The following is a 142448-nucleotide window of genomic DNA, read 5'->3' on the forward strand; positions in this document are numbered from 1 at the left end:
GGATCCATATAAAAATCTCTTCATCTTTCTTTCTCTTTTCTTTACCCATAAAAGGTTGTTTTGGTTTTTGATTGCTGATTTTTGACTGCCTATCATCCTTTGAACCAGTGAAAAGAACTCTGAGTGATCACCTAAAAATCGTGAGCTAAACACTTTGAGAGTGTGAGGGTTTTTATTTGCTAACTCTTTTGTTAAGTGTTTTTCAGGATGTTTGGACTTCACAATAAATCAAATCAGGTTTCAAAACCACAACAAGACATTTTTTATCCTTTTAAAACCGTGTTTGAAAAAGGGCAATTGATTTTTGGAGATAAGAAACAATTTGCTTCTAATGGGCTTGATTTTGTGCGGAAACAAAGAAACCAAAGGAACAGACAAAACATGTTAGATGATAATGAGAAGAGAGTCAGAAATGGTGATCGTCCCTTCACCAAAGCCAAGAGGAGCAACTGTGATATGCTTGATCGGAACGAGCTTCAGACTTATGCTAGTTTGGAGAAGATGTTGCATAAGGCAATTTATGCTATTCAGCAACTCAAAAAGAAGGGAAACGCCAACACTTCTTCTACACCAAAACAACATAATCTCAACGAGGTAATCTTTCTTCTCTTTCAAATTCCAATTTAAAAACTAATGAGATCTCTTTTGATAAAAGCAAAGCTGTGAAAACCACAAGCAAAGCTCATTCTACCAGGTGTTTCAAATGCCATATGATCTGTCATTATGCTAACAAGTGCCAAAACCAGAAACCGTTGGTGACTTTGGAGAATGACAAAGTTGAAACCGAGCCAGAAAAAGAAGAACTTTCAGTCCCATTGCCGATTTTCGATGACTTCACAAATGAGCCAATGGAGGGGCTAGATGAAGAACAAATCTGTGGTCATCAAAGGATCTTCTTCTATTCAAAAACCGGACCGAACTCGAGGTGAGCATTGTGCTGATTATAATTCTTTTGCTTATAACCCTTTTCCTTTTAATGTTACAGATTTGAGGACAAATCTTTTTGAAAAAGGAGAGAATGATGTGCCCTAGACCATGGATCAGTACATGGAACCATCTCCGCATGGAGATCAGGACGCTCTGAACAATTCAACCGAGGTTCATCCATCCAACCGTACCGATTATACTGACCGAGCCATGTAACGGACCTACCCGCATACGTCCGAAATGGAGCTAAGGCTAGAACCACGTCCAGAAAACCGAACTGACCGTACCAGAGCTCGTCATTCCCGACCATCTCGACAGACATGGATTGGGTCGAGCCAGACTTAGCTTGGGTCGTGAAGAACCTGAAGACAGACATGGATTCTCACCCGGCGGACCATCCGGACAGTCCCGCAGGAGTCCTTATCGTTACCGCCGTACATCTATCAGGTTCAGATGAACCTGGACAGTAGCCGAAGGGTTTCTGACCAGAACGTGAACCGAAGGGTCATCTTTGACCAATCTGCATGGAAGACAGAGTCTTTTACTCATTAATAATATTCTAGTCAATGTTTCTATTTTCTATGTCTTGTTTTCTCACAATTCTCTTTAATTCTCTTTGACTACAAGTAGTATATATATGTAATCTCTTCCATGAATAAAATCAGTTTAAGTTTGAGTTATATTTTTGTTTCTTCTTTTCTCTGAGTGAGAGAGAGTTCTTTAGCTAGTTCATTGGTGTGAACCGGCTTGTTGATTTGGTGGTCAGCCAATTCATCTTTGTGTGTTGTTTGGTGGTTAGCCAACACACTACTTTCTTTCTTAGGTGATTAGCCTTAGATCGTGGGTATATCAAGAGTCATTTCGCATCTCTTGACGATTTTTTCAATCCATCTCAGTTCCAGAAGTGTCATTTGCCTTCTCGGATCATATCCAACACCCTGCTAAAGTGATCCTCGGATTTTAGGGTTCTTCGAGTTGCGGAAGGTATTGTTTCTTAAAACAATAGGATTTATTAGTCAATTTATAAGTGATGTCCTCAGGTTTTACCACTAAAACCAACCGCAAGTGCACGGTGGTGCGCAGCAGTATTTAGGGATCGAATTCCACAGAGACCAAGGTTACACTATGAATCTACTAGAGTAAAGTAAAGCTAGAATGAAAATGATTGTTTGTTTTGTGGTTTTTAATTGTCGCAACTTGTAGGTAATAAATTGAAATGAAATTTAATTTATAGATTAAAACGTTAGGCATCGGGTAATTCTCGGGAATGACATAAATCGAGAAACAAACATTAAACAAGGGATATGTATTAGAACCGTTCTTGAACTCAAACAGCTTAAGTAATTTAGCCTACTCTCGCAGTACTAAATTCTATGTTTTAGAATCTTAAATATCAACTCTCGCCATATTCATAATTCTAAACATGCATTTTAACAGGTTCGATTTGTTCACAAGTTCCATAACAACAACTCTCGTTGGTTACGAAGACTTGCTCATCTAGATTCTTTTCAGGAGTTGAACTATCACTTTTGGTGTGTTGAACTTCCTAATGATCATGAACTAGGTGTACCTTCTAATTCAAGCTTTAAGATCAACCTAGATGAAGAACCAAATGATTTACCCCTTTTTAACACATCAGTTTCATGGATTCATGGATTCCTTTGAGTCACCCTAGCCTAACTAATAGATTACTCACACATGGAACAAAAAACACAATACATAATTGAGATTATTATAGAAATAAAGAAAACAAGAGGGTTTAGAAGAGCTTCTCTGGGAAGGGAAAGGTATTCTCTTCTTCTTCTACAAACTTCAAACTCAAGCAAAGCTTCAAACTAGAAAAACACTGACAAATCAATTTTCTCTCAAGTTTTGATCTCTAAGATGGTGTCTTTCTCTATGGAACTCGTCTTCCCTATTTATAATCGGCCAAGGAGCCTTCTTTTTCGACAAAGGCTCCAATTTCATCATGAAAGACGAGTGGATGCAGTAGGTGAAGTGGAGGAAGTGGGTGAAGTTGGACACAGCGAGGATGCATCGATCGATGCGTTTATGGGCGAAAATGCATCGATCGATGCATTAAAAATTCCTGGCGCAAGATCTTGCATCGATCGATTAGAACGCCGCATCGATCGATGGGTTTTCCGATCGATCGATTGGTTCTTTTCTCTTCCTTTTCTTCGCGTCTCGGTTCGATCCGTTGTTCGTTCTGCGCTCTAACCCCTTCAGATGAATATGAAAATCCCTTGAAATTCCATTATGCACATGCCAATGGTTCCTAACGCGCTCAATCACCTATATACCTGAAACACGAACGAAAAAATACAAATAATCGAGAAAAATATAATAAAAACATATAAACAAGTAGCAAAAACCTAGACACATCAATTCCCCTAGACTTGAACATTTGCTTGTCCTCAAGCAAAGACATACATCAGTCAACCTGCAAACAACCATGTTCACCATTCTTTGGTATTAAACCACATCAGTTAGCACCAAGATTTAGAAGGAACTCCACGTAATTCGACCCCAACCTTATCTCTCGACCATTTTCAGCCCACAGCTTATAAGAAGTATCCAAAGTTTCCACTGCCGACCTCTTTTAGATTTAAGGTGTGGTCTCATCATGGGGGTATCGATCAAAAGACACATGGATTCTTACTCGTTCAGGTTTTTGATTGCGCGATTGGTCTTTTCTGGCTCATTTCCTCCCTTTCTTCTCGCTCCACTCAGTCAATGTCTCCATTTATTTCAAGGGTATCATTTTTTTTTAATTGACTGAGATTTTTGGACAGGCTTCCATGGTTCAAGTCTTAATGGTTGCAGCCACCAAGCCCTGATCATTTCTTTTTGACCTTTATCCCATTTTATTATTATTCTTTTTTTTTCGAAGGGGAAAGAGAGGGGAGCCGGACAGATACAAACTTCGTCTTTTAGTCCTGAAGAGGGATTCCGATCTAGTGTATACCAATCCCCAAGATGAGAAAATTTGAGTAGATTGAGTGGTCGGTCAGTTTGGATCCTTTAAACACTCTTAAAAGCATGGATGTTATTGGTTGATCAATGTTTGTGGCTTTTCCATGTTTCATAGCCTGCAGTTGGTAGCTGAAAGAATGGTACTCAGATATTAGTTATTTGGTTTGTTTAGCAAAGAAAAGCTAAATACGAATTAAAAACCACTCAAAACACAACCAAATAAAACGAAGAAACCACGTAAACGAAATACGAACTCATCAAAAACCAAGTTAAAAATTAACCGAAAAATTTATGGCAGACTACTAAGTGAAAGTACGACAAGTACCCTCCCCCAGACTTATGTTACACCGTCCCTGGTGTGACAACTGACAATACTGGCCGGTGATAGCTCCTACTCCTCGCCTCCTTCTCCAGATGTTCCTGCATCTTCAGGCCTCTCGGATCTCTTGCTTGCCCTGCGTGTACCACTCGAACCTGAACCAGAGCTAGATGGATAGTTGTCCCGATGAACTATATCATCCTTGCGTCAACGACACGGCCTGATACGTGAAATAGCAGCCCATATCTTGTGTAGCATGTCATTGTTTGTCTTGATGCTCTGATCTCTCCAATGTTGTTGCTGGCGCGCAGTGGCGTTCGGTGGAAGATCTTGCAGCTTGTACTGGCTGGAGTCTGATGGGAGTAGCTGATGGGGCTGTGAATTATCATCTGAAACGGCTTGTGCAGCCTCATCTTCTCTTTTTTCATATTCCAAGGCCTTGCCTTTGCTCTGATATTTTGGTGTGAAGAAGGATGGCTTGTCTATTAGTGCGGTGGCAGGGGGTAGGAACTCAACTGCAGCCTCTGAAAGTAGAGCAGTGAGGCTGATCTGAGGCAGGTGGCAGTAGAGTGTTTTCTTCGCTCGATCCTGGAATACGTAGACGTAAGGACCATCCGGAGTGATCTTTGAGTAGGGACCAGCTATGAACTCCTTACTCACTAGAGAAATGACATCCAGGTAGTTCCAAGCAATTTTGTTCGATCTGTCCAGTGCTACCTGATGGTTCTCGTAGTCGAAACCCACATGTCTAAGGATCCGAGTAATCACTGCACCAAATCCACATGCTCTGCTCTTGGATTAGGTTACTTTCCCTTTGTATCCTGCTAAGTTTGCGGCCAGCACTGCTCCCATGTTGAAGGCAATAGCAGGTGGGAATGTAGAGTTTCCAAATGTCGGTAGCAAATGTCTCACACCTTGGTAAAGGAGGCACAACTCCCATTGCGTGACAGATGCGGTTGTAGTTGTCCCGTATAACAATGAGCCAATGAGGCGTGTGGCATATCTCAGTACCGGATTCAGGATAAGTGATTCCTTTGCGTGAGAAGATCCATAAACCCCTGTGCCAATTGTTTGCCAGAAGTCCAACAGCTCCGAGGTCCAACAAAGGCCAGAAGTTCTCTCTCATGCACTCAATCCAAATAGTCCGCAAAGGTCTGTGAAGGATACCTCAAAGTACACCTTATGTACTATGAATGCCAGAAAACCCTCCTGATGGCTATCATCGGGATAGGTGACGTATGCGGATGCTATGAACTGGCGCACCAACTCCGGATAAGTGGGTTCGTTGAGGTTGCAAAGTTGGCCTAGACCCATGTTCTGTAACAGCCCCTCAATGTCTGATTTGATTCCCAACTTCGTCATCGTCAGAGGACATGCTAGCTGAGTAGCCGGAACGGCTACATTCTTCATGTTGTTGTAGTGGGTGGTATCAGACTTATCCCACTTCTTTGGCCTTTGCTTCTCTTGCTGAGAAGAAACCTCTTCTCGTGTGTGCTTCTTTGCTGATGCTTTCGTACGCTTCATTCTCTGCAATATAGAATCTTTGAAAAAAGTGAGTATGCAGTATATGTTTTTCAAAGCAGCACAATACTAACACAAGTTCAGTAAACACTAGCAACTCAGCTAAGGAACATCAACCCATAATCAATTCATTCCCCAAATTCATCATTCCGTTAAGTATTTCAACAACGATTCACTCTCAACATGGTTATAATCAACTAAGAACTCAAATCAACATGCAAATGAAAGGCGAAATCGAGTTGCGACAAAAACCCAAATTAAAGAAAATTTCTCAAACCCTAAATCATCTCAAATCCTGTTCTAAACTCGTTAATCACAAACAATGGTGTTCTAATCCGTGTTTAAACATCTATTTCATGCATATTTGATCAAGGAATCAACACGGAAATAAGAAATTCACAAAACCCAAAAAATGCTCAAGAACACGAATTGGAGATGTGGAGATTCGCGGAGTATACCTGTCTTAGGGTGAAAACGAGTGTAGGAATCAGGTAGAGCTCGGAAAATTAAGTGGAATAGAGCCCAAAATTGTTCAAATCGGATGATTATAGAGAGAGAAAGGGGCGGTCGAATTTTTGGGGAAATCGGAGGGGTGAGAGCTTTGAGGTTTTGATCCAAAAAGGGTCGGGTTTTGCCTTATAATTATGTTTCCCGCACCCGCATCGATCGATGCGTTTATGGACAAATATGCATCGATCGATGCATTTATAAAAGGGCGTCCGAGATTTTGTTCAATCGATTGATGGGATTGATTACTTTGAAACATTTTGGACCATCTTAGTGATCGATCGATCCACTTCCGGATAGATCGATGGAGAGGTTTTTTTTTTTTTTTTTTTTTTTTAAACAAAATAAAACAAACCGAGATGAAAACTTAATTCTAATTCACACTTACCAGTGGGTTGCCTCCCACTAAGCGCTTGTTTACAGTCATTTGCTTGACTTTCGGTGTGCTCTAAGCTCGAGGCGGTTCTCCGAGAGAGACATCTTCTCCTTCGGGGATTTTTGTGTAGGCTAGGTATGCCTTTAGACGCTGACCGTTCACCACAAACTCACTACCATCATGACTCCACAACACAACTGCACCATAGGGCTTTACTTCTTTGATAGTGAAAGGCCCGGACCATCGGGATTTAAGCTTCCCGAGAAACAACCTCAGGCGAGAGTTGAAGAGTAGGACTTGATCATTTGCAGCAAAGGTTCTTGGAATGATCTTCCTATCATGATACGCCTTTGTGCGTTCCTTGTATATCTTGGAGTTTTCGAATGCCATATGTCGAAACTCGTCCAACTCGTTTAGTTGGATCATCCTTCTCTCAGCTGCGGATTTCACATCAAAATTCATCTGTTTAACCGCCCAAGCTGATTTGTACTCTAACTCCACTGGGAGATGGCATGGTTTCCCATAGACAAGGTGAAAGGGGGTGGTGCCAATAGGAGTCTTGTATGCTGTCCTGTATGCCCATAAGGCATCATCTAGCTTGGTTGACCAGTCCTTTCTTGTTGCTCCTACTATTTTCTGTAGGATACTTTTGATCTCTCGGTTGGAGATTGTTGGGGTCAAAATCGGTCACGACGGAATCAATGTCTGAAAGTCCGTAAAAATCGGCATGAACGTTTTTACAAAAAATAAATCTTAGAAAAAGATTTATTTTTACGAAGAAACTTGCGGAGAAAGACTCGAACAAGGTTGCCGCGTAGCAACCAGCGCAAAAGCTGGTCGCTACGTAGCGACCGAGCTCTCCCTGAAGCTCGGTCGCTATGTAGCGACAAAGCACGTACACGGCTCGGTCGCCACGTAGCGACCGAGCTCTCCCCGAAGCTCGGTCGCTACGTAGCGACCGAGCTCTCACCGAAGCTCGGTTGCTACGTAGCGACCGAGCACGTACACGGCTCGGTCGCTACGTAGCGACCGAGCTCTCACTGAAGCTCGGTCGCTACGTAGCGACAGAGCACGTACACGGCTCGGTCGCTACGTAGCGACCAAGCTCTCACCGAAGCTTGGTCGCTACGTAGCGACCGAGCACGTACACGGCTCGGTCGCTACGTAGCGACCGTGCTTTCTTAAAAATCGATACGACACGAATCCATGCATTCTTGTCTACTCTTTAATGCTATCTCCCGAAGACCGTAGCCAACCCATTTCATGTTTCTCGTCATTTGAAGCCATCAATCGAACTTTACGATAAAAACCACAGAAAGTTTGTTTTTATCGAAAGAAGTCGTAATAAACGTTTCGAGTCAAACAACGGCCCAAAGAGACCTAAGATGTGACTCGAAACTCACTTACGATTTCTTAACCAAAAGCCCATTAACCGTAGGACGGTTTATGCTTGGTTCGCAAGGAAAGATAAATGTCAAGTTTCCGCGGATAAGTACGAAGTATTCGAAGATAATTAGAAAAATCAGAAAAAACGGAATATCTCCATTTTTAAGTTATGATGGCTTAAGGGCAGAAGAGGAAAAAGCGTAAACCGACCTAGGAGCGAGTATATAAAGGAGTCCTAGGCGAGAGGCACAGTGAGGACTTTTTTCAAAGCAAACTTAGCACTTAGGGCAATTAGGCAACTTTCCGTTTTTGTTATTGGAGTTGCGATTCAATTAGGTTTAGCCTTCTTAGGGTTGTTAGAACTAGGAATCTCGCCGACAGCTCTCGAGCCTAGGCTTATACCTTGTTGTAAACGCTCATACGCAAATTCGGAATAAGACTTCTCTTTTCTCTCTTTTTTCAATTTCATATAATTTATCGGTGTTATCTCGTGTTCTGATTGCTTGGCGTGTGGTATTAGCAGATATTAGGGACCTCTGGGAAATTAGGGTTCTCCTACTTTCCTAATTTAAACGAAAATCGACAGTGCGAATTTCGGTTCCCACAGTTTGGCGCTAGAAGGAGGGGGGTACGGATCAATCTAACTCTCAGCCACAAAACGCTTGATCAAAACAATGTCTGGAAACACGAAAGACAAAATCGCAGTTCGCAACAACGCTGGTAAGACAACCCCAGCCGCCACTGCGCATATGGCCAACGATTACGCAAACGCCATAGTGCCTAAAAAAAAATCAAAAAAAAAACCTAGCCGCGACTTTTCGCCAACAGGAAGTGCTACGAGACGAGCTTGCGATTTCTCTGTCTAAACATAAAGGAAAATGATAAATTTTATTAAATCCCGTAAGTTTGGCTCATTTCCGAGCTAAAGAAGTTTCAATGCGTAAGGGTTTTACCAAAACACGTTTTCCGAAAACTTTTCGGAAGGTAAAACTTGTTCTCCCAAAAACTGCAGAAAACCCCTAGGTTAATCGCGGAAAAAGGAAGCGCAGAAAATCGATTACACAGCTCGGTCGCTACGTAGCGATCGAGCTCTAGCCAACCTCGGTCGCTACGTAGCGACCGAGCACGCACAAGGCTCGGTCAAGGCTCGGTCGCTACGTAGCGACCGAGAACGCACACAGCTCGGTCGCTACGTAGCGACCGAGCACGCACACAGCTCGGTCGCTACGTAGCGACCGAGCACGCACACAGCTCGGTCGCTACGTATCGACCGAGCACGCACACAGCTCGGTCGCTACGTAGCGACCGAGCACGCACACCACTCGGTCGCTACGTAGCGACTAAGCTCAAGCCAACTCTCCACTCGCTACGTAGCGACCTGCAAGGCCTCAGAAAGGTCCTCCTTTGCGTTCTCGTTTGAATCCTCATCGAAACTCTTTTCGTTTCGTCTCAATCGGAGTTTCCGTTGAGATTTTACGACGAAAACAAGTAGGACTCTTCTTGGCTTGCTTCCACTCGCTACGTAGTGACCTGTCAGACCTTCACTCGCTACATAGCGACCTGTCAGGCCTCAGAAAGGTCCTCCTTTAGGTTCTCTTTTGAATCCTCATCGAAACGCTTTTCGTTTCGTCTCAATCGGAGTTTCCGTTGGGATTTTACGACGAAAACAAGTAGGACTCTTCTTGGCTTGCTTCCACTCGCTACGTAGCGACCTGTCAGACCTTCACTCGCTACATAGCGACCTGTCAGGCCTCAGGAAGGTCCTCCTTTGCGTTCTCGTTTGAATCCTCATCGAAACGCTTTTCGTTTCGTCTCATTAGGAGTTTCCGTTGGGATTTTACGACGAAAACAAGTAGGACTCTTCTTGGCTTGCTTCCACTCGCTACGTAGCGACCTGTCAGACCTTCACTCGCTACATAGTGACCTGTCAGGCCACAGAAAGGTCCTCCTTTAGGTTCTCTTTTGAATCCTCATCGAAACGCTTTTCGTTTCGTCTCAATCGGAGTTTCCGTTGAGATTTTACAACAAAAACAAGTAAGACTCGTCTAAACTCCTTCGCTTGCTCCTACTCGCCCTTACCTCCATCTTTGTGTTCTCCTTCAAATCTCGATCGAAATGTCTCTTGTTTTGTCTTGATTGGGGTTACCATTGAAACTTTACGATAAAAAAACCGCAAAGACTTGTTTTCTCGCTTGGATTCAGATTAATCGTATAAAACGGCAATAGTTAACTTAACACCTTAGCTGCCTCAACTATACGATTACGTTGAACCTTTTAATAAAAATTGACGTCGTATATAAGAAGAAGATAACAGCCAAGTTCGGAAGATAAATTTCAAGTTTAAAGGATAAAAACCAATATCGAAAATGGCGAACATACACGAGAAGAGGAAGGGGAAATAAGCAAGCAAAACTGAGAAGAGACAAAACTGCGTCTTCGAGAGAACTAAGGTATTTCCGACTTGAAATTTTTGAAATCAGACTTGGAATTTTCGTAGGAAATTACTAAGAAATAAAAACGCCTTTGAGACTGCCATAGAACTTTAGGGAACGTAAAACCTAGGTGGATAGTCTAGCGAACTAAGTCTTAGGCGATTTTTCTTGTCTCGATATATCGTTCCATAACTGTTCAGCCAGATCTTGCAAACCGATCTAAACTCTCCAAAAATCGAGAAACGATCGCCACGCATATCAAGCTCGCTTCCTAAAGAGAGAAAAAACTAGAGACATGAACGTCGTCTTAAAACCGATTCGTTTCTAGCAATTTTCTCGGAACCGACATATTCCAAGTCGTCAAAGTGGAAACAAACCAAATCACAGTCCAAGCGTCGTCTTTAAATCGTCCATGATTATTGATCATTTCAAACCTTAGAAGAAGAAAAGTACACAACCATTCAAAGTATCGGTTCAACTGTTTTTTTTCGTAAAAAAAAAAGAGAGTAGGTACGTATACTATACTCGTATACTCCCAAACTTCAAAAACTTTTGCAAATCGTCTCAAATAGGCAAACGACAATCTAAAATTCGTCTAAACGCTAGTAACATATCCAGACGATCATGAACATAATCTCAAAGACTATACATCATTTCTTGTCGCAATCATGCGTACAGAAAACATATACCAATATCAAACTGAAACTCGATGATTAGCCAAAGTATTGAAGCCCTTTCCAGTTTTAGAAAGCCAGTTTCGTTTAAAAATTTCTACGAGAAATCTTCAATCACCAAAGCATTTCTTTCAGTTTCCGTTGTACCAAGTGAGTCACGGAAAAGCATCGAAAACATTTGTGACGAAGAAAACTCGAGAATAGATGTAGCATCGTGCACAAAGAGACGCTTTCCTCCCGATGGTGGCTAGATCCACCTCTGGTCGACCAATTCGTTCCAGAAACGAATGTGTCATGAGAATCTTTTCATAAAACCTATGAAAAACGTTCTGCGACTAGATCGTAATGAAATAAACTTCGGTAACACTCCATGAGTAACTCCAAGCAACTTTCACCTAAGATTGAAATCACAGCAGAAACGTTTCTCGTGAAACCCACAGAAATAACGCTACTTTAACATATGTTTACATATGACCGATCTACAACCTTCGTAAAACTAGTCCCCGTTACTTACGCGAAAAATCCTTCGTACAATCAGACCAAGTCTTACGAAGAAACTTTCTAAAGTTAACATAACAGGCTTTATGAAGAACCATGCGGCTCGCTGGCTTATGCTTTTCTTTTCCCTCGGTCACATCCGAGAAGGCAGTCGTCCCGCCACTGACTCCACACTGGTTTTGTAGCAAACTTCTTGGGCTTCGTCTTCCTCAGGCAAAAAAGATTCGATTTTCATAAGACTATAGGTCACATTATACAAAATATTCGTCGTATAACTAAAACCTAGAGCGGAGAATCGTTATCTACGACTATCAGCCATATTAGCATGGATAACCCCGGCAAACTTGACCTATCAATCTCAACAAGCGCTCTTTGGCCCTCGGTCAATTACGCCTTCCACTAAAGGTCCAAACCAATATTCGCCATCCCCTTTAAGGACAATCGTAAACTAACATGACCATAAATGTTAAAGTACCATGGTCTAATCTTTGACCTTCAACATCCTTGGCTATCTGAGTGAACACATCCCTCACGCCAAGCCAAACTATTTGAGAAACCATAGCTCCACATCACTTAACGGCTAAACGACAATCTACGATTTGTCTAAAAACGTCGTGTGACTATTAAGAGAATAATTATCGTATAGCCTACAGTCGGAAGTCATATGATAAATTATTCGTAACGAAACTCAGTCCTAACAACCAAATGGTTAAAGGAAGATCTAAACTTTTCAAAAATTGACCGAGTTCAATACGCTCCACAATTCACTTTAAGCCCGCAACGTTTTACTCATAATACGCGGCATGTAAGGAAAAATCCGTAACAAAGCTTCTAGAGCTATACGAAACATCCTAAAAAATTGCACGAAATAGATCTCGGAAAGCCAACACTTCACAAAGCACTATGAAGGAAAACGCTTCTTCCCATGAAAAAATTTACGCGACACCTCAGTCCTAATTCCTCGATCGCAAAACAAATTATTAGCATCCAAACAGGAACAACAATTTTGGCTGCGAACATCCGTAGTCAAACAAGAACGTTTCTCAAACGCAGGGCTAAGACTAAACCCTTGTAACATCGCAAAACATCTTCAAGCCCGCGAACATTTCAAGCACAAAACGCGGCATACGAAAGAATAACAAATATTCAGCCTCGCGAGACGTCGCAGACGCCTGAAGATTTGTTCTTCGACGAAATTTTCTTCCTCGATAAAAACACTTTCTTGGAAGACCAGACAGTCATATGCACTAACATCTTCTCAAAACATATCCTTCGCGAAGACTCGAAACGGTATTTTTTACCATTAAGTTTGTTGCTGATCACAACAAACTCTTAACGTCCTAAACAGACTTAGCCATCTCGTGGAGATGACTCTCGTACATCCGACACAAGGATAATAGCGCTATAAAAGAAACCCAAAATTTTTGGTCAGCACTTCCAGGAGGCTTAAAAATTGTCCTTGGAGAGATGCTCGGTTCCAACCATACAAGTCGTATAAGCCGAGAACCTATCGCGGACTTTAAATCGGTATGGAATCAGGATGAAACTGAAACGGGATACGTAAGTCGAATTAGTCATCGCACCCTCTAAAACCAGGAGTAAACCTAGGTCTTGCCCTATACCCAGCGCACTGGTCTCTAACATCTCTAGGCATAGTATCAAAAACCTTGATACGAGATCCCAAAATTTGTCTTTTTGCCAATATTCGAGCGTCTTCAGAAATCCCGCAAGATTTACACACTGAGGAAAACTCTCGAAACAGATCACGGATATAGCAGTTCACACAGAGTTAGATTACGAGATGACAACTCGTAATCTTCCTTCTACACCCATATAAAATGCCATCGGCAGCAACACGCCTGATAACCGCTACATAAAAAACTAGACCGTAAAGGTCTCGCTGGAAAACAAGTCATAAGAACCTTAACTCCAAGACGAACTACGAAAGGCTTGATCCCTTCAACAAGGGTACGTAGGCAGCCGTCATAAGGCGCAGCCCCAATCTTATCGCGTTCTACTCTTAGAAGAGCGAGAAGACCACTTACCACGAACCTTTTCGACCATTAATTCCGCCTAACTCACCTAACTTGCCAAGCCACTCGCTAAAACCTCACGCTAGAAGCTCATGGTTCTAACGAGCTGGGGGGCTAACTGTTGGGGTCAAAATCGGTCACGACGGAATCAATGTCTGAAAGTCCGTAAAAATCGGCATGAACGTTTTTACAAAAAATAAATCTTAGAAAAAAATTTATTTTTACGAAGAATCTTGCGGAGAAAGACTCGAACAAGGTTGCTGCGTAGCAACCAGCGCAAAAGCTGGTCGCTACGTAGCGACCGAGCTCTCCCCGAAGCTCGGTCGCTACGTAGCGACCAAGCACGTACATGGCTCGGTCGCTACGCAGCGACCGAGCTCTCCCCGAAGCTCGGTCGCTACGTAGCGACCGAGCACGTACACGGCTCGGTCGCTACGTAGCGACCGAGCTCTCACCGAAGCTCGGTTGCTACGTAGCGACCGAGCACGTACACGGCTCGGTTGCTACGTAGCGACCGAGCTCTCCCCGAAGCTCGGTCACTACGTAGCGACCGAGCTCTCTCCGAAGCTCGGTCGCTACGTAGCGACCGAGCACGTACACGGCTCGGTCGCTACGTAGCGACCGTACTTTCTTAAAAATCGATACGACACAAATCCATGCATTCTCGTCTACTCTTTAATGCTATCTCCCGAAGACCGTAGCCAACCCATTTCATGTTTCTCGTCATTTGAAGTCATCAATCAAACTTTACGATAAAACCGCGGAAAGTTCGTTTTTATCGAAAGAAGCCGTAATAAACGTTTCGAGTCAAACAACGGCCCAAAGAGACCTAAGACGTGACTCGAAACCCACTTACGATTTCTTAACCAAAAGCCCATTAAACGTAGGACGGTTTATGCTTGGTTCGCAAGAAAAGATAAATGTCAAGTTTCCGCGGATAAGTACGAAGTATTCGAAGATAATTAGAAAAATCGGGAAAAACGGAATATCTCCATTTTTAAGTTATGATGGCTTAAGGGCAGAAGAGGAAAAATTGTAAACCGACCTAGGAGCGAGTATATAAAGGAGTCCTAGGCGAGAGGCATAGGGAGGAATTTTTTCAGAGCAAACTTAGCACTTAGGGCAATTAGGCAACTTTCCGTTTTTGTTATTGGAGCTGCGATTCAATTAGGTTTAGCCGTCTTAGGGTTGTTAGAACTAGGAATCTAGCCGACAGCTCTCGAGCCCAGGCTTATACCTTGTTGTAAACGCTCATACGCAAATTCGGAATAAGACTTCTCTTTGCTCTCTTTTTACGATTTCATATAATTTATCGGTGTTAACTCGTGTTCTGATTGCTTGGCATGTGGTATTAGCAGATATCCGAGACCTCTGGGAAATTAGGGTTCTCCTACTTTCCTAATTTAAACGGAAATCGACAGTGCGAATTTCGGTTCCCACAGAGATTTCGACCTGTCCGCTTGTCTGAGGGTGGTATGCAGTCGCCACCTTATGTCTCACACCATTCTTCTTTAGCAGCTTCTCGAACACTTTGTTGATGAAATGTGATCCTCCATCACTAATCACCACTCTTGGCACCCTAAATCTTGGAAAGATGACAGATTTGAACATCTTCACCACCACTTTGGCATCGTTTGTTGGACTTGCTATGGCCTCTACCCACTTAGATACGTAGTCAACAGCAACAAGGATGTACTTATTGTTGTAAGAGGATGGGAATGGTCCCATGAAATCGATCCCCCACACGTCAAATACCTCAACTTCCAGGATGAAGTACTCTGGCATCTCATTCCTCTTGCTGATATTTCCCTGTCTCTGGCATGCATCACACTTAGAGATGAAGGAGTGGGCATCTTTGAACATTGTAGGCCACCAGAAACCAGCTTGTAGGATCTTCGAAACGGTTTTGTTTACAGCAAAATGTCCCGCGTAGTTGGAACCGTGGCAGTGGAAAAGTATGCCTGGTATCTCTTCCTCAGTAACACACCTTCTGTAAATATTGTCGACACACTGCTTATACAAGAATGGCTCATCCCAGAGATAGTGTCTGACGTCTTTTAGGAACTTCTTCTTGTCATTTCTGGTGAACTTGAGCGGTTCTTGTTCTCCGGCCAGGTAGTTTGCTATCTCTGAAAACCAAGGCATCTTAGGAATGCTTGCGTCCTTGATAGGTACATATCCATCATTGCATTGGATGCTCACCGCATAAACGTTCTCCACGGGAAGAGTATCTGGCAATGGTAACTCTTCTTCCACTCTTAGCCTAAAGAGATGGTCTGTGACTCCGTTCTCAATCTCTTTCTTTTCCTTGATCACCAGGTCAAACTCTTGCAGCAAGAGAATCCATCGCAGCAATCTTGGCTTTGCATCCTTCTTCTGAAGTAGATACCTCAGCGCAGCATGGTCAGTGTGTACTATAACTTTAGATCCAACAAGATAAGATCTAAACTTCTCAAAGGCAAAGACGATGGCAAGTAGTTCCTTCTCAGTGGTGGCATAGTTGCATTGTGCATCGTAAACTGTCCTGCTTGCGTAGTAGATGACATGAAGCTTCTTCTCCTTCTGTTGTCCCAAGACAGCTCCTACTGCATAATCACTGGCATCACACATCACCTTGAAAGGTAATTCCCAGTCTGGTGGTTTGACAATTGGTGCACTGACTAATGCTCCTTTTATCGTGTGAAAAGCGTCCAAGCATTCTTTATCAAAATGAAACCTGGTATCCTTTCAGAGCAGACGGGTCAAGGGCCTGGCAATTTTTGAGAAGTTTTGAATGAATCTTCTGTAGAACCCCGCGTGACCCAGAAAATTTCTGATCCCTTTGACTGAATCAGGTGGCTGTAGACTCATCATGACCTCAACCTTTGCCTTGTCAACTTCAATGCCTCTTTCCGAAATTTTGTGCCCAAGGACGATCCCATCTCTAACCATAAAATGGCATTTTTCCCAGTTCAGCACCAGATTTTTCTCCTCGCACCGCCTAAGTATACTGCACAGATTGGAAAGACAAGCAGAGAAAGAAGATCCATAGACAGAGAAATCGTCTATGAATACTTCCATTATATCTTCAATCATGTCAGTAAAAATAGACATCATACACCGCTGGAACGTGGCGGGTGCGTTACATAAACCGAATGGCATCCTGCGATAGGCGAATGTACCATAAGGACACGTGAATGTGGTCTTTTCTTGATAGTTTGGATGAATTGGAATTTGGAAAAACCCTGAATAACCATCTAAGAAACAATAGTATGGATGGTTAGCCAATCTTTCTAGCATCTGATCAATAAAGGGGAGAGGAAAATGATCTTTCCTAGTTGCAGCATTCAACTTTCTATAGTCTATGCACATCCTATGACCAGTGACAGTTCTAGTGGGAATTAGCTCTTACTGTTATCCCACCCTTTTTAGGCACAACATGCACAAGACTAACCCATTTACTATCAGAGATTGCATAGATTATTCCAGCCTCTAGAAGTTTCATTATCTCCTTCTTTACAACATCTTTTAGATTCGGGTTTAACCTCCTCTGATGTTCTATAGAATTCCTCGATTCATCCTCTAGATCTATCCTACGCATACAAAGGTCAGGTGAGATGCCAGGAATATCATCTAGTGAATAACCTATTGTTTTACGGTACTTCCGTAGTTCACATAGAAGTAAGGCAGTCTCAGCATTATTCAGATCAGCATTTATGATAACAGGGTAAGTTGACTTAGGGCCAAGAAATGCATACCTTAACCCAGCTGGGAGGGTTTTGAGTTCTATATTTGGGGCTCTTAGTTCGCTCCAGGGGTTAAGGTGGTCTGTAGTAGCTTTTGGTGTTGGTAAATCTTCCTCTTCAAGGCTCATAGAAGCTACTACGTGTCTTGTTTGGAAACCGGAATCAAGCATCTTGACAAATTCGGCAGTGTGTTCATTTAAATACCGGTGCTCACTCTCAGCTAGAGTAAGAGCAATCTCTAGGGGGTCATCTCTCAGCAGCTCTTTAGTTACTTCATCATCTTCATCATCATCTTCTGAAGCATGATCGATGGAGAATGTGCGTCCATCCAATGTGGGTCTTTTCAGCATCTTATCCACCTCGAACTTCATGATTATGTCTCCCAGATGGAGATCTATCTTCCCTTTCTTCACATCGATGATGGCTCCTGCTGTGGCCAGAAATGGACGTCCCAGAATGAGAGGGTCCTTTGGCTCCTGATCGAGTTCCAGCAATACAAAGTCTGCAGGAATTCTATGGTTTCCGATCACCACATCGATGTCTAAAATAACTCCGACAGGATGTCTCACTGAGCGATCTGCGAAAACTAGCTGGATTTTTGTTGACCTAAAGTTTGTGAGACCAAGCCTCTTTGCCACAGTGTATGGCATCAGGTTCACACTAGATCCCAAGTCGCAGAGAGATCTCTTGAATACAGCTCCTTCGATCTCACATGATAACACAAAACTCCCAGGATCTTCCATCTTCTCTGGTGCTCTGTTCTGAAGTAGTGTGCTACATCTTTTGGAGATAGACATAACATTCTCCTTACGTGAGGTTTTGTTAGTCACCAAGCTCTTGACATATCTCTTCAGAGCAGGCATCATTTCAACAGCATCTTCAAACGAGAGCTTCACATTCAACTCGCTCACCATCTCTTTGCACTTAGCTGCCTCCAAATCTCTGCGAGATTTCCTCTGTTTCACTGGATAGGGCAGCTTAGGGGTGTATACTCGAACCATAGGCGGTATGTTTTCAGCAGCTTCCGCCTCTTCAGCTTGTACCTTAGTGGGTTCTTCAATCTGTGCAGTGTTGTTTTCGTCAGCGGGCATGCTTCTCTTTTCTTTAGAAACCAGCTCCTTCCCACTCCTTAGAGTGATAGCGTTCACAAACTCATTCCTTGGGTTGTGTTCACCTCTTCCAGGAAGAACTCCAGTAGGTCTTTGGACAGCTTCAGCAGTTTGGGCGACTTGAGTTTCTAACTTCTTGACATGTGCTGAAAGAGACTCCCATTTGTTGTTCATGTCTTGGTACATGGTATCAATCTTCACATTGATGTTATCAACCTTTGTGTTTATTTCGGAAGCTGTCTTTTGCTGGTTGAGCATCAATTGTTGGAGCATTGACTCAAGCTTAGACTCTTTAGCAGCTGGAACAGAGCTTTCACCGGTTTGAAACTGTGTTGGATTCTTTGGCTGAAAAGAGTTGAAAGGTTGCTTCTGCTGAAATCCTCCTTGGTTGTAATTAGAGTTCTGATATCGGTTTTGTCCCAAGCTCTGCCCAAAAGGTCGGTTCTGCTCGTAGTTTTGGTTTTGATATCCTTGTTGTCCTTGGTTTGGTCTGTAGGCTTGTGGTTGAAACTGTTGTCCTTGTCCTTCTGACTGTTGTGGGTAGTTTTGATTAAGTCCCTTGTTCTGCACATAGTTCTATCTACCAACGTAGTTCACTGCAGCTTACTGTTCAAGGTTTTGTCCGTCCACATAGTTGACTACAGCCTGCTGTTCCTGTAGTTCTTGATTGGGGAAGAAAAACGCTCCTTCTCCATATTCCTCGATGGAACTGACAACCCTTTGATCCCTCTGCATAAGCATATCGATCTTTGCGCTCATCTCTTCCAGCTTCTTGCTTTCTGAATTGCCGCCTTTTCGCGATCTATCATATTCTTCATTTTGGTTGCTGGAGCTTGTTGCAAGATTTTCTATCAATGTGTAAGCTTCATCTTGGGTTCTTGTTATAAAGTCTCCATTGCTGGCTGCGTTGAGAGAGTTTTTGACGTTCCCGTTTGCTCCATCATAGAAGATGTTGAGGATATGCTCATCTGAGTACCCATGATGTGAACACTCTCTTTGATATTCTTTGAATCTTGCCCATGCTTCACTCAGCGGCTCAGAGGTATTTTGCTGAAAGTTTGTGATCTTACTCCTCAAACTAGCCGTCTTGTGCTTGGTGTAGAATTTGTCCAAGAACATAGCTCTGCATTTCTCCCAAGTAGTGATAGATCCTGGAGGTAGAGACTTCATCCATCTCATCGCCTTATCTCCCAGAGAGAATGCAAACAGCTTGCATCGTAGAAAATCAGCGGGAACTCCATTTGATTGTGTCGTGCTACAAATCTCCTCAAGAGTCTCAATGTGGTCCATGGGGCTTTCGGACGGGAGACCATAGAACATGCTCTGTTTGACCAGAGCTATCGTTTGAGGTTTGATCTCATAGTCCTGCCTGTTGATAGGAGGAGATTGTATCGCGGACCGATTGTGATAGAATGTGTGTGGAGTGTCGATAGCTCCAATAGGACGAGGTTGATTTTGCCTCTGTCCTGGTATAGGAAAAGGTTGTCGGAAAACTCCAGCGGCAGCAGCAGCGTTGACAGCATTTGCAGTGTTATCTGCGTTTTGCTCATCACCGATAGGAAAATTTTGCTCATTTCCGGGTTCATCGTGCTGGTCTTGCACGCCAGCCATGTTTCTTCTTCTGTTTCTGTTGTTCTCTCTTTCGATTCTTGCAAGTTCCTCGTTAGAAACAACCACCAAGTCTTCAGAACTTCGGCTTCTCGTGTTCATATACCTGAAATACACGCAAGAAATTTGAGAAAGAATTTATAAGTAATATGAAAATAAGGTTCTAGACTAGACTCTAGTCTTAGTTCCAAAGGTAACGCTATTGGTCCCCGGCAACGGCGCCAAAAACTTGATGTCCTCAGGTTTTACCACTAAAACCAACCGCAAGTGCACGGTAGTGCGCAGTAGTATTTAGGGATCAAATTCCACAGAGACCAAGGTTACACTATGAATCTACTAGAGTAAAGTCAAGCTAGAACGAAAATGATTGTTTGTTTTGTGGTTTTTAATTGTCACAACTTGTAGGTAATAAATTGAAATGAAATTTAATTTATAGATTAAAACGTTAGGCATCGGGTAATTCTCGGGAATGACATAAATCGAGAAACAAACATTAAACAAGGGATATGTATTAGAACCGTTCTTGAACTCAAACAGCTTAAGTAATTTAGCCTACTCTCACAGTACTAAATCCTATGTTTTAGAATCTTAAATATCAACTCTCGCCATATTCATAATTCTAAACATGCATTTTAACAGGTTCGATTTGTTCACAAGTTCCATAACAACAACTCTCGTTGGTTACAAAAACTTGCTCATCTAGATTCTTTTCAGGAGTTTAACTATCACTTTTGGTGTGTTGAACTTCCTAATGATCATGAACTAGGTGCACCTTCTAATTCAAGCTTTAAGATCAACCTAGATGAAGAACCAAATCATTTACCCCTTTTTGACACATCAGTTTCATGGATTCATAGATTCCTTAGAATCACCCTAGCCTAACTAATATATTACTCACACATGGAACCAAAAACACAATACATTATTAAGATTATTGTAGAAATAAAAAAAAACAAGAGGGTTTAGAAGAACTTCTCTGGGAAGGGAAAGGGATTTTTTTCTTCTACTACAAACTTCAAACTTCAAACTCAAGCAAAACTTCAAACTAGAAAAAAACTCACAAATCTATTTTCTCTCAAGTTTTGATCTCTAAGATGATGTCTTTCTCTATGGAACTCGTCCTCCCTATTTATAATCGGCCAAGGAGCCTTCTTTTTCGACAAATGCTCCAATTTCATCATGAAAGATGAGTGGATGCAGTAGGTGAAGTGGAGGAAGTGGGTGAAGTTGGACACAGCGAGGATGCATCGATCGATGCGTTTATGGGCGAAAACGCATCGATCGATGCGTTAAAAATTCCCGGCGCAAGATCTTGCATCGATCGATTAGAACGCCGCATCGATCGATGGGTTTTCCAATCGATCGATGAGTTCTTTTCTCTTCCTTTTATTCGCGTCTCGATTCGATCCGTTGTTCGTTCTGCGCTCTAACCCCTTCTGATGAATATGAAAATCCCTTGAAATTCCAGTATGCACATGTCAATGGTTCCTAACGCGCTCAATCACCTATATACCTGAAATAAAAACGAAAAACTACAAATAATCAAGAAAAATATAATAAAAACATATAAACAAGTAGCAAAAACCTAGAGACATCAATAAGGTATTGTTTATTTAGTGAGGTGCGGAGCTCTTCAGACCTTGAAGATCTTCTATCTGTATGGTTAGTGAAATAAAATATTCCCCTATTTGGAGAAAGTACGCAGTTTAATATATTTGTTTATTTAGTGAAATGCAACATGGCACAACAAACATCAAGAAGGAAATACATAAACGGAGCAAATGTATGCGCAGTTTAATATCAGAAGATTGAGGCCGTGTTCGTTTACATGTCTGCGACCTACGACCTGCGACATGCGACCTGCGACTGATCGCAGGTCGCAGGTTGTTGTTCGTTTTGCTGTCGCGTAACATGCGACCTGCGATTGGTCGCAAGTCGCAAGTCGCAGGTTGTTGTTCGTTTTGATGTCGCGTGACTGATCGCGCGACCAGTCGCGGGTTCCCATCTAAGTCGCCCGAAAAAACAGCGATTAAAAATTAAGAAAATTTTGATCGCGCGACTGGTCGCAGGTCGCAGATCGCAGGTCGCGCGACACGTAAACGAACATAGTTTTAGTCGCAGGTCGCATGTTTAGTCGCAGGTCGCAAGTCGCAGGTGGCGCGATACGTAAACGAACGTAATCTTAGTCGCAGGTCGCAGGTCGCAGGTCGCGCGACACGTAAACGAACATGGCCTGAATTAAAAACAAAATACTAAGAGTTTGTCCACTAGGAAAAAAAGATCAAAGTGGCGTTGCAAAGCAAAATGTTAATCACTAGGCAAACCCTGATAAATACCTTCCACATCATCAACCAAGCCACTGATTCCGTACCCAGTCCAGACTTTGAGCTTTTTCAAAAGGATGAAGCAGAGATAAAATTTAGGTAACATTCACCAAAGAAAATTCTAGTCATCTATTTGCTTGTAAGAATGCACTCCCACCGGGCCACCGGCAAAAATGTATCTTTGTGTCACTGATCCAAGTAGGGAGAACATAGACTGATCTACACTCTGAGAGTATGTATTAGACCAAACTATTTTAAGATATGCTTGATGCATCACTTTTATTTAACGAAAGTTCAGAGAAACCACACACAATTAAGTTTTGACTTTGTTACACAAAACATGAGGCTTCTTTCAAGAGCAACACCGGGTGGGTACAATTAAAGAAACTCGAACATTAAAAGATTTAGCATCAATATTAGATTACCACAGCAAATTCCTCACCCTATGGATGAAAGCATCAACGATGTAAAACCAAGCTCTGCTCCAACGAGAATCAATAGAGAGAGATGCAATTATTCCAACAAGTATTGTAACATAGGCTGCAGCAAAACTCCAGTAGAAAGACTCCATGTCTATTGGGCTTTGATCGTCTTTATCTTCATAATCTGGTTCTCGAAAGTCACAGCTTCTGTTCGTTGGTTTCCCACATAGCAGAGGATTGCCTAAGTAGCTTCGTGCATCAAAGGTGTTGAACTGCCTTCCCTGTGGAATGACTCCTGATAAGTTGTTGTATGATACATTGAACACAGCTAGGTTGCTCAAATTTGTTAGTTCTGGTGGGATCTGACCTTTTAGTCTGTTGTATGAAAGATAAAGGCTTTCAACATTCTTAATACCTGAAAATCTTTCTGGTATCACTCCTGATAAGTAGTTGTGAGAAAGATTGAGAACTCGTAGTGCAAGAAGAACTCTGATAAGAACTCACACACTTTCTTATCAAGAACAGAGGAATTACAATGGAATTACAGAGAAAGCTATCTTGAATCTCTAATGGAGAAACAAGCCCAAGACACAAGGCTCCAACAAACTAACTGATTCTCAATAACAATCATCTCTCTTATTTATACTCTTCTCTTCAATGTAACTGCCTTCTCTTCTTCTTATTGTGCAGGTGACAGGTCATCAGCTTGTCACGTGACATTTCCTTTGCTTCTATGATCATATCAAACTCCAAGCTCTACTGGAATCTCACCAATAAGCTCATTTCCAGAGAGATCCAGTCCAACCATATGCATGAGATTTCCACTCATGTAAGCATCATATCGATGTTTTGTTGCAAATTCAATTTTAGTCGGGCGCCTGCAGTGAAGTCTATACTAAACGGATCTAGCACCAGCAGAGATTTGAAATATATACCAATATTATTTGTTGTAGTGGAGTCTTGAAATAGCTCGGAAGTAGAAAAAACACCACTGGGAATGTAACCCATCTCATAATCATAACCATATAGTTTATCCTCATTCCCAGAAAATGATATATTGCTGAGACATGTAGGTATGAATCCACTCAATGTATTTTTAGCAAGATCCAGAAGATGGAGATTGCTTAGGCTACACAATCGATGAGGGATATGACCAGTTAAATTATTTCCCCGCAGAAGAAGAATAGTAATTTCTTGTGTGTTGATGAAGTCCGGTATATTACCAGACAACCAGTTATTTCTCAAATCGAGTATGGTGACATTTCCAAGCAATGTGTCTGGAATAGCCCCTGATAAATTATTGTCATGCAGGAAAAACGCTGCCCCAAAAAGAGATCTCACATATGGAGGTATATTTATTCCCAAACAAATTGTTTCCGGAGAGGTCTAAGAACCCGAGATTAGGCATGTTGAACAAGGAAATAGGTATTTCACCTTCCAACAAGTTGTCTGAAACCAATAATGCAAATAAGTCTGGAAGTTCGGCAATCCAACTTGGAATAATGCCTGTGAGACTGTTGTTTGACATGTTAAGAATATACAAAGATGTCATGCTCCGCAAACCTCGGCCAATTTTTCCTGTAAACAGATTGTTATCCATAGACAGCACCATAATAATAATATCAGTAAAGTTTGCGGATTCTCTAAAAATCTCTCCACTTAGCTTGTTATATGACAACTTCAGTATTCTCAAGGAATAACAACCATCTACAAAACTTTTTGGCAGCAATTCCCATGGAAATTGTTGTGAGATATATCCAGAAACTCAATCATTTTCATGTTACCCAGGGAAAATGGAATCATTCCTTGAAAACCATTGTTTGATAGTTTCATATACCGTAAATGAGGAAGTATCCAGCCAATGTTCTCAGGAATGAGGTGATTGAAGTTGTTCACTGACAAATCCAGGAAAATAAGGTTGTGAGCAGATTTTGGTAGCTGAAAATTCGAAAAAGAATTATTCTGTATAAGCAAAACCTCCAGCTTCGTATTGTTCTCTAACAGCCATGTAGGAAAATCTTCAGAAATATTATTTCCAGAGAGATCAACTTGACGCAAATCTTTTTGGTGTAGGAGAAAATGAGGAACCTTCTCCAAGTTGCAAGATCCTAGTACAATAACACTTAATTGAAATCTTGGCTTCCAAGAACCATCCGACACTACCTTAAGTGATTTGGATTTTGAATAAAGTTTGAACACCTTCAGCTTTGAAAGGTTGGCGAGCAAATCGAATGAGAAGACGCCTTCAAAGTTGTTATTAAACAGTGATAAGTACTCAAGGGATGTGCTGCTACCGAGAGCAGATGGTAGCTTACCGGTCAATTGGTTTGATGAGAGCTCAAGAACTCGAAGTTCACTCAAGCTAGTTAAACATAAGGGAAACTGACCTATTAGTTTGTTCTTACTGAGATCTAGCTCTCGCAAATCTTTCAGTTCACAAATACCTACAGTGACCAAACACAGATATTTTAGACATTTAAATAAAGGGTCCTTAAATAAACGTGAATTTTACCACCAATCTTAATGGAACAACACTTGAAGTTTTGTGCAGACTTGCCTTGCAATTCCATTGAGCCAGAAAATTCATTACCACTTAGATCCAGAGCCTTCATCTTCCTCAGAGAAGATAAGATCTTCTACAAGACAAAACCACACAAAGGTAAACAAGTTCACCTATGAACATAATTAAGATTTCACGAATACATGAACCACTTTAAAATGTTACATACAGCCACACAATCGACTAAATTTCCTCCTTAAGAAAATTATGCATCGACAGAAAATTCTGAGCTACCTTGTACTGGTATAGAGCCATTAAATTTGTTGCTACTCAGGTCCAGCAGTTCCAATTTTGTCAAATCTTTAAGTTCTGAAAGGGGAGTCAAACATATATACAAATGACATAAACTGACTTAAAATTTTCTGATAATAACTATAGATTGAATTGGTCTATCAGAGACATCATCAGTAAATGTTGTACAAGATAACCACGTTACAAATATTAAAACACAAACCGTTAGCTGGAAAAGGCCCAACCATCTTGTTGTTGCGAAGAAACAGAGTTGTAAGTGATGTAGCAGCATTAAGAAAACGAAAGATGCTGTTGTTGAATTCATTCGAAGTGAAATCGAGAATCTCCAAGTTTTTTAATCTCCTTAGACTTTTATAACCTGCCAAAATAATATCTTGTCAACAATGTATACTAAAACAGTATAGCTCACTCTAATTACTTGAATTGGTTCAGCAGTTCCATTGTAATCTACATGCAACTGAAGCATGCACTTCGGAAGGAAACGTGACTGGCCATTGAATGTAATTTTGTGGTGCATGGGCATGTCATAGACATCATCAACTTAGTTACTACAGATAAAGCTTAATTATCTTTTTGATGCAAGAAAATTCTAAGAAACATAGTTCTAATGGTATTAAACTTTCAAGAATTAAAAGGATCAAAGAAACTATAGTTCTTTAGAATGCAGGGGAAATGTCTTAAAATAGAGAGCCCAAGGAAATACGACCATATATGTTAAGGAATAGAAGTTTCACTAGGAGAAGCTTGATGAACCTTCCACATCATCATACAATCCATTGAATCTGGACTCAAATAAGTACAGACTTCGAACCTCTTCAAAGGGATGCAACAAAGAAAGATTTAGAAGTGAACTCTCTCCATAGATCCCCTCAACAACTGAAATTCCAGTGACCCGCCTGCTGGTACGATTGCACTCAATGCCCTTCCACCTGCAGCAATCGCTCGTTGTGTCATTAGTCCAAGTAGGGAGAACAAACTCGGGGTCCCTTCCTCCACTAATTGAGACCATAAAATTCTTGAGGCCTAACAAAGCCATCCTTTCTTTATTAATACAGCTTTTGCATCCACGTAGTTGTGCCAACAATAAAATCACCCAAATCAGGTTTCGACCAAAGAACACCTTCCTCTCCATTTGATTGAGCTACAAAAAAAATACAGAAAGTTTAAAAATCTGATCGTGAGTTTTGATGCCCAAAGAGGAATAGGAAAACCCAAGTTGCATAAGAAAATACATAAATACAAAGTCAAATTTCATCAGTGCACAAACAACTATATCATATTGGCATATATACTTGTGGCGTGCTTAGCATCATCAACTTCAGCAAAGATTAAAAGCACAGCTAACATATAAAAAAATTGTTTGCAATAGCAGTGGCACTTCTTTATCCTCAGTTCCTCACAATACAATTAAGAGGCCGTTTAACTATTATCTAGGAGTTGCAATGTGAAGGAGGACAGTACAAAAATGAAACATTTTCATGGTACTTGAAATCGTTTCAATAGATTCATGAATGTTATGCAGGTCAAAAAAAGTTACAAAAAGAGTATAGTTGATGCACTTTTTTAAAAAAACTAAAACATCAAATAAAATGTAAAAATATGAGTAGTAAAATTTTATTGTGAATCCAAAAATTGATAAACAGAGTAATCAATTTATTGTTTCTTAATATATATGAAAATGTTAGAACATCAATCTTTCATATACATAGGGGGAGCATATTCAAATAAAAAGGAAAAAATATGGCAAAATACTAATTCTTGTATTAGCTATGAAGATTACTTCCATCTTTTGCATAATTAATGTCTGGTACTCCCTCTGCATCATTTTAAGTGGTGTTTAAAGATTTTTATTTTGTTTCATAATAAATGATGTTCTCACTATTCTAGATAGAATTTAATGTTATTTGAAATTTGTGACCAGTTACAAAATGCTACATCATTTTCTTATTGGTTGAACTAGTTTCATTTAATGTTATTTTCACGTAACCAAGATAAATTGCATAAAAAATTATGTTTTTCTTAATTTTGTGTAAAAACCTTAAACACCACTTAAAGTGATAAGGAGGGAGTATATTTTTCCCTAATGAAATTTGGATAACGATGACAAGAAAAAAAACTGGATAAATACATTACATTTATTCCCTCTATTCAAAGACATACAAAGATTGTACATAAGGAACCAAACACAAGTTATTTTCTGGTTTTAGTACATATGTAAAGGAGGCTTTTTGAAGAACAGCCCCATATCTAGAGAATTTAAAGTTTTGTACTACAAAAGATTCTTCACCTTGTTAATGAAAGCATCCACCATGTGAAACCAAAATCTGCTCCAAGGAGAATCAAAAGATAGAGACGCAAATAATCCAACAAGCATGGTCACATAGACTGCAGCAAAACTCCAGTAGAAAGACTCCATGTCGATTGCAGATTCATCATCATCTTCCACTCCACTATCTGGTTCTTGAAACGTACCACTGTTGCAGCTTCTGCTTGTTGGTTGTCCACAAAGAAGATTATTACCTACAAAGCTTTGTGTGTCAAAAGTGTTAAACTGCCTCCCTTGTGGAATAGCTCCTGATAAGTTGTTGTACGAGACCTTGAAGACCGAGAGGGTGCTCAGCTGTGTCAGTTCTGGTGGGATCCGGCCTTGTAATCTATTGAAAGAAATATCAAGACTCTCCACATTCTTCATACCTGAAAAGCTCTCTGGTATAGCACCTGATAAATTGTTGTGAGAAAGGTTAAAAGCTCTTAGTTCCATAAGCTCTCCAAACTCAGCTGGGATCTCACCACTCAGCTCGTTTTCCGAGAGATCCAACCCATACAATAGCTTGAGGTTTTTACCCATGTAGGAATCATATCTGTACTTCGTTGCAAACTCGATCTTTGTCTGAGTGCTTGCGTTGTAGTCCATACTAAACGGATCAAGCATGAGCAGAGACTTGAAATATCTACTGGAATTTTGTGTGGAAGAGATGTCTTGTTGCAGAGAAAAACCATCAAAGACATCAGAAGGGAAAGAAATGCCAAAATCATAATCATATGATGTACATTTCTTCCCTGTAACAAATGATGTATTGCTGAGGCATGATGGTATGGAACCATTCAATCTGTTTCTCGAAATATCTAGAAGCTGGATGTTTATTAGGCCACACAACTGGTGAGGAATACGACCGGTTAAGTCGTTCCCTCGGAGAAGAAGAACGCTGATGTTCTGTGTTTTGATGAACTCAGGAATATGTTGACATGAAGAATTAAACAAAGGGAAGTAGTGGAGGAAGTGGGAGAAGTGGCCATCTCACTTACCAAATAGGGAGGAGTGGCTAGTCCACTACTAGTTAGTGGAGGAAGTGGGAGGAGTGGCCATATCACTTACCAAATGGGGAGGAGTGGCTAGTCCACTACTAGTTATTTAGTCTTCCACCATTGAGTGCTTATTGCTTTTGTTTCCTTTAAATACACCATGTATGTTACACAATTAAACACACAATTCAATACAAACATTTCTTTCATTCTCTCAATCTCACAAATCCTCTCATTCTCTTAAATTCTCAAATTTCTCTTCTCTCTCAAATACTTACGGTTACTTCACTCCTTTTTTACTTTGTTCGTGTGCTTCATCACGGTTAAAACACTTAGAAGCTCTCATAATCCCACAAATTATCATGGTATCAGAGCAGCAACAATCTTGAAACCTTTCTAAATTCCGCAAAATCAAAACTCTGTTTCTAGTTCTTAAACTCTACCTCTGACCAAGTAAATCCCCAAGATGGAGAACAACAACAACAATAACAACAACCGCATCAGCATACCTGTGACCCTGAAGGGGATTAACTACCTCTTGTGGGCCAGGATGGTGAAGATTGCCCTTGGAGGAAAGGGTTTGTGGAGTCATGTCTCAGCAGAAGCAGCTCCAAAACAAACCACCCAAGGAGAAGATGGACAGGAGATTGTGGTAGCTACTGATGAAGACAAATGGGCTCAGGAAGATCTCATGGTTCTCACAGTGCTCCTTAGCTCCCTAGAACCCGCCATCATGGAGTCTTACTCCTACTGTGAAACTACCAAGCAGCTGTGGGATACACTCTACAAAGTGTATGGAAATACCTCCAACCTTACAAGGGTCTTTGAAGTAAAAAGAGCTATCAATACCCTCAACCAAGGAGATATGGAGTTCCAGCCTCACTTTGGCAAGTTCCGGTCTCTTTGGGCAGAGATGGAACTACTCAGACCACATACTACCGACCCCGCCACTCTCTTAACCAGGCGTGAAGAGGACAGAGTGTTTGGACTACTGCTCACGCTTAATCCATCTTATGGGAGCTTAATCAAGCACATCCTGAGAGCTGACAAGTTACCTGACCTGGATGAAGTATGCGCTCAAATTCAGAAGGAAGAAGGCTCTGTGGGCTTATTTGGAGGCAAGGGAGACTTAAACATGGCACATCAAGCTGAACGAGCCGTGTCAAACAAGGCAGCTTACAAGCTAGATGAGAAGAAAAACTTGACCTGCGATCACTGCAAGAAGAAGGGCCACATGAAGGACAAATGCTGGATACTACATCCGCACCTCAAGCCCAACAAATTTAGGGACAACCGCCCTCAATACCAAGATGCAAGAGCCAACTTCTCAACTGATGGTGCTGAGCCAACAACACCAATCACCATGGGTATAAGCAACCTAGGTGTGGGAAGAGCTACTGCCTCCACATCAGGCTATGCCACGCCAAGAGCCAATCTAGATGAGACCATCAAGAAGTCTGACTTAACCGCTCTCATCAAGGCTCTCAAGGAATCTGGTATATCTAAAACTCTTGGTATCTCCCTTAATGCTTCTCACAATGCAAATGGTTCTATGAATAATTTTAAATCGGCTAAGCCCTTAGTTATAGACTCTGGTGCTTCTCATCACATGATAAGTGATTTAGAACTGATTAAGAACATAGAACCGGCTTTAGGAAATGTGATGATAGCAAATGGAGATAAAATTCCAATAAAAGGTGTAGGTGAACTTAGATTGTTTGATAAAGAATCTAAAGCTTTCTATATGCCTACATTTGCCTCAAACCTACTGTCTGTTAAAAAAGTAACTAATGATCTCAATTGTCAAGTTACTTTCACGCCTAACAGTGTATACTTTCAGGATATTGATTCTAGTAAGTTGCTTGGCAAAGGTGTTACCAAGGGAGACTTGTACTTACTTGAGGACACAAGACCTGTATCTCAATTATCGTGTGTGTTTCATTCTGTTTCTGAATTCCCTAAAGATGAAATCTGGCATGCTAGACTAGGACATCCCCATTCTCGTGCCTTGAACATCCTGTTGCCTAGTATTTCTTTTAAAAATGAGTGTGAAGCGTGTATATTAGGAAAACATTGCAGAACTGTGTTTCCTAAATCAAAAACCCAATATGAAAACTGCTTTGATTTGATTCACTCTGATGTGTGGACTGCTCCATGTGTATCTAGAGAACAACATAAATATTTTGTGACATTCATTGATGAAAAATCTAAATACACATGGATCACTTTGTTGCAATCTAAGGATAGGGTGCTAGAAGCATTTAAAAATTTTCAGAACTATATTACTAACCATTTCAATGTTAAGATTAAAATTCTTAGATCAGATAATGGTGGTGAATATACTAGCACAGCCTTCAAACAACATCTAGCCTCACATGGAATCATTCAACAAACCAGCTGTCCTTACACACCCCAACAAAATGGTGTGGCTGAAAGAAAGAATAGACACTTGATGGAAGTGGCAAGGAGTATGATGTTCCATACAAATGTACCCAAGCGGTTTTGGGGGGATGCAGTAGTCACAGCCACCTACCTAATCAACCGCACACCTACAAGAGTCCTCTTTGATGCCACCCCATATGAGGTACTAAACAAATCTAGACCATCAATTGATCATTTGCGTGTGTTTGGGTGTGTGTGCTTTGTTTTGATTCCAGGAGAACTAAGAAACAAACTGGAGGCAAAGAGCACAAAGGCAATGTTCATTGGATACTCTACGCACCAAAAGGGGTACAAATGCTATGTACCAGAGACAAGGAGAGTCCTAGTATCCAGAGATGTTAAGTTCATGGAATCCAAGGCCTATTATGATGAGAAGAGTTGGGAGGAACTCAAAGATCTATCTCATTCTGCCTCGGACAGAGCTAACAACCTGAAGATTCTTATGGAAAGACTCGGCATTAACCTAGAAAAGGAACCAGAGAAAGGCCGGGACACTACTCCTTATAAAGAGACCATGGTTCATAACACTGAAGACTCTCATCCTGACCATGAAGGGGGGAATGAAGATCAACCGGCGCAAGCTCAACCTGAAGAAAACCCAGTATTATCTCATGATCAAGATGAGATGGGACAACCAGACACTGAAGCTCAAGAAGGAGAACCAAGCAGCAGTAATGAACCTGAGCAGACACAAGTCCTAAGGAGAAGTACAAGGATCAGAAGACCAGCCTCAGATTGGGTTAAAAATGATTTTGTTTACTACAATGCTCAAGCTGTGGCACATCCAGAAAGTGGATTATGCTCCCTAGCTCACTATCCAGAAGAACATCAAGTCTTTATGAGTTCATTGGACCTGGAATGGATACCAAGAACATATGCAGAAGCTATGGAAGATGATGAATGGAGGAAATCGGTGGATGATGAAATGAGGGCCATGGAGAAGAACAACACCTGGTATGAGACAGAACTTCCAAAAGGGAAGAAAGCCGTGACCAGCAGACTCATACATACCATTAAGTATCTTGCAAATGGGAAGCCAGAAAGAAAGAAGACCAGACTGGTGGCAAGAGGATACACACAAGTGTATGGAGAGGACTATCTAGACACCTTTGCACCAGTGGCCAAGCTTCATACAATCCGGATTCTACTCTCATTAGCAGTGAACCTAGAATGGGACCTTTGGCAAATGGATGTGAAGAATGCTTTCCTGCAAGGAGAACTAGAAGATGAAGTGTATATGAAACCACCTCCGGGGATGGAAGAAATGGTGAAACCAGGGAATGTCCTTAGACTCAGAAAGGCAATCTATGGCTTGAAGCAATCACCAAGAGCTTGGTACCACAAGCTAAGCACTACATTGAATGGAAGGGGATTTGTGAAGTCTCAAGCGGATCACACACTCTTCACTCTCACCAGCAAGCAAGGAATTACGGTAATTCTAGTCTATGTGGATGACATCATCATCACGGGTAGTGACAAGGAGGGGATCAGTTTAACCAAGACATTTCTCAAGGCCGCATTTGACATCAAAGACCTGGGAGAACTGAAGTACTTCCTTGGCATTGAGATGTGCAGATCAAAGGAAGGATTATTCATGTCCCAAAGAAAGTATACCCTGGACATATTAAAGGAGGCAGGAGATCTTGGAGGAAGACATGCCAAGACACCACTTGAAGAAGGTTACAAGGTATTGCGAGAGGGGGAGTATGAAGACACTCCATTTGAAGATGTCAAGCAGTATAGACGGATGGTTGGGAAGCTGATCTATCTAACCATCACTCGGCCAGATGTGTGTTTCGCAGTTAATCAAGTGAGCCAGCACATGCAAACTCCCAAGGTTCATCACTGGAACATGGTGGAGAGGATTCTAAGATACTTAAGAGAAGCGCCAGGACAAGGTGTATGGATGGCTTGCAACAAGAACACTGAGGTGATAGGATACTGTGATGCAGATTGGGCTGGAGATAGAGTAGACAGAAGGTCAACCACCGGTTATTGTACATTCATTGGAGGGAATCTTGTCACTTGGAAGAGCAAGAAACAGAAAGTAGTATCTTGTTCAAGCGCAGAAGCAGAGTACAGATCAATGAGGAAGCTAACCAGTGAGCTTATCTGGATAAAGGGGCTTTTAGGCGACTTGGGAATTGAGATCACCTCTCCCATGACCATGCACTGTGACAACCAAGCCGCAATACACATTGCATCCAACTCAGTCTTTCATGAAAGGACAAAGCACATAGAAGTAGACTGCCACAAGGTCAGACAAGCAGTGGAGCAGCAAGTGATTCTCCCATGTTATACAAGAAGTGCGGATCAGCTGGCTGACATCTTCACCAAGGCGGCCAGTAGCAAAGTTTGTGAGTCCATTCTTCCAAGACTTGGACTCATAAACCTTCCATGTCAATGATCTCCTCACCGTGGAGTATTCTACTCTTTTTCCTTTGCTTGGTTTTTATCCCAAGTGGTTTTTCCAAGAAAAGGTTTTAATGAGGGAATACTTCATGGCTTTCCAAGCTTGACACTCACTACTGTCAAGCTTGAGGGGGAGTGTTGACATGAAGAATTAAACAAAGGGAAGTAGTGGAGGAAGTGGGAGAAGTGGCCATATCACTTACCAAATGGGGAGGAGTGGCTAGTCCACTACTAGTTAGTGGAGGAAGTGGGAGGAGTGGCCATATCACTTACCAAATGGGGAGGAGTGGCTAGTCCACTACTAGTTATTTAGTCTTCCACCATTGAGTGCTTATTGCTTTTGTTTCCTTTAAATACACCATGTATGTTACACAATTAAACACACAATTCAATACAAACATTTCTTTCATTCTCTCAATCTCACAAATCCTCTCATTCTCTTAAATTCTCAAATTTCTCTTCTCTCTCAAATACTTACGGTTACTTCACTCCTTTTTTACTTTGTTTGTGTGCTTCATCACGGTTAAAACACTTAGAAGCTCTCATAATCCCACAAATTATCAGAATACTCCCAGAGAGTTTGTTGTTCCTCAGGTCAAGTATCTCCACGTTTGCTAGCTGTGTGTCTGAAATTTCTCCTGATAAATCATTGTCTTGGAGGAGCAACACTACTCCATTTCTAGAGTTGTGGTGTGGAGGTATGCCCCCAGATAAATTGTTTGTGGAGAGATCAAGTAGCTGAAGATTAGAGTTATTAAACAAAGATGTAGGTATGCTACCATCCAGCAAGTTGTTTGCTATCAGCAGTGCGGTTAAGGATGGAAGCTCCCCGATCCAGCTTGGAACAACACCTGTGAGGTTGTTGTTTGAAATGTCAAGAAGTGACAAGTTTCTCAAGCTTTGCAAACCTTGTCCAATCTTTCCTGTGAAAAGATTGTTCTCCATGAACAGCCCCAAAATATTAGTAAATATGGGTGGTTCATGAAAAATCTCTCCACTTAGTTTGTTGTGTGATAGCTTCAAGATTGCCATGGAATCACAACCGTTTAGAAAACTTCTTGGTAGCTCCCCATGGAAACTGTTGCGAGACAGATCCATATATTCAATATTCTTCATGTTACCTAGAGAAGATGGTAGAGTTCCTTGAAAGCCGTTCTTGGAGATATTCATGTACCGCAGATGAGGAAGTATCCACCCAATGTTCTCAGGAAGAAGATGATTAAGTTTATTAACAGACACATCCAGGAAAAGAAGACGGTGAGCGTACTCGGGTAGATGAAAGCTTGTAAAGGAGTTGTTCTGTAGAAGCAACACTTTGAGTTTCCTGTTGTTCTCCAACAGCCAGGAAGGAAAATTTCCAGAAATGTTATTGTCAGAGAGATCAACATGGCGCAACTCCTTCTGGTGTAGGAGAAACTGAGGAACCTTTTCCAAGTTGCAAGATTGTAGTGCGATAACATCGAACTGAAACTTTGGCTTCCAAGAACTATCAGACACTACTTGAAGTGAGTTGGATTTTGAGCAGAGTTTCAACACACTAAGGTTTGAAATATTGGTTAGGGAACCAAGTGAGAAGAAGCCTTCGAAGTCGTTATCAAACAATGACAAATACTCGAGGGACTTAAGGCTACCAAGAGAAGGTGGTAACTTCCCAGTCAATTGGTTAGATGAGAGATCAAGAACTCTTAGGCCACTCAAGTGAGTTAAGCATAAGGGAAACTGACCTACAAGTTTGTTGTGACTGAGATCTAACTCTTGCATATTCCTCAGCTCGCAAATCCCTATGGTAATCAAACGCAGAAGGTTTGGTCACTTAACGTGAATTCAATGACAATTATAAAGGAAACTTGCCTTTCAATTCTGTTGAGCCAGAAAATTCGTTGTCACTTAAATCCAGAGCTTTCAGCTTTCTCATGTCAGATAACTCTGCCAAAAGACAAAGCCACAAAAAGCTATGATATGAACCAATCCAATAATTAAAATTTCCAGACCTGAAAAGAAAGACAACCATGCATGGACAACTACCTTGAAGTGGTATGGAGCCATTGAATCTGTTTCTACTCAGGTCGAGAAGTTCCAAGTTTGACAAATCTCTAAATTCTGAAAGGGATTCCAACGAGTATATAAATTATACAAAGATGAAATTATGACATACAATGATTATAAACTGAATCAAGCCAACAGAAGAGGCATCATCAGTGAATAAGTAATTCAAGATTCAAAATATGAGCTTATTTAAGAATGGAGAAGTATACCTTTAACTGGCAAAGAGCCACCCATGTTGTTGGACCTTAGAAACAGATTTGTGAGTGTTGTAGCCGCATTAAGAAAAGGAAATATGCTGTTATTGAATTTATTTGAGGATAAATCCAAAATCTTCAGGTTTCTTAATTTTCTCAAGCTGTTATAACCTGCAAATGAGAAGCTTAATAAGTCATGCTAGGTATTAACTGAAGCTGTTTCACTTTCCAAAACGTCTGCAATCACTTTTCATAAATTTTAACGTGAAGGGAATGAAAGTGCGTTATGATGTGACTGGAACATGCAGCATGGGTACACAAACATCAAAGTAAATTCATAAAACGAGAAAAAAATCTAAGAACCATACTATCAGATGGTATAAACACTTCCAAGTTTTAAGAATTAAAACAATAATAACTAATAAATTGACACAACATATAAAAGTGAATTTTGCATGCAAACTCAATATTTTGTTGTCCAAAATATATAGATTTCTTTTAGTACAGTGGGTTTTGCATCTAAACGCAAAATATCAAACTAGTCAAACGAGCAACGTTTGGTGTATTTACACCAACGATAGATGACCTCTTACGTAAGGCAAACATCAAAGCTCCAATAAAACACAAATTGTTAAAACTTAGCCACAAGGGAAAGCGCAGTGTACCTTCAACATCATCAAACAAGCCATTGAATTTGTTCAATGCTTCCCCGGATAAGTTGAGACTTCGAACATCTTCAAAGGGATGCAGCAAAGAGAGATTTAGTAGAGAGTTCTCTTTGAGCTTCAATCCACCAAAGGCAATCTCGGTAACCCGTCTGCTTGTACCACTGCACTTAAGGCCCTCCCAAAGGCAGCAATCGCTCTTTGTGTCATTACTCCAAGTTGGACGAACAGAGTTTGATTCCTCTTCTATACTCAGTGAGATCAGGTACTTCTTGAGCTCCAACAAAGCGTTCCTTTCTTTCTCGGTACAGCTTTTGTATCCATGTAGCTGTCCCATAAGAAGCATCAGTATCACCCATATCAGGTTTTGGCTCAAACACATTTTCACTTCGACAGCAAAAATATTGTAAAGTAAAATAAAAGAAGCAACAGTAGGAAACTCAACCACTGTGGGAATGTGAATTTTATAAGAATATAAATTACCTCCACACTTATAAGAATTTAAAAGTCATCATTGATTCACAAAGTTCAACGACGAAAACAGTGTGTCCTTTAGCCGTCGCGACGAAGGAAAACACTTAAAGTCGTATGATCAACATTGGTTAGTTTGACTTGTATAAGACTCGTTTTGCCTGCGACTTCTAACCTTTGAAAATACAATTAAATATTTCACAAAAATTTCTTAGAAATATATTAATTTTTAATATAACTAAATTATGTAACTAAATTTAATGTTTAAAATATTAGATCAATAACAGGGGATGCCAAGTGTTACTGTTACTAGAGTAATCTAATGAGTTTCTTAATGGTAACCATGAAATAAAATTAACTGAATCAAAATAGATGGAATAAGATGAATAAAATTAGTTTAAAACGTTCATTTATTCATTCATAATCAAAATTGTAGAAAAATAATTATAAATGTTTTTCTTTGTATTTTTTTTGGGAATGTTTGTAGAATTATCAATTGGTGAAAAACTATGAAAATTAATGGAATAAGTCAATCCACATCATTTTATTCTAAAAATCAACAATCAAAATACCTTATGAAAAACATTTCTCACAATTTTCAGTTTCTCTCTTTTTTCTATTATTATTTTAAGAGAAATAAGATGATTTCTTAAATATATGATGGGTACTTTTGAATTCTGCTGAACAACCGCTAAGCCTAACGGAGTAACGGTCACGAAACTGCTGATGTGGCTCTATTGGATTAGGTGCTTAGGAGTTGACAATTGCCACAACCAGAACTAAACGCTGTCGTTCCAATGGCATTAGTTTTGTCTTCGGAGAAGTGGTCAGCATCCTTTTACTTGGACCAAGCTCAGGACAGTGACTGGTCACCAAATAGAAGAATATTAATTTGAGAAAAAAAATGTTTTCCTTTCACAAACTAACCACAAACCAGTTTCAAGAAATGTTGAAAGCATTACGTCTATTCAAAGATAGAGCAGTTAACAGGAAAAAAAAAAAATCAAAGACAAGACAAACAGCACATGAGTGAGAACCAAACACATTAAGACATTTTGGTATCACACCTGATAAACAGTTGTGAGAAAGATTGAGAGCATAAGGTTCTAGAAGACCTTAGCTCTACTAGAACCGCATAGATATAGACTGACTGTAAGGCGTATAAGCTTCAAGTTGATCAAATCTTAATTCATAAAATCTGAGTCCAACAAGTATAAGAATGATACAAATTGACTGTAAGACAAAAACTGAATAAATTTTAAAAAAGATGGATCACCAATGAATAGGTTTATGCACTTATGCTAGTTACAAAAGGGAAATCACATGTTTAATGTTGTTAATCTGAAGAAACAAGAAACAGAGTTGTGAGCGATTTTGCGGCATTATGGAAAGGAAAGATGCTGTGGTTGAATTCATTTGAAGTGAGATTTAGAGTCCCTAGGTTTTTTAATCTCGTAGGCTATGATAACCTGCAAAGCATATAACATGATATCATATCTAATCACTTATGATAAGTTCTTGTGTTTACAGATGAAGGCCCTTCACGTTTGACAGGAGTGTAGTGGCCATCATATGTGATTGCAGCAGGGCACACATATAACAGCAAGTTAATGCAGAATTTGAAATTGTGAACTAAGATTCAGTCCATTAGGTTAAATGAAACACAGAGGATTCTCAACCTTCTGTTGGCAAAAGGGTAGCTTTTTATACCTTAGCTAAACAAAAAGATGTTCAAGTTCTAGGTCAAATCCACAACACATATACTTACAGAAAGACAGAGAGGACTCAAGCTTTTTCCTTGATAAGGAATATCCAAGAACTGAGCTGAAACGATTTTAAGACAACATACTTTTCAAAGATACCGTGAAAGCATCGACAAGGCGGAGCCATGCTCGACACCAAGGACAATCGAAGTATACCAGTACAAGAATGCCTACCAGCGCAACCACATAAAATGAAAACGTACTCCAATAGAATGCCAACATGTCAATAGCATCTTCATCTCTTCCATTATCTCGTTCTCCTGAGCTTGTATTGTTGTTCCCTGATTGGATGACGAAACTAGGAAACTGCAGTAGAGGATTCCCAAGGAATGAGTCTTTTTCAAAGGTTGTAAGTTGTCCCGTCGATGGTATCACACCGGTAATGAGAGGGTTATATGAGATGTTGAACTTACTCATCGCACTCAAGTCATTCAAACTCGTTGGAAAGTTTCCTGAGAAATTGTTGGAAGACAGATCAAGATTCTGCAGATTATATATATTTCCAATTTCTTTAGGAATCTGGCCTGAGAACTTGTTTCTGGTCAGGTTAAGAAACGCCAAAGGCAATAGTCCAATCTCTATAGGCAGTTTCCCTTCAAACTCATTGAACCCCAAATGAAGCATACTCAACTTCTTCATCTGAGATATATTTGCCGTAACCTCACCGGATAGCTTGTTTCCACTGAGCTGAAGATAGCCTGAAACATCAAGGGGGCCCACTATAGAACCAGCAGGGCATACAGGAAATATACATTTCCCTTTAAGAACATGGTTCCACAGGGTTCTGCAACTCCTTTTTGTAAGACTTTCCAATCCAAATATGAAAGGAGGGAACTCTGCAGGAATCCATCTCCTCATCACCAAGCATTCACCGGAACCAGAGATTGTGTTGTCCATGGTTCGCCTATTCACTTCAAACGTTGGAAAAGGATTGCTACCCATTTTAGTCAATTCATGATGGAATCCACCAGAGAGCTGGTTGTTTGCCACGTTTAACCACAATAGACTCGAGCAGTTTCCAATCTCGCGAGGTATTTCTCCTGACAGAGAGTTATTTGCAAGCATAAGCCACAAAAGAGATGTCAACTTTCCAAAAGAAGCTGGTATTGAACCGGTCAGCCTGCTAAAAGAGAGATCAAGTGCTTGAAGCCGTGGCATGTTCCCATATTCGCGTGGTATATCGCCGCTGAAGTTATTATAAGCAAGAACCAAAAACATCAAACTCTGGGAGATTTCAGCAGGCAACCGGCCTGAAAAGTTGTTGTAGCTAAGATCTAGCCTTGAAAGATTAGGTAACGTGAGGATGTTAGAAGAATAGAGACCTCCAACGTATGAGTTCCCATACAGAACTAGATACTCTACTTGAGTGAACCTCCCGAATATTTCCTGTAGCTCTCCTCCAAAGTTGTTTCTGCTCAAGTCCAGAAACACCAAGTTGCTCAAGTTCAGGAGAGTTTCCGGTATGTCTCGAGAAAACTCATTCTTCCCAAAGTACAAACCTCTGAGAGATGATATGGATCCTATCTCAGCTGGAATGTTTCCTGTGAAGTTGTTTCCCCACAGATCCAATACATTCAGGTTCTGACAATTTAAAACTTGTCCCGGAAACTCCCCGACAAAACCGTTCCCAGACAAATCCAACACTTGCAAATTGCAGTTCCCCCTGAACATGAAAGCTGAGATATTCCCGGAGAGACGATTCCCAGAAACTGAAAACTTGACCAGCCTCCTAAAACCAGCCCATATCCCTCCACTGAATCTATTGTATCTCAAGTCGACATACTTCAGATACCTACACTCATTGAAGATGTCATCTATTCTGCCACTAAAGTTATTGGTCGATAGATTTGCAACAACCAGGCGATTGCAGAGCGTTGGGAAGGTGGAGTGAATGTCGCCTGCAATTTGATTCACCGATAGATCAAGAACCTCAAGATTGGATAGCCCGGAAAAGCTAAGCTCCTCTTCAATGATGTTAAGAGAAAGATTCAGATGCTTTAAGTTGTGGCAACGGTTCAGGTCATCTGGAATCGACCCTCCGATCGTGTTGTTTGATAAATCAAGAAATGCGAGCTGCGTTAAGGCTGAAAAGTTGCCGAATAAAGGACCTGAGATGGTGGAATCTCTTAGATTGATCCCTGTGATTCTACTTCTCTCAGGGGTACATGTGATCCCAGGCCATTGACACACATCTTGCTTCTCTGTTTCCCATTCATTGTACTTTCCTCGTTCGGTTGGGTTCCAAGATTCAAGGTAAGATTTAAAACTCAATAAGACCTCCCTATCACTGTCCATAGAATCTCCGGTCACTGCTGTGGCTGTCATCACAAACACAGAGAAAGCAAAATCTTAAGGTAGCTTTAAGAAAACAACAAAAACCATCAACCACGTTGTTCTACTTGTATAATATATATAATCAGTGCAAGAATGTTATCATGTTCATCACACAGAGGAGAAACAGAAACTGTTATTCATCAAAATGTAAAAGCCAGAACTGTGACCTTTATGACTTCAACTAAACAAGACTAATCCAAAAGAAAACATGACGAGCTTGGCTTATAGATTTCAATCCATTGAAGTAAGCGTCAAAGAACACATAGTATTGATTCCAACGAAAATTAATAGAGAGAAAAAAAACAGAAGGGAAGTATTATTACCGGTGATAAAAAGAAAGAGTAAGAAAGAGACCAAGCTAAGTAGTGAGTTAGAATCACCATCATCTGCCATAATCCCAGGCGATACCATCTTCTTCTAGTTTAAGTTGGTATTCAGGTTTTTCCGTATGAACAACCACAATCAACAAGAACTCAAACAATTATGTAATATTTTACAAAGTCCAAGTCTGATTTGATGAAAGCACATATAGTCGTTTGAGAAGACTTGTTTAGGTTTATGTAGAAAATTGCTCATAATCCTTTGATATGAAGGGCGTTGTCAGCATCTTTGAATTTTGATCAAAGCCATTTATTATATTATAGGAAAAGGGTTACTAGAAAACCTAACAAGTAACAAAAGATCTAACCTTTGCCATCACCACACAACGAAAAGAGTAAATCTTGCAGACAAGAAAAGTTAATGTGGTAACGACGAGAGATGCTGACCTTTTAAACGAATGCTGCCAGACAAATGACCAATCACACTCACTCAACGGTAATGCTGATGTGGATTTATCTGCCACGTCATGTTACCGCCAAAACGCAAAAGCTGCCGTCCGCCAAAAAAAAAAAAAAAAAAAAAAAAAAAAAAAAAAAATCCCTAAATCCTCAGACGAAAGAATAGAATAGCAACCATCGTTGCGTGAGGCACATCGAATCGGAGTTGGGAACAGCGATTTAGGTCGTTTTAGACCTTACAGTCGGAGATGAAAGCATCGATTGGGCGTCGAAAGTATCTTTCGTAGAGCTCCGGCGAGACTCCTAAGACTATTGAGGATGAAAGAGAGAATATGGAGGAGTACGGCGATGACAGTGATAGCGATACGCAAGAGACGGGACATCGTGGGCATTTAAGGGAATGATGACCAGAGGATTTTGTTTGCAACTTTTTTTCTCTCAGCTTGGTAAATACTAAATACTCCGTATATTATTTACCGAACACAACGAATTAACTAATTAGTTCAATTTTGATCCAAACATGTTTTTATATGAGAATTTCGGGCTTCTTACATTTCATTCTATTGAATATGATACATTTCCATTTTCACTGCAATTTAAAAAGAAAAGTTTGGGTCTTTGAATCAGTTTGTCTTTTGTTTCTGCTAACAAATGTCGTGGTTGTTGTTCATCTTACACAATGCTTACCATTGATCTGGTTATCTCTGCTTGTACCCCTGCTAAAGGAGCCAAAGCCAGTAAGTTTCCCAATCAGACTTCACGTCCGTCCTTATAACATTACACACCGAGGTATCCAATGCAGACATCCCTGAAGAAACTGCAGCTGCATACTTGGTATTACCATTAATCTTTCCTTGAGAGCAACAATAATATCCTTCTGTTTCCTTTTTGTACTTTTCATGTTTGTGGAAGTGGATCTTCCTTCTTCCTTGGAACATTTTGTTTAATCAAACTATTTGACAGAGAGCAATTGAGGAAGGTACAGACTTCATAGAAACAAATATCTTATCATCCAAAGACGGTGGTGCTTATATGTTTCCATGATGTTATCCTTGACCTAACAACCAATGTTGCGACTCACAAGGAGTTTAAAACATCACATGAGATCGTAAAACAACACACTGGCTTTTTCACTTGTAACGTTCTTTTTTGTTTCTTATACTTGAGTTGATGCATACCAATGGGTTCTTCTCAGCATAACTTGAGGAGACACTTAACAAGTATAGGTACGGAGGCACATAATTGTCCAAGAAGTGGTTGAAAATACCAATGCTTATTCTATGATACTCTTCTTGTTTGTGTATTCCTCAAAGTTGTTATCTTTCTACTAAAAGTTACTGTCTGATCCTTTAACTTCAGCCAAGACTGTATAAGGAATACAAGAGTACTTGAGATTATTGGAGTTGATGGACTCTTCACCAATTTCACTGGTAGCCTCCATAACTATCAAGAATGGACACCCCCATTACCTGAAAGCTTGGTCACCGGTCTGCCTGTAAGATTTCACTCTACGCCAGTCCACTCCCAGTAATCACTATTTGTGTTATTAGATCAAGTAGGGAGGATACTCGGAGAGATTATGTACTTCTTGATCGCCAAGATATATATTTATTTTCTTCTTCAACACAGTTTTAGTGTCCATGTATCTGTCAGTATCATCACCCATATCAAGTACTGGCCCAAGAACACCAAAGAGTTCAGAGTAAAGTTATTATACACGTCTTTGTCTTTGGAGACCACTTTTTTTTTTTTATAATACTCAAATAAACAAGTTAAATATACAACACATATACTTACGGAAAGACCAGAGAGGGTTCAAGCTTTTTCCTTGATAAGGAATATCCAACAACTGATCAGAAACGATTTTAAGACAACTTGCTTTTCAAAGATACTGTGAAAGCATCGACACCAAGGACAATCAAAGTATATCAGTACTAGAGTGCCTATCAGCGCAACCACATAAAATGAAACAGTACTCCAACAGAAAGCCAACATGTCGATAGCAGATTCATCGTCTTCTTCCTCTTCTCTTCCATTATCTCGTTCTCCTGAACTCGAATTGTTGTTCCCTGGTTGGTTAAAGAAACTAGGAAGCTGCAGCAGAGGATTTCCTAGAAAGGAGTCTTTTCCAAAGGTTGCAAGCTGTCCCCTAGATGGTATCACACCATGTATGAAAGGGTTATACGAGATGTTGAACTTACTCATCTCATTCAAGTCATTCAAACTCGTTGGAAAGTTTCCAGAGAAATTGTTGTAAGACAGATCAAGATTCTGCAGATTATATATATTTCCGATTTGTTGAGGAATCTGGCCTGAGAACTTGTTTCTGGTCAGGTTAAGAAACACAAGAGGCAATTGTCCAATCTCTATAGGCAGTTTCCCTTCAAACTCATTGAACCCTAAATGAAGCATACTCAACTTCTTCATCTGAGATATATTTGCAGGAACCTCGCCGGACATCTTGTTTCCGCTGAGCTGAAGATAGCCTGAAACATCGAGGGGACCCACAGTAGAACCAGGAGGGCATACAGGAAATATACATTTCCCTTCACGAACATGGTCCCACAGGCTTCTGCAACTCCTTTTTGTAAGACTTTCCAATCCAAATATGAAAGGAGGGAACTCTGCAGGAATCCATCTCTTCATCACCAAGCATTCACCGGAACCAGCAACTATGTAGTCCTCGCTTTGCCGGTTCACTTCAAACGTTGGGGTAGGATTGCTACCCATATTAGTCAGTTCAGGATAGAGTCCACCAGAGAGCTGGTTGTTCGCCACGTTCAGCCACAATAGACTCGAGCAGTTTCCAATCTCGCGTGGGATTTCTCCTGACAGAGAGTTATTTGCAAGCATAAGCCACAAAAGAGATGTCAACTTTCCAAACGAAGCTGGTATTGAACCAGTCAGCCTGTTAAACGAGAGATCAAGTGCTTGAAGCCCCGGCATGTTCCCATACTTACGTGGTATATCGCCGCTGAAGTTATTATAAGCAAGAATCAAGAATGTCAAATTCTGGGAGATTTCAGATGGTAGCCGGCCTGAAAAGTTGTTGTAGCTAAGATCTAGCCTTGAAAGATTAGGTAACGTGAGGATGTTAGACGAATAGATGCCTCCAACGTATGAGTTCCCATACAGAACTAGATACTTTACTTGAGTGAATCTCCCGAATATTTCCTGTACATCTCCTCCAAAGTTGTTTCTGCTTAAGCCCAGAAACACCAAGTTGCTCAAGTTCAGGAGAGTTTCCGGTATGTCTCGATAAAACATATTATTTCCCAAGTGCAAACCTCTGAGAGATGATATGGATCCTAACTCAGCCGGAATGTTTCCCCTGAAGTTGTTTCCCCACAGATCCAACACATTCAGGTTCTGACAATTCGAAACTTGTCCCGGAAACTCCCCGACAAAACCATTCCCAGACAAATCCAACACTTGCAAATTGCACTTCCCCCTGAACATGAAAGCTGAGATATTCCCGGAGAGACGATTCCCAGAAACTGAAAACTTGACCAGCCTCCTAAAACCAGCCCATATCCCTCCACTGAATCCATTGTATCTCAAGTCGACATACTTCAGATACCTACACTCATTGAAGATATCATCTATTCTGCCACTAAAGTTATTGGTCGATAGATTTGCAACAACCAAGCTGTTGCATATCAATGGGAAGGTAGAGTGAACATCACCGGAAATTTTATTCACCGACAGATCAAGAACCTCGAGATTCGATAGCCCTGATAAGCTAAGCTCCCCACCAATGATGTTATGAGAAAGATTCAGATGCTTTAATCTGTGGCAACGGCTCAAGTCATCTGGAATCGACCCTCCGATCGTGTTACTTGATAAATCGAGAAATGTGAGCTGCGTTAAGGCGGAGAAGTTACCGAATATCGGACCTGAGATGGTGGAACCCCTAAGACTGATCCCTGTGACTCTACTTCCCTCAGGAGTACATGTGATCCCAGGCCATTGACACACTTCTTGCTTCTCTGTATCCCATTCATTGTACTTTCCTCGTTCTGTTGGGTTCCAAGATTCAAGGTAAGATTTAAAGTTCAATAAGACTTGGCTATCACTGTCCAGAGAATCTCCGGTCACCGCTGTTGCTGTCATGGACACACAGAAAGAAAAATCTTAAGATAGCTTTAAGAATAAAGCAAAAAATCATCAACCACGTCGTTCTACTTTTATTATACTCCATATAATAAGTGCAAGAATGTTATCATGTTCATCAAACAGAGGAAATATTGGAAACTGTTACTCATTAATAACACAATGTAAAACGCAGAATATTGATAATTATTGAACTCCATGACTTCAAGTATACAACACAAATTCAGAACAAATTAAACATGTCGAGCTTGGCATGGCTTATAGATTCCAATCCATTGAAGTAAGCATCAAAGAAACACATACTCAAACGAAAATTAACAGAGAGAGAAACAGAAGTGAAGTACTACCGGTGATCAAAAGAAAGAGTAAGAAAGAGACCAAGCTAAGTAGCGAGTTAGAATCAGCATCTGCCATAATCCCAGGCGATACCATCTTCTTCTAGTTTAAGTTGGTATTCAGGTTTTTCCGTATGAACAACCGCAACCACAACTCAAACAAGTATGTAATGTTTTACAAAGTCCAAGTCTCATTTAATGAAAGCACTTATAGTCGTTTGAGAAGACTTGTTTAGGTCTATGTAGAAAATTGCTCATAAACATAATCCTTTGATGTGCAGGGCAGGGCAGGGCGTTGCCAGCATCTTTCACTTTGGTCAAACCCATTTATTATAGGAAAAAGGCTTACAAGTAACAAAAGATCTAAACCTTTACCATCACCACAGGCTTATCTAAATTATGACAACGAAGAGTAAATCTTAGACAGACAAAAAAAAAAAAAAAAAAAAAAAAAAAAAAGGTTATGTGGCAACGAGAGTTGCTGCTGACCTTTAGACGAATGCTGCCAAACAAATGACTCACTCAACGGTAATGCTGATGTGGCTTTACCTGCCACGTCATGTTACCGCCAAAAAGCAAACGCAAGAGCCCTAAATCCTCTCACACGAAAGAATAAAACAGCGACCATCGTTGCGTGCGGCGCAGCGAATCGGAGTTGGGAACAGCGATTTAGGTCGCCGTTTTAGACATTGGATCGGAGATGGAAGGGGCGTCGAAAGTATCTTTGGTAAAGAGCTCCGGCGAGACTCCGAAGAATATGTATGAGGAGGATGAAAGAGAGAATATAGTGATGGGAATAAACGCGGATACGAACATATTGTGTAGGTCGAAAATGAAAAAGGGATGACTAGAAGATTTTTGTTTGCAATTTTTTCTTTCTTTCTTTCGATTCTATTTGGAGTACTAGTGTATTATTTTGGGAGAGGCCATTTCAGAAAAATTACAGAACACGACCAATTAACTAATTAATTTAATCTATGATCAGCAAAAACAAAATTAACTAATTAATTTAATCTCTGCTCCAAATAGAATCGAAAGAGAGTGATGCAAGTACAACAACAAGCATTGTCATATAGGCTGCAGCAGCAGTAGAAGGATACCATGTCGATTGTGTTTCCATCATCTTCCAGTTCATTACCTGGTCCTTGAACGTTATTAATGTTGCAGCTTTTGTTGGTTGGTTTTCCACACAGAAGAGGGTTGCCTAAGTAGCTCGTTGCATCAAAGGTGCTTGAATGTCCTCCTTGTGGAATGACTCCTGATAAGTTGTTGTATGAGACTTCGAAGACCCCAAGATTGCTCAGCTCTGTTACTTGTGCTGGGATCTCGCCATGCAATCTGTTGAAGGAAAGATCAAGACTTTCTACATTCTTTAGACCTGAAAAACTTCTTGGTATCTCTCCTGATAAATAGTTACGAGAGAGATTGAGAGCATGCAGTTTTAGAAGACTTCCAAGCTCTGCTGGGATCTCACCGCTGAACTCATTCTGGGAGAGATCTAATCCACAAAGTTCTAGGAGATTTCCACCCATATATGAATCATATCTGTGTTTTGTGGGGAACTCAATTTTAGTCCGGACGCCTGCCAAATTGTCCATACTAAACTCTTCTAGCACAACCAGAGATTTAAAATATACACCGATGTTATTTTCTATGTGCACCAGACTAGGACTAACGATCGTATAACCATTATAATAACCAAAGCTGAAATCAAAATCATTTGATGTGTCCTCTTTCCCCGAACCAAATGATATATTGCTAAGACATGAAGGTATGGACCCACTCAATCCGTGTCAGCAAGATCCAGAAGGTGAATATTGATCCCGTAAGATTGTTGTCTGAAATGTCAAGCATTAACAAGTATTTCAAGCTCCGCAAACCTTGTCCAATCTTTCCTGTAAATGAATTGTTATCCATAGACAGAAAAGTTACATAAGTGAAGTTCGCTGGCTCATTTTGCTGATTTCAGGAAGTATCAAGGGGAAGAAAAGAGCATTTTGTATCAGATACTCATTTCAAGTGGCTGTTTACTCTTTATGGAGGGAGAGAAATAGCATAAAACATGGGGAGAAACCGAAGGCTATTTCATTAATGAAGAAGCTGGTTGATAAAGAAGTAAAGAACAAGCTCAGCTTACTTAGTAGACAAAGAGGTAAAGGAATGGAGGGGAGTTTACAATATTGGTTTAGTACTAGAAATTAAAAATAGTTTCTTTAACTAAAGGATAGTAAAGTTTTATTATTGTCTACACTTGATGTAAAAAGGTTTTTTTGATGAATAAAATTTAACATTCATTCAAAAAAAAAAAAAACAAAAGTTTGCTGGCTCTGGAAAAACCTCTCCACTTAGTTTGTTATGTGAAAGCTTTAAGATTAAGATGGAATAACACCCCTTTACAAAACTTCTTGGTAGCTTTCCATAGAAACTATTGTGAGATATGTCCAGATGTTCAAGACTTTTCATGTTCCCCATAGAAACTGGCAGATTTCCTTGAAAATTGTTCTTCGATATATTCATATATCGTAAATGAGGAAGTATCCACCCGATGTTCTCAGGAAAGAGATTACTGAATTCATTCATTGACAAATCCAAGAAAAGCAAATTCCGAGCAGATTTTGGTAGCTGAAAGTTCGCAAAAAAGTTATTTTGTAGAAGCAAAGCTTCAAGTTTTGAGTTGTTAGCCAACAGCCATGAAGGAAAATTTTCAGCTATTTTATTGTTAGAGAGATCAACATGACGCAAATCCTTCTGGTATAGAATAATATAAGGAACCTTTACCAAGTTGCAAGATCGTAGTGTAATAACACTCAACTGAAATTTTGGCCTCCAAGAATAAAATAAGGAACCTTTACCAAACAACGACAAATACTCAAGGGATTCAAGGTTACCAAGAGAAGACGGTATTGTACCAGTCAGTTGGTTTGATGAAAGATCAAGAACTAACTCGAAGTCCAGTCAAGTTGGTTAAACATAAGGGAAAATGTCCTACTAGTTTGTTTTGACTGAGATCGAGCTCCTGCAGATTCGTCAGTTTGCAAATCCCTGGTGTGATCAAATGCAGAACTTTTTTAGATTTCAGCCATATCTTTTTTATAAGAACGGTGAAATAAGAAATGTTTGAGCAAACTTGCCTTGCAATCCCATCGAGCCAAAAAAATTATTACCCCTTAGACCCAGAGCTTTTAGATTCCTCAAGGAAGATAACTCTGTCATAAGAAGGAAAGAACCTTTAAAAACATCCATGCTCATCTCAACGATAACACGAACCCATTAAAAGTTTTAGTATGCAGCCGTTTAATCAACCGAAATTTCTACCCCAAATATTAATGGACTTCTGAGCTACCTTGTATTGGTATGGAGTCATTAAATCCGTTCCAACTCATGTCCAGTACTTCCAAGTTGGTTAAGTCTCTAAGTTCTGAAGGAAGTCCAACAAATATAAGAATGCTACAGCTTGAATGTAAGGCATAAAGTTATTACAATAACAATAAACGGAATCGAACTAACAAATGAGACATCATCAACTAGTAGTAGGCTGTGCAAGATATCCACCTCATCACAAATGGGAAAACACACCTTTAATAGGAACATGGCCATCCATGTTGTTGGCGAGAAGAAATAATTTTGTAAGTGATGTAGCAGCATTAAGAAAAGGGAAGATGCTATTATTGAAATTATTTGAAGTGAAATCCAGAATCTCCAGGTTTCTTAGTCTCCTTAGGCTTTTATAACCTGAAAAATCAAGTCTTGTTGATTAAGTATACTGTATACATATAGAATAGCTTTATCAAATATTTTCAAAAAAGTTAAAACCACATTTAGTCTGCTCTAGATGCAAATGAAAATGGAGTTTGGAAGAAAATATGAGGAATGGTTGGTAATTTTATGCTATATGGCATAGACATCAGCAAGTTAGTTGTAACAGAGAAATGTTATTTTTTTGATTTGGTCAAAAAATTTGTTAATAGGAAAAAAAAACAAGTACCATAGTTCTAATAAACAGTATCGACCTTGAAGAATTTGAACAAAGCTATAAGACTAAAAAGGAAACACTGGGAGCAGCCTAGTATACCTTCCACATCATCAAACAAGCCACTGAATCCAGTTATCTCCAGACTTCGGACCTCTTCGAAGGGATGCAGCAAAGAAAGATTTAGGAGAGAACTCTCTTTGAGGTTCATATAACCAAAGGCAATCTCAGTCACCCGTCTACTTGAACGATTGCACTTAACTTCTTCCCACCGGCAGCAATCGCTCTTTGTGTCATTGGTCCAAGTAGGCAGAACAGAGTTGGATTCCTCTTCTGTAGCAATTGATATCATGTATTTCTTGAGCTCGAACAAAGCCAACCTTTCTTTTTGAATGCAACTTTCGCATCCGTGTATCTGCCCCAGCAGTATCATCACCCAAATCAGGTTCTGACCCATGTACACCTTCCCTTTCGTTGGATTGAACATTAAAACTCTTGTCTGTCGCCCAAAAACAGATATTAAGAAAATGGACTGTAGATTTTAATCCCAAAATTACCTCCATGTTTATATAAGCATTAGAACTGTTGCTTTACAATTGGAAAAGCCAAGTTGCGTAAGAAAATTTAGTTAGAAAGTCAAATAGTCAATATTACCTATGGTAATACACACTCATATCTCTTCATATTTAAACCAAAAGAAATCAGATGATATACTTGTAGACTATAAACAACAGTTCAAGGTCTTTGCAGAGAATACTTATATTATAATATAATGTGTGAATGACTGGTCAGCATCTTTTACTTCGACAAAGCTTTATTATACTATATTACTATCATATGATTTTGCTTGTAAGTTGACAGATTGTAAGATAATATATTTTTTTCTAAATCACTGTTGAATATTTGCAGGTCAAGTGGGCCTGGAGGTAAGAGATTTGAGGATAAAATTGTGGATACTCTTAAGAAGTATGTGAACGAAGGCGCATATTTGTCCGAGAAATGGTTGAAAAAACATTGCTTATTTAATCATTTTCCCCATCTTCACACGTGTACATATATATCAAACTTGATAGCCTCACCTAAAGTCCTTTTAATAGAAGATGGTACCATGCCAATCCTCTGATCCTCTTCTTGTTTGTGTATTCCTTAAAGTTCTTATCCTTCTACTAATGATACGTCTGTTAAATCTAAATAGACATACGTAGAGATCACGTTACATACCTACTTCAGCTACATTAAGGAGTATGTGGTGGGATTGGACCATGGAAGCAGGATACAACTGTTCCAGTAACGAACAACTACATATTTGGTCAAAAGAGCTCACGCTCATAATCTACAGGTAGGATTTAAGATTCTTCCTGAGATTGAGAGAGTCAGTAAAACATTGCTATTAACTTCTTGAATGATACAATTTCAGGTGCATGCATACAAACAAGCACAGGAATGAAAACGAGTACATACACTTTAACTTTTCAGACAAGACTCATACAAGATCAATGAGATTGAAGTTGATGGAACCTTCACTGCTTTCACTGGTAGCCTCCATAACTTTCAAGCCTCAACGACAGCTCCTGGCTCAAATTGCTTCATTGATCCTCCCTCTTGAAGCACCACAGTGTATCCATTGTTTGTCATTGACTTTTACATCATTTTTACAAGATTAAAGGAGTCTTGAGGATCAAATCAAAGAGAAGAAAAAACTTTGTAAATCTTGGAACAGACTTGTATGATGATCTTTCAGTTAGACACATGAAGTTGTGCAGCAAGGGAAGCAAGATAACCATCTAGGGTAGCGATTACAGCCACGATCAGCCTCTGCTTTAGGAGTAGTAACAGGTTTAGGAGCTTCCTCTTTCTTAAACCCTTCGTCTCCCTCAGCCTCTAACGAAATCTTCTGTTTCTTTTGTGGCGTTGAGCTTTGTAATCCACCCTTATCTTCATTCCCGAATCTTCACAATAAACAACAACAAAGAACCTGTGTTAAGACATGAAGACAAAACACAGATGATCACAAAGTGTTTCTTGTTTTTGTTGCATACACTGGAAAAGCGAAAGACTTGACGCTAAAATCTTCCGACCGACGAGAAACCGAATGATCTAGTTTATTGGTTTTGTTGTTGTTGTCTTTATTAGCCATGAGAACATCTCTAATACTTGATGCAGCCTTTTGTTCTTGGTCTTTACTTGCGTGGTAAGCTTTGTCTGCTTTCTTGCCTATATCCACCAGAGTTTTGACCTCCTCCACAACTCCACTTGCTCCTCCTTGGTTTTTGCTTTGAGGAGGAGAAGGTAAAGTAGGAGTTTTCGGTGAAGTAGGTTGAGGAAAGGTGAGCTCGCCTGATTTGAAGTAATCTATTTCTTCAGTGAAGGTATTGTCTCCCATGTGGATGCTGAAGAGAGATTCGTTGGAGAGAGTGCTCCATTCAGCTGGAGCTGTAGAGGTTGTTATTTCGAAAACGTGTGGAGGGATTCTGTAAGGAGGTGTTGAGGTTGCGTTGTTTGTACATCTCTCCATGATTTGTGTTGGAGGAGATTGATTATCAAGTCTTGGTTCTGTTTCTATGGAAGAACAAGAAGAGGAAGAGGAAGAGGAAGAAGACGATAGCCGTAGGATTGGATCTTCTGCTTCGTGTTTAGAGGCTAAGGGATTGATAAAGTTCAGCTCTTGTGACGTTTCCATGGTTTCAAAATGGAAGTTCCGACAAACTTTTCAATCTGTAGTGTGTATTAACAATGATGAAGACAAAAAAGACAAGACCGTTTTAGATTCAGAAAATACAAAAAGATAACATCATTAACTGGCATCTTTAAAAAGATTTTAGTCAACACCTGATGTTTCAAAAGGACAACGATGAAGACGTGGAACAGAAGCAAGAAACAGACCTAACTTTAGAAAATATCAAAAAGACAAGCTTGGGAGATGCTATCTGATGATTTAACTATTTTCGACATTGCTATCATTTTAATCCGGTCTCGGTTAACGATCGGTTGAGTTTGGTTAACCATTGGTTCAGTTTAACCGGTCAAGATTAGCGAGCGAATCTAAATCAACGGTTGAGATTACCTCAAATTAATGAACGGACAGGATGAGCGAACCTCATTGACATAAGCCCTTGTGAATAGAAAGAAAGACGCTCCGAGAGAGAGATCGTTCTCCGTTAAACCCTAGTAGAGAGTGAGTTCAGTCTCGTCGATACTTGTCTTTCTGATTCGATAGCTGATCTGAATCTCGATTGTTTCTCTGTTTGTTCGTTCTCCAGCTTATCCATTGTTTATGAGTCTCTTCTGTAACCCTAGGAGTCTGATTTGTTGTTTAGATTGTGCTTATTGATGTTTCGTTTCATGGGTTTAGTGAATTTGACCTCGTAAGCTTTGGTTCAATCTTTGACCGTGTGGGAAACACGATAACAGATGATAAAGTTTGTATCTTTCTTGTGTGTGTTGCATTGTATTTTATGAAAGGATGAATTTTTCTTACTTGTATTGACGATTGAATTGATAAGTCTTGGGCATATTCACGAGTTTCATCTTTGGGTTGTTGTTCTCTGTTTGTCTAACCACCGTAAGTGAATGCTCTTTCGATTGTTTTCAGGATACAGATACGTCACAACATGGCTTTCTTAAGTAAAGTTGGAAGGATATTTAGGCAGACTAGCACCCATGTCACTGCCTCTAACTCAATGCTACAGAGCATCCGTTGCATGTCTTCCTCAAAAATCTTTGTTGGAGGTGACTATTACTCTTATCTCGGTTGAGGGAGAAAGTGTTCTCTTTTTTTTCTGTTTTGTTTCTCTCAAAGTTGTCTATGTTGGTTTCAGGTATCTCCTACAGCACTGATGAGTTTGGCTTAAGAGAAGCTTTTAGCAAATATGGAGAAGTCGTTGATGGTAACTAGCTAACTCGCTTTAAGTTATTGCAAGCCTTTTGAGTTGTAACTTTCTTTTGCTTTACTTGGGAGCTGACTAATTTTTATCATCTGCAGCTAAAATTATTGTGGACCGTGAAACTGGTAGATCCAGGGGCTTTGCTTTCGTAACATTTACTTCTACCGAGGAGGCTAGTAATGCCATGCAACTGGATGGACAGGTAACATACAAATGTTCCTGCCTCTTTTGATTCTAAGATGTCATCTGGATTATTCCGTTGTCACTCATTGTCTTGTTGTGGATATTTAACCTTTTTCAAATCGGTTGTTTGTGGTTGTGGACAATGCATGTTTCTAGAACACTTAAGATTTTTTTCCTTCACACATTGACAACATAGGTAGTGACATGCTCTCTCTCTCTCTCTCTTAATGAATGGTGCTATGTCATTCTGTTTGTTGATTGTATATCTAGTTTCAAAATAAACCTACGCTTTCAGACTGTGTGTAGATGATTCAGACTATGCTAAAAGTGATTCTTCTTTGCTTCGAGTTGTCAATTGGTCATTTATTGTTGTTGTTTTTGGCATACAGGACCTTCATGGTCGAAGAATTAGGGTGAACTACGCTACTGAAAGAGGAAGTGGATTTGGAGGAAGGGGCTTCGGTGGTCCAGGTGGTGGTTACGGTGCCGCAGGTGGTGGTTATGGAGGAGGCGGTGCTGGTGGTTATGGTGCTCCAGCTGGTGGTTACGGAGGTGGCTCTTATGGTGGAAATGCTGGTGCTTATGTAGGTAACTCTCCATATGGTGGCAATGCCGGTGGTGATGGTTATGGAAGCAACTTTGGCGGCGGGTATGGTGTCGCTGGTGGTGTTGGTGGAAGTGACAACTTTGCACAAGGCAGCTCTTCTAGTGCTGGCTTTGATGACAAGTTTAGCAGCGACGTACCACTAGGCAATGATACGGACCATCAGCTTGAAAGCGCAGGCGATGACAATCAATTTGGTGGCTCAGAGAACGGTCAATCAGAGGTTGGCCCAGATGGGGTTGATCAGACTGACGATGGTGATGTTGCCAAGAGAGCTTAATCTCTCCATAATGTTGAGCCTCTGCAGTTTCAGAATAAACTTATGGAAGTTTCTTATTTTATGTTTTTAAAGTTTGGGGTTGTTTATCATGTAGAAACCTCTATTGTTGGTTGTTTTTAATGTTTTCTGACATTTGAGGCTCCTAAATAAAAATTGTAACAACTTAATAACAGACTCTTATTCTAGTTGAGATTTTCGACTAGAGACTACCAGTTCAATGGGTTAATAAGATCTTCAAAACTGAAGAGGACCCAATATGCTTTGGCTTAGCATATGAACAAGTCTGCACCACTTTGTTTACTAGCCTAAGATGCACAGGTGAATGAGAAGCGATAGTATTATTATGCAAATGCTCTCAGTTTACAAGTAGCTCTTGCTTACCTCAAGAGCTGGCAAGGTTGTTTATGCAAAGATGTTCTCTTGAGGCATCCCAAAAAGTGATGGTACAGTCTACAATGTATGTAACATGTGTATGATCAGATCATTTTTTGGTTCAGCTTGAGCAAACACTATCTAATTGTTGCAAAGAAGAAAGAATCAAGAGAGACCATACACACTGATCATTTTGTTTGTGGAGCTAGAGCGTTCAATTTACACAAATCGGCAAGTAAGTAATCAAATTAATTTTCTGGGAAGATTTTGAAATTGGAATTTTAAATGTTTTGTGTAAATCGTTGCGACTCGTCGATTTGGGTGAGCAAAGTCTATTCACTAAAACCTCGTAAAAGCCCAAACGCTTGGAGAAGGTTCGGGAGAGAGATAGAGTTGCTTTCTCTCCGCACAAGGGAAATGGCGAGCACGGATTCGAATCACGGGTAACCTCCTCCTCCTCCGAGTATCGAAATGAAAGCCCCGCAGGATCCATTCTTCGGTAAGCGCCGATCCTCTCTTCTACTCATCGTTCTCTTTTGGTTTAATACACTTACTGGGAAGCAAATCTGCGAAAAAGTCGCTGTAGATTGGTTTATTGCATGTGATAATGCTTAGACGGTTAAGTTTATCAGCGAAATGTCGAGATTCCGTCCCGTGATTGTGATGAGAACATTCCGATCATGCTCAGTAGCACTTCATAGGAATCTGAATAGTTCAAAATCGTTTTAGATTGATTGATTGCATATTATGATTACAGTTAGACGATTAGTTTCTCATCGAAATGTCAAGATTCCGTCCCGTGATTGTGATGAGAACCATCCCGATCATGCTGATCAGTGGCGTTTTATCGTAAATAGTTCAAAATCGTTCAAGCTCTGTATGTGTAGTGTGGAGAGAGTTCCTTCAAGTTCTGCAGTGATTGTATGATTACTCAATTCGTGGAGAGTGTATCAGAATCTCTAACCTTGTTGATTTCAGAGACAAAAGAGCATTCCACAAATGCTTCGGACTGTTTGGGTTGGTGATGGATTAAAAGGTATATTATCATACATACTCTTTGCTATCTCATCCTCCTTGTCTATCCTACTTATCATCGTTATAAGCAACTGGCTGTCTAAGGCTATACATGTTTGGTCTTCTATGCTCTAGGTTTTTTGTTCTTTTGTTCTTTAATGGATTGAAGAAGTCTCATCCCAACTTAGGAGGGCACTGGGTACATTTTTTAGCAGGAGCTATTGGTATGTTTTCTAATCTCCTTTCTTCTCTCTCGGTTATCTAATCAATGAAGCTGTGGTAAAGATAGGAGGGAGAAAAAAGATGTTCACTTTGGTGGTATCTGATTCTGAGTGGCAAAACATACAGCAGAAATGAAACGTAATAGCTGAAAAACAGATAATATCATACATTTAAATCTTATGTGACGATCCTAGCGATGAATATCGTGGATTTTTATAAGATAAGATCCATGATTTCAGTAAAACCACACAAGGGCAAGGTCGCAGCGCAAGATTTATGGGAAGTTGGAAAGCATCTGATTCCTTTGTGTTCTGCTGCTTCTTTCAGGTGATACAGTTGGTTCTTTCGTTTATGGTCCTTGTGAAGTAATAAAGCAGAGGATGCAAATTCAAGGCACTAGTAGCTCCTGGAGCTCTTTTATTCCAAGGAAAAGCGTTCCAGTTAAACCAAGAGGTGACATGCACTGGAATGTTCCAAGCTGGATGCTCAATATGGAAAGAGCAAGGGCCAAAGGGACTGTATGCTGGGTATGTAATCTTCCTTCAGTCCATTATGATAGCAATTGGATATCCTTTTTCAAGGTACTATGTTATTACTTTTCCTTGTTTCCTTTGGCAGATACTGGTCTACACTAGCAAGGGATGTACCTTTTGCTGGCCTTATGGTAAGTGAAACGGTTACCTCCGTTCATCTTATGGTTCTTTGTCTCCTTATTGTCGTTCTGTTCCTTTTCCTTCTCAGGTTTTTATGAAGCACTAAAGGATCTAACAGATGAAGGGAAGAAAAAGTTTCCACAATTTGGAGTTAACAGTTCAGTCGAGGGGCTCGTATTGGGAGGATTAGCTGGTGGTACGTCAGGATAAGATCAGTTTAAAGCAACCATTCGAAATAACTAATCCATAGTGACCCATGTTTAACTTAATCTCTCTCTCTCTCTCCAGGACTAGGCGCGTATCTCACAACTCCACTGGATGTTGTAAAAACAAGATTGCCAGTGCAAGGAACAACGATCAAGTATGTCTCATCTGAAATAGGCAAATAGCATCCCCAAGAGATATCAAGAACTTGTTTTGATTAAACTTGGGAATATCGATAGGTACAAGGGGTGGTTGGATGCAGTGGGTCAGATACGGAGGAAGGAAGGTCGAGAGGGTTTTTTCAGGGGAAGCGTCCCAAGGGTCATGTTGTATCTTCCAGCCTCGGCACTTACATTCATGGCCGTTGAGTTCCTTAGAGAGAGCTTCAGAGAGAAAGGTAAAAATAACAATGTTGTCTCCAACTTGAGCATAGAGAGTAAAAGATCTTCAGTACATGAGGTTAGGGAGAACTAGTGACATGATTCTTGTGAGATACTGTTAACTACAATCTGATCACTCCTTAATAAAAGGTTATCTTTACTTTCCCTTTTTATATCATTTTATCCTAAAGAGAAAAATAAAATTAAAAATATTAACTTAATTAGGCTTATTATAAATACACGTTTCGGACAGCCCGAACTAGTTAATGTGTTTAAAACGATAACAAAAGAGGAACTTTGTCTAAACCCTAAAACAGGGAGATGGCGTCTTCTTCTCGCTCGGAGAAAAGATGCCTCTACGAAATTCTCGATGTAAGCAAGGAGTCTTCGCCGGAAGAGATCCGATCTTCCTACCGGCGTTTGGCTCTGCAACGTCATCCCGACAAGCTCATCAAGGCCGGCGGAATATCGGAGGCTGACGCCACCGCTCAGTTCCAAGAACTCGTCCACGCCTACGAGGTTCTATCCGATCCCAAGGAGCGAGCCTGGTATGATTCCCACCGATCTCAGATCCTATTCGCCGACCAAGGCTCCGCCGGCGGCTCTAAATCCGGTGGAATGCCTGGCGGCTCCGTCCCGGATCTATTCGCTTTCTTCTCCACCTCTGTATACTCCGGTTACTCAGACACCTGTAAGGGATTCTACAAGGTGTATTTCGATGTGTTCAACAGCGTTTACCTCAACGAGATTAAGTTCGCGAGAACGTTAGGGTTGAGTATGGACTCCGTGAGAGAGGCTCCGATCATGGGGAATCTAGAGAGTCCGTATTCTCAGGTGACGGCGTTTTACAACTACTGGTTAGGGTTCAGCACTGTTATGGATTTCTGCTGGGTGGATGAGTACGATACCATGGCTGGACCTAACCGGAGGATGAGGAGGAAGATGGAGGAGGAGAATAAGAAGGTGAGGAAGAAGGCGAAGAGAGAGTATAACGAGACCGTGAGAGGGTTGGCTGCTTTTGTGAAGAAGAGGGACAAGAGAGTGGTTGATATGATGGTGAAGAAGAGTGCGGAGATGGAGTTGAAGAAGGCGGAGGAGAGGGAGAGGAAGAAGAAGATGGAGAAGGAGAGGTTGGAGAGAGCTATGAACTATGAGGAGCCTGATTGGGCAAAGGCTCAGGGTGAAGAGGAGGAGGAAGTGGAAGAGGATGGTGGTGATGATGGTAAGAAGAAGAGTGAGCAGCTCTATTGCATTGTTTGTAGCAAGAAGTTCAAAAGCGAGAAGCAGTGGAAAAACCATGAGCAGTCGAAGAAGCATAAAGAGAAAGTGGCGGAGTTGAGAGAGTCATTCAGTGATGTAGAAGAGGAGGAGGAAGAGATTGATGAGATACCGGAAACTGTAGAGGAGCTCGAGGAGTTGAATATGGAAGATGAAGTTGTAGGCGAAGCTGATGAAACTGATGATGAGTATTTTATGGCAGAGGAGGATGTGAAAGGATCTAGTGAAAGTGAGGATGAGGATGGGGATGTCGATGATGACGAGCTGATTCTACTCAAGAAAATGGTAGAAAAGAATAAGCGAAAGAACGTTGTATCAAGAGAAGAAGATGAAGTTCACGTCGAGATTGAGAGCGACAGCGAATTTGATAACCAGAAGAGCACAACAGGTAGGAACAGGAAAGGTAAGAAGGAGAGAAACAAACGGAATGCTGGAAAAGACATTACGGATGATGCCAACAAAACACAGATATCTATGGACGATGGTGATAATTCAGATGACAATGCGGATGCAACGGAATCAGCTTCCGGAGCAGTTGAGGAGTCTCAGAAGGATGAGGCAGAGCCAATGGAGTATGATAACAGGAAGAGCACAGGGAGGAGGCGCAGAAGTAAGAAGGGTAAGGACAAAAGCAGTGAAGCTGATGATACTCAAAAAGCCATGGAAGAAACGCATGAGGATCGAAGTGAATATATAGAACACAAGAAGGCTCCAAGGTCAAAGAAATCAACCAGAGGAATGAAGTCCAAGGTACAAAGCTTTCTTCCCTGTTTAGCATATCACTAGGTCATAGTTTCTTGAAATCATATAATATTTACACATCAAAATGCAGGGCACATCGAAGAAAGCCAGTAATAACGAATGCGACAGATGCGGAGAGGAGTTTGAGTCGAGGTTGGTCCATTAGATGATCATATTCCTTCTTTTGAAGAAATCTCTTGTTTGTTTTCTAGTATTATATCATTCAAATGTTGACCCACCATGTTTCTACCATGGCCAGGTCAAAACTATTCAAGCATATAGCTGATACCGGTCATGCGACAGTGAAATCCCGGTGATTCCATTGCTCATTTCAAAGGATCATGCAGAGAATAACCAAGAATTGCATTCTTTGATTGAATTTATACATTGGTGGAGACGATGAAGAAGAAAGGGTGGAATGAGCTACGTTTTTGACATTTTTGTAGTGCAAACGAGTTGATGATCAAACTCTATGTACTGTCTACTTAGAGTATCTTTGAAACAAAGATTTTGCAGCAGAGAAGAAATCTATCAAAAATTGTGTTTGTAAACTACATTCTTTCAAATATATCGTTCGTATTTCTACGGTCTACTCAATGTTAGGGATCTCATTATCGGAATGTCATTAGGTTATCTCTGTTGTATAATGTTAAGACCATGTTTTTGAAACTAAACTGTATTGGTAAGTTTGTTGAAGGAGCCTTTATTGTCATGAGCTACTTCAATATGTCGATGCCATATTTTGACTCATTTATACTTCCTCTGTATCACTTGTGATTTTTAAGGTTTTTGCACTTGGATTAGGAAAATACCAAAAAAATTTCCAGTAAACACCACTTAAAATGATACGGAGAGAATCTATATTTACTTTCCTTATGGAAAATGCATTATCAGATGTGACAATAAGTTCATTTGAGAACTTTGTACAACACCAGCCGTTCAACAAGATCATATTGTAAAGATATATAACGTCAGGCTTTAACATGACAGTTAGAGCTGAGAGCACCAGTCCCTAGCATTCTGGAACATCTTCAACCACAGACTCGACCAGCTTTCTCAACCTTCCAGCATTTCGAGTACGACGGGAACTGCCACATCAAGAAACACCGTTCAGGATGAGGCATCATCGCCAAATGTCTTCCATCAGGTGAACATATAGCCAGCCCCAACGGTGAACCATTGAGTTTAAAAGGCTAAAGCTTCAGTTACAGTCCCATCGTCATTACAGTATCTCAACGGAGCCAAATCTGAGTTAAGCATGTGGTCCAACACTCCTTTGTCCGGAAAATAAGCCCTTCCTTCTGCATGAGCCGCCCAAACTCCTAAAGTACTTACCCTCCATTCCTTTCAGCACTATTGACGGACAGTCCTTGATGGTCACGCTTGTGAACCTGCAGTCAAACCTTCCAGGCTCGTTGTGGACAAACCTCGGCTGGGCCATGTCGAGTGACCCGCCTACTTGAGGGTAGATATTACATATCGACTATCAAAGATAATTTGTAATTCCATTGTATTAGATTATGACGTAAAAGCCTTGCAAAGACTTGTATGTGTTTTTCCATTTTGTTCTTCACTACATTTTACAAAATCAGAAAAACAAATAAGTCTGCGTTATACCTCCAAAACGAAGCTTTGCTTTTCAGGTCTACCAGACACTAAGCATATACAAAGACCACTACATAAGCTCTGCTTCTAGGCTTCTCTAGCCAATGCTATCAGGTTCTACATTAGCTTCCCTTACTTAAGAATAAAAGTACCAAATCAAATTGACCTAACTAACGATTTTACAGCATAACCAAAAACTATCCATAGACCTCTTTGGATAATATCCAAAGACCATGATAGTCATCTGCAGAAACTCAATAAGAGATTGGAAGAAAGATTCTAACTTGGGATTAAAAACAAGATCCATGATTCAAACAACGAAAGGAAAATGTTTTCAATATCAAATACAAAACAACGAACTAGTGCAAAAAAACAACAGCTAAATCAAAGTTTATGCTGTTCTACTTTCGCTTCAAATGTTGCTCGGATACATGAAGACTCTGACCCTCATTCCCTGCAACACAAAAATGAAAAGATACTTACTTTAATACAGCAAGCAGGAGATTAAAACAACTAAACAAGATAAGGATCTGATGGTTGTAGGATATGTTAAAAGTACCATGGACTTAGGAGGCAAGTTGGAAGTGAATTTGGCACGGACAACACCGCTGTTACCATGAGGCCTTGTAACCTTTCCCCAGATGCAGCGGTAGTGGCTACCGTTCTTCTTGATCTTAGCCTTGTATATGTAAGCCATCCTCTTTCCCTTGTACCATGTCACCTCCTCTGTAGTGTTGACTCCTTCGATCTGGATAAGGCTAGTGTTTGGGTACTGGTTTGACTTCGACCTACACAATCAAGAAAATGGTCAGAGACCAAAGCTAAAGGAATTAGCTCAGACAAATAACGACACTGGACTTAGAAGAACAATGCAGAGAATACATTAAGCACATAAAGTTTTGATTTTTTTTAAGGTATTACAAAACAGAATCTGATTAGTTGAAGCGATGTTTAAGATGAGATCTTATCAGCTTCAGTTACAGTTACCTAAACTACTTAGCTCATTGTGGGTCATTACAATGTATCAAGATCGGAGCCAAACCAAGAACCAGTAAGCAGTATACAATTGAAAGCATAAAGGTGTCACCTTTTGTATCCCAAGATGGTTCCCCTGACGTAGAGTCTGCAATTAAGATAAAAAAAATAGGATTCAGATTTGATCACACGAAAACGAGCAGACCTCTAGTACTACTGTTGAGAACAAGATTCGACAACTAGGGTTCGATTTAAATAGATGGACAACAAAGGAAGATGAAAGACCTGACACGTTCTCCTTGGCGTCCCTTCACCATTTTCGCAAGACCGCTGCTACTATTACTGAGGTAAACGGAGGAGACAAACCCTAGAGCTTAAGCACAAGTTTATATAGTGCTACCTACTCTTTCGATTTGATTCAAAACGGGCCTATGGGCCTCTAAACTTAGCCTGGTAAGGTATTGAAACATATTTAAATCAGCTTCTTCTTTTTTTTTGTCGAGGAGGGTATTATTTGATTATTTATGTATTTTAGTTGAAAGTTGAAACTAGGTAGCGATTTTGTGAATGTAAATATTTTATAAAATATATAGATTATGTTTTTATCAATTTAAAATTAATTTTTTATTTTATTTTTTATTTTGTAAAATATGAATATGACAACTTTAACATATTTTATAATTTATGTATCGACAATTATACTAAATATGTTATATATGTTTTATTTTATTTTTTTAAGAAAATAATTAAGTTTATACTATTTAAATTTCTAAATATATTTTAGATAAATTTGGATTTTTTATTTATAACAATAAATGATATTATAGCCGAAAGTAAAACAAAAATAATAATGCATTAATAGTTATTATAATATCTTACATATATAGTATGACTTATATAGAAAAAGTGTAGTATAATGTGGATTGTTTAGCAAAAAATATTATTTGATTTTTTTTAGAATTGATTAAAATGAAGAAAATTAAAAATATTTGACGAATCAAATTATAAAAAATTTAGAAAAAACTTCACTTATGATTGATACCTAAGCAAAAATCATTTAAATGAATTCCCTTTTAATCTACAATCATAAAAGGGCATGAGATGTTCATTTAACCATCCACATCACGTAAAATATATCTACTAACTATAGTGCATTGTAGTCTATAAAAAAAATCTTTCAAATTTCATTATTATCCATTGAAAGAATTTTTTATAAAGTTTTTTACAGACCGCAGTGCACTAACCTTATGACATTTAGTTTAAACTAGGATAAGACCTGCGCCTTGCGCAGGATGAATTTATTTGTATATATTATCGATAGTTTTTTTTTATATATGTGATCATTTTATTTATATATATATAATATTTTTTGTTATTATTATATAATTTCTTTCCGATGGATCAGATCAATTTTTATTAAAAATAATGGAACAAAACTATAATTAATACATCATGGGTTGATCGGATTGGACATTAAACAAATTATGACATAAAAACCTTATTTTTTCTATCGAACACATTCTTGAAAAAAGTAAACAGTATTGTTTTCACTGTTGAATTATTTTGACTTTTATCTTCCATATGGTTTTGAAAACTTTCAAATCAACCATCGAATTGGTACATGTCATTTTAATGTTTTTAGTCGTATACTTAAGAAAAACTTACATTTTTGTAATTTAAAGTCGTTTTAAAAAATTCAAAATATAACATCTAAGAAAAAATCTAACATATAAGAAAAATCTAACATATAAGGTGTCCTCATTTTTGTATTTTAAAGTCGTTTAAAAAAAATAACATATAAGGTTTCCTCTTTTTTGTAATTTAAAGTCATTTTAAAAAATTCAAAATATAACATATAAGAAAAAATCTAATTTTTTACTATACGGTTAATGTGATTGTTTATTTTTTTAATAATATAAAATTAAACAAAATGAAGAAGGATGCAAAAATTGTTATCAAATCTTTATTATTCATAATCATTAATTGCCATATATATGTAAATCATATTTGGTAATTTCGTAGCTTTTATTTAGGGAACGAATACACACTTCTTATATTTTAGGTTAATATAATGTTCTCTAGTGGACATTAAACAAATTATGACATAAAAACCTTATTTTTTTCCGCCAACACAATTTTAAAAAAGTGAATAGTATTGTTTTCACAGTTGAATTATTTTGACGTTTAACTTACATATGGTTTTGAAAGCTTTCAAATCAACCATCGAACTGATACATGTCATTTTAATGTTTTTAGTCGTATACATAAGGAAAACTTACATTTTTGTAATTTAAAGTTGTTTTAAAAAATTCAAAATATAACATATAAGAAAAAATCTAACATATAAGGTGTCCTCATTTTTGTATTTTAAAGTCGTTTTAAAAAAAAAACATATAAGGTTTCCACATTTTTGTAATTTAAAGTCATTTTAAAAAATTTAAAATATAACATATAAGAAAAAAAATCTAATTTTTTATTATAAGTTTAATGTGATTGTTTATTTTTTTTTAATAATATAAAATTAAACAAAAATGAAGAAGGATGAAAAAATTGTTATCAAATCTTTATTATTCATAATCATTAATTGTCATATATATGTAAATCATATTAGGTAATTCTGTAGCTTTTATTTAAGGAAAGAATACACACTTCTTATATTTTAGGTTATATAATGTTCTCTAGTGGACATTAAATAAATTATGACATAAAAACCTTATTTTTTCCAGCGAACACATTCTTGAAAAAAGTGAACAGTATTGTTTTCACAGTTGAATTATTTTGACTTTTATCTTCCATATGGTTTTTAAAGCTTTCAAATCAACCACCGAATTGATACATGTCATTTTAATGTTTTTAGTCGTATACTTAAGGAAAACTTACATTTTTGTAATTTAAAGTCGTTTTAAAAAAATTCAAAATATAACATATAAGAAAATTCTAACATATAAGAAAAATATAACATATAAGGTGTCCTCTTTTTTTGTATTTTAAAGTCGTTTAAAAACATATATAACATATAAAAGCTTCCTCATTTTTGTAATTTAAAGTCATTTTAAAAAATTCAAAATATAACATATAAGAAAAAATCTAATTTTTTTATTATATGGTTAATGTGATTGTTTAATTTTTTTTAATAATATAAATTTAAACAAAAATGAAGAAGGATGCAAAAATTGTTATCAAATCTTTATTATTCATAATCATTAATTCTCGTATATATGTAAATCATATTAGGTAATTCCGTATCTTTTATTTAAGGAAAGAATACACACTTCATATATTTTAGGTTAATATAATGTTCTCTAGTGTTATATAATTATGGAATAATGTGATATCATTAGATTAAACTATACTTTATATTAGAAGTTCTAGGATTCTTTGAAATGGAATTTAAAAGGCATTTAGAGTGCCACCTAGGATTTGGGTTTTTTTTTAATTAATACAAAATTAAGGTTTTAATTTTTCAAATGCTTCTCAATTAATATACAGGGGATTGTTTTCTTTTTTTTGGGCTTGATAAGTATTGGCTTATTGCAAAGACAATATCATCAGAAGATATAACTTCAGTAGTTACACTCAACCCAACATATTGAACTAGAATTTGGTTGGACTCATATACATATATCCAATGTTCGAAAACGCGGTCAACGCGGTCGATTCCGCGGCGGAGAAGCGTTCGGCGGCCCCTTACCGTCTCGATTATAGCCTGTTCGGGAAAAAACTCGGATCCTTAGGAAAAATCATATTTTCTTTTATTCTTCTGTAATTTCACATGTTATTTGATGAATTTATCGATATAAGAAGAAGAAAATGATAAAAACAAAAGGAATCAGTAAAAGGGATGGCTGCGGTCGATCTTGTGCTCAGAAAAAAATAGGTCAAAAGAAGAAGACGATGAGGAAAATACAGTTTTGTCCTTCATTAAAAGACAAAAAATTAATAAAGCACACAAAACTGATATGACGAGGTTCGAACCAATTTGCAATAAGACGTACATATCCCTGGTTTTTATTCGTTATAGTGAAAAGTGAACCAAATTACTATTATAATAGTTGTCCTTGTTTAGTGAGTCTGGACACCAATTTCAACTCTTTTATTCAATCCGAGATAATTACATACATTAAAGTTACAGAGAAATTTAGAAAGTCCACCTAGTATATAGTAGGATTTTTTTAAAAGATTTGTAATTTTCTACAACAACTAATAATATTTAAATTTAAAATATGAATTTTAATCAGTATTTGGAAATTTATTTATTTGTTGGATTGCTTTTTTTTTTTAACATGAAAATCGACTAAAACACACTCTACAATAGAACCATGAGTAAATAATACTGAATTTTAGAATATATAATGGGTGATTTAAAATATTTAAAATTACTAATCCAATAAAACTGACTTTTCTTAGATTTCTATACTTATTAAAATTTGATAACTAATCTATTATATTAAAAGAGAATTACAAATTTTGAAATAAATTTTTCATTCATGTGTTTATTATGAAAATTGTCACCCAAACTAAAACAAAACAAGTCTTCATTAAGAGTATTTATCACCTTTTAATAAACACTAAATCGTTTATCCGCGCTACGCGCGGATTGTATGCTATACATTTTCTTTTTAACTTTTGATATTTTAAAATTATTTCACATTAAATCCTTGTTAAACATTTAAATAATAGAATAGATCATGATAATTTGAGATTTTCAGTTGTGATATTTAAGCATTACTATATTGATTGATTTTGTTGTGCATGGTTAACATATTTGCCGTCAAAAAATGAATATTATAATTTTCATAATTAGTAATTGATTGTATATGTTTAAGTATAACTGAAAAGGGAAATTACTTAAGTGTTACAAAATATTTTTTTGATAAAGTATCTATTTTCTAAATATATTTAAATTTCTGTATAACATTTTAATTTTTATCTTTTTGGCCACTATTTTCTTTCTTATGTTAAGGATTTATTAATTCAAACCAAATATAATTCCTTAGAAAAACTTTATTGTAAGAAACAATAATGTAATCAATTTCCTTATAAAAGTTAGTCAGCTTATATATATATTTCACTAAAGACTGTAACATCTAAAAGAGTATATTGCCTTACTTAGAACTTAAGTAATTTCTTTTATAGCATTTATTTTTGGTTTGGTATACTTTATATCATGTTTTTGTTTATTATTTGTCATTTATTTATATGTTCAGTTATATATTTCTTACGATTATAACATATTTTCTTACAATTATAACAAATAAAACTAATTTAATATACTCATTGTTTCTAAGTTAAACTATGTGGTATCTCTTATTCAAATAACAAATTAATTTCGTATAAATAATTTTTGCTATATGGTATTTATTTGTTAGATTTTTTTTTTGGTATGAATATTTGTTTTGTTAGCCTACTTTATAATCAATAAAATTTATTCTCACATTATGTGATTTTAATCTCTTATATCTTTATACTTTGGGTTATGTTCTTTAATCTACTTATATTTATTGTTTTTATTGGTGTATTGTCTTTTATAGTGTAGAGTTTTTGAGTTTAGCTTTAAGTGAATTATGTCTATATAAGGGTTTGATCTTATGTGAATAAAAGTATGTTAGCTATTTTTTTGTCAACATTATGTTAGCAATTGAAATATTTCTACTGTAAAATTATCTTAATGTGAGCATCCTCTAAAAAGATAGTATCCAACATTTATGTTATTGTCTAGTCAAATAGTAGTACCATTTAAAATGAATCGAATATGATTTTAGGCAAAGGTACTAAATCTAGAAGTTCCAATTAAATTTGAGAAAGTATTAAATTCTAATGTTATTTCAATTATGTATTTTATAAATTCTTTAAAATGTTATGTAATTGGATTAACGTATTTATAACCATATTTCTAAAATACTTTAAATTTTAGTGAATTATGTGGTGTCCAATATTAAATGGAATATATAGCAGTGGTATTTGAAAGGAGTTTAACGGAAAATTTAATATAAAAATGTAAAGAATCAAATATATATTTTTAGCTGGTGATTTAAAGGTGGTTTTATGTGGTTTATCTATCAGATGTGTGTCAAAATTATTGATATCGATGATATCGTAGATTCAGAAATGTAATTTTGACTATAAATTATTACAAGTTTGAAAAGAAAACTAACAAAAATAGAGTTAAAAAAATTACGTCATACAAAATAAGAGATAGACAAGTTGAAAGACACAGAAGGGGGAAAATCTCAAACAACCTTTATCATAATTATTGTGTTAATCATGGTACTTTTTTGTTCTTATTAGATGTAATCTACAACATAATTACAAAAGCTCTGTGTTACAGTGGCCAAAAAGAGCGTTTCATCTAACAACAAATTAACAAGACAAACAAAATTATATGAAATTGGTATAAAAAGCCTACTCTGAATTAAAAGTTATATTAAAATAACATAAAACAAAAGAATAAATTAGACAAATTTAACATAAATATATAATCCGCTGGTAGCGCGGAATAATCTCTAGTAAATATTTACAATATAAATTTTGACATATGTTATAAATTATACCTGAATCTAAATACTATTAATTAAACGCAACTCAAACTAAATTAATTTTCAAACGAAATCTATGAGGTTGAACTTAAAAATCTGGAACACTGCAAAAACTCAAACCCGAAAACCCATATCTAATTGAACTAACTCCAATCCCCTATATATTAATAGAGAAACATTTAAAAAATTGTAACATGTAGTTTTTAATAATTACAAAAGAGTTTTGCTGAGTTGTCACTCAATTAAGACGTCAATTAATCTTACGTGGCAGATTAAGAATCAGTTGAAAAAATGTTGGTCCAAAATCCAATTACAAGGAAACATTATATTAACCCAAAATATAAGAAGCGTGTATTATTTCTTTAAATAAAAGCTATGAAATTACCTTATATGATTAACATATATATGACAATTAATGATTATGAATACTAAATATTTGATAACAATTTTTGCAACATTCCTCATTTTCGGTCTAATTTTATATTATTAAAATAAATTAAACAATCATTTTAATCATATAATAAAAAAATTAAGTTTTTTCTTATATGCTATATTTTGAATTTTGTAAAATGACTTTAGATTACAAAAAATGTTAAAAATCCCTTTGAAATTTTTTTGTGATCAATGGCTTAATTTGTTTTTTGTTATAACAATATACAAATGATTATACAATCGTATTAATATGAATTTTTATTTAATAAATATTCATATTAAATAATATATATATATATATATATATCGTTTAAATTAATCTATGTACCATTTAAAAATACACAAATATTTTAATTTTGAAATTTGCATTGAAAGAGTAATAAGACGTTAATATTTTAATTTCAAAATTTGCATCGAAAAATACCACGTCGAAAATTTTGAGATTGAGGGTTTAAATTTTTGGTTACATCAAATATAAAAATGTTAATAAAACCATATGAGTAGTAAGTCTCAATAATATATATTTATATTAAAACATACTATACATTTATGTCAATATATTTGAAATAAGTTATATACCACATAAAATATAATTAATTAATTCTTTTGATTTATTTACCATAAATATATTTTAAACAAACAAAGTATTGTTTTGATTTGTGTGATTACTATAATCTATTTTATATTAACTAGGGTCTTTGTCCGGGCTACGCCCGGGTAAATTTCTTCTTATAATTTTTAATTAATTTTAGTTTGTTTATTTTCTTATAAAAGCATGTATATGTATTATATCAAAATTGACTACCAAAAACATAAGTAATAATACAGAAATTAATTTATTATGTTCTCCAACGAATTTGAAATGAATAAACTCAGGGGTTGATTGGTAATGGTGGTAAATGTTTTAGACATCCACTTTTTTCTAAAATTTTTATTTTTAAAACAATCATATTTTATCTTTTAAAATTAAAGATATAGTATAAAGTTTTTTTGAAAAAAATAATATATTAGTTTTCAAAATCAAATTTTCTAAAGATTTCATTTAGTGCTTTGAAAATAGATATATAGCAAAACAATTAAAGCCGAAGCAAAACAATTCACAGCTTATTTTCTAAAGTAAAAACAAAAACAAAAACTTCAGAACAACCAATCAACTCCTTACTCTTTGTTGTTTATTTATTATTAAAATGAACGGAAAGTTATGAATAGTCAATATTCTTAAGTTTCAGCTAAAATCTTTTGTTTCATACAAAACAATTGTTAAATCTACATTTAATTTAAAACTTTTTTATGTATTTAGAATTATTGATTTTACATTTTCAATTTCTGCCCTCCCTACAAAAAATACAAACTGATATATATACATGCTTTTTGCATTGTTTATTTCAAATGATAAATAATTCCATTTGTATAATTAATTTACGGCTATACAATATTGATTTGATACACTAACCAAAATTCTTTTATCAAGGAGACTGAAAACTAAATTTTTTAGCTAAAGGTGAAGAAATGTTTTTCGATCAAATATCAACGGAATTAAGAGAAATGAAATTGCTTTACATGGTTTCTGATTAAAATAGATGATTTAAATCGGTTATTTTTACAAAACCAAACTATTTTATGATAAAAAAATAAACTGAATAAAAATATCAAACAACAAAAAAAATTATTTTTCTCAAAACCAGCTTATGGAAACACATTACAAAAAAAAATAAAACACAAACCAAACTAATCCAATTTTGTTTTTAAAACACCACCAGAAATTAGTCTTTAAATCATATAAACCAAACCATCATTCTGTAGATTTGGAAACACTACATAAAATTTGAGTATAATATAGGACTGGCGATGCCTTGCAAGTGCATATAATTATGCAATGAGTATGCAAAAGCATGTTAAAAAGCCAATATTATCTTAAAAACAAACTATGTTCTTACAAAAATCTTAAAAACAAACTCTTGTTTAGCCGATAACACTAACACAGTGTGTTTTAAATATTTTTTTGTTAGGTATGTGCTTAATGCCCCCTAGATTTTAATATGATGATAACTTAATAGTTGTCTTTGTGGTACATACATTGGCGTGCCAATGTTTATATCTGCCTGTGTTGCCTTTCTTCAATCTATATATGTGATTAGTGATAACATATAAACTTTATTACTCCTCCAAATGATCTAAAACATTTCACAACCAAGAAGCTTGGAAAGGCTTTACACATACATAGCATCGTTGGTTAAAAATATTTAAAGGTTTGATAAACATCGGGAGTGGAAGCTGGAGTGACCAACAACTCCGAAGCAGTCCACAGTCTCTGAGCTTTAAGATTGCACGATCCGGATTAGAAGTCCGAGTTTCATTACAGTCTGAAAAGTATTTGCCGCACACGTTCCTCAATCTCGGACTCGTTGCTAGGCAGCATGTCGTTGCTGCTGCCTATAAATAATTAACAGGGATCAGTAAGCTATTTTTATGATGTCGTACGTAAGTTTGGATAATTCTAAATATATGATTTATAAATGAAAATCGATCAAATATTGATTTGACTTAGATACCTGAGGAACGGACTTCAAAAGCTTAGAGGTCAAGAAAAAGACAAAATCAGTGATGAGGCCGTCTCGGTCTCTTGTGAGACGCGTTCTCACGATTTCAGGATGAACACAGTTTTCAGTTACATTAGCATCCATTTTCTATACAGTGATTAGTCAAATTGTCAGAAGTCATATTATATTGTTAGAAAAAAATAAGTTAATAAAAGGGTTTTAATGGCTAACTACATGGAGAATCCGGGAAAGCTGTTAGCTTTAGAGCCTTCAACAGCTTCTGTGATAGCTTCAAGTATTTCTATGTGGTTGTCATTAAGCCATAAATCTTCCAGCCTACATGTAAAGGAAAAGTCAGAACGTAAACAAACAAAAATCACCAAAATAAAAAAGTCAGTCCTGAAGAAAAGGAAAAGTGAAATACTTTGTGAGGCTCTGAATGTCATCAACTGATGTGAGCTTGTTGTTCGACACGTCTAATACCCGTAGGTTAACCAACGCACTCAAGCCTTCCATTTTTGAGATACCATTATGGCTCAGATACAACTCTTCAAGAGCAACACAGTCCTGTCCACATATTTTTTCAATGCATCAGATTTAGTAAAATGATGGTAAGAGTAAAACAACACACACCTCAAATCCTTTCATAGAGGTCAATTGATTGCTCTGCAAGCTAATCTTTTTAATACATCTGAGCCCACACAAGTTCACAACTTTGATACGGTTTCTTCCCAGCCACAGCTCTTCTAACTTTGTCAAGCTCTCCATATTCACCATCACCTGAATAAACCTCAATGCTTTCATATTAATTGCTAAAACATTGTAAAGTAATCACGACAAATCCAAACCGACAATCTATTGGACCCTAGCTCAAGAATCTGCAAGTCGTGCAAGTGTTCAATCTCCATAATCTTGTTAACTTCATTCTTAGACACATAGAGCTCCTTCAACGTGCTAGAGGCCTTTGATAATCCTTCCAACGAAGTGATTTCATTGAAAGATACGTCAAAGACCAAAACCCTTGAGAATATGCTTATATCTGGTACTTCCGCTAGCTTGTTATCTCTGAGAATCAGCTCCTACATATACAAATGACTATCAATCGTAAGGCCTCGAGAGATCATATTTGTGAAATTCGCAGAATCAGAGAGTGGATGATAATAATCACCTCGAGATCGGACAAGGCGTCCCAGCGAGAGAGAGGCTCGACGGCGGAGTCTTCGATTAGGTTTTGGCGAAGAGAAAGCTTCTTGAGCATAGAGAGGTGAGCGATCCTCGAGTCCAGTTCCGATAAACGGTTCACCGTGAGATCCAGGTCAGTTAGTGTCGGAGGTAACTCGATTGAATCGAGATGTAGTGGAGTATTGATTGTGGAGTTCTGGATCGAGAGAACTGAAACGATGGTGAAGAAACGGTGAAGACGAAGAGCGAGAAGCGTAGAGCCTCGTGTTATCCGTCTTGGGTTGAATTTTTCTTTTTTAATTGAACCGGGTAGAAAAGCCCAATGCTAACCGACGAAGCCCATCGAAACACAGCATAGCCCATACGAAAGCAAGAGCTTCGTGTCTTTTGCCAGCGTGTATTATTGGAATGTCTTGATTGGTTAAATATATTAGCCTGCGTGGACATGCTAGAAACACTCCATATTCACCTTTTAGTATAGTTTAGATCGAGAAACAATTGATTACTCTAGAAAGTGTAAGATTTTATTAATTAATATTTTTCAAAAAATCTTACAAGAAATCAATATAACTAAGATTAATTTAAAAGTTATTGAAATCACCTAGCGAGAACATGGATCGCACAACAAATTTTCTTTCTTAACTCTAACCTTTTTCTTATTTGTCACAACACCGTCTGAGAATATTTGAAAGTGTCGATTGACAATCTAAAAAGTTAACGTTTTCTTAAGTTTAGCCCATTGTTTTTCTTAATTGGGCATATAACATTTTTTAATGATTAACTAAATGGGTCACGTACATAGTAAAATATATTTTGGTTTAAAAATTGTTGCATACCCAAAATCAATATGAACCTTCCTCATTTTCGTTTAAAATTTTGTCACAATAAAAATATACGGTTGGGCAAAAAATCTGAATCCAAAAAACCAAACCAAGGCCGATCCAGAAAATAGTATTGAACTTTAACTAAAATTGGTTAGATATCTTAATGAGTTCAAAAAAATTGTATCTAGAGAACCTAAACCGAATCCGATCCAAACCGGAATATTTTATGTATCCGGATATATCCGAACAAGATTTATATACTTAAATATATTAATTATTTTTAAATTTAATATCTAAAAGAATATACAAAATATATAAAATGTTTCTAAGCTGTCCAAAATACTTGAAAATATATAAGATAGTACTAAAAAAGTTTTGGTCACAAAAATAGACCACAAGGAGGAAAATGACCAAAATGTTTCATTAAAGAGATAAATATACATTTATACCCATAGGGTTAACTAATCCAAACCTTAGGGTTTAGAGTTAAGAGGTGGAGATTTGAGATTGAAGTTTAAAATTTTATAAAATAAAAAATAATATTAAAAATTTGAAAATAAAATTTTTTAAAATAGTTTCAAAAAGTATTTTCGAATTACAAAAAGAAAATTTGAAAAAACAAAATTCAAAAAAAAACAATTTCGAAAAAAACAATTTTATAAAAAAATCCGAATTTGAAAACATATAATCTAAAACTATAAAAAAAATTATTTTTTTTAATTTTTTCATTTTTTTTATATTTTTTTATATCTAAGGTATTAGTGTCATTTTACCTATTAAATGAAACATTTTGGTCATTTTCCTCCTTGTGGTCTATTTTTGTGACCAAAACTTGAAAATGGTCTATTTAGGAAAATTGCCCTACTTATAATACATAAAATACTTAAAATATCTATCGATTTCCTATCCAAATATTTAAGTTAAACCAATTTTTATGTTAAGTTTAAGTATTTTGGCATACATTATTCAAATTTATATGTTATATATTATTTTTATTTTTAGATTTTGAAAACTTTGAAGTATATATGAACTTTAATTTTTGGAAAATATTTAAATATGTTATCCAAACTCAAACCCGAACCAAACCCGCAAAGATCTGAACCAAACCCTCAAGGATTCGAATCGAACTAAATGGTACTCGAATGTCCATCTCTAATCAGTATAAAAAAATTATCGATAACAAAATGTATATTGTTTATAATCATCATCTAGTGTTTTATCAAAAACTTAGAAGCTGTTTCTGTAGTTACAACAAATATTCGACCCTCTCTTGTTAGTTCTAATAAACACAATTGTTTTCTAATTGTATTATATTATTTCATTATTTTAAGTGAATTTAATAATCATTTGGATTTTTACTACTTAGCTAATTTTCTAAGATAAATTTAATCATTGAATAGTCTTTGTCTAAACCGAAACAACGACTTGACTAAACAAGAACCATTAGTCCACTATCAATTAACTTATTTGAACTTGGGATAATAGTAATATTAGCATAAACTACTAAACTACAAAACTTCTATCAAGTTTATACTTATTGTATAAGACTTATGCAATGAATATAATATATTTAGAAAATATTGATAGGATCAATTTAACGATGAACATACAATTGGGATATTAAAGCTATTATGACGAATCTTACTTTGATTTTCTTGCATATGAGAAAAAACCCAAGATTTGTATCAACAGAAAACATTCATAGAATTTTGACAAGAAAAAAAAGTAAATATTCAAAGAATTTTGACTGTAATGGCGGTGGATTATACTATACAATATTCGATGAAAATGTCAAATCTTGTTACAGGACTCTATATTATGGGTAGGTGCAGTGCAACATTTGTCATTGATATCCATCCCTTATATATTAATTAATTAAAAAGCATTACAATATTTTTTATAGCCATATACCATCATTAGAATAATTCTTAGAATTCTTAGAGAAATATGTTGGTCCATCTAAATATATAATAAGCTTTTTATTAAATTAAGCATAAATACATTATTAATGTGCTTCATTATTTTCTTAAATAAAATTACGGAATTGCCTAATGTGGCTAAAATATATATGACAATTAATGATTTTGAATAATAAAGATTTTGATAAAAATAAGTGTATCTTACATTATATTTTTTTAGTTTTAAACTATTAAAATAAATTAAACAACCATATTAACCATATAATAAAAAAATTAGATTTTTCTATTTATGTTATATTATGAATTTTTTAAAACGAATATAAATTACTAAAACTGTTAAAAGTCTCACATTAAAATTTTGTGATCCATGGTTTAAAATCTCTTATATATTAATTGAGAAACATTACAACCTTTAATTGTAGCCACGTGTCATCACCAGAATGAAATTCAGAATCCTTAGAAAATATGTTGGTCCAATTAAGTATATATTATATTTTTCATTAAACTAATCATAAAATAAATTAAAGTGTACAATTACTATTTTCTTTTATTTCTTTAAATAAAAACTACGGAATTACCAAATATGACTAATATATATATGACAATTAATGATTCTAATAATAAAGATTTGATAACAATTTATATCTCATCCATCGTTTTTGTTTAATTTTATATTATTAAAATAAATTTAACAATCAAGTTAGCTATAAAATTAAAATTTAAATTTTTTCGTATATGTTATATTTTAAATTTAAAAAATGACAAAATTACTAAAAGTGTTAAAATTATTATGTTAAAAATTAATGATCATTGGTTTAACATTCCCTATATATTAATAGAGAAACCTTTAAAAATTTTATAACATGTAGTTTGTACTAATTAAAAAGTGTTACGCTGAGTTGTCACGTAATTGTAATGTTAATTTGTTTACGTAGTGGGTTGAAAATCAGTTGAGAATTTTGTTAGTCGAAAATTAAATTGCTAGAGAATATTATATTATATAGTATGTCCATTATGGTCCATTCATTTATAAAATTTAAATTTATTATATATGATTTCCTTAAATAAAACCTACGGAATTACCTAAAGTAATTATGATATATAGTAAGTAATGATTTTAAATAATGAAGATTTGATAATAATCTGTATACTTTCATCATTGTTGTTTAATTCTTTATTATTAGTATAAATTACACAATTACATTAATCATATATTAAAATTTTAGATTTTTTTGTATATGTTGTATTTTGAATTTTTCAAAAAGAGTATAGATTACTAAAACTGTTAAAAGTCTCACATAAACTTTTGTGATCAATGTTTAAATTTTTTTTCTATAATAAGATACAATGATAATAAAATCAAATTAATAAATAATTTTATTTTAATTGGTGTTTATGTTAATATATATATATATATAATTCATATCATTAAAAGTTAATTATATATCATATACGATAGATAAGATTGATTGTTTTGATTTATTTATCCTAAAATGATTGCGAATAAACAAGAGCTGTCATTTAATTTATATGTGCAAGCCAATTTATTACATAATAGTAACTGATTTCTTAGTTATTTAATATATAATTATAATTTTATTATTTCATAATATGCAGAAAAATATAAAATAATTAATAAATGTAAAATATTTATCCTGCACAAGGCGTAGATCTTACCTGAGTATGCATCTCTTTAATAATTTTGAATCTTAAACATTTTCTAAATCTCATGCCAAAATAAAAGAAAGAAATGAGAATAAACGCAAAATCAATAATTATATCGAGCAATAACCAAAATGATACAAAAAAGAGAAAAACATCGAAGATAGATAGGATTGGCACGTGAACGTAAACTTCTCATAACCATAATTAACTTTTAAATTGTTAAATCATGATATAAAACCGAGCTGACATAGTTTCGTTGTAACCAAATAGTAGACATGAGATTCTTCGGCCTACACGTTAGGTTTTTATGCGACAAATAATTTTTTGACCTAAAATATTTTTAAAAATAGGATCAGTTCATTAACAAACAAATTATATAGTTAACAGAATAATTTTAAAAAAATTGTTAAAGGGCCAAAAATATTAATTCGATCAATAATATAAATTTTATTTTCCATAAAATGTTTCTTAAATAATTCTCATATAAATTTATCATGCGCAATGCGCAGGTCTTATCGTAGTTTTTGTTATTACTTGATACAAATGATTACAAAATCGTATAAGTCAAAAGTCTCATTTAATAAGTATTAAAATTTAAAGATATATAAATATATATATATCATTTTAAATTAAACTATATGCCATATAAAAAAACGTAAATATTTTAATTTTGAAATTTACTTTGAACAAAAAATATTTTGATAAAAATATATATCATTTTAGTTTTTTAAAAAAATATTATAAATTATGTAAACTATTAATCACACAATGAAATTTTATTATTTGTAATTTTACGTTTTTGCTATAACTGATCCAAATGATCAAAAAACATATGAATAGAAAATATCATTTAATAGATGTTAATATTAAAATATGCTATATATGTGTTACTATCATTTAAATTTAATTTTATACCATATCAAATAAAAAAAATATTTGTTTGGATTATAAAATTTATTTATATGTTCGCACCAATTTAATTATATAAATAATAGTTACTGACTTTTTATTATTAAATATATATTTATAATTTCATAATATGTTAAAAAAATATATAATACATAAAATAATTTATATATATAATGTTCATCCCGCGCAAGGCGCGGATCTTAACCTAGTTGTTCATTAACTTGCAAGGGTTTATGACAATGTTCTCTAAAACCGGCCCAAAACTAACCTGCTAACTGTTTGGATCATGTTAAATATAGTTTGATCGGATGAAACTTAGTTCAGTAACTTGGTTTAATATATATTTTTAATACATAAATTTTTAAAATATTACAAATAAATATGATATAGAATTATATATAGATAAATATTATAAATATAAACTCATTTTTTGTTTATATAGTTTGGTTTATAGATTTTTAATAGTTTAAAAAAAATTCATCCAGTTTATAACTTTGAAATCTAATCTAGGTACGTGATCAATTTATAATCGAACCAATTATTAGATCTATAGTGGTTATGCAATCGGTTCATGTTGAATCTAATATTCATATAACCATCGGTCGGTCAAGTTTTTAAAACATTGTTTTATGACCAATTGCAAGTATTAATTTTTTTTATGTTATTACTTTTAGGATGTGACTGTACGGTATTTGTGGAGTAAATTTTTACTCTAGATATATATTTATTCTTAGTTGAGCCAAAAAGTTACCAATTAAGTTGAATATAAACTTTTATTATTTACTCCACATACTGTATACAAACAGAAAAATGCACACTAAATTTATTCCAGATTTTACAAAAGTAATATGATTTTACTCTGAATTTTATTCTTTTTCCTCTTTCCACTTTTTTTTTAATTTCCTTCTCAATTTCACTAATATATTTATTCTCTTTTACTCTCAAGTTTACCAATCACACACTTAACATTATAAAAAATTAACGACATCCCGAGGAAATTTAGAGAAAACCTATTGAAAACGAATTCTTAGGTTAATATCAAAACTCTTCTTTTTATTGCTTTAGAAACTTACGCAAAACTAAAGCTCTTTCTCAACTCACAAGTTATACCACATCATGGTATCTCCTTATATAACAATTTTATTTTCCTAAACTCATTAGGAATCACAAATTTCCTTTTTTTCTAATCCTAAACTCATTAGGATAACTTATAACCTAAGTTAACTTTAAGCTTATGTCAACAATGAAGCTTCTCATCTCCTTGAACTTGATCCTCCCAAGCGCTTTAGTTAGAATGTCGGCCTTTTGCTCTTTACCGGCTACATGCTCTACATCAACCAATCCATCTTCAACACACTCCCTTATAAAATGAAACCTCTTATGTATATGCTTGCTTCTTCCATGGAACACCGGGTTCTTAGTCAAAGCAATAGCCGATTTTTTATCTATACGAACTACTGTCTTCGCGGCTTCATCACTTGTTATCTCACCGAGAAGTTCTTGTAGCCATATAGTCTGCTTTACCGCCTCCGTTGCCGCCATGAATTCAGCTTCACATGAGGATAAGGCCACGATCTCTTGCTTTGTAGAACTCCATGATACATGACACATATTAAGAAAGAATATATGCCCTGATGTACTCCTGCCATCATCTGGATCAACATTGTAACTGCTATCACAATATCCTACAAGTTCGCTCTTATCATTACTCCCAAAGAACAGACCGTGTGAGCAGCTTCCTTTTAGATACCTTAGGACTTGTTTTAATGCTGCTCCCTGTGACATCTTAGGCTCATGCATATATCAGCTAAGTACACCAACACAATAGGCAAGATCAGGTCTTGTATGAATCAAGTATCGAAGGCATCCGATGTTTCTTCTAAATTTTGTTTCATTTATCCCTTCCTCTTCTGATGCTTTCGATAGCTTGAGACCGGGATCCATCGGTATGTGGACTGCGTTGCATTTTACCATCCCTGCTTCCTCTAGTATCTTGGCCGCATACCTCTTGCTTTAGTACTATACTTTCTTTAGACTGAATCACTTCGATTCCAAGATAGTAGGTAAGCTGCCCAAGGTCACTCATCTCAAACTTGGTTGCCATCTCTAGTTTAAACTCTTGTATAACATCAAGATTTGATCCCGTGACCAGCAAGTCATCCACATAGACTGCGACCAACAGAAGGCTTCCTCTCGTTTCTTTCTTAAACAACGATGACTCTTTAGAACACTTTGAGAAGTTTAACTCCTTGAGAATCGATTTGAGCTTGATGTTCCAGGCCCTAGGGGCTTGTTTCAAGCCATATAGTGCCTTGAGTAGTCGGTATACTTTATCTTCACTACCTTTTACCTTAAAGCCATCGGGTTGTGTCACATAAACTTCTTCGCTTATATCTCCATGAAGAAAGGCCGTTTTTACATCGAGATGATGAATCTCCCAGCCATTAGATGCAGCTAATGCAATGATGACTCGCAATGTTTCTATTCTTGCCACAGGGGCAAAGACTTCTTCAAAGTCTATGCCATGACGTTGAACATATCCTTTTCCTACGAGCCTTGCTTTGAACTTCTTGATGCTTCCATCCACATTCCTTTTTATCTTGAAAACCCACTTTAGCCTAATTGCCTTGCACCCCATGGGAAGATCAACGAGTGTCCAAGTTTTGTTCTTCTTGATCGACATGATCTCATCTTCACATGACTCTCTCCAAACCTTTTCATGTTTTGCTTCGTTCCAGTCCCATGGCTCCTCGTTGATCATCAGGAAAAATCCTCTCAGTTTCGAGTATCTCAGCTACTAGGACATAATCATCGAGGTAACTAGGCCTTACACTTTGTCAAGTGGATCTCCTTAATGGCTGCGACTCTGTTTCGAGTTCCCCTGTTTTGCTGCAATTGTCTTCTTCTTCCACAACCTCTGTGTCTCTGTTATCATCTTTCTTGTGTGTACCGTTCTCGTTTGTGGCTTCTCTTTCTTCAGCATAAATTGGCCAAGTGATATCTCCGTCTTCACCGAGCATTTCTCTTCTAATCAAATTCTAGTTCCATGTTTTATCTTCTGTAAAGATGACATCTCTACTAACAACCATCTTCCGAGTGTTTGGATCGTATAGCCGATATGCTTTTGTGCCTAGTTCGATTCTGAGATATACTAGCTCCCTTGATCTGTCGTCTCGCTTCTTGAGGTGAGGCGCTTCACTCTTTGCGTAACAGACACAGCCAAATATACGTAGATGTCGTACGTATGGTTTCTTTTTCTTATAACACTCGTATGGCGTTTGTGTCTTAAGAGTACGAGTTCCAACTCTGTTGATCAAGTACGTTGAGTGTCTCACCGCCTCTCCCTAAAGGTAGTTTGGTACCTTTGCGTGCTTCATGATGCTTCTGGTCATCTCCATCAACGTCCTATTTCGTCTCTCAACGACTCCATTCTGTTGTGGAGAGTATGGAGCTGTGAGATGTCGATTTATTCCGTGATCTTCGCAAAAACTTCGGAACTCTTGAGAAGTGAATTCTCCGTCTCTGTCTGTTCGTAATGTCTTGATCATAACTCCTGATTCCTTCTCAACAATTTTCTTGATTTTTTTAAAGCGTTCAAAGGCTTCACTCTTCTATTTTAATAGGATTGACCACATGTAGCGCGAGTGATCATCGGTTAACACAAATATGTATCGGTTTATTCCTGCGGTTGGTGGCGATATTGGTCCACAAAGGTCAGCATGAATGAGCTCAATAACTTGACTAGCACGGTATGTTGTTGCCTTCGGAAACGATGCTCTAGTTTGTTTACCCATAAGACACGAAGCACAAGTTTCTTTCTCGACTGATATGTTTGGCATGCCAGTGATCATCTCTTTGTTCATCATCATCTTCATTGTATCTGTACCAACATGTCCAAACCTTGCGTGCCAAGTAGCTGAGTCGCTGATTCATGTTAATTGTACGCACTTCATACTCTCGACTTCCATGGCTACCTTGTACAACCGATTTGTTGACCTTATCGACTTCACCAATAAGTTTCCATCTCTATCATATAGTGTTAGATAATCTTCTCGCATCCTAACGTCGCAACCAGACTCTGTGGCCTGTCCAAGGCTAATGATATTGCTCCGTAGGTCTGGTATGAAGTATACATCTGCCAAGATTTTTCTTTTGCCATCTTTTGTGATGAAAAGGATTGAACCTTTACCCTTTATATCTATACGAGAATCGTCGCCGAACCTTACTTGCCATGTAATCTTCTCATCAATTTTGCAAAATTATTCACGGTTTCCCGTCATATGATTGCTTTCTCCGTTGTCTAGGTACCAAACATTAGCACAATCTGAATGAGCTTCAAACTTTCTTGGTACGACATTCTTCTCATTGAGGAAAACCACCTCGTGCATCATCAACTCCTCTGCTTCCCGTGTGCTTTCATTATCAGTTTCTTGTGTTTCTTGGAGTTTATGCTTTAGATCAGGGCAATCGTATACATAATGTCCATTTTTGTCGCACCGATAACATACTATACGAGATGCATCTCTTCCTTGTCTCCAATCACTTCCTTGTCTCCAATTTCCACGACCATTGTAGCGTCCTCGTCCTCTTCCTCTATTATTATACCTTCCTCCTTGTCCTTTGCCTCTACCATAACTTTCTTGATGATTCTGAAACTCCATATTAGCGTACATAAGTTTCCCTTGATCATCTTGCGTATCATCTTCTTGAATTCTTTCTTCATAAGCTTTCAACCTACCAACGATGTCTTCGAAAGTTGTTGTATTGAGATTGAGCACTTGTTCAAGCGCAGCTATGATATGGATATATTTTTTCTTTGGAAAACTACTCAAGAACTTCTTTACAAGTTTGGATTCTTCAATAATTTCTCCCAAGTGTGCTGAGTTTGAAGATAATTCGGCAAGCTTTCCCGAGAACTCATCGATCGTATATGTATCTTTCATCTTCAGTCTACTGAAGTCATCCATTAGAGTTTGTAACCTTGCTTCTCGTACTCTATCTGCTCCCACATGTCTAGCTTTGATCGCCTCCCATACTTCTTTCGCAGTATCGAGATTACCTACTTGAATAATTAGGGTTTCTGGTATTGACTGGAACAGGAGTGCTCGTTGTCACTCTTATCTCCATCGGCTGCTCCAGGTTCTATGGTCTCCCAGACTTTATGCACTTTAAGCAACACTTTCATGTGCATGCTCCACACCGTATAGTTGGTGGTGTTGAGCATTGGACACTTGATCGAAAGACTGCCCTCCTTCGCTAGTTTAGCAACTACAGCTAAATCTCCCATGATTGATATCTTCTCTCTTATCACAGGTACTTCTTGATTTCAATAAAAGAAAGCTCTGATATCAATTATTGAAAACGAACTCTTAGGTTAATATCAAAACTCTTCTTTTTATTGCTTTAGAAGCTTACACAAAACTAAAGCTCTCTCTCAACTCACAAGTTATACCACATCATGGTATCTCCTTGTATAACAATTTTATTTTCCTAAACTCATTAAGAATCAAAAATTTCCTTTTTTTCTAATCCTAAACTCATTACGATAACTTATAACCTGAGTTAACTTTAAACTTATGTCAACACAACCTTCGTCGACTTTCTACCGTGGAACTGTCATATGTGCTTTCTTGTAGTGTGAGTCCTAACCTTGCTTTTTACGTTGATATTTTCTTGAAAAAATGGTTGAGTACTTTAGATTAGGTTAGATATTGTGCCAACTATAATGGAAAAAGAAAGTTACATGCCTTGCTAGAAAACAAAGAGCAAAGACCAAAGAAGTCTAATTATACGTACTTTGAATATTAATTTCTTAGTTACAAAAAGAAATTTAATTTCTTTTCTGAAAATATCGTAATTTACCACACCCGCCCCCCCCCCCTCCAAAAAAAAACAGTGCACACCAATTTCAAAATTTGAAAAGTATAATAATCAATTATTTTTATAAAATATATTTTAAGAAAAACATTAGTTTGAATTCCTTTTTTAATTGAAAGTGTAGTCCTTAGATTAAAAAAAATAGTCGTTTTAATATTAAACTTGAGCAATTTTAATATTTTGCAGCAAATTTTAGAATTTTTTTTTTTTTTAACATCAATTTATTAAATATTAAGAAGAGTTTACATAGTCATTATGCAATAGGGATGTAGCAGATCTAGGGATGTAATAATAATATTCAAATAAGTTCGAAGTATTTATCTTGGCTAACTTGTCTGCCATTCCATTGCCATCTCTGTTTATCCAATTGAATTCCACTTCTTGAAATTTCCTGCTCCACCATCTTGCTTTTCTAACCCAGTTATACAAACCAAACTGCAATTTCCTTGAATGTAGATTATCAATCATTTTCTTGTTATCACCTTCAAAGATCACCTTAGTATACCCTTTTATCCAACATTGTTGCATAGCTACTATTAGTGCATTATATTCCGCTTCCAACGGTGATGAAACTGTATTACCTTTCGCATGCCCTGCTCCTCTATATTCACCATATGCACCACGTATCACCCATCCCATCTTACATTGGGTTATAGTTGAAGTAAATGATGCATCAAAGTTGCATTTATACCATCCTTGTCGAGGTTTTGTCCATCTACCAGCGCGAGGTGTTACCATCAGTCCTCTATTGGTGTTTTGTGTTGAAGTGCATACGTCTCTGGCTTTTGACCACTCCTGTGTCTCTACTCTCGCTTGTTCCAGCACCCTCCACCATTGAGTATTCCTATGTTGAAATGTAAGAATATTTCTACTTTTCCATATACGCCAAAGAATACTTATAGGAAGATCTTGAATCTGTGGCCATCTTGAGGATATGTTGCACGTGAGACAAACATCTATCCTTTCTTCTAGTGTAGCTCGTGTATCAAGGAGGATAGTATTTGATATTCCGGAACCCCGCCATATGCGCTGAGCATAAGGACATTCAAAGAATAGATGTAACTCTGTTTCAGGAGCAGAGCAGCATCGCTTGCAGAGATCATCTTGAGTAACATGTCGTCGTTTGAGATTACTCCCAGTAGCTAGGAATTTTGTTAGTAGTCTCCACAAGAAATGGTTAATCTTTGGAGGAGTTTTGCATTCCCATATTTTCTTCTTTAGCTAGTATTGGGTCGCCCCAAGTTGGAATTGCTTGTTCTTGTTGTGGTAAATGAGTGCTTAACCAGTAGCCAGACTTCACTGTATATATTCCTTCCTCAGTATAGTGCCATCCTAATAAATCCATTTCCGCATGTGGACTTATTCTTATCGATAAGATTTTATCAATATCTTCCTCAACAACTACTCCTCTAAGCTTTTCAATATCCCATCCAGATCTATCACTTTTGATATAGCTACTAACTGATTCTACACGTATATCGTTCTCCCTTGATCTTGGGGGCCGTGGAGGATGTTCAGCCAACCAGGGATCACTCCACATACTGACTGTAGTACCATTACCAATGATAATCCGTAATCCTTGTATCACAAGATCCCGTCCATGTAATAAAGACTTCCATGCATATGAAGCTTTCCTTTTAGGTTGAGTTGTTAGGATGCTTTCATCTGCGTAGTATCGAGCTTTCAGAATGCGAGCAGCCAGGCTTCCAGGTTGTTGTAGTAGTCGCCAAATTTGCTTACCCAATAGAGCCTGGTTAAATCTTTCAAGATCTCTAAAGCCTAATCCTCTCTCCTTCTTTGGAACACATATTCGTTTCCAACTGAACCAGTGCATACCTCTGTTTGTGCCTGATCCCCACCAAAAATTTGCCAAAAGAGTATTAAGTTCTTCACAAATGGACTTAGGAAGTCTGAAGATACTCATTGAAAATATTGGCATAGCTAGAGCCACTGTTTTGAGTAAAATCTCTTTTCCACCATGTGATAAGAACCTCCTGTTCCATCCTTGTGTTGCCTCATTGACTTTGTCAATGATATACTGAAACATTTCACCTTTCTTGTGATTAAACTGCTCCGGCAATCCAAGGTATTTGCCGTTTCCACCCTCGTTGAAGATTCCCAATAGTCTCCTCATATTTGTCTTAACTGATGCTGATACTTTGCTTCCAAATGTAATTGATGACTTGTTCAGATTCACAGCTTGTCCAGATACCAACTCATAGAGATTTAAGATATGTTTTAGTTTCCTTCCCGCCTTTGGATTAGCAAGGGAGAAAAATAGTGAATCGTCAGCAAATAACAAATGGTTTACAGCAGGAGCTTGTAATGCCACTTTTATTCCCAGCAATGATCTATCACACATTGCTTGATTCATCAAATGTGAGAGTATTTCAGCACATAGGATAAACAAGTATGGTGATAATGGATCACCTTGTCTAATGCCACGCTTAGGTAGAATTCTTCCTTCTGGAACTCCATTGATTAAGACTGAGAAGCTGACTGAGGTGACACATAGCATTATCCATCGAATCCACTTTGAATGGAATCCCATTCTCTTCATTGTTTCTTCCAAAAAACTCCATTCTAATCGGTCATAAGCTTTTGTAATGTCTGTCTTCACTGCCATATAGGAAGTTGCTTGTCTTTTCCTTACTTTGAGACTGTGGAATACATCATGAGCCACAATGATGTTGTCTGAAAATTTACCTTTTGCTTTTAATAACTGTTTTCTTCTACAGTGGAGATTTGGGTGGAAGCTCAACTATGTTAATTTAATCTATTATTGCAGAGTGAATATTTGATTATTAATCTATCAACTAACCAGGGCCGGCTCAACACTGTTACGGGTCTTAGGGCAAAAAATATTTTTTTTTTACCCTCTAAACTTTATATGTAGATAATGTTTAAAATGTTTTTAAAATTTAATCAGTAATATTTTGAAATGAAAATAAAACTATATATATATATCAAATAATTTGGGCCCTTTTCAATTTTATTTATTATATTTATAATTTTATATATATAAAAATATAGATTATAAAAAAAATTAGACTCCTTAATTAGTATTATACGGGGAGACACGGGCTTGGGCCCGGAGCGGTCGCACCGCTTGTCCCTCTAATAAGCCGGCCCTACAACTAACATGAATAGTGTTTCAAATGTCTACATTGCATTATTAATTACCACGAGATAATTATATTATTATTATATTATGTTAAGCGTACAACATACCGGTTTATATTAGTACACGTTACGTGACTTTATTAGAAAATAGAAGGTAAATTACTTGTCTTCTCGTCTACCAGGGTACTAGGTCAAGATCCGCACCTTGCGCAGAATCAACATTATATATATAAATTATTTTACATATTATGAAATAATAAATATATATTAAATAATTAAAAGTCAGTAACTATTAAATATATAATTAAATTGGTGCGAACATATAAATCAATTTTATTAATCCAAAAAATATTTTTTTCAAATTTGATAGGATATGTCATTAAATTTAAATGATACTAACATAGATAATATATTTTTAATATTAATGTCTATTAAATGATGATTTTACTCGTATAGTTTTTTTGATCATTTGTATCTTTTATAGAAAAAAATAATTTAAATTAATGATAACAAAATTTTCATTGTGGGATTAATAGTTTTAGTAATTTATAATTTAAAAAACAAATAAGTTGTCAATGATCGTTCAAAACTTTTATCAAAAAAACTGTTCAAAGTAAATTTGGAAACTAAAATATTGTATTTTATATGGTTTATTTTTTAATTTAAAACGATATATATATTAATCTTAATAACTAATTAAATTAGACTTTTTGCTTAAATAATTTTTGTAATCATTTCTATTTTGTCATAACAAAAATTTTAAACCCTGGATCATAAAATTTGAATGTGAGACTTTTAACAGTTTTAGTAATTTATAGCCGTTTGTAAAAATTTAAAATATAACATATACATAAAAATCTAAATTTTTATTATATGGTTATTGTGATTGTTTAATTTATTTAATAGTTTAAAATTAAACCAATATGATAGAAGATACACTATTTTTTATCAAATCTTTATAATTCAAAATCATTAATTGCCTTATATATTTTATCCACATTAAGAAATTCCGTAAATTTTATTTAAGGAAATAATAAAGTACATTAATGATGAATTTATTGTTAGTTTAATAAAAAGCTTATTATATAATTAGATGGACCAACATATTTCTCTAATGATTCTAGTGATGACATGTGGCTACAAAATGAAGTTGTAATGCTTCTCATAATATATTGGGGATAGACAAATGTGAAATGTTATCTACTATTTCTTGATTTTGGAAAGTAATACTATCAATTCAAGCGTGTACGGAATTTGTTATCTCTCTAGCTTTCGATCATAATGCTAGCGATCAAGATAAAATTTTACATGTGCAACCGTGGGAGCACCGTATTAAGATAATATATAAGTTTGTTCTTTTTGTTTGTCTATACATATACACCATTTTTCATTTGATATCAGTTGGGAGTTTGTTGTAGTACTCTTTCCAAATTAATATATAAGTTTGATCTTCGTGTTTGTGATGCAGCGGAAGCTTCTAGGTTTTGTGAATACTCTTCACAGTGCTTAATCAAAAACTCTTAGGGTTGAGAATACTCTTTTCAGTGGTTAATAGAAATATCTTTAGAGTTTGGAAATACTTTTTTCGTGCTATAAAGCTCGTATAAAATCTTTTTCCTATTAAATCATCATAAAACTGAATACAATTTTAGGTTTGAATGCCTATAAATCACTAATTTTTAAAAAAACCTAATCTAAGATAATATAGGAAAACCATTAAAACCTTAAAACAATAAAAGTAATTATCCTATTAATAAATAATAATAATATTGAAATTTATCCAAATATTCTCTACATCATTCTCTCCGGGATGGAGAAGATTCGTCCTCGAATCTTGATCGTAGTCTTCAAATCCAAAACGTTTTCCCATAAAAATTCTTCCTCGAATCTTCAGTAGCTTGTTTTGCACGATTTTTGCACGGATCTGTTTATAACTTGAACCTTTACAAATCCGTTTTGCACAAAGTTTGCACGCAGCAGATTATTAAGATTTTGCACGAAATCTTCATCAAAACGATTTTGCCCTAACTTTGCACGCGAAATTTCAAAGGAACCTTCTTTGAAAACAAAGCCAATATGAAGGACATCGTTTTCATAAATATCATAGATTGGATCACCATAGATCTCTCGATAGATCTCATGGTTCTCTTCTCTCTCAACAAAAGGACTTTCGTTCAGGATAGAATAGATGCTTATACTCACCATGACATCCATAATCGACTTCGACTGAGAAATCAAAGGAACGCAGCTCTGGTACCAACTGATGTAGCGGAAGCTTCTAGGTTTTGTGAATACTCTTCACAGTGCTTAATCAAAAGCTCTTAGGGTTGAGAATACTCTTCTCAGTGGTTTATAGAAACCTTTTTAGGGTTTGGAAATACTATTTCCAGTGCTATAAAGCTCGTATAAAATCTCATTCTTATGAAATAATCATAAAACTCCATACAACTTTAGGCTTGAATGCCTATTTATAATAAATCACTAATTTTATAAAACCCTAATCTAAGATAATATAGGAAAACCATTAAAACCTTAAAACAATAAAAGTAATTATCCCATTAATAAATAATAATAATATTTGGAATATATTTAAATATTCTCTTCATCAGTTTGTATATACATATATAGAGTTAACATTATGTGAAACACCGCTACTTTCTCTGCACTAGACGGATAAATGGGAAGAGGTTGTCCGGCTTTTAACAGACCATACATAGAACACGACCCACTTATTTCTGATCCGGTATGTGTTCCAAGCGACACTATTAGCTATATGGAAAGAGAGGAATGGGAGAAGGCATAAAGAAAACCCGAACAATCCAGCAACTCTGATCAAAGGCGTGGACAAGGTTGTAAGAAACTGTATCTCTAGCTTGCGTCTCATGGGAGTTTGCAAGTATATTAAAACCATGGAAGCATGGTTTTACAGTTAGATAAACTCTGAGTTTGTTTTTATTTCAGTTCTCTTAAGAAAAATTCTCAACTTATGTTATAGTCATTTGTACAAAAAATAATAATTTTTGAATAAATTTAATATTCATTCAAAATAATAACATTATGTGAAACAATTATCATACTAATATTAGTAAAAAGGTTCATGTTAACGAATTCGACTATATATAATTCTCAACTTGTATATTAATTTCGAGCGAATGATGAAGATACAGGCCATGTTCGTTTACGTGTCGCGCGACCTGCGACCTGCGACTAAGATTACATTCGTTTACGTGTCGCGCGACCTACGACTTGCGACCTGCGACTAAACCTGCAACCTGCGACTAAAACTATGTTCGTTTACGTGTCGCGCGACCTGCGATCTGCAACCTGCGACCAGTCGCGCGATCAAAATTTTCTTAATTTTTAGTCGCTGTTTTTTCGGGCGACTTAAATGGGAATCCGCGACTGGTCGCGCGATCAGTCGCGCGACATCAAAACGAACAACAACCTGCGACTTGCGACTTGCGACCAATCGCAGGTCGCATGTTACGCGACAGCAAAACGAACAACAACCTGCGACCTGCGATCAGTCGCATGTCGCATGTCGCAGGTCGCGCAACATGTAAACGAACACGGCCACAATTTGCAATAAAACTAAAAATGAATGGAGCGTCTAATCAGCCAGGGTTTTTGGTTAGGATGGTTTATAACAAAATAATAACAAAAAGCTAACTAATACTGTTAACAATTCAAAAACAAACAATGTGCACCCAATATAAAAACGAGTGAACATACTATATCTATAAATACTTTATATTCTGGGATTAAAAAAAGACTGTACTATGTTATTCTTATGAATTAAATAATATCATAAAAAAAATAAAGAGAAAGTACGATGTGTGTGAGCGTTTAATCTGACCCATTATATGTCAAAGTGAGGGGTGGGGGGAAGAACGCAGCATCTGATGCATTCATAGTGATATACGTAGTGAGTTATATCACTGATCCTCACGCGTCTACATATGATGGTTAGCTGCTTTTATTAGACCCCAACAATTTGCGTCGTGCCTTTTTAGATCCAAACAAAATATAATTGCGAAATCATTACTGAACTGAGATTTCAAAAAAATGTCGACCTAAACTTGACTCCGTAACATGAAATCTGTACAATTTCGGTCATGTCTTTTTAGACCTAAACAATGAGTAAGTGCCATTTCATACCCAAACTGAACAATAATTTGAATTTCATATCTGAACTGAACGATAGTTTGAATTTCATAAAAAAACTACTTTGACTAACGTTTGGTTAGTCAACCGTTATTTTTAAGCGAGTCAGTGTCTAGGCAGAGATGACATGTCGAGGGAGAGTTAAAACGATGTCGTTTTAGCTAAAATAATAAAATTTTGTTACTTTGAAGGCCGAACCCACGCCAGACAAGTGAATTAAACGAACATTTTACCATCAGGTCAGTAACTTTTGTCATATTTACATATATACTAACTTATATCTTTGTCTTGTTCACCAATCCGCTCTCTTTCATGTTACACCATTCTTTTACTTCTTCTCGATACTAGGTTTGCTCACGGATTCGTCGCAGATCGATCCCTGATCAAATGGATTCAATTTTTTAGGCTTGATAATGCCTCAGTTCATGCTAATTCATTTTTAGACGAAGAAACTAATCTCTGCTCTTGTCTAAGTGTTGTAGCCGGAGCTAATCTTTTTGGCTCCCAACATTACTTTCTCATGCGATTTTAAAATGTTCATTACTATCAAAATAGAACTTTCTAAAGACTGAAACTTCTGAAATTGGCAACAGGAGAAAGATAGCCAGAGGGAGAAGAAGCTAGTGATTTCCTTACTCGTTTTGGTACCTATATAATTTAATATATATATAGGTTTTACAAAATTTGTCTTAGTCCAGTGGTTTAATGCTCAGTTTAGTGCTTCTCTAGGTGTGGGTTCGAGTCATAGTGAGTGTTTTTAATTAGTTTAGTTAAAACGACATCAGATGACTAACCAAACATTAGTCAAAGTAGTTCTTATGTTAATATTAAAGTTGGATATAAAATTCAAATTATTGTTCGGTTTGGATATGAAATCGCACTTACTCATTGTTCAGGTATAAAAAATCACTACCAAAATTGTACGGATTGAAATTAACACTTTCTTAAAAAATCTCAATTCAGGAATGATTTCGCACTTATGTTTTGTTTGAATCTAAAAAGCGTGACACAAATTGTTGAAATTTGAAAAAAGCCATTTTCCCTGCTTTTATCCCCATTTGAGATTCTAAGCCTCAGTTAATTAAATATATATTTTGCTTTCACAATATTTTGCTTTTGGACGATGGATGTTTCCCGCCTCGCGGGTCCTTAAACCATGATTAACCCGGGATTCTTAGAGTGGGGTTCTTAGCGGAAGTTAAGAAACTGTTTCTTAACTTTTAACTAAAAAAACTAAGAACCGGTTCTTAAAGTCTTTATTTAAGAACCAGTTCTTAGCTTTTTTAGTTAAAAGTTAAGAAACAGTTTCTTAACTTCCGCTAAGAACTCCATCCTAAGAACCCCGGGTTAATCATGCTCTTATTCTTCTTGAGTAAAAAAAACAAAACAAAAACGAATCCATCTTTTTTCTTCTCGAAGCTCGTGTCTTAGCTAGGAGACAAAGTTATTTAAGCACGTGGAAAATGGAAAAAAAGCCATGGATGGACACAACCAGGCTTGTCATTTTTTTTCATTTCTCGTTTTAAATCTTGTCAAATGATCGTGGGAGTTTGAAACGATAGATCTTTTTTTTTTTGTTTCTTTGGGTTTTAGTCTGTACGAGAGATTAAATGAACATGAATGGACTCTGATTCAAATACAACGGTTATCATGAAATGATCATTTGCATCATGTGTTGTGAATGTCAGAATGTGTAACTTCGTGGAATTATCATGCTTACGTATGCGGAATAATTATAGTAACTAAAAAAAATACTCTTAAACGAAGAATCAAAAATGAAAAGGATGTATCAGCATCAAGATATACATATAAGAATCGAACGGTTGTAATTAGTTAAAATAAAAAGAGAGCAAAAACAAGGAAATGACTATATATATATATTGACATTCTCGTTTCCTCACTCAACCAAAGGCCATTCAACTTCTGTATTAAGTGAAAGTGTGAGAAAACCTTACATAAATAATTGAAAGTGTCTTGATAAAATCAGATATAAATCAAATAAAAACAGTAATCAATAATTCACTTGATCTTTTTGTACTTTTTCTAAAGCTCATTGTTCTATAAGGTCATTATTATCTGACTATACGGTGACTGATTAAGAGGAAAGCTCAAATCGACCAGAGAGATCAGTGTATATACTTAGCGATACCTGGTTGGTTCAAAATGGGGAGGACGACATGGTTCGACGTCGACGGGATAAAGAGAGGAGAGTGGACGGCGGAGGAAGACCGAATGCTCGTCGCTTATATCAACAAATACGGTGTCAGGGACTGGGGTGCCCTGCCTAAGAGAGCCGGTAATAAAATATATACTTACTCAGTTACACTCTATATATATGCATACATTATGTCTGGACCACCTATTTTTGTCTCTTTCAAAGCCGGGATCTATAAATTCCAGTTTATGTCGGATCAAGGATTTTGTTTTTTGTGATTTTCTTTATAATTTGTTGGTTCTAGACTTCTAGTATTTCTCGATTTTGTTAGTTTTAATTTGTGTTGGTTTTTGTTCTAACATAAGTCCTTCTATACAGACTTTAGAAGAAAAAAATCTATTTTGGGAGTCTATATTAGAAAGAGTACATGATACTTTACAGCAAAGATGTTTGTAAACCATGATTATCCGATCGTGTTTGATAGACTTCTATAATGATAATATGTGAACCCATGAAAACCAAGTATTATCCTGTTACTTGTTATCGTGATTGTGTTTCTCCTTCTTTTTTCTGTGTGATGCAAAAAATGTTCAATCATAATAACAGTGTCTGTTGGCCACTATGTTAAAGTGATAATTTCACCTCTTCTGATATATCTTTTTTCAAAATGCAATATAAAAAGGTCTGCATAGATGTGGCAAGAGTTGTAGATTAAGGTGGCTGAATTATTTGAAGCCTGGTATTAAAAAAGGCAAGTTCACTCCTCAGGAGGAAGATGATATCATCAAATTTCACTCCCTTCTTGGAAACAGGTAATTTAAATTGTGACTAAGTGAAATACCAAAACGTGTTATAGATTATGATACATAATTAAACTGATGATTATGAATAATTACATATAAGGTGGGCAGCAATAGCAAAGCAAATGCCAAACCGAACAGACAATGATATCAAGAATCACTGGAACTCATGTCTTAAGAAAAGACTTCGTAGAAGTGGGATAGATCCGATGACTCATGAGCCAATCAAAGCCACTTCCTCCTCAACGAGGTCGTCTCCAGCACAGAGACATTCTTCTTCTACTACTTCTTTCTCTCTTTCCTCCACAGGCTCTGTACGTCTACTTAACAAGCTTGCTGCTGGAATCTCCTCGAGGAAACTTGCACTCGATAGGATCAGGACTGTGATGATATCTTCGGAACCAAGAGAAGTCGATGAAGAAGAGAAGATGATGATAAGCAGCAGGAAAGAAGAGGAGAAAGTGATTGGTTGTTTCATGGAGATTGATAAGAATCTGATCACTACGATGTCGTTAGATGAGTTGGCTTGTGACTCTAGCTACTACTACTACGACGACTGGCTTCGTGGCTGCTTTCAATGACTACTCATCATTGAGCCTTACGATTTACGTTACGCGGTCGGTCCTGAGACACCCGAGACCCCATACAAAATAAAATATTTTTCAATTATCATAAATATACTACATGATTATGCAAGAACTTATTTGCTATAACATTTTTGTGAAAAAATAAACAGCTTTTTACCATTTTGTATATCCATATTCATGTTGTTCTAATAAGTTTATATGTATAAAATCTTTGTCAAAAAAATGTATAAAATTTATTAGTGTAATATGTTTTGTTACCATATTATTGATTAAATAAATAAGAATATCAATTTTTATTTCTTTATTTTTTTTAGATGTGAGTTCCATATAAAAATGTAGGCTCCATGTAAATTTTTGTGTGCATGTCTTCAGGAGCAGCACTGACGATCTATACCAGTCTGATTTCTAATTAACAAGTAACACGAGACTTATGATAAACTTGACCTGTTCACTCTCTTGGCCAACATTCCTCTCTTGAATTTCATTATTTCTATCATTTAAAAGAACAAATGTTTAGTTAATATACATGCGGTCATTGTTTTTGAATTTGACTGTTACATTTTCTCTTTTTATTCGGTTATCTCTCTCCTACACGTGATTATGAGCCCTACATCCATATTTGAGGGTTTCATGCCATTTCAATGAAGCAAAACTATCGAATACAATATTGCTATGGGTGTTTACCGCAAAAATGTCATGATGGCGTGTAGTTGAAAGTTGAAACCTTATTACTATGTGCAACTGTGCAAGTATCCCACAACATTACACCAGAAAAAAAGTATCCCACAACACTATAGAAAATAATAGTAATAATTAATATCATGTGATTCTATGCGTATCAAAACATTGAAACCAATCTTAGTCAAACATAAGCACCCGATTCTTACTTTCAATTATAAAGAACGTATATACTCTCGAATATTATATATTTGTTTTAACGTCACTTGGATATATTTTATCATTGCCGTAGATAATGGATTTATAATATTCCATGACTTTTTTATTTATTTATTTTCTTAAATGAACCAAATGTATAAAAAGCAAACCACCAGTAGGTGTAATCAGCAAAGACCAGCAGTGCCATTAAAGGCTCATGGCAACAACAGACTTTCGTCTGAGATCCTGTCCCGTAGCCAACTGGGGCTTCCACATGCCACATATGATTAGTAAAAGTGATGCAGTGTCACACTCCTTGCAATTCCCATGGCCTCGCCATTTCGACTGCTATCGACAAACATTGAAAGACTAACCTGCGATCATATCCAAATTTCGTATATGATCATTTCTTCGTAGAATTAAATGTTATATAGTTCAAACATTGAAACATAGTGAAAACACAATATAGAGGTTTTGACGAGGATAGTCACATGCGAAGGAGAAAGCACTATTTCAAAATTCTTATGATTTAAGGTTCTATTTTATATAGACACGAGGTTATAATTAGGAAAAAAATTTATCAGCTACACAGTATGGTGTAATATGGTGAAAATCATCTAAAGTATCAAAATATGTTAATAACTACACCACATTTATATTAATACATGCCACATATACGAACTAATTATTAATATGGTGCCAACATAATAATATGGTTTAGTTGATTTTATGATTTATTAATGAGGTCAATTGGTAATTAACAAAAACTCAATTAAAAATCTTAGAACCCAACCCAAAATAAGTCTACAAACCCGACAAACATAAAGAATAAAAGACCATGACTTAACCCGAAAATGAGAGGACTACAGTTTTAGGGTTCGTAAAAGACAATTGATTTGGGAATTTTGTAACATAGAGAGAGAAAGGAGAAACATAAGAACATGAGAAAAAAAAAGAGAAATTAAGTTGAGACAGAACATCACAGAGAACATCAAGAAAAATGGTATGTGGTCCATAGATGGATATTTAGTCACTTGTGAAGTGAAATCAATGAAGAAGGAAGAAGAGTGTAGAAGCTGTGATGACTTGAGCCCTGTTTCAGTTCTTGATTATGTTCGAGTAACTTCGGAACCAGGTTGGTAACTCTTCATATTCAAAAATGAAATATCATATCAGCTTTTGGGTTATTTTCTTTTCTTAAAAGTATACTTTTTCTCTTGTAACTAGGCCTGGGCATTTTACCCGAACCCGAACCGGAACCGACCCGAAAAACCCGGTTAGGATCGGGTACAAGAGAGGCCAATTACCCTATTGGGTCTTGATTCTGAGGACCCGCGGGTAGAAGACCCGACCCGGACCATACCTTATACCCGATCGGGTTGTAGACCCGAATTAAAAGCCCTAAACCAGACTAAACCACTTGTAGATAGGTTTTTCACTTCCCCAATGCACATTTAGCCGTTTTTGTTTTACTTTTTGCTCGTGTCGTGAATCCCTTCCACTCCCCCATAAGCATTTGATTTGAATAGTTTGTCTTCGATTTATAACCAATAAATCTGAAATCAAACATCACCTAACTAGAATCCCATCAGAATCGAATCAAGTTCTTCATCAACGGCAATGCCCCTTAACCCTAGCGTCTTCTTCATCAGCAATAGCGTTGTCTACAAATCTATCTAGGGTAAGTCTCGAACTTTAGTTTTGATACTTGTTTATGGTTTTGGTTTAGTCCGATTGTGATTCTTTTTTTTTAATGGCTTTGACTGTTGAATGTTGATTTTTGTTTATGGCTTTGATTAATCTGAGTTTGATTCTTGACTCTTGTGTTCCTTTTGAATCGTTTCTTTCTTGTGTTTCTTTCTTGTTAATGGTTTTAACCCGAAGTGAACTCGGGTTTGATTACGAATAAGTTGTGTTTCTTCTTCCTTGATTGCCGATTTGAATTTGAGACTTTGAGTCTTATTATGAGTCATTATGTTGTGTTCGTTCTTTGACTCTTTGTTTGTTTTGAAATTTGAATATGTTATGTTCTATGTTTCTTTGTTGTAAGCTTGTAACTTGTTCTTCACTTTTTGTGTTCTTGTGTTGGTCTTGTCTAGAATTGTTTTTAATGTTGTCTTGTGTATAATGCAGATGGTGCATTCATGTGATGATGATCCCGAAGGAGATGAAGTTCAGACACCAATCTCTCGTAACAAAGGAAAACATAAGAAAACAGAAGGCTGCAGTGGTTCAAGGTCAGAAAAGAAAAGGACGTCAAAGGTATGGGAACACTTTACTAGAAAGAAAGAAGATAATGATAGAGCCACCTGCAACTATTTTGGGAAAGAGATGGTGTGTGCAACAAAATCTGGAACAACAGGCTTGAAGAAACATGTTAATATTGCGTGCAAGGCTTACCAAGCATGGCGGTCTGTGAACAAAGAAAATAATCAAGGTGCTTTAGATGTCGAAGATGGTAACATCAGAGTGTGTAAATTATCTGAATTTGTCTTCAGAGAAGAGACAAATGAGATGATGGTTGTGGGAGAGTTGGCTTTATCTTGGGTGGAGAGCGTAGCTTGGAGGAATTTCTGCAACAAGACTAAGCTTTATGTGCCTCATTCTAGAAGAACAGCAACCGAGATATTGTTAAGACCTTTGTGAAAAATAAAGAGGCAATGAAGAAGATTATTAAGGAGAATAATCAACGGCTGTCACTAACAACTGATATTTGGAATGCTCCTCATACCGGTGCCAGTTACATGGTGATTACGGCTTATTTTATAGACAGCTCCTGGAATTTGAGGAAGCCCATCATTATATTCAAGAATGTGTATGATCACAAAGGATCAACAATATCTAAGGTACTTCTTGATTGCTTAGAGGAATGGGATATCAAAAGGGTGTATGGCATAACCGTAGATAATGCCACAGCTCATTCTTCTGCATTGAGGCGGTTTACTGAAGCTTTTATTGAAAAAAATGGCGTTGATGCATTGGTTCTAGATGGAAAGTTTCTGCATTTTAGGTGTGCTACTCACATTCTCAATCTGATTGTTAAAGAAGGTTTGCTGGAGATAGAGAGCAGTGTCAATGCCATTCGTAATGGCATTTATTTTGTGAGGTCTTCAACTCAGAGGCAAATTTCTTTTGAGCGACATATAGAGCCAGGAAGACTTCAGAGAGGAAGCTTACTTTTGGATGTGAAAACTAGGTGGAATTCGACCTATTTGATGCTAGAGCAAGCATTAACGTTCAAGGTGGCTTTTGAGAAGATGGAAGCTGAGGACAAGCCCCACAACGACTACTTCAATGAGATTGTGGATGGACAAAAATGAGTTGGACCACCAAGTAAAGAGGATTGGGAAGCTGTTGATAGGTTAGTCCAGTTCTTAATTATTTTCTACCAGGCTACTTTGGTTATGTCTGCATCAAATCATGTTACTGCGCATAAGTTGTATCATGCGATCGTCACAGTAACAAGGAACATTAGTGCTTTAAGCACTGCTCCTGGTCCTGATGAGAGTTTAAGGTCTAAGGCAACAAACATGTTATGGAAACTTGGCAAGTATTGGAATCCATTTGGAACAAATCCTGAAAAGATGAATAAGCTTGTCATTGTTGCTGGTGTTCTTGACCCAACCAAGAAGATGGTGGTTACCTCAAAGTTATTTGAGAAGCTGTATGGAGAAGACTCGGTTCAGGTTACTCTTTTGAAAGGTGAAGTCGAGGACATTTTGAAGAGTTTATTTAATCAGTACAACAGTTGCAGTAGCGGCAGTACTGGTAAATCTCAAGGACCATCTTCTCAGTCTCAATCTCATGGACCGTCTTCTCAATCTCAAACTCAGTCACATGATCAGTTAGGAGAGGAAGTTTCTCAGCGGACAGTACTTAGTAATGGCCTTGCTTATGAGAGCATGAATGACATCTACAAAGAGCTTGTTCAAGAAACAGGATTTCAAAAAAAAACCAGTGAGTTGGATATGTATTTGAAAGAGAATGTGGAGATTCCAAATCTTATAGGCGGATCAGAGTATGATGTACTCTCTTTCTGGAGGTTTAATAGTGCAAAGTATCTGGTTCTATCAATGTTATCTAGGGATGTACTTGCAATGCAAGTGAGTTCAGTTGCATTTGAATCTACCTTCAGCACCAATGAACGCATTTTAGACCCAAGCAGAAGTTGTTTGACTCATTTTATGATTGAAGTATTAATGTGCACAGAGCAGTGGCTCAAATGTGAGATTAGACTCAAAGGAAAATGAACCACAAGAAAGGAACAAATGCTTAAGCTCTTAGAAGAGCAAGATGATCTTATGAGAGGTATAATTTCTTGTTTCTAATCTCTTTAATTCGTATGTCCAATGTTCATTACTCAATTGCCATTATGTTTTGTATTTTGGTTTAGACTTTTAATTTTTTTAATGACCATTGTGTTACAGAATTTGAACCTGTGTTTTAAGGTTGAATGTTGCTGGTTTGCTGCGCATTAGAAGAGTCAAGAGTTTGAGACTGAGTAATGAGTATCAGTTTGTTGTTGTTGTTTTTGAATTTGCACTTCATCAGTTTTTAAACTTCTTATGGTTACTTATGGTAAAGCTTGTCCTTAGTCGTTTTATATTGTGATTCTGCTACTAAGTTGTGGTATTGTTATGAACTTGTTGTTTGTTATGAAGGTATGGTGTTTGAAAATTGTCAAAGAATCTTATTGCACTTTTGAAGCATTGCAGGTTTTTTTACAGGAATATAGGGTAATTTCTCGGGTATATAAGTGATGCAAGACTTTTCAAGAGTCTAAGATCAAATCAATGTAGTATAAAAGATTGTCGAACCAATCCTAAGTGATTTTAAAGCAAAGGGAATGCAAGTTCATGCTTAAGCTAAGTGCGATCCGGTTTTAAGATGGTATGAACTAAGAACTAATAAGCTAATGCAATAAAGTAATGATTTTTCTTTCTCAATTTGAAGCAAGAGGACTCATGGGGTTAGGCATTTGATCTTGGGTGATGTAGATCCAATCAAAGGGTGACAAAGTATCAATCAAACACTTTCCTTATGCCTAGACACTAAGCTAAACAAGCTCTATCTCTAGATGAATGTTCTTTTGGTAAAGCAACTCAAGCATCTAATCTCTTAGGTTGAATGTTACTAAAGCAAACATGGAGAACAAGTCTAATAGCAATCTTAACTCCTTTAGCAACTAATCTCTTAGGTAAAGCAAGCTAAAAGCATTGAAGAGTTGGTTCATGCATTTCATCATACACCTTGTGGGCATGAAATGCATAGAGATCTATTTTAGTATGATCATGACTAAAATAGCATTGAGAACCCTCAACAAGCAAGGAAACAAGTAAATCTAACACTAAACACCCTAGATCTTCTCTAATCACTCTTAATCACTCTAGCCCATGAATCCAAGATTAGTCTACTCACTAATAGACATAAATAACTCCAAAACCATGGATGATTCAAGGTTAAACATGAGTATAGAGCAAGATAATCAAGCAAAGATAAGAACTTATGATCAAGATTAGATCTTTCACCTAAAAATTCTTTGTGATTCGATAGAGAATCAGCTCCCCTTAGTTTAAAATTACAAAAGTATTTATATCATCTTTGGATAACCTAATGGTTTCCTTTAAAAAGTCTAAAATACCCTTAAGAAATATCTAAAATTGCTTAAGTAAAATCGCGCGACCCGGGTAGCAGTCGCTAGCAACAACCCGCGTGAAGCACCCCGAGTTGAAGCGTCGAGCAGCTACAAATACGCACGCGGGTACGACTCCCCGCTTCAGACCGTCGACACTGTCTCTCTCCGTACGCGCGGGTAGGCGATCCCGCGAGACTTCAACCCGCTGTAGCCTGAGCTTGGAGACTATGGTTCGTCGTCTCTGTTATGGTTCGTCGTCTCTGTTCTACTCGAGCCTCTCCTCTCCGACCATCAAACAGCCCTACTCGAGCTTGATTTCTTCTTCCTCGCCTTGATCAAGCCGTGACTGCGCCACCGTCTCCTCCAAGCCGCGACCAAGCTTCCTCCGTGGCGTCAGTGTCTCCATCTCCGTCGCTTGCTCCACTACGGGATCCCGTCCAAGCCGTGCTCTCAGTGTTGGTTTAAACTTGAAGTTAGCTTGAGTTGCAAGCAACCTATCCTAATCACATTGAGATTTGGTTTGAATAAAGTGATTAGGATATATATGATTGTGGTTATCCATAAGGGATTAGGAATATATGATTCTATATAAGTAGATACCGACTTGTGGTTACACTTATGAGTTTTGGTGATTGACTTTGATATTGTGATTTCAAAAGCTTGAGTGATTGAATAAGAAGACGTCTTATTGATTCGTGTGTGTTTCTATATTTGATAATCAAGTCTTGTGAAACAATATTTGGTATCAGAGCCAGCAACAATTCTCTTGACGATCAATCCGATACATAACAAACATGAGTGACATAAAGGAAGAACCCGTGATGAACAAGGATGCTGCTGGACCTGCCTCGATCAAGTTCCCGATGCTAACAACCTCCAACTACACCGTCTGGTCCATGAGAATGAAGATTGCACTTAAAGTCAGCGAGGTATGGGAGACAATCGACCCCGGAAGCAAAGACGAGAAGAAAAATAATATGGCCATAGCGTTTCTGTTCCAGTCCATACCGGAGGCTCTAATACTGCAAGTTGGTAACTTAGATACAGCAAAATCAGTATGGGATGTGATCAAAGCAAGGAACCTTGGAGCTGAAAGAGTCAAAGAAGCTAGGTTACAAACTCTAATGGCGGAATTTGACAGACTTAGGATGAAAGAAACAGAGACTATTGATGCGTTTGCTGGAAAATTGTCCGAGATTTCATCAAAATCGGCTCTATTGGGGGAGATGATAGAAGAGTCAAAAAATTGTGAAAAAATTCCTGAAAAGTTTACCAAGAAAGAAATACATCCATATGATTGCTTCTCTTGAACAACTTCTTGACCTAAACACAATTAGTTTTGAGGATATCGTGGGAAGGCTCAAGGCCTATGAAGAAAGAATATGTGAAGAGGAAGATGAACAACAAGATGATGGAGGAAAACTGATGTATGCAAATTCGGTTTCACAACAGGATGGTTATGGTTATAATAACAATGGTGGAGCCAGAGGTAGAGGACGAGGTGGACGATCTGGCTGGAGAGGAAGAGGTCGTGGCAGGTTTGGTAACTTTCAAGCTCAAAGAGACGCATATAGACAAGGACAAGGGCGAGATATATCACACATAACATGCTTCTCCTGCAACAAACAGGGACATTATGCGAATGAATGTCCTGACAAGACACTTAAGCTTCAAGAAGCCACTGAAGCCAAAACAGAGGAGACACAAGAGGCTGATGAACTTATGATGCATGAGGTCGTTTATCTCAACGAAAAAAAGGTCAAACCAAGCATGTTCGACACAGACCTTGATACAACAAACGTATGGTATCTTGACAATGGAGCAAGCAATCATATGAGTGGAAACCAAAGGTTCTTTGTCTCCATTGATGAAACAATCACCGGGAAGGTAAGGTTTGGAGATGACTCGCGTATTGATATATTGGGAAAGGGTTCAATTCAGTTCGCTTTTGATGGAGGAGAGAAAAAGATTTTGAGCAATGTATACTACATTCCTGGCTTGAAGAGTAACATAATTAGTCTAGGACAAGCTACCGAAGCTGGATGCGAGGTCCGAATGAAAGATGACCTACTAATGCTATTCGACCGACGAGGGAACCTGATGGTGAGAACAACTAGAACAGCGAACCGACTGTATAAAGTCATTCTACAAGTAGACACTCCCGATTGTCTACAAATCTCCAGTAAAACAGAGGCATCAAAGTGGCATACACGTTTTGGGCATATCAACAATGATACGATGAAGGCAATGATCAGAAAGGGACGAGTAACTGGTGTACCTGCACTAACGTTCGAGAAAGAGACATGTATGTCGTGCCTCCTTGGAAAACAGACGAGGCAACCCTTTCCCCAAGCAACATCTTTCCGAGCAGCTAGACCCCTTGAACTTGTTCTTGGAGACCTTTGTGGACCTATCACACCGCAGACCCCATCGCACAAGAGATATGTGTTTGTTCTAATAGATGACTTCTCACGATACATGTGGACTATGCTACTTGAGGAGAAAAGCGAAGCTTTTGAGAAATTTAAAATTTTCAAGACGATAGCTGAGAGTGAAACAAAGACCTCGTTGAAAACGTTTCGCTCAGACAGAGGTGGAGAATTTTGCTCTAACGAGTTCTTGGCATATTGTGATAATAATGGTGTTACAAGACACTTGACGGCACCATACTCTCCTCAACAGAACGGGGTAGTCGAGAGACGAAACCGAACGCTCTTGGAGATGACCAGAAGTATATTGAAGCATATGAAGGTACCTAACGTGTTGTGGGGAGAAGCTGTCAGGCACTCTACTTATCTGATTAACCGTGTTGGAACAAGAGCTCTTAAGGGCAAGACGGCGTATGAGGTTCTGCGAGGGAAAACACCTAATGTTGCGCACCTGAAAGTGTTTGGATGTATCTGTTATGCTAAGACAGATACGGTAGGAAGAAAGAAGTTGGACGATAGATCTAGAATGCTAGTTCACTTGGGAACAGAACCGGGTTCTAAGGCATACCGCTTGTATGATCCATTGACTAAAAGGATAGTTGTGAGCCGTGACGTTGTTTTTGATGAGAGTAAAGGTTGGAATTGGACAAAAAGAGGTCCAGTCCAAGGCGATGGAGGTGAATCTTTCTCGATCACTTTGAGAAAGGATGCAAGAAGTAATGAGAACGAGGTGGAGAATGAAGCAGGGACATACCCTGAGACTGCTGATGAAGTTGACAGTGACGATAATGAGAGTGATGGTGGTGATCAAGAAGAACAACCTCAACTAAGAAGGTCTACGAGAGCGAGTAACAAACCGTCTTACCTTGAGGACTATGTGCTTATGGCAGAAGCTGAGTGTGAACGACTTTTGAGTATAATTAATGATGAACCTTGGGATTATACTGAAGCTAAGAAGTTAAAGGTATGGATTGATGCTTGTGAGGATGAGATTTTTAGTATAGAAAAAAATGATACATGGTTGCTTGTCGATTTGCCTTTGGGAGTGAAACCTATAGGTTTGAAGTGGGTGTTTAAGGTTAAGAGGAATGCAGATGGTAGCATCATCAAATACAAGGCAAGGTTAGTTGCAAAAGGATATGTTCAGAAACAAGGTATTGATTATGATGAAGTCTTTGCACCTGTGGCTCGCATCGAGACCATTCGTTTGATCATTGCTCTAGCAGCCTCAAAAGGATGGGAGATACACCACCTTGATGTTAAAACCGCATTCCTCCATGGAGATCTAAGAGAAGAAGTGTTTGTCACTCAACCAGAAGGTTTTGAAGTTACAGGCGAGGAGCACAAAGTTTATAAACTGAAAAAGGCTCTTTATGGTCTAAAGCAAGCACCTAGAGCTTGGAATCAAAAATTAAACAAGATCCTGAAGGAGTTTAACTTTCAGCGCTGTTCTAAGGAACCATCAGTATACAAAAAAGAAGAGAAAGGCGGAACACTCATTGTTGCAGTATATGTAGACGATTTACTTGTAACGGGGACATCATTGGCGCAAATTCTTCGGTTCAAAAAAGAGATGGCAACAAAGTTTGAGATGAGTAATCTAGGTAAGCTAACTTATTATCTTGGGATTGAAGTATGTCAGGATCATAGGGGTATCACTCTGAAACAAGATAGGTATGCTCAGAAAATAATGGAAGAGTGTGGGATGGCGGCTTGTAATTCAGTCTCAACACCTATGGATGTTAATGTGAAGTTATCAAGATCAGCTGAAGAGAAGAGTATCGACGAAAGGGACTATAGGAGGAGCATAGGATGCCTGCGTTACCTGCTTCATACCCGTCCAGACCTATCGTTTAGTGTAGGCATCTTGAGCAGATACATGCATGATCCGAAGCAATCCCATGGAGCAGCACTGAAGCAGGTGGTGCGCTACCTGCGAGGAACTCTATCTCTCGGACTTATCTACACACGGTCTGAAGCTATAAAATTGGTAGGTTTCAGTGACGCTTCTCACAATGTTGATGTTGATGATGGAAGGAGTACTACAGGGTATGTTTTCTATCTCAATGAAAGTCCAATATCATGGTGCTCATGTAAGCAAGAGATAGTTGCATTATCTTCTTGTGAAGCCGAGTTCATGGCGGCAACAGAAGCGGCTAAACAAGCCATATGGTTACAAGATCTTCTAGGAGAAGTTATCGGCCAAGCAAGCAGCAAAGTGGTCATAAAGGTCGATAACAAATCTGCGATTTCTCTGTCCAAAAATCCAGTATTTCATGGACGGAGTAAGCACATACATAGAAGATTTCATTTTATCCGAGAATGTGTCGAGAATGATCAAGTGGAAGTTGAGCATGTTGCGGGTAGTGAACAAAGAGCTGATATATTGACAAAGTCCCTTGGAAGAATAAAATTTGCAGAGATGAGGAAGCTGATTGGTGTTCAAATGGTGGAAGAAGATGACTTCAAGTTTAAGGAGGAGAATGTTGGTTTAAACTTGAAGTTAGCTTGAGTTGCAAGCAACCTATCCTAATCACATTGAGATTTGGTTTGAATAAAGTGATTAGGATATATATGATTGTGGTTATCCATAAGGGATTAGGAATATATGATTCTATATAAGTAGATACCGACTTGTGGTTACACTTATGAGTTTTGGTGATTGACTTTGATATTGTGATTTCAAAAGCTTGAGTGGTTGAATAAGAAGACGTCTTATTGATTCGTGTGTGTTTCTATATTTGATAATCAAGTCTTGTGAAACAATACTCAGGTGCTCGAGTCTCGTCGTCGTCGAGCTTTGCCGTGGTTGGAATCACCCTCGCCGTCGTTCGCGTTGAAACCAAGCTCTCGATCTCCTCCAATGGAGACTTCTTCAATATTTGCAAGACAGGTCCCCGGAATCTTGATTATTTACACATTCGCCCCAAACTCTTTAAGTTGCATAAAAGACCTCTCGAATTGGCCCTGAATCTTTTGATTGTACAAAATAACCCAAGCGACTTCCTCTGAATTTGCAGCATTGTCCACCGACTCTTGATGGTTCTCAAACTGGCCACAAACTGTGTAATTTACAAGTATAACCTTGCGATTTTGCCACAAACTTCTCAAGTGTGCACATTAGCCCCTATTTATGCAATTATGCATGTAAATGCAATATTAAGACCTAAATGCAACCTAGAATGATTAAAATGAGCTAAATGAGATGCTAAATACCACTAAGATCATGAGTTATCAATAGGGTAATTTGGCCCCAAATACTGTATACCCGAACCGAGAATGAAGAAACTCGACCCGAAAAACCTTTAAAAGACCCGAAAACCCGAAAACCGACCCCAAAATTTTAAGAACCGAAAATGCTCGGGTATTAATGGTTCCAATATCCTAAACCCGGCCCGACCCGAACCCGAGACGACACGGAACCGAAAATTTCAAATTACCCTATCGGGTCCTAAACTCTAAGACCCGAACGACCCAAATCCGAGAAGACCCGACCCGAGGACCCGAGTGCCCAGGCCTACTTGTAACAGAGAACACTTGAAGAAGATGGTTATCCTCAGTACTCGAATCTGGTATGAGCAATGGAACAATTCAAGAAAATCATACTGCAATGACGAACAGACCAAGAGAGTCACAAATCTGAGTTCATGACTAATAAGAGATGTGAGACATGCATTATTGGCAGACTCACTGTATCCGAGCTTGAAGAGTCAAACTGGGTTTATAGAAAAACTTCAAAGCTCGAAGATTTGGAAGGAATCATAACGGAAGATATAGCCTCTAACATCTTAGATCAACTCTTAGAAGAAACAATCACAACATTTTCCCTAACTTCACAAGTGTAAATATATTTTCTATCTTCCAATAACAACATTACTACTAAACACATTTTCAACTCTTTGGGGTCCTTTGCTTAGTTCAACGTCTGGTTCGGTTAGGGAACAGAGAACACATGGTCTCACCATAACATAGTGACTATTTACCAATAATTAAAAAAAGAAAATTGATTACTCATTGTGAATATTAAAGAATCAAGGAAGGTAAATGAGTTAAGGTTTCTTTTTGGTTTTAGAAACCTTAATTCCCTCTGTTTTTTTCAGAAAATTGTAAGACTCTTTTTTCTTCTCTTTGTTAATGATGTTTCAAAACTTTGTTTCAAGCAAAGGTCTGTTCTGTCTCCATGTTCCAAACCGGAGCTACCCTTGTCTCATGCGGCTCTTTCACTAACGGCTCCACCCAAGAGACATCTGGAAAAGAAATGATGTTGTTAGGGTTCGTAATCTCTGTCAATCTCTTTCCCTCGGTCTCTCTATCTCTTTCTATCTTTCTGTGTTACAAAATCCCCAAATCAATTGTCTCCTACGAACCCTAAAACTGTATTCCTCTCAGCTCTGGATTAAGTCACGTTCTTAATTTGGGTCGGTTCTTAGATTTTTAATCGAATTTTTGTTAATTACCTATTGACCATATTAATAAGTCATGAAATCAATTAAACTTTATTATGTTGTTGGCACCATATTAATTACTATTTTGTATACGTGGCATGTATTAACATAAACGTGTAATTATTGACATATTTTTATATTTCAGATGGTTTCCACCGTATTACACGATACTTTTTGTAACTCGCAAACTTTTTTCCTAATAATTATTTGTTTTTTGTAATTTGAGAAAATGACTAGGATAACACTAAAAAAGTTTTTGTCACGAATATAGTCTCTAAGAATAAAAATGACCAAAATAGCACTTAATGTTTTATCAAAAGAGATAATACAAAATCGGGGATTAAGCGGGATATACGTGGGGCCTAGTTTTAAATACAATTTAGTATATTTATAATATATTTAGCTAATTTTAAATATGATAATACAAAATTTTAGACATAATTATATAACTTGTTATAGATAAACATTGTTTTCTCCTTTACACATCAAATTCAAAAAGTACAAAATAATCCAATTCATGAGATACACAAAATAGATTGTCTTGATCTTGAGAACATACAAAATACAAAAAAGGATCGAAGTCTTCATCCTTTTGTCTTCAGATCAAATAATCACCATGAATTGGGTAGATGTGTTAGGAGTTAGACTACTTAGCATACACCTGCAACAAAAGACATACACCTACAAATAAAAAGATATAAAACAACGAAGATCTATAAGACCTGTAACTTAACATACTAACCTTACTAAGTAAGATAAAATTACTAACCTTACTTAGCAGATTATGAATCATGAGAGAGAGGAACATCTTGATATACATCTGGTTCAAAATCCATGTCCACAGCATATTCCTCATCTTCTTCAGACTCAAAGTCATCATCATATAAATCTCTTACCCTTGGAGCTTGGGTTACAAGTAGCAAATTAAGATCATTGTCTATGTCTGGTACACGGCCCACAAGCCATTCTTCCACTGTATCTTCATTACCATCATCGAATATCACATCAGCATTTTGCTCTCTGATTTTTTTCTGCTTCTTAAACAACTTTGCATTGAATTGCACATAGACTAAGCTATTTAAGCGATTGGCATCTAGCCTATTTCTCTTTTTTGTGTGAATCTGCAATTAAAAAAAGTTGTGAATTTCAAAAATAGTTAGATTCCTAGAGAAAGAGAACTAATAAACAAACCCCTTCAAAGCAACTCCAATTTCTTTCACATCCTGAAGAGCTTGACGTCAAAGCAAGGATCCTTGTAGCCATTTTTTGAAGAGTTGGTGTACCACATCCATATGTTGACCACCAGTTCCCTAAAATCATATCACTCGTATTGATGAATAAAGATCAAAAGTTAATGAAAGACAAGCAATCTGAACATACAAACCTGGATCAAACTTGTCATCTTTAATCTCGCATCCTTTGAGTGCTAAAGTTCTACCAAATGAGCCACTTTTGCTCTTGTAAAGACTAAGCTCCTGATTGACAACCCTATTTTGCTTCTCAAAGTCGCCATGATAATAATTCTCTACACAAGCTATGAATCCTTCCATGACTTCATAGTCTTTTTTGAATTTCTGGATCTTTGTAGAAATAATATGGATTGAGAAAGTAGGCAGCCACATGCAAAGGAGTATCTAACCTATCTTTCATTTTCTCTTCAATGATTCGAAAGATAGGTTGGTAGTTCTTCTCCAAATGATTTGAAGCTTCTTTGATAGAATTCTTAGCTTCGATAATCTCACCATAAATGAATCCAAGAGAAGGTACTTTCTCCCCATCAGCCAGCCTTAGAACCTTCACCAGAGGGCTGAAGATCTTCAAGACAACATTCACACTACTCCAAAACCCATGACTCATAATCGTGTCAAATGTATTCTTACCCTTCAGACACTTAGAATGCTTACAACTATGCCACTCATCACTGCCAAACATGCTCATCAGTTGTGCCTTTCCTCTTCGTATAGGCTTTGCATAGTCAAAAAATAAGTTGCAAACCTTGTTGCTCCTGGTCTTACGATATCTCTGTTATTTGTACATGTTCTCATCATGGACAGTGTTGTATGATGAGCATATATAAAGATCGTAACAGCCTTTGCTTGGTCAATTATCTTTGCAATTCCCGGAAGCTTAGAAATTCCCTCGAGCATCAGATCTATAGTGTGTGCAGCACAACCTGTCCAAAATATATTTGGTCTCTTTTGTTTCAGCATCTTTGCAGCTGCCACGTTGTTTGTAGCATTATCAGTGACCACTTGCACTACCTTTGCAGCTCCTATATCTTCAATCCACTGGTCAATGTAATTGAAGATGTACTCCCCCGTGTGAGAATCTTTAGAGGTGTCTTTTGATGAAAGAAAACATGTACCTCCCCTTGAGTTGACACACAAATTCATTATGCTTCTTCTTTTCATATCACTCCATGCATCGGTCATCACTGAGCAGCCTTCTGTTTCCCATTCTTCTTCTAGACTTCAACTTTTCCTTGGTCCTTTTTTGTTCCTCAATTAACAATGGTCCTCTGAGCTGATACTAACTTGGAGGCACCCAACCAGGTCCAAACTGTCCCAAAGCTTCACAAAACAACCTGAAACTTTCATTGTCAATGGCGTTGAAAGCAACATTTTCTTCATACATCCATCTAGCACAGTATTGGCGGACAGCATGTGTCTTCTCCTTAGATATGGCGTCATGTATATTTTGTTGTCGTGCTTGTGCAGCCAAAGAAGCTTCAGGGTTTATGGAGGTTGCATACTGATCGATGAGACCTTGGAAGTGAGGACTTTTAAGAGTTCCCAACTCTCTTTCCAATTCTTCAACATTGCTGCCTTTGTTTATGTTCACTTCTGCCCTCAGTTCTTGTTCATGTTTCCTCTTCAAACCCTTTTTCTCTTTTGCATCAAGAATTGCCTCCTTACACTTCTCTTGATCCGCTTTAGATGATACAGGACAGGCTGAGACATTCCCTTTCACATGAGCAATGTGTTCTTTCATTCTATAAATACCACCAGCGAATTCTTTTCCACACAACTTGCATTTGACCTTGTCTACATTTTTTGGATTACATAAGACTCCAAATTCCCATCCCACATCATTTGAATTTCGCTTCAGAGGACGAGGTGCATCTGTTGGTGGATTGTCCATCTTTTTAACCTTAAAAAAAATTATGTATGAAGTATGAGCACGTGTGTGACGAAGTACAAAACGTAAGCGTCTTCTTTGTTTCTCACGACAACAAACACAAAAGAACAAAAGAAGAAGCAAAACAGACAAGTACAATTAATCAAAAGTCAAAATAAAGAACTAGTTGTCAAACAAACACCAGTGAACCAAAAAAGAATTCATAGCTTTGTAACTTAATTTGCTAACACTCGAACAAGGATATTACCTTAATTTATTTGGTAACTCGATTCAGTTTCAGTTTGTCTCTTACTCTCAATCTAAGCTTGACATCTCCACTCTCAATCTCCTTTGCTTTCTCAATAATTTAGAATTTTAGATTAGGGATTGCTCGATAAAAAATCCCCAAATGTAGTTTTTATTTGTTTGTTTTGGGCTTTAACTATTTTTTTGGGTTTTAATATAATGGACATTACACAAAATCTTTTAGTAACAAGCCATAATAAAATGTCCGTGTTTTGATATTACGCGGATATTACGCGGCAAACGCGGCTATTACGCGGTCAACGCGGATTTACGCGGTTCAGCGCCTAGGTTGCCTGATTTGACCATACTCGGTGCGGTAGAGCTCCGAACAACGGCGGCTAAGCGGCCTCGTTTTCGAACAGGGTTTCTTCCTATACTTGGAGATTTTTTCTTTACTTTTTAAAAGTATTTATTTAAAAATTATCTGCTACCATGGGGTCTACATGGTAAAATCTGATTCACATCATTCTCAATTATGGTGGCCTGACTTTATTCGCTTAATATTCTATTCTGGTTGTTTTTCATTCGGTCATTTCTTAGATAACTTTTCGATTTTACTTTTAAAACTTTATAAAAAGTAATATTCTAACAGTCTCGATTGTTGTCTAAAATCCTATTCAGCTGAATAGGGAAAAATGCCAATTTCGACCCCAACAATTTCAGTCGTGCCAAATACGATCCGAACAATTGATAAGTGCCAAATACGACCTCAACTCAATTATAATTCAAAAGAACTACCCGAATTTCTTAAACGTGCTTAAATCTACATTGATTCTAAAAGAAGTTAGTCAACCGTTAACAAGCTAAAACGACGTCATTTTGATATACGAGGAAAAGTGTCAATTTCGATCCCAACACTCTCAGTCGTGCCAAATAGGACCCGAACAAATGGTCAGTGCCAACAACGACCTCAACTCAGTTATTATTTTAAAAAAACTACATTAACTTCTTAAAACGTGCATAAATCTACATTGACTCTAACAGAAGTTAGTCAACCATTAACAAAATAAGACGACGTTGTTTTGATATATATATATTTTTAAAAATATGTTCATTCCGGGACTCAAACCTGTGCCGGGATATCCTTTTAAAGGGGCACACTACCAACTAGACTAAAGTAATTTTTTGAAATATTATTACAAATTGAAATTCCTGATTATATAAACTACTATTCTTCTTCATCGTATCCAATTTAAAACTTTGGTGATTGCTTTATATACTTCATTTATTGTTTAATATGTCTAATATTTTGTACAAGATATCTTAGTGAAAGAAAGGTAAAAGACCTCTTAATATTTTTGAAGAAAATATCAAAAATATATAATATTAACTTTGAAAAATTAAAAAAAAAATCTACTTAAGTTTAAAAATTAAAAATAATTTGTATAAAAAAATTTTATAAATAAATTAAAAGTTTTAAGTATATTTAAGATCGTATAATAATAAATATTTTATTATTTATATTTTAGTAAGATATAAGTTTATTAAAGATATGATTAATAAAAAACATGTTAATGTATTTATATAAATCAGAAAAAATTATCACCAAAATTATAAATTAGATAAGATAAAGAAGAATAATAGTTTATATAATTTCAAATTTGTAATAATATTTCAAGAAATTATTTTTATCTAGTTGTTAGTGTGCCCCTTTAAAAGGGTATCACAACACGGTTTGAGTTCCGGAATGAACATATTTTTTTTTTAAAAATAATATATATATATATATCAAAACGACGTCGTCTTATCTTGTTAACGGTTGACAAATTTCTGTAGAGTCAATGTAGATTTATGCACGTTTTAAAAAGTTCAGGTAGTTTTTTTTAAATTATAATTAAGTTAAGGTCGGTTTTGGCACTGACCATTTGTTCGGGTCCTATTTGGCACGACTGAGAGTGTTGGGGTCGAAATTGACATTTTTCCTCGTATATCAAAACAACAAAACAACGTCGTTTTATCATGTTAACGATTGACTAACTTTTGTTAGAATCAATGTAGATTTAAGCACATTTTAAGAAGTTTGGATAGTTTTTTCGAATTATAATTGAGTTGAAACCGTATTTGGCACTGATCAATTGTTCGGGTTGTATTTGGCACGACATAAATTGTTGGGATCAAAATTAACACTTTTCCCCAGCTGAATAGTAGTCACATCTTATTACAAACGTCGATTATTGTTTAAATCTTCTAGTGAAGTAAGTTTTATCGACGTGGAAATACAGTTTTTTTTTGTAAGCTCCATGGTTTTATACTTCCTCCATTTCCAAATATAAGTAGTTTTAGCGAGTTTGTTTCACAATATTAGTTTACATATTTCAATGCATCTTTTTCATTTATTGGATATTGTGTAACCAATGAAATAATGTTAGGTTTTTAGTAATTGGTTGAATTAATTGGTTAAATGATATATTTTGTTAAATAACAATTTTCTAAATATTCGTGGTTTTAAACAAAACTACTTACAATTAAAAACGGAGGGAGTACAATACAATTGTCAGGTCTAAAGGTGGACACAAGAAGGATACTTATTTTTTTTTACGTAAACTTGATTTGCCTGATTTGTATTTGACTTATCAGAAATGAATAGTTGTTATTTCGAATACTTGTCCAAAAATATGTTACTTGCAAACTACTTGCATTGTTCAATTACTTGGTACTTATAAGTATCTATTAACTACTTGGATATTATTTCCAACTTTCTAAAAATTACTTGAAACTATAAGACAAGTAACGTATTGATGCCCAACCCTAGTCAGGTAATCTTCGAACGAGTTTAAATTCCAAAAGACTTGTTCACTATTAGCTAGTGGGCTGGGCCTCATAAGAGGTCATCACATGTTTTGAAGAGTTGGTTTGAAGCCTTACAATTTTCCACGTTCACTCGATCAGGATTAAGGGAGTCTTGAACTTAAAATACTGACAGCCAATGAAAGATGAAGAATCCGAACAACCAGCAAATCTAAACAAGGAGAGCCTTCATATAGAGTAAAGAAAGCTGATTACATTGGGTATTAATTTTGGAGCCAAATCATAAATGTTAGGCTACAACAAAACCAACCCTTCATATCTCCGTTCTTAGATGCAATCACAAGGCTTATTAAGAAACACAACTATGAAAATCAAAACGCTAGAAATATTGCCTCAGAGGTAGTGACAATTGTGATTATATTCATCACTATAAAAATCTGATGAAAACACATCAATAGATATACATCATAGGCACAATTCAAAAACAAAGACTTAAAACAAAGCTTGTGTGCATCAGAGAGATTCCCATTTAGACATTAATCATCATTCTACTTCTCCCTAAGGAGAATCTGATGTCCCTGTCTTTTTATCGTCACTTGCACAACATCTTTCAAACCCAAACAATTGAAGAGCTAATATCATCATATACGACCTAGTACACAAGAAAACTAGTCTCGAATACAACCCTAGATTAACAAACAGGAGAACGATTAATGATCAGAGAATCAAAAAAGGATTCAAGAATGCCTCAGAGTTGTTTCTTTTTTCCTAGAGACTTAGCACTTTAGTGGTCGAAATTAACACTTTTCCCCAGCTGAATAGTAGTCACATCTTATTACAAACGTCGATTATTGTTTAAATCTTCTAGTGAAGTAAGTTTTATCGACGTGGAAATACAGTTTTTTTTTTGTAAGCTCCATGGTTTTATACTTCCTCCATTTCTAAATATAAGTAGTTTTAGCGAGTTTGTTTCACAATATAAGTAGTTTACATATTTCAATGCATCTTTTTCATTTATTGGATATTGTGTGACCAATGAAATAATGTTAGATTTTTAATAATTGGTTAAATTAATTGGTTAAATGATATATTCTTTTAAATAACAATTTTCTAAATATTCGTGTTTTTAAACAAAACTACTTACAATTAAAAACGGAGGGAGTACAATACAATTGTCAGGTCTAAGGGCATCTCCAACCCTACTCCATTTTCAACTCCAAACATCATTATGGAGTAAAATCTTCTCCAACCCCACTCCATTTTCAACTCCAAAATGGAGTAATGGCTAGGGTTACTCCATTTATGGAGTAATCTTACCCATTATTCCATTTTGGAGTTGAACTTTTTTTATTTATAAAATGGTCCTTTGAATCTTTAATGTTTTTATTTCTTACTTAAATAATATTTAAAATGATACAATAACATGAAAATAATATATTCAGAAAATCAAGCCATCGTCAATATATTTTCAGAAAAATACCTACGGTCACCAACGTCTAGTGATATTGCTAGACTTCTTTATATTGGTGAAAACCGAGGATTTCCTGAAATGCTTGGCAGTTTAGATTGCATGCATTGGAAGTAGAAGAATTGTCCTACCGGTTGGGCGGGACAATATGCGGGTCGTAGTGGATCACCAACTATAATTCTTGAAGCTGTCGCAGATTATGATCTTTGGATATGTCATGCATATTTCGGAATGCCAGGCACTAATAACGATATCAACGTGTTGGACTCTTCTCATCTTTTTTCCAATCTTGCTCAAGGTATTGCTCCTCCTGCTCATTATTTTATTCAAGAAAAAGAATATTATATGGGTTACTATTTAGCGGATGGTATTTATCCAAAATGGTCGACCATAGTACAACAACAACAAGAAGCATGCAGGAAAGATGTTGAACGTGCAGGAAAGATGTTGAACGTGCATTTGGAGTTCTACAGTCGCGCTTCGCCATTGTCAAATGACCTGTTCGTTTTTGGAAAAAAAATGTGTTACATGACATTATGACTACATGTATAATTTTACATAACATGATAATTGAAGATGAGCGTGAACTCGATGCACCAATTGAACTTGGAAGAGAAGCTCCACCTCCGGATATCGAAATTGCAAAAGATGAAAATGTCCGATTTCAAAATTTTCTTGCTCGATTTAGGAATATCAAAGATAAAGAAGTTCATTTTTCATTACGAAATGCATTAGTTGATCATTTGTGGAAAAAATATTATAATGCTCATTGTTGAACCCACATATATGTTGTCTTTTTTAATGATTTCTTGTACTTTTTAATAATAAATATTTAATTCAAATAATTTATGTTTTAATTATTTATAAACATAAAATAGTTGGGGTTAATTGGTAAATTTTTATAAGTATAAGATATTATTTGCAATTATTGATAAAATAAAAATGAAATCATTTAAAAAATATTATTTTTGGAGTAGAAAATGGAATAATACATTGAAATAAAACCTTACTCCATTTTGGTGTTGCACCATTTTAGAGTAAAAAATGGGGTAATACATTGGAGATGCTCTAAGGGTGGACGGAAGAAATAATGAATTTTCTGATTTGTATTTGACTTATCAGAAACGGATAGTTGTTATTTCGAATACTTGTCCAAAAATATGTTACTTGCAAACTACTTACCTTGTTCAATTACTTTCTACTTATAAATATCTATTAATTACTTGGATATATTTCCAACTTTCTAAAAATTACTTGAAACTATAAGACAAGTAACGTATTGATGCACAACCCTAGTCAGGTAATCTTCGAACGAGTTTAAATTCCAAAAGACTTGTTCACTACTAGCTAGTGGGCTGGGCCTCATAAGAGGTCATCACATGTTCTGAAGAGTTGGTTTGAAGCCTTACAACTTTCCACGTTCACTCGATCAGGATTAAATGAGTATTGAACTTAAAATACTGACAAAAGCCAATGAAAGATGAAGAATCCGAACAACCAGCAAATCTAAACAAGGAGAGCCTTCATATAGAGTAAAGAAAGCTGATTACATTGGGTATTAATTTCGGAGCCAAATCATAAATGTTAGGCTACAACAAAACCAACCCTTCATATCTCCGTTCTTAGATGCAATCACAAGGCTTATTAATAAACACAACTATGAAAATCAAAACGCTAGAAATATTGCCTCAGAGGTAGTGACAATTGTGATTATATTCATCACTATAAAAATCTGATGAAAACACATCAATAGATATACATCATAGGCACAATTCAAAAACAAAGACTTAAAACAAAGCATGTGTGCATCAGAGAGATTCCCATTTAGACATTAATCATCATTCTACTTCTCCCTAAGGAGAATCTGATGTCCCTGTCTTTTTATCGTCACTTGCACAACATCTTTCAAACCCAAACAATTGAAGAGCTAATATCATCATATACGACCTAGTACACAAGAAAACTAGTCTCGAATACAACCCTAGATTAACAAACAGGAGAACGATTAATGATCAGAGAATCAAAAAAGGATTCAAGAATGCCTCAGCGTTGTTTCTTTTTTCCTAGAGACTTAGCTCTCAAAGTATATTTAATTAACACCATCCCAGGCATTCAAAACATAAAACAAACGAAACAACGACTAAACCTATGCAAGAACGCTAATGGAAGACAAAAGATCGAATCTTTACAGATCTATCGAATAGATAACACAAGACAATGGTTCCAAGAGAAGTGGCTACGTTCAGTCTCTAACGAATCGTGATGCCTATAAATAGCAAAGCAGCGGCGGCGAAAATTAGGTCAAAAAGAAAAAAATATTAATGGCCCATTAGAGGCCCAAACAGATTCTAAGAAAAGACATGGTTCAAAATTTCATAATCCATAACATAATATATGATAATAATTCTTTACTATCTATATTAAAATATAAGTCATAACTTTTTTGTGTAATATTTTAAATGAGCTATCCCTAGAAAATTGCTTATATTTTTTTTATACATTTTCATGATAAAATCCTAACAACCTATTTAATTCTCTTTTTATTCCATCAAAATATTATTAGATATGCATAAGGACAATTCTCTCAAATAGCATTTTTTAAGTTTTTGTCACAAAATAGCTCTCAAGAAAGAAAATGACCAAAATAACATCTTTTTATTTTGAAAATTTAATTTTAATTTTTATTTTTTTTTAAATTTGAAACCATATCCCCAAAACTCCGCCCTTTAACTCTAAACTCTAAATCTATATTAGTTAACCCCAAGGTAAAAATACATATTTTGGTCATTTTTACCTTTTAATAAAACTTATTTTGGTCATTTTCTTCATTGAAGACCATTTTTGTGACAAAAAACTTAAAAATGACTATCATAGAGAATTTCTCTATGCATAATTTCAAAAATATAATATTCCATCAATATATATATATATATATATATATATATTTCATATAACCATTTATAATCTACTTAATAATAATAACATTTATTTTGCAAATACAATAATGTTAGAATGTTACCTTGCAAATAATAAAATCGAATCAAATATTAAAAATCCTAACATTATTGTATTTGCATAATAAATGTTATTATTATTATTAATTATATTATACATGCATGTATCAATATTTATATAGGTATTGCGTTAACAAACATGTATTGATAAATATATAATATTTAAAATACAATACTATAAATTCAACCGTATACAGTTTTTATAATAAATCACTTGATATATATATATTGTAGTGATGAACTTTTCATGCGTAATATTTTAATTTGGACTATTCTTTAAAATTTTATCAACTTTGACATGAATTAATTATAATATTTTATATTTTATTTGAATAAAATAAATATTTTTTAAGAAATTTCAAACAAAATCTTTTAAAAACATTTTCAAAATCAATTTATTTTTTTCCAAAAAGTACTCAATTTCAGTTTTATTTATCGTAAAAACTATAATTAGATATTAAAAATTATTTTAGTTTTGATTTATATAAAAAATTTAAAATTATATAAATATTTAATTATATATTTAATGGTAGTAACAATTTAAACTGATTAATTTGCAAAAATAAAATTTACAAAGATTGTGTTAGTTAGAAAGATTCATTTCTATTTGAAGTTAAAAGAAGATATTTTACCCAACTTAGTGTATTTCTCAAATATGATATACTACAAAATTATTTTGAAGTACAATGTTATCGCTTCTCTTTTAAAAAAAAATCTGTTTTCTTAGCACTATCTCAAAAAAAAATTATCTACTATATAGGTACAATTTAATTTGCTTCCATATAAATTTTAAATTTAAAATAAAAATATGTAAAGTAATATTGTTACATAATAATGTTTCCAAAATAATATTTCTACAAAAGTACAAAATTTATAGTATAATATATAAGCAATGTAAACATAGCTATTATAAAATTACATAATATATAGCACTAAATTACATTAAGTTATTTGTAAAATTTGTTATACTCCATCCTTATACAAATATATGACTTTTTAGCTTTTCTTCTTTTTATACAAATGTATGATGTTCTACTTTTAATTAATGCAATTTACTAAATAAAAAAATATATTAATCAAAATGTAAAAATGTAAGTGGTTGAATTTTATTGGAAATCAAATAAAACTTTAAACTAACTAAATGAAAAACTAAAAAGTAATAGATAAAAGTAATTATTTAATTTTTCTTAACATGTGTGAACAACCTTAAACATCATATATTTGTATCATGAGGGAATATAAACTAAAATATTTAAGTACAGAAATAAAAAAACTCGCACGATTGTGTTGGTCAAGTTCTAGTTCTCTATATATTAAAGGAAAAACACTTTTAAAACTTACCTTAAAAGTTTGTTGGCAAATATGTGAATATCAAAGGAGAAACACTTTTAAAACTTACCTTAAAGTTTATTGGCAAAGATGTGACGTGTCTTCGTGAGAAACTTTTATTTACAAAAACGCTGAGGTGGCAAGTGGAGAACAATTCACATAATTTTTTTTGTGATTTAGCAAACTACCACTTTCCTTTTCATAAATCTCTGCGAAGTATGGCCGTCGAAAATACACAAGGTTTGATTCCTTTTATAGGTTTGACAAAAATTAACACACATCAAACCGACATTATTCACGATTTCTATTCTTAACACGAGAGATATTCTTAACACATTGTTCTGCTATTCTTGAAGACTGACTGCACAAGTGGACTATATATCACAAGACTGATGGCGAAGTATGGCCGACGTAACACACGTACTACACAAGGTCTGCTATTCTTAACACGAGAGATTTCTTAACACAAGAGATATTTGTGTCTTAACTTGGAGACATTGTTCGCGACTGAATGCGACGATCGATGTAAAGCTGTATAAGTATAGCTATAACTTTATTAGAAACGTGGTTGATTGGAAAGCTTCTGTTGTCTGCGAAAGCTTTCTTAACACAACAAACTATGTAAGAAATTTAAAGGTGCGATCTCTTTTTTTTTTTTTTGATCAAAAAAGTTGCGATCTCTGTAATAACATAACACAAGAAAAGGATATATCTCCGGATATGAAGATGGTAGATTTTACTAATATTTCATGGAGCTTCACTATATATGACAGGATTCAAAGATTAACAAAACACAGAGATGATCAGAACACATTTACCGTTGGTCAGCCATGTTGATTCAAATTAAGAAAACTTACGTTGCTTAACGCAAAAGAAAGACGCTCAGTTTTGTTTCTTTGTTTCTTGGACATCCAAAAAATTATGTTGCTTAACGCAAAAGAGAGACGATCAGCTTTGTTTCTTGGACGATGAATTTTGCATGTAACATATATTAACGTATTTTATATTTGATATAACACATTGACATAAAATTATTTTGATATAATGTTGTAATATATAGTACGATGATCACTAATATTTGGAACACACCATAACCATTTTGCATGATAAGCGATTTTGCATGCACTGATAAGCGTAACCTTCCCACTCATTATATATTACTGATATAACGAGAGCATGATTATCCGGGATCCTTAGTGGGTTTCTTAGTGCGTGGGCCCCCACAAAACCCTTAAGGATCGGTTACAAAAACTACTAATTAAGAACCGATTTTAATGAGTTTCTTACACTGTTCACGGGCCCCACTGACACGTGGCGGCCCGCGATTGGTTTTTAATTTTTTTTTTTTTAACTAAGAAACCCATTAGTACGCATGTTACCTATATATTATGACTAACATAAGGTATAATATATAGGGTCCGACTGGTGACCATCCGGGAAACAAGAGGAACGAATAAAAAAGGAATGTACGGGAATAAAATACCAGGAATGAAAAGGAATGGTTGTTCCTTATCAAATTTGACAAGGAATAATTTTGTTCTTTAATTCTCTACAAAAAAGGGAATGAAAGGGAATGAGAGGAAATTATTATTCCTTGTGAATGGTAATTTTTTTTAGGAACGTTAGGAAATGCATTATTCCTCGTCGTTCCCTGGTCACCATTCATACCCATAGTATTTCTATATTCACATGCACGTTCAATTGATGGCGTTGTGTTAATATATGTTATATTAATATATAGTACGAACCAACCGTCCGTGGTCGGGTGGTCAAAGCGTTCCGTGGATCCCCAAGAAACCCGAGTTCGAATCCGCACCACACCAGATTTCCACAGCGCGTGGCCACCGGAGTTTTTGCATTATCTCTCCGGGGAATGGTTTACCATTTTTTTTTAATATATAGTACGCATGTGGTTAATATATGTTATAGACGCATATAATCATATTTAGTGCCACACGGCCAACTATGGAAATACTTCCTAAGATCTCGAATGTTTCTAAATTGACATCTACATATATTACTCACTTGATCTTAAATCTTAATGCTTGATTCACAAGTCTGGCAATATCTAATAAATATACGCTTACATCAAAATTCAATATAGATTCCTATCAATAGTATATTTAATTTATTTTAAAAATGTAATTAATATTGTCTTTCCTAATTAGCAAAGCTGCAATATTCTAACCTAGTGTTTTGAAAATACTATATAAGTAACCCTCTTCTCTCATTATCCCCATCGCAATATCAAAACCCGAGAGTATTGATCATAAAGAACATGGCAGCAAATTTTGACCAAGTTTCCGAATTGGAACCTTTCAAAATGATGTGGAAAATTAGGGTGAAGATAATTCGGTTGTGGAGACAATACTCTGCAAAAGGTGGTGAGACTATTGAGATGGCGTTGCTCGATTACAGCGTAAGTTTGTTTTACTGAGTCTTACTTTATACTATGAACAAAAATATTATTGGTAAAAAGTTTACGTCTCGGAAAGAGTGTAATTCATATGTATTTTGTTATTTTATTTCAGGGTGATAAGATTCATGCGACTGTTAAAAAGGACTTGGTTTCTCATTTTGAACCATTCCTCAAAGAAGGGGAGTCGAGGATTTTTCAAACTTTTTCACTTACGCATTCATCTGGTTCATATCGATCAACAAAACATCCCTATAAAATTTTGTTCGTAGCCGCCACTACCCTGGTTTGATATTGTCAAGATTTGCTATTCAGATTGACTGGTTTCCAGTCAGTCAATTTTTGTCAAATCTTAGATGGTAGTCTAAGTACTGAGTTTTTGGTTGGTGAGTCTCTTCATATAATCGATCTGTTATATTTTATATGCCTATTTAACGAAAATATTACACTATACTTATTTTGAGACGTATTGTGCAGATATTATCGGCCAGGTTGTGGAGGTTAGTGATGTTGAAATCGTGTTCATTAATGGAAAAAAACACCGAAAGGTTTTCATGTGCGTTACGGAATGAAGAGTAAGTTATACGATTTTCTCCTTTGTTATTTGATTATATTGGAGTTTTCGTTTTATATGTATAACAATAAGTGAGATTTTATGAGAATTAAGAAAGAAAAGAAAAATTAAATGAAGAACATGAAGACTAATGAGAGACTTTCTTGAAAGATAATGAGAAAGATGGAATTGAATTGCTTGATTGTTTCATGTATCAAGAGTACCTATATATACATCAAATGGGGAGCCAAAACAAGAGGCTCTCATGCACTAAGTGAGGCTCCCTTGCACTAAGTGAGGCTCCCTTGCACTAAGGAGAGGCTCTCATACACTAACTAAATAAAGAAATGATAGTGCATGATATGTGGGCATAATACTCCACTCACCAAGCAACCTCATTTTACATTTACAACAATTTACATTCATAAGTTTACTTATCTTTGCTTTATGATCAACACCCCCCCTCAAGCTTGACACAGGTAGGTATCAAGCTTGGAAACCATGAAGCATTCCCTCATTAAAACCTTTAGCTTGGAAAAACCACATGAGATAAAAACCAAGCTAAGGAAAAAGAGTAGAACACTTCATGGCTAAGGATCAATGTGATGGGAGATCCACGAGTCCCAACTTAGAATGTATGAATTCACAAACCTTAGTGCTTGCAGCCTTGGTAAAGATGTCAGCCAGCTGATCTTCACTTCTTGTGTAACAAGGGAGGATGATTTTCTGTTCCACAGCTTGCCTCACCTTGTGACAATCTACTTCAATGTGTTTAGTCCTCTCATGAAAGACTGAGTTGCTAGCGATGTGTATGGCAGCCTGATTATCACAATGCATAGTGATTGGTGTTGTAGTCTCAATCCCCAAGTCTTTAAGCAGCCCCTTGATCCATATCAGTTCACTTGTGAGTTTTCTCATAGCTCTATATTCTGCTTCAGCACTTGAGCATGACACTACTTTCTGCTTCTTGCTCTTCCAAGTCACAAGGTTGCCACCAATAAATGTGCAATATCCAGTGGTTGATCTTCTATCAACTCTATCTCCTGCCCAATCAGCATCACAATATCCCACTATTTCAGTGCTCTTGTTGCATCCCATCCAAACTCCTTGGCCTGGTGCCTCTCTTAGGTACCTTAACATCCTTTCCACCATGTTCCAATGGTGAATTTTTGGCGCCTGCATCTGCTGGCTTACTTGGTTCACAGCAAAGCAAATATCAGGTCTTGTAATTGTGAGGTAGATGAGCTTTCCCACCATTCTTCTGTACTTCTTCTCATCTCCAAAAGGCTTATTTTCAAACTCCCCTTGTCGCAGCACTTTGTAACCATCTTCTAGTGGGGTCTTTGCTTTCTTTTCTCCAAGATCACCTGCCTCACTCAACAAATCAAGTATGTACTTTCTTTGAGATATGAATAGCCCCTCTTTAGATCGGCATATCTCAATCCCTAGAAAGTACTTTAGCTCACCCAAGTCTTTAATATCAAAAGAGGATTTAAGAAAGGCTTTGGTTAAGATGATACCTTCCTTATCACTTCCGGTAATGATAATGTCATCCACATAGATCAATATGACTACAATCCCTCGCTGAGATGTGTGGGTGAATAGGGTGTGATCAGCTTCAGACTTGCTGAATCCTCTTCCATTAAGAGTTGTACTCAGCTTGTGGTACCATGCTCTTGGTGATTGCTTTAACCCATAGATTGCTTTCTTTAGCCTCAGCACATTCCCTGGTTTGACAAGGTTTTCAAGCCCTGGTGGTGGTCTCATGTAGACTTCATCATCCAATTCTCCTTGAAGAAAGGCATTCTTCACGTCCATCTGCCATAAGTCCCACTCTAGGTTGACATCCAATGAGAGAATGATCCTTATAGTGTGAAGCTTGGCTACTGGTGCAAAAGTATCCAAATAATCCTCTCCATACACCTGAGTATATCCCCTTGCTACTAGCCTTGTCTTCTTTCTTTCTGGCTTTCCATTTGCTAAGTACTTGATAGTGTGTATCATGCGGCTTGTCACTGCTCTCTTGCCTTTAGGGAGTTCAGTTTCATACCAAGTGTCATTTCTGATCATGGCATTGACCTCATCCTCGACGGATGCTCTCCATTCATCATCTACCATTGCTTCTTCATAAGACCTTGGAATGTACTCTTGATCTAAGTTGGTGATGAAAGCTTGATGCTCTGTGGGATAGTGAGCAAGAGAACATACTGCTTGTATAGGATGAGCTATTGCTTGGCTGTTGAAGTAAAATTTTTTGTTGATCCAGTTTGAGGCAGGCTTTCTCTCCCTTGTACTTCTCCTAAGTGGTTGGACTTCTTCAGTAACATGCTGCTCATGTTCATCTCCACCTGAATGTACCTCAGTGTGCGGCTCCTCCACTGTCTCTTCTTGTTGTCTCACATCCTGATCATGATCCTGACCAGTATGTGTATCATCTTGTCTCCCCCCTTCAGGATCAGGATAGGGATTGTCTCCAGCGTGATCAACCACTTCAATCACAGTCCTTGGAACATGTGTATCCTCTTGATCAGTTCCAGTCTCTGATGGTTGAGCCATATTGATGCCAAGACTCTCCATTATACGCTTCAGATTGTTTGCCCTATCAGAAGATGATTGAGAGATGTCCTTGAGTTTATCCCAACTCTTCTTTTCATAATATCCCCTTGATTCCACAAACTTTACATCTCTCGAGACCAGTACCTTTCTCATGTCTGGGTCATAGCACTTGTAGCCTTTTTGGGTTGAAGAATAACCAAGGAACACAGCCTTAGTACTTCTAGCCTCAAGCTTATTTCTTTGCTCCATTGGCTGCAAAACATAACACAAGCAACCAAACACACGAAAGTGATCAATAGATGGTTTTCTATTGTTTAGTACCTCATATGGCGTGAGATCATCTAGCACCCTTGTTGGTGTTCTGTTGATGAGGTAGCATGCTGTCATGACCGCATCACTCCAGAACTGCTTAGGTACATTAGTCTGGAACATCATAGATCTTGCCACTTCCATGAGGTGTCTGTTCTTCCTCTCTGCTACACCATTTTGTTGTGGTGTGTATGGACAACTGGTTTGGTGTATGATCCCATTCTTGGCTAAGTAATTTTTGAACGCATTGCTTGTATACTCCCCTCCATTATCTGACCTGAATACTTTGATCTTAACATTAAATTGGTTAGTTATGTGGTTCTGGAAATTAATAAAGGCATCAAGCACTCTATCTTTAGTTTGAATCATAGTTAGCCAAGTATATTTTGATTTTTGATCAATAAAAGTGACAAAATATCTATGATTCTCCCTAGATATGCATGGTGCAGTCCAAACATCAGAATGTATAAGATCAAAGCAATTTTCATAGATAGTAGATGACTTAGGAAACACAGTCTTGCAATGTTTGCCTAGGATACACGCTTCACAGCCATCATTTTTAAAGGAAATATCAGGAAGCAGCAGGTTTAGTGCACGAGAATGGGGATGACCTAGTCTAGAATGCCATAAAACACTTTTATCTAAAACAGGAATTGAACTGAAAGCTGAAGATAAATTTGAAACAATCTTGGTGTCTTCAAGTAGGTACAAGTCATCCTTTGTAACACCTTTTCCAATAAACTTAAGAGTCTCAATATCCTGAAAAACAACCTCATTAGGACTGAAAATCACATTACAATTTAAATCAGTGGTAGCTCTTTTGACAGATAATAAATTTGATGCAAAAGATGGCATGTAAAATGCTTTTGTATCTTTTTCAAATAGCTTAAGAGTTCCTACACCTTTAATTGGTATTATATCTCCATTTGCAATCACTACATTACCTAATACGGGTTCTACATTACTAATCAACTTAGCATCACTAATCATGTGGTGAGAGGCTCCTGAGTCTATGACTAAAGGTTTAATACCACTAGATGAATGAGATGCATGTAGAGAAGTAACCATAACTCTAGACGGTTTATATGATGCACTAAGGGAAATACCAAGTGTGTTACCAGACTCTTTTAGAGCTTTGATGAGAGCCTCAAGGTCTGACTTCTTGATAGATTCATCTCGTGTAGTTCTCACAGCTGAGCAGCCACTGAAAGACAGTGTCTTTCCTTCACTAGCACCATTAGTGCGCTTAGGAGTAGATGGCTCTCCTACTTCACCAGAGAAGTTTGCCCTTGCATCTGCATATGGAGTCCGAAATTTCTGAGGTTTGAGGTGTAGATGGAGGATCCAACATTTGTCTTTGCCATGACCCTTCTTCTTACAGTGATCACACACCCAAATCTTCTTATCTTCTGGTTTGTAATACCCCTTGTTAGCTACGCCTTCTGGTTTGGCCTCTGCCCCTTCAGCTTGATTTACCATGATGAGCTCTCCCTTTCTCCCAAAGAGTCCAACTGATCCTTGCTCCTTTTGGATCTGAGAGCACACTTCATCTAGAGATGGGAGCTCATGTCCTCTTAGGATGTGTTTGATCAAGTCATTATACGCGGGGTTTAGAGTGAAGAGAAGCGCAAAGACTTTATCTTGCTCTCTTCTCTGGTTCAGTACTTCAGGATCCAGAGTACTTGGCCTCAACATCTCTAGTTCAGCCCACAAAGACCTAAACTTTCCAAAGTATTTATCAAACTCAGTATCCTCTTGACACAAGTTGTTGATATCCCTCTTGACTTCAAACACTCTACTGATGTTGGAGACATTTCCAAACACCTTTTGAAGTGTATCCCACAGATCTTTAGAAGTTTCACAGTAGGAGTAAGCTTCCAAGATTGCGGGTTCAAGACTGTTGTGGATGATAGATAACACCATGAGATCTTCTTGAACTCTTTTCTTATCACCAGCTTCAGCCACCACTATCTCCTTACCATCCTCTCCTAGGATAGTCTTCTTCTTAAGGCCTCTGCCTTCTTCAACAATTTCCCAGAGACCTCTGCCTCCAAGAGCTGTCTTAGTTAGCCTTGCCCAAAGTAAGTAGTTAGCTCCCTTGAGAGCAACTGGAATCACAACCATCTTTGAATTTCCTCCAGAATCCATTAAGAACAGCTTCGCAATGAGAAGAACAAAGTAATTTTTTTTTTTTAAGAAAAAAAAATAAATAGAAACAAAGTGAAAGATTGTGGAAGACTTAGGTTTCAAGAGCTTGTGGCTCTGATACCATGAGATTTTATGAGAATTAAGAAAGAAAAGAGAAATTAAATGAAGAACATGAAGACTAATGAGAGACTTTCTTGAAAGATAATGAGAAAGATGGAATTGAATTGCTTGATTGTTTCATGTATCAAGAGTACCTATATATACATCAAATGGGGAGCCAAAACAAAGAGGCTCTCATGCACTAAGTGAGGCTCCCTTGCACTAAGTGAGGCTCCCTTGCACTAAGGAGAGGCTCTCATACACTAACTAAATAAAGAAATGATAGTGCATGATATGTGGGCATAATACTCCACTCACCAAGCAACCTCATTTTACATTTACAACAATTTACATTCATAAGTTTACTTATCTTTGCTTTATGATCAACAATAAGCACCAACCTTTTCCCGTTTACATTTTGTTCATCAGAGATGTTAGGCTTCAATTGGTTTTACGGGGAAAGATCGCTTTTGATTTAAGCGAAGCGATTCAGTTTCGCGTGATAATTCGGCTATTTGTGTGTTGACGTTTGCCAATATCAATGGCTGGAAAGGTAAACGGTTGTATATTGTCTTCTTATTCATTTTGTGTCATCTTAATAAATTGCGGCAAACTTTGAAATATTTTCCAATTACTTTGATTAGATGATCGAATTGTATGTAATGCATACAATGTGTCCGCTCTCGCCATTAATCCCTCAATGAGTGAGGTAGAAGGTTTCTTATCATTGTAAATTTGTATAATTTTCAGATCAAACGTGAATGTAATTAGTAACCCTTAATCATGTATTTTCAGTAGTGATTCATACATATGCATCCTTTATATGTCTTTAGGTTACCCAAAGATAATTTGTCTTTGGTTAATGTGGAGTCCAAACCACTCTCTATGGTTTCAATGATATCAGAAAAGAGGAGGTTTTTATTCATACGCCAAACAAACCATTTATGACGTTTTGGAGACGCGACAGGTTTGAATCCCATTTCAATAATTTAATTACTTTTAGGAACGTTTTATTTTGTAATTATCTCATATATGAGGATTATTGATAGGTGGAGAGGTGTATTGTCTTGTGCACCATAAAGCTACATTATATTTATGTGAGAGTTATGGTTTTGCTTATCATATGTTATTGATTCATCAATGTTTATGCAAATATATATATGGAAGATCTTTATGAAGACTTCACTGAATTCAGATTGGATAAAAGAAAGCTCAGGGAATAAAGATTTCATCATATTTTCTTTTTGTTGATAACAGGAATAAAATTATTCACGTGAAGTTAAGAGGATTGATGAAATAACCCTAAATCCTCTTTCATTTTCTCTTACGGAGGAATGATTTTTAATTAATTTTGAGAAAAATGATTTTTAATTTTTAGAAAAAAAGGAAGCTAGAAATGGTATAATCCTCCAGCCGGCCCAAATAAAAATCATGTTTTCATTGTACTATTTAGTATCGAATAGTAGCTTTCGTAAACTGATTGCATCCTTAACATTCAATAACCGATAATGTGGTTTAATATAAAAAAATACAATACTATAAATAATCAAAACACTACGAGAAAATGTGCCCATAACAACGAAGATTTATGACGAAAATATTTCGTCGTAAATTTACATGGTGTTTACAACGCAGTTACGAGGAATCCAACTTTCGTCGTAAACGCCATGTAAATTTACGACGAACAGTGTTCGTCGTAAAATCCATGTAAGTTTACGACGAATGTACGTGGAATGAGAAATACGTCGTAATCATTACATCGACATTACAACGAAACATGTTACCGTTATATTTAGGTGAAAACGTGTATTCAATGTGCTTTAACTTACCTAATTTCGTCGTAAAATCGTTGTAAATATTATGTTAAAACCATGTAAAATCCATGTAAAATATTCCTTGTAAAATCGTTGTTATATTTCAACTACCCAACTCGAAAATTTCTCTATATATATGTCATTTCTCACAACTCTCTTCCCCACAACACAAAAACGGAAAAAAAAATCCGAAAAAATCAGAAAAAAAAGATTTCAAAAAAAAATCTAAGAAAAAAATGGCCGGTGGCGGTAGTATTTACGAGTTACGGAGTTGGATGTATTTGCACAAAGATTCCGACGGGAGGGTGACGAACGCATTTCTGAGCGGGCTAGAGACATTCATGCACCAGACGGGCTGTACACCGATCACACAAGAAAGCGGTAAGATGTTCTGCCCCTGTCGAAAATGCAAGAATTCAAAATTTGCACGTAGTGAAACTGTATGGAAGCATTTAGTAAACATAGGATTTACACCACAGTACTACATTTGGTATCAACATGGAGAGGGTTATGGGGGAAATGAAGCTAGTAGTAGTAATAATAATTTTGAGGATGGTCATCATAGTGAAGAACCGAACCATTTGCATAATGAATATAATTATCATCAAGATCAGGACAGATGGTAGATCATGATAGGGTTCAAGATATGATTAGTGATGCATTTTTAGAAACAACTACAACAATAGCTGATGGAACTGGAAAAGTAGAAGAACCTAATTTGGATGCAAAAAGGTTTTATGAAATGCTAGATGCTGCAAATCAACCAATCTACACTGGTTGTAGAAAAGGTCTCTCTAAATTGTCTCTAGCAGCTAGGATGATGAATATTAAAACGGATCATAATTTACCTGAGAATTGCATGGATGCATGGGCGGAGTTGTTTAAAGAGTATTTGCCAAAAGACAACGTGTCTGCTGAATCTTAATATGAGATTCAGAAATTGGTTTATAGTCTTGGGTTGCCTTCGGAGATGATTGATGTTTGCATCGACAACTGCATGATCTACTGGAAAGAAGATGACAAGTTAGAAGAGTGTCGATTCTGCAAAAAACCACGATTCAAACCGCAAGGCCGTGGGAGGAATAGGGTACCGTACCAAAGGATGTAGTACCTACCAATTACAGACCGATTGAAAAGATTATATCAATCTGAGAGGACTGCTGCGTCGATGAGGTGGCATGCGGAACATGTTCAGAGAGATGGTGAGGTTGCAACATCCATCAGACGCAAGAGCGTGGAAACATTTCAACAAGGTACACGCAGATTTTGCTACAAATATTCGGAATGTCTATCTTGGGTTATGCACCGATGGATTTAGTCCATTTGGTATGTCTGGTAGACAATATTCTTTGTGGCCAGTCATTCTTACGCCGTACAATTTACCGCCGGATATGTGCATGGAACAATAATTTCTATTTTTGACCATATTAATCCTTGGGCCGAAGCATCCAAAACGGTCTCTTGATGTTTTTTTTTCAACCGTTGATAGAAGAGCTAAAGAAATTGTGGTCAGAAGGGGTGAGGACGTACGATTGTTCCTTGAAAAATAATTTTACGATGCGAGCAGTTCTGCTGTGGACGATAAGTGATTTCCCTGCTTATGGGATGTTGTCTGGCTAGACAACACATGGAAGATTATCTTGTCCATATTGTCTTGGATCGACGGATGCTTTTCAACTGAAGAATGGTAGGAAGAGTTGTTGGTTTGATTGTCATCGTCGCTTTCTTCCACTTGCCCATCCGTACAGAAGAAATAAGACATTGTTTCGGCACAAAAAAATTGCCAGAGACGGTCCTCCTCCATATCTCACCGGCCAGCAGATCGAAGCAGACATTGATTATTACGGAGCTCAGGAAATAGTTAAGGTTGGAGGTAATTGGCATGTTCCTGGAAATATGCCTGATGGGTATGGTGTCTCTCACAGTTGGCATAAGAAGAGTATATTTTGGGAGCTACCCTATTGGAAGGATCTTCTCTTATGCCACAATCTGGATGTCATGCATATTGAGAAGAACTTTTTTGAGAACATCATGAATACATTACTTAACGTTCCTGGGAAGACAAAAGATAACAAAAAATCAAGGATGGACTTACCTCATATTTACTCAAGAAGTGAGTTACATATCAAGAGCAATGGAAATGTTCATGTTCCCATCTTCCGGTTGTCATCAGAAGCCAAAATAACCTTGTTTGACTGGGTTGCATCAGAAGTTAAGTTTCCTGATGGTTATGTTTCAAATCTGTCAAGATGTGTTGAACGAGGTCAAAAGTTCTCCGGAATGAAGAGTCATGATTGTCATGTGTTTATGCAACGGCTACTTCCATGTGGAATTTCTGGGGTTATTGAAGCTAAAATGCGTCCTCTTCAAATGTGAATGGTTCGATCCTGTTGTGAACCGAGGGATTCGGTATAACAAATTTGGTGTTGTGGATGTCAATTTTGGAAGAAGATACAACAAATTTGAGCCTTTCATTTTAGCTTCACAAGCCGAGCAAGTTAGCTTCCTTCCTTATCCTCGGCTTCGAACTTCGGGGATAAACTGGTTAGCTGCTATCAAAATTACACCTCGTGGACGCATTGTCGCTGGAGAAGAACCGCCCTTGCAAGAAGAAGACGCTATCAATGAAGTTGAGGTACCAGAACAACCAACTGATGAAATCCTTTTGATCGACCCGCAAAACTTTCAATATGAAGATATTCCCGAAGATGTGACAGATGAAGCACATGAAGACGAGTTCGAGAGACGCGACGATGATGATTGTAATGATAGTGATGAGAACGAAAACGATTTAGAGTAACAAATGTTGTATTTCTCTATTGTAATATATGTAACAATGTTGTATTTCTCTATTGTAACGTATGTTTAAAGAAATATTGTTTTTTTACCATCTTAATGTATGTGTAACAAATGTTGTAGTTATATAATATGTATTTTTTTAGTTTTTAAAAAATTATTTGGAATTTTAGGGTTTTAGAGTTTAAGTTGGAGAAAGAGAAAGAAGTAGTAGAGAAGAAGATATGATGTTAGATGATATGTGACTTTGGGGTTTAGGGATTTCATTCTCGATGTTTAGGGTTAAGCGTTGTAAAATCGTCGTAAATGGGCGATTCCACGTAATTTCGTCGTAAATAGAAAAACGCGGGCCTGGTAACTTCGTCGTAAATGGAAAAACACGGGTCTGGTAACTTCGTCGTAAATGGAAAAACGCGAGCCTGGTAACTTCGTCGTAAACAGACGTTTCGATGTAATTTCATCGTAAACCGAAAAACGCGGGCCTGGTAACTTCGTCGTAAATGGAAAAACGCGGGCCTGGTAACTTCGTCGTAATTTTACGTCGCGTTTACGACGAAAGGTTTTCTATATATTGAGTCGCCGAGAACGAGGCTACCTCGTTCATTCCTCCCAAACTCCTCTCCTCTCCCTTAAGGTACACTCCCTTTCCTCTTCTATTTTTTTTTAAATTAGTTTAGGTGATTAATTAGTTAGGTAATTAGTTTAGGTGATTAGTTAGGTAATTAGTTTAGGTGATTAGTTAGATGACGGAATACTATACTTTAGGTGATTAGTTAGGTAATGGAATAATTTTTTAATTATGTCGTAGTAATTGATTAAATTTATTTAAATTTTTTTAGATGGCTCCTAGAAGGAAACCAGCAGCACCTACTTATGCCCAGTTGTTTGGCGATGGTTCCGGTACATCTTCTTCCGGTCCATCGTCTTCCGATGCAGTTCCAGACTTTCAGACTTCTCAGAGAGTTTTTTCGAGTCCTCCTCTTCCACCGCAGATGCCTCCACCTCCTCCTCCAACGGCTGCACCTCAGCCTGTCCCAGAAGGTGCAGTTCATCCGGATTTGCGTGTGCCTTCATATGCTCCATTCGCGAGATATACGGTGGAGAATTTGCTTGCCAAGCCTGGACGGGAGGGTTTGGATGTTCTAGACCCCAATAGACCCCGATGAACTTATTGGTAAGTTATTAATTTTTATTACATTAAAATTTAAATTATTTTTATTATCTAACGGTTAATTTTTTTTTTTCCAGGTTTGGGGCTAACAACCGTGTTAGCCGGAGCGTTTCGGCGACGATTAAGGGTTACAACGACGGGGCATATCCGAACTGGAGCAAGACACCAAATCACGTTAAGATCACGTGGTTTAAATGTTTTACGGAAATGTTTTTAAATTTAATTAAATTTTCACTTTTAAATATAGATATATTTTTAATATTTATTATTAATTGTAATTTTTTCAAATTTTTTATGTTTCAGCAAAAGTGGCATTGGTCTTTGGAAATCACCAAGAGGGTGAAGGCGGAATTCGTTGCAAAGGCAAAGATCCGCCTCTGCAACACAGTCTCTGATTGGAAGGACAAGTGGGAGATCTACGGGTATGAGGGAAAGCCCACTGAGCTCACGACGGATGTGTGGGATGGCCTCATCGCCTATTGGGAGCACCCCTCTTCGATCAAAAAGAATTCGTGCCCGGCTTCTCGAAGGACGAAGGATAAAGATTGTCATTTGCCCATGCTTCACAGAACCGGACAAAAACCTCATGCAGGAGTCCGTCTAGAAGTTGTAAGTTTTGTTTTAAATATATATTTTAAAATATTCAATTAATATAATTTATAATATTTAATTTAATTTTTTTTTGTAGTTCGAGAAGACGAGAGTCTTACCTTCTCTGTCTGACCTATTCAAGATGACTCACGCCACATCCGACGGAGTTTTTGTGGATCCTGCATCTGAGAAACTCTTCCAAACAGTGGCTGGTCGTATTGAAGAACGGGAGACGCAACTAACCCAGGAGTCTCCCGATGGATTACCAGTCACATTGTCCACTGAAGAGGTCGACAGAATCTTCGAAGAGGTACAACTTAAAATTTTTGTTTACATTATTTTAAATATTTTAACATAATTAGCTATATTAATATATGTTTTGATTTTATAGGTGGCTCCTAAAAAGAAGGGACGGATAGTCGGTATAGGCTCTGTTAACGAAGTTGCAAGGGCAACTTCGTCATACACTTCGAGACGGGATGAAGAGACTGCTCAGATGAAGGCTCGAATGGATAGCCAGCAGGTTCGTTTAGACTCTCTTGAAGATTTGCTAGACGTGATGGCCGTGGGAAACCCGGTTATGCAGAGAATGTTGAGTAAGAGACGAGCCGCTCTTGGAATGCCAGCACGAGATCCCCAAGAGTCCGATCCAACCCGTCAACAGCCGAGCAACCCCACCAACTACTTCGAGAATATGTAGTTTTTTTTTTATTTTTCTGTTTGTATTATGAATTTAAATATTATTGTATGACTTTTTAAAATATGTTTTTCAATTTCATATTTCGTTTTAAAATTTAAATTATTTTAAATTCTGAATATTAAATATAAATTAAAATTTATTATATACTAATTAATAATAATATAATAAGAAACGATGTAAACTCCTCGTAAACATTACACGGAGTTTACATCGAATGTTTACGAGTGATTAACATCGAAAGATTTACGAGGGTTTTACATCGAAATGTTTACGAGTGATTTACAACGGAGTATTTACTTGTGCTTTACATCGAAATAATTATGTGGGCTTTACGACGAAAGCTTACGTGTCGTTTACGACGAATTCTTTCCCTGCGCTTTACGAGGAATATATTTCGTCGTAAACGTAACAAGTCGTTTACGACGAAACCTCCGTTACGACGGACGTTTAACAACGAAACGTCTTTCGACGTTAATTCGTCGTAACACCCCGTTTACGACAAATTTACAACGAATACTGCCCTAGTAAAAAATATGTTTTCTTGTAGTGAAAGTATATAATTAAAACATTTATAAAACTATCTCATTCCGTGCGGGGCGCGGGTTACCAGCTAGTTTACTGTTATAAAACAAATTTGGGAATGAACCAATACAACGAAATATGAACATATTACAGAAAACAAAGAACATTATTTCACCAAACAGAAAAGGTAAATTAAATCAAGAACAAACGAGACTCTCCTGAGTCTCCACAGAATGATCAACAAAAAACAGATAGAAACTGAAATTATTACGTATGTATAATTAAGACAGCTATCAGTTATTTATCATCGGGAGAAGGAGCTAGATCCGGGGACGGAGAAGGAGCCTCGGAGGTACCGTCATCAGCACGCATGAAGTCAAACCGCTTGATAAGAATATTAGCAACGAGCTCGTTGGCCTTATCGGTGGGATGATACTCATCCCAAAACACATACTTACTTCTGTCTTTACACAATGTCGACGCCGGAATACACGTCAGTGCCGGCCTGATTCTGTAGAACGAGCAACACGGCGAATCCGAGTTGTCGAATCCTATACATATATTGCACACACAAACATATAAATAAGTTAATACAATGATAAAATATAAATGAACTTTAAAAGTAACGTCTATTGAAACTGAATATTCGATTTTTGCAGCTATTCTATATAGTATTTTATATTAAAACTCATTATCATAAGAATTTTTTTAATACGTTATAATATCTGCTGGTTATACATACATACCGTATTTTTGTGGGTTAGTGATAACATCGTTGACGAGGTTATAAGCTTCACCAAACTTATAGTTTGCATTTGGGAGCTTGGTTTCAAGATCTTTAAGCATTGTGGTGGCAGCTTTGTTGAATCTCACAGCAAGACTACTCGCTTTGTTTTGACATTTACCATCGAGGCTTAAAGCTCTTTGGAGTGGGATACAACCCATTGGTCCTAACCCAAACACCATTAGCTTCCTCGCTCCCAAACTATGCAACACCTAAAACATATCATATATATTGGTCGATATATGATTAATAAACATGTATATGTATACTAAGTGTTTTATCTAGATACTGACCCTAAGTTGAGATTCAAGTGTTTCCATTAAGTAGTCGACGAATGTTTGATCAGTGTACTTCCAAGAATCGCTATAGACAGGCATCAAGTAGTTGTTAATGAAGTCATTGCTGCCTAAAGAGACGACGTATCCAGCTTGTTGGAAGAATTTGTCTGCTTCTTTTTTCCCTATCTTTGCCACAATTACATCTCGTGTCCCTTGGAACAATTCTATTTGCTTCCATAGAGAAAATTTTTGGATCTTCAGAAAATACAAAACTAACCATTAAATATAATATCTTTTGAATCTTTTTCATTTACTTTGTGCAAAAGGATATTAATATATTGGTGACTTACGAAATAACCACCAGTTTCATTCAAGATTCCACCGCCTCCTGAGGCGTAGTTCACTCCATTTGCAAGTATTACATCTTCATTCATTGATGGATCTAGAAAGGCTAATGGTCTAGGTAACCCAATTTTATCACCTGAAAGTTCAAATAAGGTAATTCACATGACATGATATATATATACCACGTTCGTTATATAACATGTACACATGACTTACTTATAATGTCTGAAACAGTTCGGCCATTAGTGAACCTTCCATTAGGCAAACCGTTGCCAAAATCTATACCGTAAAAGGGAAGATTCGCCTGAGCTAAACTCCTCGGTAGGTTCCTATTGTTACCTACATCAGACAATGAATCTCCAAATATAAACTGGACGATCTTGCAATCGTAGCCATTGATCGCGTTGAGTCCTAGAACGATAAAAAAAACGAGTAAGTACTTCATGTCGTTGAAGAGATCCAAATGTGTGTGTTTTTTTTACGAACGATCCAAATGTGTGTTGATTGAAAAAGATTTGTTTGATGGTTTTTAAAGGGTGAAAGTGTAAGACAAAGTAAGAAAAGTGGAGGAGTTGTGTGAGAATAAAAGGGTGAAGGTAGATTCTGAGTCGATGAACCAACTGATATTGTTTTTTAAATTCTCTATGGTTTATGTTTGATTCGAACCTACTTTCAACTACTATTTTCTCGTGTTGGTGTCATAAGTTGTAACCGTTTGCTGTCCCTAAAACTGTAATTTTGTTTCTTTTTGGGAATTTTTAAATTGCTTTGTTTTCGTTGAATAAATGATTTCAAGTTTTGGTTTATGAACCCATCCTACTATGTATTAAAAATCTTACTATGTATTAAAAGCTAAGTAATTGTGATTTTGCTACGTACCACTTAAGATTTCTCTCTTGTACGTATTACTTATTGTGGCCGTTCTTAGAACATCTCCGAGAAAAAACCTCATTCTGACGATGGAAAATTCTCAAAATGAAATTTTGAGGATGGGTTGCTCCAAAAATAAACTTCAAATTTATTTTTAAAATATTATATTATTTGCATTTTAGTCTTTAACTTTAATAACAATTCATTATAGTCACTAAATTTTATATAGATAAATAATACATACACATTAAAAATATTAAACACAAAATTTGAAGATTTGGAGATTTTTTAAAAGTAAAAAACCACAAAATTTGAAGATTTGAGGGCCTTTTAGAAATGCTCTTACTAAACTTATCAAGAAGAATCATATATTAGAAAAACACTTTCATTGCCAAACAAAAGAAGATGTCTTTGCCGAGTATTTTCTAAAGTTTATGTTTCTATTGTCTGTAACAGGCCTGGATATTCGGGGTCCAAATTGGGTTTCAGTTTTGTCCAATTGGGTTTCGATTTTATCCAATCAGGTCTTGATTTTTTGGATTTATCAAAATCAGCTACATTCGAATTATATGAAAGTTTGGTTCGGGACCGGTTCGGGTTCTATCAGTTTCGGGTCAGGGTTAGTAAATCTTCAAAGAACCGGTACAATCCGATGCATTTTCACGCTCGGGTCCCAATCGGTTCTTCGGATTAAATATACCTGATTTGTATCTACTTTGTAACCAAAAAGTAAAGTCGATTCTTCGATTTTAAAATACCTGATTTGTACCATTTTGTAACCAAAACATAAATAAAATATATCAAAAATAAGAAGAGAACATCAAACGTGATCATTCAAAATCAAACGAAATATAAACATAGTTATTGATAGAAATAAAACCAAATAAATGAAAGCATAAAAAGAAGATCAAGTTCTCATGAAATAAAAAAACATTATTCAATGAAAACAAAACCAAAATCTAAACCTTCAAACTTCAACTACCACGTTCAACCATCAACCTTCATGTATATATAATTATTTTAGATGTTCAGTATATTAGGAACTGAGATCTTGTTTGGTACAAGTTTTTTTTTTGGATTTTTGAATATTTCGGGTTCTATCGAATATCCATTTAGGTTCAGGTTCGGTTCGGATAATACTCATAACTCAAAATACCATAAAACAAGATTCATTCAATATTTCGGCTTCGATCGGTTCAAATTCATTTTTATTGGATCAGATTTAATTTGGGTTTTCGGATACGGTTTATTTGCCCAACGCTAGTCTGTAGCTAAAACGATTTATAAAATGGTTAAATCATGGGCCTAGGTCAAGCCCAATGGATCGAAGAGAATACTTGGAACATTCAGTGGCAATCTAGTAAATAACCTAAAGTGATGGCTAAACTTGAACCGTTGAACAATGAAGGCTGTTTTTCAACCAAACCGGAGCAAACAGAGAGAAAGAAAATCTCAATCACATACTGAAAAAATAAAAATGAAGTAAAACCTTACAGTTGTTTGAACTGAAATATTATCACTTTAACCCAATTTTATGTGAACCTAAAATCCTACGGATCTTTTCTTGCCATTGCCCATGAAGTCATATCACAAGACGACAAAAAGGTTAAATTACTATCCTACGTGGCCAAAACTACGCCGTTTGGTCCGCGTAATGGGAGCCACAGATAACTCTATCCTCATCTCATCGTCACCGTCCACTATTCAATCCAACGGTAAACAAACGTCGGAAATCTCCAACAATATCTAATCCACTACAATAAAGATACATTCAGACAAAACAGAACGAAGAAGCAGAGAGAACACATTGCACTTGCAATGGCGACTTTTACACTCAAATCCTTCACCGGACTCCGTCAATCCTCACCAGATCAGACCAGATTCGTCTCCCATGTCCCGTCGTCACTCTCTCTCCCCCAGCGACGAACCTCTCTCCGAGTAACTGCATCCAGAGCCTCTCCTAACCTCGCTAACCGTAAACTCCGCGTCGCCGTCATCGGCGGAGGTCCGGCGGGAGGAGCCGCCGCCGAAACTCTCGCTCAGGGAGGCATCGAGACGATCCTCATCGAGCGAAAGATGGACAACTGCAAGCCTTGCGGCGGCGCGATACCTCTCTGCATGGTCGGCGAATTCAACTTGCCGCTGGACATCATCGACCGGAGAGTCACGAAGATGAAGATGATTTCTCCTTCGAACATCGCCGTGGACATCGGCCGTACGCTTAAGGAGCATGAGTATATAGGTATGGTGAGGCGAGAGGTTCTTGACCAGTACCTGAGGGAGAGAGCCGAGAAGAGTGGAGCCACCGTTATCAACGGTCTCTTCCTTAAGATGGACTTGCCGGAGAATTGGGACACGCCGTACGTGTTGCATTACACGGAGTACGACGGGAAAACAGGAGCTACGGGACAGAAGAAGACCATGGAGGTTGACGCCGTTATCGGAGCTGACGGAGCTAACTCTAGAGTTGCGAAGTCCATCGGCGCCGGAGATTACGACTACGCCATTGCGTTTCAGGTCAGATACGTTCTCTTTCCGACATGAACTCTTTACATGGTCTGAAACTTTAATTTGAAGAGATATTAGTGCTTGATGTGAATCATGTTCTTAGGCCAAGTGAGTCTAATATGGTCCGAGTCTAAATTATTATATTTTTCGAAAATATATACATGGTCTGAAACGTTAATTTGAAGAGATATTGTTAAATTTAGAGTTAATAATTTTTTTAAAAACATATATAGATAAAGATATTGATTTTTAAAACTAATTCATTACATTGTTAAATATACTGCTAATATTATTTTGAACGAGCCTAAAAATAATTTGAGACGGCACTATTTTTCTTATAGTGAAAGTTTTGAAACTTTTTCAGGAGAGAATTAGAATTCCAGATGATAAGATGACATACTATGAGGATTTAGCTGAGATGTACGTCGGAGATGACGTGTCTCCGGATTTTTACGGATGGGTTTTCCCGAAATGCGACCATGTAGCTGTCGGAACAGGCACTGTTACTCACAAAGGTGACATCAAGAAGTTCCAGCTCGCGACAAGAAACAGAGCCAAGGACAAGATTCTAGGAGGAAAGATCATCCGCGTGGAGGCTCACCCTATCCCGGAACACCCACGTCCACGTAGGCTCTCCAAGCGTGTGGCTCTTGTTGGTGATGCTGCAGGGTACGTGACGAAATGTTCCGGTGAAGGGATCTACTTCGCTGCAAAGAGTGGGAGAATGTGCGCTGAAGCTATCGTTGAAGGCTCACAGAATGGTAAAGACAACACTTTTTTGTCTTTATGTGTGTTTGCTTGATTAAATCTAAGTGAGTTTTTTTTTTTTGCAACAGGCAAGAAGATGATCGATGAGAGTGACTTGAGGAAGTACTTGGAGAAATGGGACAAGACATACTTGCCTACTTACAGGGTTCTTGACGTGTTGCAGAAAGTGTTTTATAGATCTAATCCTGCTAGAGAAGCGTTTGTGGAGATGTGTGGTGATGAGTATGTTCAGAAGATGACGTTTGATAGTTATCTTTACAAGAGAGTTG

General features: G+C 36.7%; 13 protein-coding genes, 1 long non-coding RNA gene, 5 other non-coding genes and 5 pseudogenes across 23 annotated transcripts in view; 6 read left to right on the top strand and 18 right to left on the bottom strand.

The window, feature by feature from the left end:
• Positions 1–23577: 23577 nt before the first annotated feature.
• Positions 23578–27184, bottom strand: LOC106413514 (annotated as a pseudogene).
• Positions 27185–27847: 663 nt separating this feature from the next.
• Positions 27848–28796, bottom strand: LOC106412417 (receptor-like protein 15). Its single transcript, XM_022696526.2, has one exon. The coding sequence runs from the start codon at positions 28579–28581 to the stop codon at positions 27919–27921; it is 663 nt and encodes a 220-aa protein (XP_022552247.2). The 5' UTR covers positions 28582–28796; the 3' UTR covers positions 27848–27918.
• A 5333-nt stretch (positions 28797–34129) lies between these two features.
• Positions 34130–35567, bottom strand: LOC106440697 (receptor-like protein 15). Its single transcript, XM_013882429.3, has one exon. The coding sequence runs from the start codon at positions 35565–35567 to the stop codon at positions 34287–34289; it is 1281 nt and encodes a 426-aa protein (XP_013737883.3). The 3' UTR covers positions 34130–34286.
• Positions 34130–42185, bottom strand: LOC106440695 (probable LRR receptor-like serine/threonine-protein kinase At1g74360). 2 transcript variants are annotated; one of them, XM_013882427.3, is made up of 2 exons: positions 42047–42185; positions 34130–41263 (listed from the first exon to the last, which is right to left on the bottom strand). In XM_013882427.3, exon 2 carries the CDS (start codon positions 41238–41240, stop codon positions 39018–39020), a length of 2223 nt encoding a protein of 740 aa, XP_013737881.1. In that variant the 5' UTR covers positions 41241–41263; positions 42047–42185; the 3' UTR covers positions 34130–39017. The 2 variants fall into 2 exon arrangements, with proteins under 2 accessions (XP_013737881.1, XP_013737880.1); XM_013882426.3 differs by lacking the exon at positions 42047–42185 and adding an exon at positions 41603–42040.
• An 87-nt stretch (positions 42186–42272) lies between these two features.
• Positions 42273–43797, top strand: LOC106440698. The gene is made up of 3 exons (XR_002657789.2): positions 42273–42504; positions 42784–42892; positions 43022–43797. It is a non-coding gene; the product is annotated as an uncharacterized LOC106440698 (long non-coding RNA).
• A 74-nt stretch (positions 43798–43871) lies between these two features.
• Positions 43872–46945, bottom strand: LOC106440696 (annotated as a pseudogene).
• Positions 46946–48434: 1489 nt separating this feature from the next.
• On the bottom strand, positions 48435–51922 carry LOC106442700 (annotated as a pseudogene).
• A 35-nt stretch (positions 51923–51957) lies between these two features.
• BNAC02G22810D lies at positions 51958–53580 on the bottom strand. Its single transcript, XM_048747663.1, has one exon. It carries the CDS (start codon positions 53154–53156, stop codon positions 52485–52487), a length of 672 nt encoding a protein of 223 aa, XP_048603620.1. The 5' UTR covers positions 53157–53580; the 3' UTR covers positions 51958–52484.
• On the top strand, positions 53552–55612 carry LOC106440694 (glycine-rich RNA-binding protein 5, mitochondrial). 2 transcript variants are annotated; one of them, XM_048747661.1, is made up of 5 exons: positions 53552–53651; positions 54069–54205; positions 54295–54363; positions 54459–54562; positions 54933–55612. In XM_048747661.1, the coding sequence occupies exons 2-5, from the start codon at positions 54088–54090 to the stop codon at positions 55425–55427; spliced, it is 786 nt and encodes a 261-aa protein (XP_048603618.1). In that variant the 5' UTR covers positions 53552–53651; positions 54069–54087; the 3' UTR covers positions 55428–55612. The 2 variants fall into 2 exon arrangements, with proteins under 2 accessions (XP_048603618.1, XP_048603619.1); XM_048747662.1 differs by having other exon boundaries at positions 53641–53723.
• Positions 55613–55843: 231 nt separating this feature from the next.
• LOC106440693 (probable mitochondrial 2-oxodicarboxylate carrier) lies at positions 55844–58381 on the top strand. Of its 2 annotated transcripts, none has more exons than XM_048747664.1 (8): positions 55844–56298; positions 56557–56835; positions 56949–57037; positions 57363–57562; positions 57654–57699; positions 57777–57884; positions 57977–58049; positions 58132–58381. In XM_048747664.1, exons 4-8 carry the CDS (start codon positions 57416–57418, stop codon positions 58364–58366), a joined length of 609 nt encoding a protein of 202 aa, XP_048603621.1. In that variant the 5' UTR covers positions 55844–56298; positions 56557–56835; positions 56949–57037; positions 57363–57415; the 3' UTR covers positions 58367–58381. The 2 variants fall into 2 exon arrangements, with proteins under 2 accessions (XP_048603621.1, XP_048603622.1); XM_048747665.1 differs by having other exon boundaries at positions 56778–56835.
• Positions 58382–58525: 144 nt separating this feature from the next.
• LOC106440692 (DNAJ protein JJJ1 homolog) lies at positions 58526–61045 on the top strand. Its single transcript, XM_013882422.3, has 3 exons — positions 58526–60300; positions 60383–60444; positions 60551–61045. Exons 1-3 carry the CDS (start codon positions 58594–58596, stop codon positions 60606–60608), a joined length of 1827 nt encoding a protein of 608 aa, XP_013737876.1. The 5' UTR covers positions 58526–58593; the 3' UTR covers positions 60609–61045.
• A 1116-nt stretch (positions 61046–62161) lies between these two features.
• LOC106440691 (60S ribosomal protein L35a-1) lies at positions 62162–63322 on the bottom strand. The gene is made up of 4 exons (XM_048747666.1): positions 63157–63322; positions 62984–63019; positions 62456–62684; positions 62162–62350 (listed from the first exon to the last, which is right to left on the bottom strand). Exons 1-4 carry the CDS (start codon positions 63186–63188, stop codon positions 62309–62311), a joined length of 339 nt encoding a protein of 112 aa, XP_048603623.1. The 5' UTR covers positions 63189–63322; the 3' UTR covers positions 62162–62308.
• A 9167-nt stretch (positions 63323–72489) lies between these two features.
• Positions 72490–74423, bottom strand: LOC125575246 (annotated as a pseudogene).
• An 18894-nt stretch (positions 74424–93317) lies between these two features.
• On the top strand, positions 93318–95883 carry LOC106430263 (transcription factor MYB41-like). The gene is made up of 3 exons (XM_013871026.3): positions 93318–94338; positions 94880–95009; positions 95101–95883. Exons 1-3 carry the CDS (start codon positions 94206–94208, stop codon positions 95576–95578), a joined length of 741 nt encoding a protein of 246 aa, XP_013726480.2. The 5' UTR covers positions 93318–94205; the 3' UTR covers positions 95579–95883.
• Positions 95884–109711: 13828 nt separating this feature from the next.
• On the bottom strand, positions 109712–112468 carry LOC106430246. The gene has a single exon (XM_048747667.1). It carries the CDS (start codon positions 112108–112110, stop codon positions 111499–111501), a length of 612 nt encoding a protein of 203 aa, XP_048603624.1. The 5' UTR covers positions 112111–112468; the 3' UTR covers positions 109712–111498.
• On the bottom strand, positions 110524–111362 carry LOC125582270. Its single transcript, XM_048748873.1, has 2 exons — positions 110965–111362; positions 110524–110923 (listed from the first exon to the last, which is right to left on the bottom strand). The coding sequence occupies exons 1-2, from the start codon at positions 111360–111362 to the stop codon at positions 110524–110526; spliced, it is 798 nt and encodes a 265-aa protein (XP_048604830.1).
• Positions 112469–115478: 3010 nt separating the features above from the next.
• LOC125582845 lies at positions 115479–115572 on the bottom strand. The gene has a single exon (XR_007320289.1). It is a non-coding gene; the product is annotated as a small nucleolar RNA snoR17 (small nucleolar RNA).
• A 75-nt stretch (positions 115573–115647) lies between these two features.
• On the bottom strand, positions 115648–115743 carry LOC125582823. Its single transcript, XR_007320273.1, has one exon. It is a non-coding gene; the product is annotated as a small nucleolar RNA R44/J54/Z268 family (small nucleolar RNA).
• A 2498-nt stretch (positions 115744–118241) lies between these two features.
• Positions 118242–118335, bottom strand: LOC125582844. Its single transcript, XR_007320288.1, has one exon. It is a non-coding gene; the product is annotated as a small nucleolar RNA snoR17 (small nucleolar RNA).
• A 75-nt stretch (positions 118336–118410) lies between these two features.
• LOC125582824 lies at positions 118411–118506 on the bottom strand. Its single transcript, XR_007320274.1, has one exon. It is a non-coding gene; the product is annotated as a small nucleolar RNA R44/J54/Z268 family (small nucleolar RNA).
• Positions 118507–118643: 137 nt separating this feature from the next.
• Positions 118644–118723, bottom strand: LOC125582819. Its single transcript, XR_007320269.1, has one exon. It is a non-coding gene; the product is annotated as a small nucleolar RNA Z267 (small nucleolar RNA).
• Positions 118724–136670: 17947 nt separating this feature from the next.
• On the bottom strand, positions 136671–139925 carry LOC106430269 (GDSL esterase/lipase At1g74460-like). Of its 2 annotated transcripts, none has more exons than XM_048747668.1 (5): positions 138250–139925; positions 138039–138169; positions 137704–137919; positions 137373–137622; positions 136671–137177 (listed from the first exon to the last, which is right to left on the bottom strand). In XM_048747668.1, exons 1-5 carry the CDS (start codon positions 138476–138478, stop codon positions 136924–136926), a joined length of 1080 nt encoding a protein of 359 aa, XP_048603625.1. In that variant the 5' UTR covers positions 138479–139925; the 3' UTR covers positions 136671–136923. The 2 variants fall into 2 exon arrangements, with proteins under 2 accessions (XP_048603625.1, XP_013726487.1); XM_013871033.3 differs by having other exon boundaries at positions 137704–137943; positions 138250–138642.
• A 711-nt stretch (positions 139926–140636) lies between these two features.
• The window catches only part of LOC106430268 (geranylgeranyl diphosphate reductase, chloroplastic), a 2008-nt gene continuing 196 nt past the window's right edge, over positions 140637–142448 (top strand). The window contains exons 1-3 of the mRNA XM_013871032.3: positions 140637–141420; positions 141776–142172; positions 142248–142448. The exon at positions 142248–142448 is cut by the window's right edge and continues 196 nt beyond it. Of these exons, the coding sequence (XP_013726486.1) occupies positions 140722–141420; positions 141776–142172; positions 142248–142448 (1297 nt within the window). The 5' untranslated portion in view covers positions 140637–140721. The remainder of the gene's footprint in view (positions 141421–141775; positions 142173–142247) is intronic.
• LOC106430247 overlaps positions 142439–142448 on the bottom strand; it is a 4933-nt pseudogene continuing 4923 nt past the window's right edge.

Source organism: Brassica napus, chromosome C2 (assembly GCF_020379485.1).
Source record: "Brassica napus cultivar Da-Ae chromosome C2, Da-Ae, whole genome shotgun sequence".
Taxonomy (NCBI): Eukaryota; Viridiplantae; Streptophyta; class Magnoliopsida; order Brassicales; family Brassicaceae; genus Brassica; species Brassica napus.

Coding starts and splice junctions, on each gene's coding strand:
- LOC106440695 (XM_013882426.3), bottom strand. CDS start 41,690: ATGGTATCGCCTGGGATTATGGCAGATGATGGTGATTCTAACTCACTA. Junction 41,264..41,602: donor ACTCTTTCTTTTTATCACCG/GTAATAATACTT, acceptor TTGTGATGACAG/CCACAGCAGTGACCGGAGAT.
- LOC106440694 (XM_048747661.1), top strand. CDS start 54,088: ATGGCTTTCTTAAGTAAAGTTGGAAGGATATTTAGGCAGACTAGCACC. Junction 54,206..54,294: donor CTCAAAAATCTTTGTTGGAG/GTGACTATTACT, acceptor TGTTGGTTTCAG/GTATCTCCTACAGCACTGAT. Junction 54,364..54,458: donor ATATGGAGAAGTCGTTGATG/GTAACTAGCTAA, acceptor TATCATCTGCAG/CTAAAATTATTGTGGACCGT.
- BNAC02G22810D (XM_048747663.1), bottom strand. CDS start 53,156: ATGGAAACGTCACAAGAGCTGAACTTTATCAATCCCTTAGCCTCTAAA.
- LOC125582270 (XM_048748873.1), bottom strand. CDS start 111,362: ATGAATTTGTGTGTCAACTCAAGGGGAGGTACATGTTTTCTTTCATCA. Junction 110,924..110,964: donor GTAAGACCAGGAGCAACAAG/GTTTGCAACTTA, acceptor GCCTATACGAAG/AGGAAAGGCACAACTGATGA.
- LOC106440697 (XM_013882429.3), bottom strand. CDS start 35,567: ATGCAAGAGTTAGATCTCAGTCACAACAAACTTGTAGGTCAGTTTCCC.
- LOC106430246 (XM_048747667.1), bottom strand. CDS start 112,110: ATGGACAATCCACCAACAGATGCACCTCGTCCTCTGAAGCGAAATTCA.
- LOC106440691 (XM_048747666.1), bottom strand. CDS start 63,188: ATGGTGAAGGGACGCCAAGGAGAACGTGTCAG. Junction 63,020..63,156: donor CGCCAAGGAGAACGTGTCAG/GTCTTTCATCTT, acceptor TCTTAATTGCAG/ACTCTACGTCAGGGGAACCA. Junction 62,685..62,983: donor ACCATCTTGGGATACAAAAG/GTGACACCTTTA, acceptor TTGATTGTGTAG/GTCGAAGTCAAACCAGTACC.
- LOC106430263 (XM_013871026.3), top strand. CDS start 94,206: ATGGGGAGGACGACATGGTTCGACGTCGACGGGATAAAGAGAGGAGAG. Junction 94,339..94,879: donor TGCCCTGCCTAAGAGAGCCG/GTAATAAAATAT, acceptor CAATATAAAAAG/GTCTGCATAGATGTGGCAAG. Junction 95,010..95,100: donor CACTCCCTTCTTGGAAACAG/GTAATTTAAATT, acceptor ATTACATATAAG/GTGGGCAGCAATAGCAAAGC.
- LOC106430269 (XM_013871033.3), bottom strand. CDS start 138,478: ATGAAGTACTTACTCGTTTTTTTTATCGTTCTAGGACTCAACGCGATC. Junction 137,944..138,038: donor ATGAAACTGGTGGTTATTTC/GTAAGTCACCAA, acceptor TATTTTCTGAAG/ATCCAAAAATTTTCTCTATG. Junction 137,623..137,703: donor CACTTGAATCTCAACTTAGG/GTCAGTATCTAG, acceptor GATATGTTTTAG/GTGTTGCATAGTTTGGGAGC.
- LOC106412417 (XM_022696526.2), bottom strand. CDS start 28,581: ATGCTTGATCCGTTTAGTATGGACTACAACGCAAGCACTCAGACAAAG.
- LOC106440693 (XM_048747664.1), top strand. CDS start 57,416: ATGCAAATTCAAGGCACTAGTAGCTCCTGGAGCTCTTTTATTCCAAGG. Junction 57,563..57,653: donor CCAAAGGGACTGTATGCTGG/GTATGTAATCTT, acceptor TTCCTTTGGCAG/ATACTGGTCTACACTAGCAA. Junction 58,050..58,131: donor GTGCAAGGAACAACGATCAA/GTATGTCTCATC, acceptor GAATATCGATAG/GTACAAGGGGTGGTTGGATG.
- LOC106440692 (XM_013882422.3), top strand. CDS start 58,594: ATGGCGTCTTCTTCTCGCTCGGAGAAAAGATGCCTCTACGAAATTCTC. Junction 60,301..60,382: donor CCAGAGGAATGAAGTCCAAG/GTACAAAGCTTT, acceptor ATCAAAATGCAG/GGCACATCGAAGAAAGCCAG. Junction 60,445..60,550: donor GGAGAGGAGTTTGAGTCGAG/GTTGGTCCATTA, acceptor TACCATGGCCAG/GTCAAAACTATTCAAGCATA.